This window comes from Panthera onca, chromosome B3, assembly GCF_046562875.1.
Source record: "Panthera onca isolate mPanOnc1 chromosome B3, mPanOnc1 haplotype 2, whole genome shotgun sequence".
Lineage (NCBI taxonomy): Eukaryota > Metazoa > Chordata > Mammalia > Carnivora > Felidae > Panthera > Panthera onca.
The window spans coordinates 52,638,947-52,783,125 of NC_138344.1; the positions used below are offsets into that span (position 1 = coordinate 52,638,947).

A 144,179-nucleotide genomic window follows, 5' to 3' on the forward strand; every position below is an offset into this window, starting at 1 on the left:
AACACCGGTAACTACATAGGCAAAGAATAGACTTCTTTCTTCGTTATTAAAATATATTTAAAAGATGACTGTCTACTTGAATCAAAAATACTAATACTTGCTGGTTGCATACCATATGTACAAGTAAAATGCATAAGAACAATAGCACAAAGGCCAGGAGAAGAGAATGGAAATATATTGTTCTAAGTTTCTTATGCTAAAAAAGTACAGGTACACTGATAAAAATACGATAAACTCTAAAGGAAAATAAAACAGTAAGTTGTTTGTAACAACTTATACTTATTATAACCAAAAGCCCAGAAAGAAAGTAAGGTGGAGTTATTAAAAAATTCAGTCAGTTCAAAAAACAGCGGAAAAAGAAAAACAACAGATGAGACAATATCAAGATTATAGATTTAAGTCAACCATAACAATAATTACATTAAATGTAAATGGTCTAGCCAAGGGTCAGCAAACCTTTTCTTAAAGGGCTAAATAGTAATTATTTTATGTTTGCAGCAGGTTTCTGTAGCAATTACATAACTCTGCTGTTGTAGCACAAACAAAAACAGTGTCAGTCAATACATAAATGAGTGTGGCTGCATTCTAATAAAATATTATTTACAAAAATAGGTAGCCTAGCAGACTGTAGTTCACTAATTCCTTGTTTAAATACCTCCATTAAAAGGCAGAATGATTGTTCCAAGGGAATATCTCATTGTGGTTTTGATTTGTATTTCTCTGATAATTAGTGATGTTGACCATCTTTTCATGTGTTGGCCATTTGTATGTCTTCTTTGGAAAAATGTCTATTCAGGTCTTTTGTCCATTTTTTAAATCATCATCATCATCATCATCATCATCAGGTGTTGAATATAATGGCTAGTATCAAAGAGACCAGAAACAACACGTGTTGGCAAGGATGTAGAGACAAGGGAACCCTCGTGTACTGTTGGTGGGAAGGTAAATTGGTGCAGCCACTGTGGAAAACAGTATGAAGGTTCCTAAAAAAATTAAAAACAGAAGTACCATATGATGCAGAAACACAACTTCTTGGTATCTACCTGAAGGAAACAAACACTAATTTGTAAAGATATACACATCCCTATGCTTACTGCGGTGTTATTTACAATAGCCAAGATATGGAAGCAACCTAAGTGTCCAATGATAGATGAATGGGTAAAGAAAGATGTGTATATACACAATGGACTATTACTCAGCCATAAGAAAGAATGAGTTCTTGCTATTTGAGACAACATAGATGGACCTAGAGGATATTATGATAAGTAAAATAAGCCAGACAAAGACAAATACAATATGATTTCACTTATATGTAGAATTGAAAAAACAAAATGCACACAAAAAAAGAAATACACAAAAAAAGCATAAATAGAATGTAAGTACAGAGAAGAAACTGGTGGTTGCCAGAGGGGAGGAGGTGAAGGGAGTGGGAGACACAAGCTTCTAGTTATGGAATGAGTAAGTCACAGGGATAAAAAATACAATATAGGGAATATAGTCAATGATATTGTAATAGCATTCTATGATGACAGATGGTAGTTATACTTTTGGTGAGTTTAATAGAGTTGTCGAACCACTATGTTGTACATCTGAAAATAATGTAACATTATGTGTCAACTAAACTTCAATAAAACAATAAAAAGAGGAACAGACTCATAAATACGGAAAATACATTAAGTCCTTTGGGTTTTTAATGGAGGCTTCATTACACAGCCATGATTGATTAAATCACTGGCCGCTGGCAACTGATTTAACCTCCAGCCCATCTCCTCTCCCTGGAGGTCAGGGTGGGACTCAAAGTCCCAACCTTCTAATGACATATTTGGGTGCCCTGGCAACCAGCCTCCATCCTTAGGTTGTTTAGGGGCTTTTCAAAAGTCACCTCATTAACAATAAAAGACATTTTTTATGGCTCTAATCACAGGAAATTCCAATAGTTTTAGGAGCTCTGTGTAAGAAAAGGGGACAAAGAACAAATATGTATGTCTAATTCTAAATCACAGTATCACACCAAGGGTCAGCAAACTGCACTGTAGGTCAAATAAAGCCTACCACCTGTTTTTGTACAATCTGTAAGCTAAGAATGGTTTTCTACATTTTTAAATAGTTGAGAGTCAAAAGAAAAACATTTTATGACACTTGAAAATTATGAAATTCAAATTTCAATGTCCAGAAAGTTTTTTTGAAATATAGCCATGCTTCCTCACTTATGTGTGGTCTAGGATTGTTTTTAGCTACAACAGCAGAGTTAAACAGTTAAGCAGAGACAGTGTGGCCTACAAAGCCTAAATTATTATCAGACCTTTTGCAGAAAAAAAATTGCCAACAAGCTTACTTAGTGTAACCCAGCCCTGAATTTCCTCTGTTTCCAAATGACCACAAATACTACACACAATGAAATTTGGAAGCAGCCAACCTAGATATCCCCATCCCATACGGCAGGTTCCGAATCTTTCCCTGTCTGGGTCCTCACCTTGGTACAGCGAACTTCTCTGACTGTGAGTTTCACCTTCTTGGGAGCTTGGCAACTCTGATCAAGTCCAAGGTCGGGTCCTCATTTTTTCCTGCTCTCTACTGCAAGAGATCAGAACCTCTTTGTATGCTGCGAAGGAGGCCCTACCTGGGCTTTCTCACGTAGCTTTCAGTTGGCAATTAATTGGTTTCAGCGTTTTTATCTTTTTCCAGAGGGCCAATCAAGCTTAGCAACAGCCTCCCTCCTGATTTTGTTTCCTTTTTAGTCCCTATTTTTCCCTAATTCTCAAACATCTGATACATAACATTAGCTAAGGTATTCCTTTCCACTGGTATACCATTCATCACCAAAGTCTTAACAAATGGACCATCGCATTGTCCCAAAGGCTAATTGTGCTCAATCTACTACCAGCAATGGAGTCCTCATTGTAAACAGGTGGTGAATGATCCAGCTCCAAAACCTGATCTCAGTGGCTTCTTTTTAGGACCACATCTGTTTAGGGTTGCAGGACTCCCAGTCAAATTAGAATTTCAGACAAACAAGTTTTAATTGTAAATATATTCTGTACCATACCTGGGACATACTTACACTAAAAATGTTGTGGTTGTTCTTTATCTCAATTTAAGTTTTAACTGGGCATCCTGGAGTTTATCTGGCAACTCTACAATGGGTTGGGTTTCCCAGGAAGCAAGCTCTGGGATGGAGTTCAGCCAGGAGGATGTCATTGAGAAGTGCCCTTGATTCAGCACCTGTGGAAGGGAGGATGGAAGGGCAGAGGGAAAAGTCCATTTTTTTCATTATTAGAGTCAGTTTTATTGTAAATTCGTTACATTGCTAAGAACCATTTTTGGGGATGTGAAGTGTTAACCGCCTAATCAAACAGGCCAGCAGACAGAAACTGTGGTGTGGTGTCCCTGATGCAGTCCCCTCAACCCTTGAATAAGGCTGCAAGAATCTGATTCTCCATAAGAATGAACTGTGAAAGTAACAATAATTTATCAAGAATTATATCATTTTCATAGCATTTGTCATTTGACACAGAAAAATCAAAGGAGGTAAGAAATACTATTATACCTTTTACAGATGAAACAGAGGCTGAGGGATTAAGATACCTGCCCAAATTCACACCAATTCAGTTTTTTAAAATCTTATTTTATTTTTAGATCAAAATGTTATGTTCTTTCCAATTGCTTTGCCATGTCAATAAATTAGCAGATCTTCACTGAGTTTACGTCTGTCTCTAGTTCTAGTTACTGGTTTCCACATTTTTCGGGTTTTCCTATAGAGAACACATAGTCCGTATCAACGACTTTTCAGTATTCAGGAGTCAGCAAATTCCAAGAGTTTCAACAGAGGAGCAACCAATGTAATTCTTCCACAATATTGCTTTGGGTTGTTATTTTTTCTTGTAAATGTTACATGTAAATCAACAGGAGGTAAAAATAAGAATACACTTGTTTCAACGTATGACTTATTTTATTGACTAACGTTAAACAAACGGCAACCAAAAGAGAGACATTCACCATGATTAATTTGTTGTTCAGAATTGTTCAGATCTGTGGTTACAGATTGGACATCCCATCTTTTAATAGTGCGCTTGCTACACCAGGTCTCAGCAGCAGCGGAGAAACTGAAAAGCCCTATCACACACCTCTTCATGTGGTTTGACATCAGTCACAGACAAAATGCACCTTGAAGTTGGAAAGTGACTCCTGGCTCTTCAAGGATCATAGCGTCTCATTGGCCCCTCACTTAGCAATCTTGAAGGGAATGGCTGCGAAGGGACCTAAGCCTGGAACTCCTCATTTTAATTTTTTGTTAACATTTATTTATTTTTAAGACAGAGAAAGACACAGAGCACGCGCAGGGGAAGGGCAGAGAGAGAGGGAGACACAGAATCCGAAGCAGGCTCCAGGCTCTCAGCTGTCAATACAGAGTCCAAGGCGGGGCTCAAACTCCTGAAAACGAGATCATGACTTGGGCTGAGGTCAGACGCTTAACTGACTGAGCCGCCCAGGTGCCCCTGAACTCCTCATTTTAAAGCTTTCACCCCAGAACTCTTTCTCTGTCATAACATCTGTGCTTAGTGATCCACTTGAGACCATGACCGCCTGCACGGCTTTGAAAGGACACATTATCACTTTGAGAGAAAATGCTTTGAAATAGTGTCTGGCCTACATTTGAGGTTGGGAGGACAGTTTTATTTACTTTCCAGGGGAAAGCTATCTATTTTAGATTAAAGAAGAATTAGGAAATTATCTGCTTTGATTCTGACATCAGAAGTGCAGATATTTGAAAAGTGCTTTAAAGCAACTTTGATTATAAGTGACAATGTAAACTTCTAAAATGATATCTTGACTTAAAAACATTAGGTTGTACATTCTACTTTAGCAGTGAGCCCAAGCCTTTTTTTTTTTTTTTTTTTTTTAAATAAAGTAGTATTTGCAGGCAAGGAGTAAAATCTGGATTCTTTGCCTTGTGTAAAGACAAACCTTCAACCGTATTATATTGTTACTTACACCTTGCTCAGACTCAGTTATCCCGATATTAGTCCTCCATGGGGAAAAAAAAAAAAAAATCCCAGTATGAACTTCCCTAGCAGTGAGTATATAATCCCATACCCACAATTAAGGGAGTCAGGATAGTTCAGATATCAAGACTGAGGTTTCTAAAAAATTTTTTCTGAAAGGAATATGTGCTAATTCAACAAGATTCTTTGGTTGCTACCATATATATAATTAGTATTGGATGTATATATTACTAATACCACTATTACTATGAAACTGTATTCATATCCAGGTCCCCTATGTCCAAAAACAGAAACACATATATTCAAATACTTTAAAAGACTAGTATTCTCTACATGCATTGATCTTAAGTATGAAGCTATTTTACTTTGTTACAAAACATGAATCTGAAGAGTATTTTTTTTAAAGCTATGTTGACAGGACACAGCCAATCTAACAGAGAAATGGAGAAAAGCTTTCAAATATCCATTATTTTGAGAATACAACAACAAAGAAGTCCCCAGTAGCTGCCTAAGTGTTTTCAGGGGGTGGGGAGATTTAAATACCCAAATATGCACAGCCCATAAGTTTCAAAATGCTTCCATTAAATAAGTGATCAGGCCACACTCGGGGCCCCCAAGAATGAAAAACCCTGAGTGTGTGGCTCTCCTCCAACACACACATGAATTCAGTGAAGGCAAACAGATAAAAAAATCTTTACATAAGATTTCTCTGGGTCCCCTTCCTTCCTGGCTGTGGGACCCCAGTAACTTTCCAGATTCCTCTCTCCTCTCAGCAGCCTTGCCCATACGCCAGGCTGCAGGATGTCTGAAGAACTGAATCGGCAGAAAATACATACTTAAGGGCATTCAGGTGCAAGTTAAACTGGATTTTTCTCCTAGCTTCCAATGGGATCAGATGACATCCTTTGAAACTACATTAGGGAAAGAGCGGTTTACTAACCGCTTTGGGGGAGGGCCACTTAATTTTATGCTGTTCTCACCCTTCCCCTCGACCAAACACTCAAACCGTATTATTACTCTTTCTTTGTCTGGAATAAAACAAAACATAACAAACAGCCTCTGGCGAATAAGCCCTGCCAACAATCAGCCTCACTTTATAGCCCAGAAGTTGGCAAACTTTTGGTGTAAAGGGCCAAAGGGTAAATGTTCTAGGCTTTGCAGGGCCCCTACTCAACTTTTTCACAACAACTCAATTCTGCCACTGTAGGGCAAAAGTAGTCACAAACTCTGATACACAAGCAAAGGCGAGTGACCCTGTTCCAATACAACTTCACAAAAACTTGCAATGGTCTAGCTTTGGCCTAAGGGCCATGGTTTGCCCGTCCCTGTTCTAGATAATAATCACAAATGGTGCCTCTTCCAAAAACTGCAAAGGGCTTCCCATGGTTCTAGCCAGATTAATGCCTACTCACATAATATTTAGTAGTTGACAGCAGATGCGTAGCAGTGAAAGCAGCAGCCAGGGTGACGTGAGGATTCAGTGTTTGTGATCTACAGCAGGATCAGAGACTGATAGGAACCTGGAAGTGCCTGTTTCTGTTTCATTAGCAAGCCTGAGTGTTGTAGCTGTGCCTGGCTTTTTTAACTTTGGAGCGGCAATCGCGAGCCCAGGATGATGCTCATTCCAGTGCTGTGGTGGCTGGTGCGGACGCAGAGAATGGTAATAAATTATGGGTAATGTGGTCCCTCCACAGCCTTAAAGGGTCCATGCAGCTTCCCAAGGCACTGAATACAAGTCACTACTAAGGAATTCATTGCTCAAGTGTTTGGGCTTATCAACTTGGAGGTAAATTTGCTCAGCATGTGGCTAAAAACCAAAAAACCAAACCAAATATGTAACAGCTGTGAAGGCAGCAACAGCCGAGAAGCACAGAAATCCCTACAGGTGGAGGGAGTCTTGCCAGTCATCTTTGGCAGCCCTTTCATATTACCAGTCAGGAAAACAAGGCTCACAGAGAGAAGGGTAACTTGCCCAGATAGTCTGTGGAGAAATCACCAAATCATAGCCATCTTGACCTCCAGTCTGTTGCTATTTTCCTCTAAGGAATCTGAATTTAAAGGGGGTTCCCTGGGGCGCCTGGGTGGCGCAGTCGGTTAAGCGTCCGACTTCAGCCAGGTCACGATCTCGCGGTCCGTGAGTTCGAGCCCCGCGTCAGGCTCTGGGCTGATGGCTCGGAGCCTGGAGCCTGCTTCCGATTCTGTGTCTCCCTCTCTCTCTGCCCCTCCCCCGTTCATGCTCTGTCTCTCTCTGTCCCAAAAATAAAAAAATAAAAAAAAAAACGTTGAAAAAATAAAGGGGGTTCCCTGACCATATAAACATTCAACTCATGTCATGAGATTATGACAGCTAAGGACCTGGTTACCCTAAAGACAAGTTTTATGTTGGAATATTAATGGTACCAGAGAACATCTGAAACTTGTCAAGGGGGAACAGAATGCATCTCATCACTGGTTTATTGTAGCTGACAAAAACCGCACAGGATAAAGCATTAAATGACCATCTTCCCATGAATATAAATGCTGGTCTCTCATATTGTAGGATAACATGGCAAGAACAGACTGGGAAGTTCTTAAATTAAAGTTTGCATTGATCTGTTTCCCTCCTAACAAATCAAAGGCAAATGTTATCCTCAGATCTTTGGTGTCCGTGACATAAAGGATCCCTTGGGCAATGAAGGCGTTACCGGCCTTGGTCTTGGGGTATGTGGTATTAATGTGTTGCACCACAGAGAATGTCCTCTCATCCAACTGGGCGACAAGAATGCTTGAGCCATCCACACTTGAAGCATAGATAATCCAAAGACCCTTTTCATCCACAGCTAAATTGAAGTAAGTCTTGGAATTTGCAAAGAGGTATTTTCGATCAAAATACAGGGCATTTTCAAGTTTCAGAGTTTGGGATGTTTCTTTGCCAAATTCAAATCTGAAATGTGGAAAAGGTAGATATGAGTCAGCATTTTTGTGGACAATGGTAGGTTTTTTGTTTTTTGCTTTTTGTTTTTGTTTTGCCTCCTCTATTAAACTGGGGTGGGGCTTGGGATTCTGCATTTCTAAATTCTAGGTCTACTGGTTTACCCACAATGCTCTGCATACCAAGGATGTAAAGGATGCCGACTACATCTAAAGTGTCCACCTTCGTGCCACGTGCTCCAGGAAAATTCCTTACCCTCATGACTCCTCAGTTGTTTGCCAACCTCCTGAAATGCCCTAAGATTCTTAGATCTGCAAGGGGCCTTAAAAAATGATCTAGTCCAGTCTTTTCAGTTTACACATGAGAAAGTGACTAGCCCAGGAATATGAGTAAGTAGCCAGAGTTAGAATTTAGGTTTTCTAACTGCAATTTTGGGGGTTCTTCCTCTACCCCATGCTGGAATTTTTACGACAAAAATGTCACAGTGGTCTAAATGAAGAAAGTTGTCAGCTGAGAAGAAACGTAGCCAAGTCAAGGCCACGCAGTTTTCTTGTCAGGAAAGTGACTAGATAAATTCAGCTACAGCATGGAATCCCATGCCCTCAGCTCCTGGAGGCTGTCTGACCAGGCAGACTCCAAATCCAGACCATATCTAAAAGTTGATTATGATTCAAAAGTTTACCTAACTCCCGGAATGAAAATTCACGAACGTTAGGCTAAATGAGAAGAAAAACACAAGAGGGTGCCATTGAGCAGGAGAAGAAATAGGGGAAGCATGAATCTGCAGATATGCGGTGGAGCCTAAACTAACAAACTTGGAGTCAATCAAGAGACCCTGAGTTAAGTGTGAGAGACACCAGAGAAAATAAGGCCTTGAGAACAGCCTGCCTGCCCACCTCTGCTTCTTCCTCTGAATGTCTGGAGCTCAGAACTGCCAATCAGTCCATCAATACCGTTGGTCTGGTACCTAGCAGCTGCATTTCTTGAGGAGGCCTGTCCCCTCACAGGAAAAACATGGTCTTATTCCAGCCTGCCTGCCCCCGGGCCCCGCCTGTGGCCTGGCATAGAGCAGACCGAAGCAGTGTGTCAGACACACATAGCTTCATTAGAAGACACTCTTGGAGAGGCCAATCCTCTTTCTGGGGCTCACTCATCCTGGAACTCCCTTACCACCCTCATCCCTATGTAAAAACAGTGCTGTGGCAGTAGGGAGCTGCAGAATTAAATGAGGAGAAATGTCATGGGAAGGAATGTGTCTGGGGAGTACTGGCTTCTGAACAGGAGGTGGGTTGGTTGTGTTTGCTGTTAACACAAGACTCTGCCCAATGAGGTAGCCAGGGAGATATGGAAATGATGGGGAGGCCTGGGAGAGAGGAATGAGAGGGGGAGGAGGAGATGCTTCCAGCCACAGCTGACATGTGTCCCACCCCCATCCTCACCCACACTCAATGCCAGCAAGGTTGTTGTGATTGGACCTCACCAAGTGGAGGAGGGCCGTGAGGGCAAGGGAAGAGGGACCCAGCCCTCTCTCAGGTCCTTATCTCTTGTTTTGGATGACTAGGACCATGGCTTTCATAATACTGGAATTATCTCAGATAAGGGTACAGCTGGAGGGCTGCAGACCACAGGAGGTGGTGTCTTGTCCGAGGCCATGGAGTGAGTAGGCTAAGTTGGAACCTGACTTGAGCTCCCTACTCTCTTCATTTCCCAAGATGCCCTGCCTCGGCCCAAAACCTGATTTCTTCTTGAGCCACAAAGACAAAATTTTAGCAATTCTTTTGGGGAGCCAGGAAGATATGGCTGCCACCCCGAGCACAGCTTACCCAGGTGACCACTTTCCTTCCCCTTGGTAAGCAGAGAGGAAGACAGGTGGCCTGGCAAGGGCTCCATCAAGATGACAGATCAATCTGAACACAAAGTTCCCTGGCTTTGCACTGTCATCCTTAGTCTTCAATGATCTCAGCTGGGACATGAAATTCTTCACACCCAAAGTTTTTCAGAAACTTTGAGTGTGTGTGAACCTTCCTGCCTAGGGAGAGCTAGGTTCTGGCTGCTTCTTTTCTCAAAGGATGACAAAGCTGCAGCCCTAATCACACCAGGTCTACTTCCCTCTGGCTCTGACCTTAGTCTTGGTGTCCCAAGCAGCAATGTTGCAGATCCCAGGTCAGGGCTGGGTCATGGGGCTCACTCACTGTTTCCTGTGGTTCATTCAGTCAGAAAACCCTGACTGACCTCTGTGTGCCAGGCTCTGGGGACAGGAAGATGATGGCACCATAGTCCCAGACCCTAAGTAGCTCTCAGATTACTAAAGCACCACACAGGTGCTGTCTGGGATGCGGAAAGACAGCTGTGACCCAGATGACTCACCTCACTATGGTGTTGGAGCCTCCTTTGTGGTAGTAGAGACAGTTGTTGTGAACGGCATGCCCGCAGCCATGGAAATAATATGGGAGATGCACGAGAGTGTAACTACCATTCAACAGGGAGGGTTGGTCTTTGAATTCCTTCACCCTGATGCCTGCAGGGGGAAAGCCAGGGAGAGGCAATCACAGCTTGGGAGTGAGTCAGGGGAGAGAGTTAGAAAGAGGGAACTTGAGAGTGAGGTGTCCTGCAAGGGTTCATGTCCAGGTTAGAGTCTCAGACTCCCAAACTCAAAGTCCAGTTCTCTTCTCTGGATTCCAGAACCATGCTTCAAAGGTAGGAGCCACAGAGTTTGGCTTTACTCCTCCTAGGAAAACTGTATCACTCCCTCCCAGCATACCCTAGATTGTTTATAAAATCTATCAGACCGATATAGGCCTGTACTGGGAACAGCAAACACTTGGCACTTGGGCAGTCACCTCCTGCCTCCTCCTGCCACTGCTAATTCACAGTGTTCCTCTTTCCTTCTGAGTCAGCGTCCTTCTTAGCTGGCAACCCACACAGTCACTACCCGCTGATCACTTGGCCCTGATGAAATGGAGCAGAGTGTCTCAGCTATCGCTCTGACCAGTGAATATGGTCAGACCTCTTCTGGAATGAGGTTACTGCTACCCTCACTGGCAATCCCTGACCACGTCCCTCTGGGGCAGTATAACTAGGGTCATGCTTAGATGCAGTGTGTCTGCAAGATGGCACTTCACCTTCTCCCCTGGGCTCTCTGTCCAACAGGTATCTGAGAAAGATGGCCAAAAGTACTCTCCTTAAAGAAAGATGGACAGTGCACAAGAATTTGTCTGATATTTCTTCCACATTATGGTTTGGGGCTTTTAAAGACTGGAGTCATAATGATATTTGCTTCCTTCTGGATAAGATAAGTTGGGAATACCCCGGTCATATCCTTGTGACCTGAACTGCAAGGCTTGTCACCAGTGTGCTCAACTGAGAAAAGTGTTCTGCCCACGCATTTGTGCTGTCTGAAATAAAGGGCAGTTCTGTGACACCAGTCAGCAGGGATTTCAGACACACAGAGATAGAAGAAGCCTGAAGGCGGGCAACAGATTAAAGGCACAACTACCACAATGATGTGGGTCATTGTCAAGTGAAGGTACCTGAGAAATGTTCAGTCACCCAGATCCGCTCATCACTCTTGTTAGCAGACTCTCTTATCCAAGTCCCAAATGTCTCTTTAACTTTCAGTACTTGTGTTGGATTTCCAATGGAAGCGATCATGGATTCTGTCAAAAGAAGAGAAAGGAAAGTCATTCACCTACCAATTATGAATTTAAGACATCCAATTTCTGAATTTCAAAACAAGATGCTTTGCCTCTGCACCTGCTTGTGGAGAATGGTGTTCCCCGCCTTTCTCATCAGCTTTTCCAACCAAGGTATCATCATTTGGTATGGCGCATGTCTCCCCTAAAACAACGACAATGGCAACGATCAGAGCCAGTGCAGGCAGCACAGTGAGACTCATGTAACTTTATTATTGGTGCTCTCCCCCACCTCATTCCAGACTCTAGTCCTATAAGCTTTCTTTATAATAGGTCTACCAAGTTTTTTGGTTGCTTGCTTTTAAGCAACAAGTCATATACTCCCAATTCCACACCCTCGCCCCTCACCTCCACCACTTGGTGAGTTCCTAATACGCTTTCTAGGAGCACAGTTGCTAAAGTAATACAATCTCAAGAGGCTGTCAGTAAAAGGGAAAAAGTGGTCTGTCCAAGCCCTCAGAATTCTGGGGGTGGGGGGTGGGGGGAGAAGAGACTTACTGATAATTTCCTGGCCCCTCTGGGCAGGTGGTAGGTATCACTATCATGGATTGCATTTTCCAGGAAGGATTTTCACTTTCAGGGAAGATGATGGGTCCTCATGAGAGGGTGGCCCCCTTTACCCTGTCTTTCTGGATGCCAGAGGGAGGCATCACAGAAGAAGGAGCCCAGAGATGTTTGAACTCCCCCCCACCACTTCCCACCTGTGTCTGCTTGAAGGTCTATGAGATGTAGGTCCTTGACAGGCGCCCAAGTTATAGTTGTTTTGAAGCTATACCTAAGTGAGAAGCCATCAGGCCTGGGTTGTAATTGTTACCTTTAACAGATGGGCTTAATTCAGACCTTGGTGAAGAGGTGTCTTGGGGCAGCAGAAGTAGGACAGAGAAGGAGGGGAGGAATATACCCATGTGAAGACAGGGAATGGGTCAGCTGGGGAGAAGGACCTGGTCTGGGGCAGGTTGAGGCAAATCAGGCTTTCCAGAGAAGTTCAGGTCCACTTGCCTAGACAAATTCTAAGAGGTTCAAGTCACCTGTAGTTGCTAGATAGAAAGGATTACCTCCATTGTCCCAAGACCAGCTCATGGAATAATCTGGAGAGATTTTTTTATTAGTAAAATAAAGGGCAGGACCCTCTGCAGTCTAAGCTTCTTTCTAGCAGGATGAACCTATATTTGCCCCGAGTCCTCCTGTCCCCTGATGAAAGCAGTTTTGGGGAATGTGTTATGATTCCCCACTCCCCATGCAATTCTGCTGCCTCTGAGTTTCATCTGGACTTTCTACTAAGGAACTTGGGTTTCGTACAGGAAAGGGACAGAGAGACCCTCCTGTTCTTCATCTAAAGAAAAGACTCTCATTAATTCATGTTGTACCAGCCTGCTTCTAAAGCTGTGGGGGCGGGAGGGAGCTTAAAGAAATGGAATTGGAGCAGGAGAGAAGGCCAAGTTCAGATGCAAGATGCCTGGCAACAGAGGACTCATTTCTAGGAGGCCGAGTGGAAGATTATGGCCTCTCCTTTAAAGCAGTTTTCACAACTCTGAGGCCCAGCCCCTGCTCAGTAGGCAGGCCAGGCAGAGGCAGGTGTTGCTCCAGCACCCATGCCCTGGCTGACATAGTCTTTGGCAAATTGGGACTCTGCAAAAGCTCAAGTCAGATTCCCCCTTCTTCCAGGCGAAGGTTCCTGTTCAGCTCATTCTCCAAGGGCAGCTGAACAAAGGGCTGAAACTAACAGAGGGGGTGGTGCTGAGCCCCGGGCTGAGGGGGGCAGCTTGGCCCTGAGGCTGTGATTTCTAACTAACTGCTGGGCAGAATCATAATCAGGCTGCACTGACTGGGGGGCGGGGTGGGGGTAACATCTTTGAAAGCACTGATTTGCCCACTTTGACAGCTGATGTGTGCCCCAAAAGCCTTCCTAAAAGACCAGGGCACTAAACAGAACTAAAGACCATGTAGGAAAGCAGCAGGGAAGCCCACAGCAAGTGTGAAAGAAACTCCAGTTGGTATCCTCCTCTCTGTTTGCCACTGACATGATGCCATCAAGTGGTGCCTTCTCGTGGCCTGACCAGGAGTCGGTCCCGGGTCACCACTCTGGGAAGAAGTTCTAGCATCACGTTAGAAGTATTTTCTATTTATATGGCCCTTGATTTCTAATTAGCTTTCAATCCTATGGCCACCTCTGTCACAGATTGGCCGACAGACAAGTCCTCTTGGCCTGCCAGAGATCAGGCGTCCCTTGCCCTGGGTTGGCTTAGTCTCAATGTGTGGATTTCCATCTCTGAAAGGAAGATGCTCTAAAAGAAGGACTTTAGAGGCAGGCAGACATGGGTTTGAATCCAAGCTCTGTCACTTACTAATTGAGTGACCTTGGGTAAGCTACAATAGCTCCTTAGCATTTCAGTTTTGTATCTATAATTTGGTGGCAATACCGATTCCTGTATCATTTTGTGAACCAAGTACTTAGCACTGTGCCCTGCACGTGGTTAGCACACAAAGCTTTGCGGTGGTGAGGACAGAACTGTAGTACTATGGGGAGTTAACCAATCTGAACCTCCCCCTCAACTCCCCAGCATCAGTCAAGCCCTTCACGTTCCCAGAGTAAATAGCTTAGCCTTTGAGACACTTTCAGGGGAAAGGGATGGTGAATTTGGCAAAGAAGAGGAATAGACTGGTGACAGATGAGGGGAGAGTGATGAGGGAAGGGTGTGGGAGGCCAATTCTAAACCTGCTACCAGTTCTCCCCTGAGGCAGACTGCCCAAGCCATTTGCATGTTGCAAGGGGGAATCTCTAGCTTTTGGCAGAATCTCCCTCTGTTTAAAAAATCTGGTTGCAAAGCCTGGGTAAAGCCTGAGAGTTTGGGATCATTAGCTCAAGGGGCGGGTTCTCTGGGGCAGGGGCTGGTAACCTGGGCACTGGCCATTGAACATGTTTGGCTGCCGTAGGCCTTTAGATCTTCTGCTTCCGGGGGGTCCTGGGGGACCTGGAGGGCCTGGGGGCCCAGGTGGGCCAGGCGGGCCAGGTGGGCCTTGGTCACCTTTGGCACCTGGAGAGAGAGAAAGGGGTGCAGGGAGAGAGATTGATTCAAGAGCCATAAACAGAGATGGGTTTCTCCCAGGGGAAAAGAGAATGAACAGCCCTGGGGAGGACTGATGAGCCCCCATTCCCAGGCATAACTGTATTCTAGCCCTGGCCATCCAAAGTCGAGAAAGTACCCATGGCAGATGTTGAGTTCCAACTATGTGCCAGGAACTGCACTAAGAAGTTTACACATCTCCTCCTCCATTGTTCTTCCCAACCATTCTGTGAGACAGTATTAGTAGCCCCTCAGTGACCTCAGTCTCGGGGAAGTTCAGTGCTTTGCCCACGGTCACAACTGGGAACAGGCCTGCAACTTAACCTCAGGTATGTCTCACACCAAAGCTCATGCTCATTTCACTGGCCACGTTGAAGGATCTCAACCCTGACTGCTTATTAGAGTCACCTAGAGTCAGTCTAACACAATTCTACTGCTTGGACCCCATCCAGAACAGTTAGATCAAAATGGTGAGGAGATTGGTCATCTGTATTTTTTAAAACCTCCTAATATGCTGCCAGGTATGAGAAGCACTGCTCTGTGTGGTAGGAGAAATCAGGAGATCTTGTCCAGCCTGTGACCTTGGTCAGGCAGCTTAACCCTCTGAGCCTGTTTCTTTACTTCCAGACTGAGTCTCATCCTCCCTGTCCTGCCCTGTGATAACCCACTGAGGTCACTGGCGTGAGTGGGCAAGCTAGGGCCACAGAGGCTAGAGGCAGGACCAAGCCCACTCAGAAAGGGGCAGATCTGTAGGCAGAGCAGACATGATCTGCCCTCATAGGCCTTGTCTGCTCTCTGACCAGGGAATACTCAGCTCTGCCTGATCTCTGGAATTGGGGTACACTCAGTGATGTTGCTTTTCTGAATGGTTTGTCATCACCCCTCATTTGTTCAGTAGTATAGGGGAGTGCGGTGTTCTGGATGTGTAGATTCCCATGTAAGTGAAGTATAACACGATCTCGTATTTTCAAAGTTTATTCACGAATCTATGATCCTGTCAAAATACTTCTTAAATTATATATATTTTGCATAGCAACTTCCCTGTGTATGAAACAAAGCATTCTAAACATAACTTGAGCTTTCCTTGATGCTTTGGTCCTAGCACAGTGCCTGGCAAAGAGTAAGTGCTCAACAGATTTTGAGTGGCTAGATGGGTGACTGATTCAGGGTCATTATTCTTGAACATCTATCATCTTAGCTTCTTGAGGACAGATGTCCTGTCTTACTCATTTTCATATTCATATTCTCAGCTACTACCAAAGTCTCTAATTCATAAATGGTGTTCTTTGATATTCAAAAAGGTTTATTGACTACATTAATAGGATAGTTATGTCTCTGAAGTGCTGTGCTTTTAAAATTCTTCTGCCCCTTCCTCCTCCATGCCCATCAGCTGTCACCTATCTTTCCACCATGTGATTGTCCTTCTGGTTTGTTGTGCCTCTACCCCCCCACCCCACCCCAGAGGCCATCCATCTGCTTTGAACCTGGGCTGGAAGCCAGAAAAAGAAGATCGGCAACCGTGTCTGCCCAATTCTACATCCAAAAGCTGAGGATTAAGGTCTGAAGATGACCCTACCTGGATTGTGAAGAAAATGCCTGAGTTTTCTGTCAGTTTGTCCTCTGAGGTATCTTAAATTGCTTGCTTACTTGTCTTATTCTACATTGTGCTAGGCTTAATAGATATTTGGAAAAAGGAAGCTCCTGTCATCCTAATTCAATCTAATCATGATGTTTAGACCTGAATTATCTAAACTGTTTATGCTGAGATCTCAGATTTGGTCTCGCCAACCTTGGGGTAACATGCACAGTTTTTTCCTTCTTGGAAGCACAGCACTCTAAAACATGCTGCAAAGCAGATGGGCACGCAAAGTAGAAAAGGAGAGAAAACCTGTGCTGCCTCTGTACTAAAAACCAGGCTGGTTTGTGGGCCTGATCACCCTGGGAGACAGCCCAAGTGCCAGCCACTTACCTGTGGGGAGCACATCATTGGACACATCCCCTTTGTCTCCTTTGTCCCCCTTTGGCCCTGGTGGGCCCTCATTTCCAGTCAAACCCAGCTCACCAGGGTCTCCCTTTTCCCCTGGAGTTCCTGTGGCTCCAGGTGGCCCTGAGGGGGGAAAAATAATTTATTAGCCTACAGCGCAAGAATCTCTGGTACACAACTTTGTGATATTGTACTTTGTACGTTTAAGATGAAGTGGCTTCAGTAGCCAAATGCAGAAGACTCTGTAACCATTTTAGGACAGCAGCATGATTATAGATTCATTGACAAATAGTATTTCCAGGTGGCTCTTCTGAATATTTTAAAGACATTTGCCTGAGCCAACAGGTTGAAGAGAGAGGAGTGGACCAGAAAGGGACAATCACAGCAAGGGCAGAAGGAAGGTAAGGCCTGATCAGAAGTTTTTCACGCAGGAAGAGCGGAGCACTCAGATGGGACTGTTCGGTGCTAGAAGGGTACGTGCATTGCTTGGTTTATTCCTCACCACATACTGGAGTGGTGAGCTAGTAACGTATCCTTACTGTCATTTCATAGAAGCTGGAACTCAGGCTTACAGTGGTTATCACTGATGCCACTAAGTGAGCAGGCAGAGATCTTCTGATTCCATCTCCGGTTCCTTTTCTGTGACATTTCAATGCAAAATGCTTTTAATCAAAATAGCAAAACAGATAGAGTTGCTCTAGCACAAGCATGAAGAGGGATGATGATAGTGTGAACACGATGCTGTGTGTGAAATGTCTGCCTCTGTTCCCAGGGAGTCCTGACTATGGGAATTGCAGACCTGTCACTCATAGCTCAAAATAGGTAAGAATCTATGCAATGGCCCATCTCAGCACGGACTATGGAGAGTACAGCATTCTGATCCCTGAGAGAAAGGAAGCAAACTCGGTGCATAATATGATTACTATGCACTGCTGGCAGGTAGTTTCCAGACAGCAGCACCATTATTTGCATTGATCCTCCCTCCAGATTTTAAAATCTGGACCCACTTCCTACCAGCCCCATAGGATCCCAACAGAACTGTCTCAAGAGAATCAGAGGATTAGGGATTGGAAGGCACCTCAGAGGTGACTCGGAGTAACCTCCCATCCTACCCTAAAAGCCCCTCTGCACTATCTGATAGGCCCTTCTCAAGTCCTGTCAGCAATGGGGAAGTTATTACATCACATCATATCACAGATCGTACTGGAATACTCTGCATTGCCATCAAAGGCAGTATCCCCCCAAAACCTACAGCTGCAGTTCTTGGCACCTTTTCTTTATGCTGGGAAGTGATAAATGTTCAATGTGGTTTTTGCTCTTCCAGCTACGGACCGCCCCAAGGAAGACAGCAGTGTGCTCAAGAACCTTAAAGTACTGATCACTGTTAGACAACACAGTGAGCAGAGAAACGTCTGCTGGACTTCAACCAACCATAAAAACCACACCTGCACAAAAGCCATGAAATTCAGCTGTGGCAGAGGGAGTAGGAGGCACCGGCTTGCCTGCCTCTGCCAGTGGTGATGTCGGGTGGGTGTCATGCACTGGGACGCCCAATTCCCAGTGAAGAGCTGGGAACACAGTGGAAGAGGATGTGAACAAGAGTAGGGGCAGCCCTTCCGTTGTGGGCACTTGCTCTGCTATGGATTCAGTCACACAGATGGCAAACCAAGCCCACTGGGGGGGTGGGGGGGAGGGCATGGCTCATCATGCATCTCTCACAACAGCTCTGAAAACCCATGGTTCTGGGTCATCCCTGCCCACAGTCATTAGGACATCTTGCTGGAAAGTGGTTCACTCACTTAAGAAGAGCCCTTAATCAGTGACCTCTGCACACAAAGATGTCCTTTTGTCAGTACTTTAAATAGGCAATTTGGCACATTATCTGAAGGACACAAAAGACTAGAACGTTGCCATAGAGTCTGGCCAGCACATTGCACCAAGCGTAACTGATAACCTTATAAAGGTTTCACATGACCCCGATTCAGCAATGCTCAGGGAAATGGTATTTTCTAGTTATTTCAGGTTTTTTTTTCAGGCATTTATTCTAGTCACAAAGAGCCTTACTGCATCAGCATCCAGTTTCCCCTTCTTTGCCTTTATTCCTTCCTTGTATGTCTTTTCTTTTCCTTCTCTAAAAGGCCACATATGAATCAGGAAAACGTTCATACTGGGGGCGCCTGGGTGGCTCAGTCGGTTGAGTGTCCGACTTCGGCTCAGGCCATGATCTCATGGTCTGTGGGTTCGAGCCCCGCGTTGGGCTCTGTGCTGAGGCTCAGAGCCGGTGCTCAGAGCCTGGAGCCTGCTTCAGATTCTGTGTCTCCCTCTCTCTCTGACCCTCCCCCGTTCATGCTCTATCTCTGTCTCAAAAATAAATAAACATTAAAAAAAAATTAAAAAAAAAAAAAAGAAAACGTTCATACCATAAGGCAGCTGTTGTAATGCTGCCCCCACAGGGGTGAGTACACAAAACCAAAGATCTTAAAGACCTCTGCTTAAGAATATATTTTGATTTGGGGCGCCTGGGTAGCTCAGTCGGTTGAGCGTCTGACTTCGGCTCAGGTCATGATCTCACGGTTGGTGAGTTCGGGCCCCACATCAGGCTCTGTGCTGACATCTTGGAGCCTGGAGCCTGTTCAGATTCTGTGTCTTTCTCTCTCTCTGCTCCTCCCCCCCACACACCCTGTCTCTCTCTCTGCCTCTCAAAAATAAAGAAAACTTATTTTAAAAAATTAAAAAAAGAATATATTTTGATTCTTAGCTGGGCGTGCATGATCATTTTTAAGTTTTCCTTCTGAAAGGGTGGGGGATGCTTTGTCTCTACACAGCATTTCTCTTACAACCAATGCCTCCGACAAAGTTTCCTCTCGTCCCGCCTTGGCCGTGCCCTGGCCATGCCACGTCAGAAGTACAGCACCACCTAACTGCATTCACCATCAGAGGCGCCGTGAGCGGCACTTTCCAGCCTGGCCAGCCTCAGCAGTGCACAGCAATGCTGTTCCACTGTGTAGCCTGGCCCCTGACATGGTGTGTCCCGTGATTTCTGGCGGGCTTGAGTCAGCACATTCTGCAGAGAAGAGAGGCCAGCTTCTTGCCTGACTCACATGCTGCAAGTGCCTCTCTGCTATTTTCCTTCTCCAGTGGTGCCCACGCAAAACAAACTGTCTTACCAGCTTTAGAGTTTGGGGTTGTGTGATGTCCCTGGGGTCAACGCCAGCATCTTCACGGCAGGGGGTGAGGGAGGACGGCTTATTTCTGGCAGAACCATCTGTCACTGACTGAGGCGGGGAGGCACAAGGGGGCCAGAGGGTGTCACAGGAAACCCAGTCCCAAGATTAAGAGGAGAGCATTTATTTCTGTTTTATGAGGATTCCATTTTTCGAGACGACAATGCAGTATTAACTCTTAATGAGAAAGTGAGAGACAGATGGAAAAAAAGAAAATGCTTGGTTTTGAGGCAAGAGAATGTCAGACTTCATCAAAGATGTTAGTTGCAAAATTGACAACATTTAAGACCCTTTAGGTCTCTCTCTCCAAACCTCAGTCAGTGCTTTCAAATGAATACTGGCATTTCAACTTAGATTTCCTTTTGGATTAAAATCAAGTTTTGGAAACAACAGCTAACACTAATATAGCACTTAGTATGTGTCAGGCCCTGTTCTAAGCACTACATATATATATCTCATTTAATCTTATAAATGACATTATGAGGTTGATACTGCTATTGTCCCCATTTTACAGATGAGGACACTGGCACAGAGTGATTAAGCAACTTGCCCAAGGACACACAGCTAGTAAGTAGAAGAGCCAGGGCCCAAACCTGGCCCATGCCATCAGCTCCATGCTATTCCATCGTTGTTCAGCCAAGGGCGGAATCTGAGGGTTATCTCTGCTACTTCAGTCTCCTGGAAACAGTGGTTCTAGATCCCTTTCCTCTGGTTTCATCAGGTTTTTCATCTTCTCAAGAGCCCACAGAGGCCCCCCGCTGCCTCCTGCAGACATGATCCTGCCTGGGTCCCCACTAGCATCCAGGGGCAGTCTCACTAATAGTCTCTCTGGGCTCAGTCTTCCTGTTCTCCCCACGCAACGCCCTCCCCAGCTCCGCTCTAATTACTTCTGAGATATTGATCACACTTCTCTCTCTTGTTCCTTACACTTAGCCCTACTACACAATCCATCTTCTACACAGGGCCCTATTTGTCCATTGTTTGCGCAGGAAAGTTCAGCTTTCTCTTCTGGCAGTATTACCTGCTGTGCAGTAGAAAGCAGTCTTCAAATCCGAACGAGCTTTTGAGTATCTGCCGTGTGTAAGATACATCCTCTCTTTCAACTGGATGGGAAGCTATTATGGAGGAAGCTATGCTCTATTCTTCTCATTCATGCACACACGTATGCATGCACGCCTGTATACTTCATTCATCAATTCTTTATTAAGCCTCACCTGGGCCTGGCAGAGAGCTGTGCCAAATAATAGAATACATAAGACATGGTCTCTCCTTCAGAGACAAGCACGAAAGAAGACTATTTAAAAACTGGAAACCAGGGGCGCCTGGGTGGCTCAGTCGGTTGAGCGGCCGACTTCGGCTCAGGTCATGATCTCGCGGTCTGTGAGTTCGAGCCCCGCGTCGGGCTCTGTGCTGATGGCTCAGAGCCTGGAGCCTGTTTCAGATTCTGTGTCTCCCTCTCTCTGGCCCTCCCCCGTTCATGCTCTGTCTCTCTCTGTCTCAAAAATAAATAAACGTTAAAAAAAATTTTTTTTTTAAATAAAAAAAATAAAAACTGGAAACCATGTAGGACTTGTGGGAACCCACCCTCCTCAGTGTACAGGTGAGACCAAGGCAAGGCCCTATGGTACAGTGACCTGTCCAAGGCCTCAGAGCCAGTCAGGGACAGAGGCAGATGCTCCTGGGACTCATTCCACTGCACTCCTCTGCCTGAAAGCAGGGCAGGAAATAAGAGGCACAAAGCCAACTCTGTCTCCCTGCCAGGTTATTACGCACTGGACTGCATGTTCTTGCACGTGTCCTGCAGACTTCTTTGAAGGACTGGCCACCTCCTGGCCCTCACAGTAAGACTCGGCATTAGGCTCAGGCCCAAGGGGGTGAGCAGCCCTGTGTCCTTCAGTAATTAACGGCACAGCTCCCACTCTGTGGTACCTCTGGTGACGCTGCTCTCACAACTCGGGGCCAGCCCCTCCATCCTGGAAGTTCAGTGTGGTCCTGTTTAAGAGGCAGGGTCCAGGAGTCAGAGAGACCTGGTTTCAGGTCCTGCCTCCTCCGCTTCTTACCTTTTTGACATTGGACAAGTTATGCCTATTCGTTTCAACAATGACATTATTGCCCCACTTCTCCGGGTGTCCCAGGCCCTGGAGGTTAGGACTAAGCAGACAGACATGGCTTGACCGTCATGGACCTCACTTCTCCCTAGGGAATCAGATCATCGGTGCATTGACAAGCAAATGCAAGGAATTTTGGGGGAGGGATATGTGTTTTGAAAGAACAGGGAACGTGACTATGTTTGTGAGGCAGGGGCTAGACACAGAGGTCAGGGATGAACTGGAAGAAGGATGACACATGAGCTGACACCTGAACCAGGACCAGATGCAGGAACGGCAGGGAAAGGGTATTCCAGTCAGTGGGCACAGCAGTGCAAAGGTCCTGGGGCATGGGTGGGTTTGGCCTGTTGTAGAAACAGAAAATAAGGCTTTTTCATCAGGAAAAATTATGGCCAACCAAAATATTCACCTCCTTAGGGTTGTTTTGAAGACCACATTAAGGTAAGTTGAAGAGAGTACTTGGTAGCATGCCTGACAGTAAATACTACCTATTTGCATGCTATTGTTCAGGGGACCACTGCTAGAGGGTGTGGTCCAGCCTGAGTTCTGTCTCTGTGGAACACAGGCTCTTTTTCCTGTTTTTAGAAATAGCACTTGTTCCCTCTTTCTGGAATGTGCACCCACTCCTCCTCTCTCCCACCCCTGCCTGGCAAACCACTATTGATCCTGGAATCACACTCTCAGCTGGAATCACGATCCTTCCTTCTCCATAGTCATGACCCTGGCCCAGTGGGTCACATCCTGTATGAGACCCTGTGGTGCCTTCCTGAGAGCTGACCGGGAGACCCAGACTACTGACCTGAAGGCTCTGGAAGGGCCTGATCCCTGCCTCCAGTCTTACCTCACTGCACACGTCCCTTCCCTCAGCCACACCTGTTGGGCTGTGTGTTGTAGGTATGCACTACCCTCTGTGTGCTTTCTTCCTTCAAGTCTGACCTCAGACTTTACTTCCCTGACCCTCCCTCCCTCTTTGTATTCTATCTCTTCACACTCTGTTCTTTCCTTCAGATGGGCATCTCACATTGTGACTGCAGATGTATTTGATTATTGACTGTTAATTTTTTGCCTTCCCACCAAAGATGGAAAGTTCCAGAATAGGGGCTGCATCTGTTGTGTTTCCCCTCTAGAACTGGGAACATGCTCAATAAATACTTGCTGACAGATGTCCCCACCCTCTCTTGCTATTCCTCTTGCTACTCAGTTCTGTCCTTGGCCTCCTTTGCTGGCTCCTCCCCTCCTGCTTGGTCTTCAGATGTTGTTGCTTCTCAGGGCTCAACCCAAGCCCTCCTCTCCTGTTAGCTCCCTCCAAAAGTGAGGGCACCTGTGCGTACATGCCCACTACTTCAGGTGACCCCCTTATGTATACCTCTAGCCCCAGGGTCTCCTCTGACTATAGACCTGCCTGCATCTCCAAGGCCCCCTGACATCTCTGCCTGGGCATTTCAAGGCATCTCAGCACCTCCCATGCTGAGTTATGCTTGAACCTGAGTTGATACGGGCTCCCCTCCTCAGGAAAGAGCAGTCATCAGGGACAGAGATCTCAGAGTCAGTTTGGTGGTCTCCCTCCCCCTTTCTCCTTATATCCACCCACCACCAGGTACTGCTGATTTCACCGCAGGATATCACTCACCTGCACTGGTTTCCCCACACTCCGAGCTGCCGTCCCCTCTACCTACACACTGAGTAACTTCTGAACTGTCTGTCTCTACTTCTGTCCTTGTTCCTCTCATGTGCTCTCCATGCAGCAGCCACGGTGTTGTTTTAGAAAAGCAGGCCTGGTCTTGTCACTCTCTCCTCCTTGCAACCCCTCAGTGGCTTCTTGATGCCCTCAGAACAAAGTGCAGGCCCCCTGGCTAGCTGGTCTCTCCTCCTTGCAAGAGCACTGAGTGCCGGGTAGGAATGCCAACCCATCCCAGGCTAAAGATCAGCTTCAGGGCTCCGGCAGGGTGACTGGGCCCTTGCACTGGAGTTCGGTGGTCCAGGTCAGAATCTGAGTTGGCCCACAGCTGAGCGGTACTTCCAACAACCTCTCCATAGAACCAGGCTCATCAAATAATCCTTGTGTTTGTACATCTAGGCTGGTGCTAGTCTCCCCTTCCCCTGACCCTGGGCGAGAACAACTGCCTGGGCCCTTAATGACTCAAGTTCTCTGCTCAACCTTAGTGTTCTCATTTTAACACTGCTGACCCCCAGAGACCTCTCTTGCTGTGAGACAGCTGCAGAGAGGATCTGCGTCTTTGTTTAGAGTCCACGGGATCTCTGGGAAACCAAGGATTTGCCCAATGTCCACTGATACACAGACTCTGGCACCTCTCAGTACTCCACTGGTGCCTCCTCCCTCCCCTCCCATAGCCTCCATCAGCATAGCTGCCAGGGCGATCCTCTCCCAGTGAATCGGGGAAGGTCTCTGCACTGCTGCAAATCCTCCCAGCGCAGTCTGAGTATGAACCACAGTCCTTGAGATGCCCAGGGTCAACCTGATTTGGCCGCTACCTCTCTGGCATCAACTCCACCTCATTCGCTTTGTATCCCTCTGTCTGGCCACCCTGGTCATCTTGCTGCTCCTCAGACCCTGTGGGCACACCAGACTCACACACTCTGCTGGAATCCTCTCCCCCCGACACCCCATGGCTCCCTCTCTCCCTTCCTCCAGGTGTTTGCTTAAAGGTCCCATCTAAGGAGGCCTTACCTGGCCTCTCCATCTACAGTACCCCCCTCCCTCCCCACCACATACACACACTTGTCGGTCAATTTCCTTGCCACTGTGTTTTCTCTGTACCACTTAGCACCATGTAAGATGACACTGTCTACTTATTTATCTTGTTTATTATCAATCTTCCCAGACTAGAATGTAAGTTTCATGAAGGTAGGGATCTTGTCAGCTTTTTCATTTCTGGATTTCCAGCACCTAGAATAGTACCTGCCATATAAATAGGTGTTATGTAAATGAATGAACTTGTTTTTTTTCATGGTTTCACTGGATTGTGGGCTGCATATCAAGCATGCCTCTTCAAAGCCAGGGATCTGTAAACCTTTTTGAAAATCACTCTTTTGCCACCTGCTCCGTACCCAATGGTGGTCTCCATGGGTGGTCTCCTCCCCCTCATAGTTGGCCCTCAGAATGCTCAGGGCTGAATCCTCAGGATTGGATTACATTTCTGGGGCCTTTCTGGGATCAACAAAATGTCTGCACACTGATAGCCATCGTTATTCAACACTGATGCTCATTTATAATTATGATTATTATCAACACGTAAGGATCAATTCTGTTCCGCAATTAAAGCTGTAATGGCTGGCCTTCTGCGGACTGAGCTGCCTTGGACCGTGTGGGCCATCAGCCATCACACAGCCCAGGGAGTATCTCTGGGCTGCCCCTGCCCCTGGCATCTGTCAGTTTGCATCAGAGCAGGCAGAAGAGCGGGAGTCAGTTCCCAGGGAGGCTGCTCTCCAGTTGGATATAAACCTTTGTTAGGGATGCACTAAAAAGAATGCTCTTGGCACCTCAGCTCATAGTTTCCAGGCGAGAATTAAACCAGCTCTGCATGCAAAGATGTAACAGTTTCCTCCCACTACATCCAGCTTGGATGGGCTTTGGCCCATCCAAAAAGCAATAATTGAGACAAGGAACAAGGAAAAATTAACTAGGAAAGTTGCCAAAATACCCATTTTTCCTCTTTTTCCAGTTGCTCCTTTTTCTCCTTTTGGGCCCTGGGGACCAGGCTGTCCATCTGATCCATTGTGTCCTGGTAACCCACCAACTCCCGGAGGTCCTGTGTCAAAACATGGGAAACAAGAACATTTTAAAAAGTCTTCACTGGGGTTAACGTGGTTTCCTTGAGCCAGTGAAACTGGACAGGTGACGCCTCTTCCAGATCTTCTCCTGCCTCTTCCCTTCATTTTCCACTTGTGCTGCCCCCACCTGATGCAGTGACAGATGGGGAATGGTAATGGTAGGTTCTCAAGTGGGAGGAGACAGGAGAGCTGGTAATTTGGGTAGAAAGAAGGAGGGGGACACATTCATAGTCAAGGCCGACTCCAGATTCTACCCCCCTTCCCACCTCAGTCCCTTCTGAGGGATCCTGGGGAACTAGTCCCCCCACATCCTCCCCATGATGTAGGAAAATCCATGGGTTCTTACCTGGTGGGCCAGGTGGTCCTACAACAGAAAAAGAAATTTAGATGATAAAGCATGGGTGGAAGAAAGTGCAGTCAGCACCACAACCCCAAAATCAAAGAGCACCTTCCTTCTCTTAACAAGTACTAATCATCTACTGGCCCTAAGCAACCACTCCAAGCCTTTTATTTAGAACCTGGTATAGGGGTGCCTAGGTGGCTCCATCGGTTAAGCATCCAACTTGGTTTTGGCTCTGGTCATGATCTCATGGTTTCGTGAGTTCGAGCCCTGCACTGGGCTCTGTGCTGATGGTACGGAACCTGTTTGGGATTTCTCTCTCTCCCTCTCTCTGCCCCTCCCCAACTCACCCTGTCTCTGTTTCTCTCAAAACAAATAAACTTAGAACCCAGCATATTTGCCCAAAAGATCCTTAAAAGCAATTCAGCATTTGCCGATAAAAACCACTTCTGCTTAAGTTTCAATGGACCAAGAATAATTTCTGAGTGGGCCTCACCACAGATTCATAAATCAGTCATCTCGCAAGCAACCAACTTAATTAAATGAGGTTTGGTAGCAACACAGAAGGGCACTAGTGCAGCCTGGCACAGGTAAGTGTCAGCAAATGGTCATGTTGTCATTGCAGGGCTGAGATCTGGCTGTTACAAGAAAGCAGTTCCAAGAGCTCTCACCCAGCCAGCTTGTCTCCTCCAGGCCCCCCAAGGGTGATTGAGAGCAGAAGCTGGTTCTCAGGTATCTTTCTGTTACAGGAAATAGCCTGAGAACAACTGAGTGCCCAGATCAGGTAACAAACACCTTGCTTAATGTGTAATTACCCTAGGACCTAAGGGGCTCAGATGAACTATTTACACATAATCTAACCAAACAAATAGGAGAGTCTTATTGTCAATTATTTTATTTAATCACTCAGACAAGCTGGTGAGCTTATGCCATGAGCAGTTGAGGTCCTTTTTTTCTCCAGAACACATACAGTGAATACCCTTATTGAAGTGGAAAGGTCTTTCTATAAATCAAAGTCCGTGACTTTGCAGAAGACCACCATTTACTAAGCACTTACTGTATGCGCTAAAATCAACCAAGAAGCAGAAATCTTGGTCCCTATGTCTGCTGTGTTTACAATCCAGCTGGGAAAGGCAGACACTTTGAAATCACAATGAAATATGAGTGAGGGAGTTTCAGAGAAGCAACCCCTCAAAGGAGTACTGAGCAGCCTGGACACGTGGTGATCTGAAGCCTCCAGAGACAGTGAGCCTTGAGCTGTGACACTGAAGAAACAATGGGCATGACATGGCCGTGGGGGTGAGGGCTGGGCATCCCATGTAGGGGGCCAGCAAGAGCAAAGGCACAGGGGTGGGAACTTGAATGATGCAGGGTGAGAGAAAGGAGGAAGATAGGCCAACCCGCCATGTGTAGAGATGAGGCTGAGTAAGTACTTGGTGGGGTGGATGTAGGGCAGCAGCATTTGAATGCCAAGCAGAAAAGTATAGGTGCTATCTGCAAGGCAATGGGGAGTTATGGTAGATCTTAAGTGGCAAATGATGCCATGAAATCAGTGTGTTTTTGAGCTCCTCTCTGTAGATGGAAGTTGAGTACAACTAGGGAACAAGATGAGAGAGAAAGAGAGGTGGGGTGGGGAGAAAATACCCAGAGGATCTTTGTAGTTAAAATTAGGGGCAAGGTTGTGGACAAACGCAGTTGGTAACTGTAGAGCTGTATAGAAAACTAAAAATTCAAGAGGTTTTTCAGAATAATGAGCAGGGCTCCATGTCTGATTGGGTAGGAAGCAAATGAGAAGGACTCTCAGATGACTGGAAGCCTAGGATATTGATGGAAAGAGGTTATTTGATAGACACGAGGGCTCTTGGAAGGGTAAGTGTTGAATGCATGCTTTCAATACATACTGTCCTACTTGGGGCAAAAATGATTTGCTGAAAATGGCACCATATTTTCTAGGGTCAGTGTAGCCTGTGGCTACATGACTTTACCACCAGCTGGCACATCATGTATACACACATAAGGGGGGGTCATGTGAACAGTTGACAGATGTCAGAAGAAACCAGTCATCATTCCTGACTATAGATGGAGCCAAATTCAGAGGTGCAGATTGGTAGAAAAAAGGTAAACAATCAATAATTGACTGTATATTGTAGGTTTCAAGAGTTCTCAGGACAGTCCAATAACCATTTCTATGTAGCAGTAGTAGTGGAGAGAGGTCCTGCCTAGAGCTGTATGTTTAGGACGCTTCTGTCATGACTAAGAGTGTCAGTGTGGTGAAATGTTTAGATTAGGGTTTCCTGATATTGACCTGAAGTTCCTTGACACCTATGGCTATAGTTCTTAGTCATTTGAGTCCATAGAATCACCTAAAATGCATGTTACAATGCAGATACCCAGACCCCAGCTGGAGATTCTATTTCAGTTTGGATTTAGAGTGAGGCCCAGGAGCACACAGTTTTACCAAGCACTACATGCAGGTGATTGGGAAGCAGATGGTCCGGGGTACTCCAGACCTGAGGGGAAACTTTTCTGGGAAAACAATCAGTCACTATCAATGAACCCTTAAAGGGGTCCCTGACCTCAGAAAGGTTGAGAGTTATTAGCATGGAGGCAAGATTAAAATGTCCAAGCCACATTTGGGGATGGAAAGAGAGGGGAAAACACACCACATCTGGAGGAAGGCAGGTGAGAGACGAGGTATCAGGAAAGAGAGTGAAACTGAAGATGTGGAGGGAATCCAGGAAGTCCTGAGCCCTGAAACTAATGGAGAAGAGAATTTCAGAAGAGAGAGGATGACAAATACTTCCAAAGAGCTCAGAAGCATAGCTATAGCGATGGTAAGCCTCTATCCCAGTCCCCTCTCAGGATGTCAACAGAGCTGCCCAAGGGCCCCTGGTACCTGGAGGAAGCTCTAAATATGTGTTATTATAATGATGTCAAACATCAAATATGTGCCAACTGGGCCTTTAGAAAACTATTTTGCAGGACGTTTTCTGACCTCTTGACTCTTCTCTTCTTGAATAACAGAACCCGTGGAAATACACGTGGACAGCCAAGTTCATGTCAGCACAGTATGCAGGGCTGGTCCCATGGGATAATGGAGCATGTCTGGGGACTTGGAGCCTTGGTTCATATGTGGTCCTGTCTCCCACCATCTTCCTGTTGCCCACTGCCTCTGGCCTCCCTAGGACAATATTTCTCTGTTGCCTGCTCCTGTTTTTCTGTTTCTATTCTTGCTTCTGATGTGTCTGCCCCGCTCCCCGCCCAGTCAGTGATGGCTGCCACCTTCCACACTGGTGGGGGCCCCAAGGGTGAGTGTGAAGGCTAGGGTTGGACATGTGCCCTGCATACCTTAGTCACAGAGTGGGGTCTCCTGTGCTTCTGAGGGCCTGTTCTTGTGCTGTGAGCATCCCACCCTGAAGAGTATAACACTAAATAGCAAATAAAAAGCCCCCCATAGCAGGTGGAGAGGGAAACCATAGAAAAAAGAAGGAAGCCCTTTTCCTGCTTTTTTGAACAAGGGGGCCTGCATTTTCACTTTGCACTAGGCCCTGCCAATGATACAGCTGGCTCTGACTGCCCCAACCGACATTCCTAGCCAGAATCGATTAGAAGTGGGTGGATGCTATAGCTGAGCCACTTAGAGTTTTTGCCTCCTGGACATCTGAGATTGACCAATGATGCCCCTAGTTATGTAAATGAGAGGTCTGTGGATGGCCAAGCAAGGTAAAACAATGTCTGTCTGCAGAGAGATAATCTGAGAAATGAGGTGGTGACTGATGTTGACATGACAGAACCACAAGATGGCAGCACTGGGATTCTGGAGTCACCAGAACCAACTTGGAGCACCCTGGACTTTGCGGCAGAAAAAAGCCTCTTTAGCTGTGTTATGCCACTGAGATTTTATGATTTAATTGTTACCAGAGCGTGGCTTAGCCTATCTTGATAAATACATCTCTCTATCTTTACAATAACTGGCAACCCCTTGCCTTTTTTCTTTTCTCAAATAAGCTCTGGTGGGTTTCTGGTACTAGCGAACAGAAGAATCTCAGACAGGAAATACAGATACAACAGTTATGAGGAATGAGTAATAAAGAAGCACTTCCTATCTTTAAGGGTGGACACTGGCCTGCTGTGGTTCACACTACAGGCCTCTGGAAGGCCTGCCCATGGGGCTCCTCTCACCATGGCCATTCCAAATCACAGGGAAAGGTTTTACTAGCTTCCCCCTTCACACTGAGATGGTTGCCAGACCCAAGGCACCTGCTTAGCACAGCAATGACCACAGGGGACGTAGCTACACATTTCCCAAAGTCTTGCCAATTGAGGAAAACAAAGAAGCCCTCAAATAAAAAATCCAGATAGGAATATTTCAGAAAATGAGGTCTGGTTCTGCTGCTTTAGAAAGAGCTAGTAAAAGAAACAGCTTCATAAGCCTGATACAGTCAGGCCTGGTGCCTGTGAGGTCTGTGGTCCTGATTCTTTCCCTCTCTTGTTCCCATCAGGGACTTCCCAGGGCTTGGGATTCATGCCAGCCACAGCTTCAGGGCCAGACAGGAGTTCTGGCCAGAGGGAGTGTGACTCCCCTTTTCCTTGGGAGCTAGGAATACTTGGCTATCCTTTAGCGATGGCCTGAGAGGGCCTAAGCTCTCACATGTGGAGCTGGGATCTACCAACTATAATAGACAATAAGCTAGTTGCTCAGTGAGGCCAGCTGAGTGAGAACCTGACCAGCTACACTAGCTGTTTCTGAGAACAGCCTGTCGATCAGTTTACCAAATGTTGCACTGGCCACAGCTTTGAGGCCTCAGTACCCTCCCTATGTGTACAGCCTCTGCAGCTGCCCCTGCCACCGATTATTGGGCCAGTCCCAGGATACTTAACTTGGAAAGGCATCTTTCTTCACGTGTTCCCACTAAACAGCAGCTTGGTCTATTCCCATTTATTTGGTGCATTTCAACTTTGAACTATGGCATGGCAACCTTAAAAAATTAGAGTAGGGATGGAAAATGGGTTTGATTTCAAGTGCTAATTCTAATCAATTAGTACAGCTCTCTGGAACACCAGGAAAGAATTACATGAGGCCATGCTCAGTGGCGACTGTGATCCATTATTAATGTCTGCCTGGGTGCAGGATTAGTAGTGACTAGTGCTATCACTGGGTTTGGAGTCACTTGGCTATAAGGAGAACAGGCACTGTGGATGTGAAGCACCTCAGCCCTAATAAGCAGTTCAGTAATGTGATAGTTCAGAGATTTTCCAGCAAGCCCATATGCAGAGTCCACTGGAAGTGAAGAATAACCCAAGAATCTGCCTTCTTCAGGACACCTGCTATTCCAGCAGATATGCTTCTGAGGTCCTAAGGAACTCTGGGCTTATGGTCAGGATGCACCAAGAAAAGCATGCTGTTTACTCAAAAAGCACAAAACTTGGCACTAGTAAAAACGCCTAGCTACTTTACCCAGTGAATTGCCCTCACTTTGCCTGAGAGGTTACAGATGGTACACATCTGTCCTTGTCCCCATAGCAACGGCAGCTGCATCCAGAAAAAGGAGCAGGGATGGGGTTTCACAGTCACAACTGGAATAGCCTCAAGTCATAGCTCCTGCTTTTTCAAAGATGAGTCCAGTGTAAAGCTAGACCTTGTTCTCAGGCCTCAGGCCCCAAGCCTGGAGTCTTCTCTGGGAGCCCCTCCTGCCAGCATCTTCTTGGGGCTCTGGACCAAGGCTCTCTGCCCTTCCCCCTGTAGTTGCCAATTCGGTTCTGGGTCCTGTCACCTTCCTGCCTCGAGTCCAGAAACCTTGGTCTCTCCCAAGGTACCACCTCACTCTGCAACTTGTACTTTTCACACCTAAGTTTTAATTGAAGAGCTTTCTATGTAAAGGGGGACCCAATTTCCAGCTGGCATGAAAGGAGAAGGTGCTGGCTTCTGAAAAGATTTTGAGGTACCGAAGAATAACCTCCTCCACCCATTTCCAGCACATATTTGATCCCCTCCCCCAGTCTTCTCTAAGTGGTCTCAACAGCTCCACCTGCATTCACTGAACAGCCTGGCTCTCCTTCTATCACGTCTATAATAAATATCAAAAAGGAAGAGGCTTTTCCTGTACCTCTCAACAGGGCTTTTGTGCCTGTAATTCCATCCATCTGAGCATTTTTCTAGCGCTCATTACTGTCACACGGGGGAACTCTGAAAAGGACTTCCAAAGATGGGAGAAAGGTGCTTAAGACACAAGAGTTTCAGAATGAAGGACCAAGCTGTTCTGAAGATATTTAATTTTCTGTGAGGGCTGAAATGTGACTTGAGTAATTCAATTAGCATTTCCCAAGAAGCCACAGGATTACAGCTTTTCTCTTTAACATCAAACTAAGCAAACAAGAGTCAGATTTGAACGCAGGGTAAGTGTCTTTCTTACCAGCCCACCAACCCTGATTTAATCATTTACAGAAATGATAGGTTTAGTCATTCAACAAACTCCCATTGCGCTCCTAATGCATGGTAGGTACCAAGCAGTTCTGGGGAGAATACTACAGTACTGGACAAGGTTTCTTAGAACTGGATGCACACTGCAGGGGTTCTTTTTTTTTTTTTAAAGTTTATTTATTTATTTAGAAAGAGAGAGAGTGCACAGGATAGCGGCAGGGGTGGGGGGAGGGGTAGGTGGGCTCAATCTCACAAACTGTGGGATCATGACCTGAGCTGAAATCAAGAGTCAGATGCTTAACCCACTTAGCCACCCAGGCACAAGGAAACTGCAGGGTTTCTTAACCTCCAGCAGTGCTGCCTGGTCAACAGGGACCTCCCCAGAGCCTGAGGCCATAGGCAAAGGCTCAACAAAAGCTTCACCTGGCTTCAAAGTCTTGTGGTTATGTTTCAAAGTTCATGACCATAAAATACTCTTAAATACAGAGAACAAACTGAGGGTTGCTGGAGGGGAGTGACAGGCATTAAAGGGGTGATGGGCATTAAGGAGGACGTCATATGTAAGAGATATGACATGGGTGTCATATGTAAGAGATAAATCACTGGGTTCTACTCCTGAAGCCAAGACTACACGGTATGTCAACTAACTTGAATTAAAAAAAAAAGAAAAAAGAAAAAATGTATATGGCTCACGAGAGCTCTGCATTTACTTCATATTAGATTTTTAATGCAAAAATAATCTCCCCATTTCCTCAGAATGGAGGAGAGGTAGTCAATGCTGTGTCTGAAATCAGGCTCTGTAGGCCCATTCTTGGGCCTGGACAGAGCCTCCCTCTGCCTGGGGTGCAACACATTGGGTGAATGTTCTGGGGTCTGTGTTCTTCCTTTTCCCAAGCTTCTAAACACAGAAGGCAGGCACCCCTCCCCTCAGGCAAGAGGCAGGACTCTGTTAGACTCAGGTGTACACGAACATATCCATAGCACTCTCCTCCTCCCCTGCCCAACCCATCAGCCACTCTGTGTCCCTTGGCTTGATGTGCCTCAGGGTTGATTTCCCTCCCTCCTGTTTCTTTGTCCTTGATTCATCAAGTGGAGGGGAGCTGTGCATGACATAACTTCCCATCTCACGTAGCACACAGTAGGCCCCACACACAGAGCACTCTTCATCAAAAGTGTTCTGATTTATCAGTAGTTTGCTTCTAGAACTTTCCATTTATGCCATACATATGATGTAAGGAAAGAATTACTTCTGCTAAGGTCTCTTTCCTTCCTTTCTTTTCTCTTTTAAAAATTAATGTGAATAAGGAAAACATCTATGGCCCCAGTTCAAGGTACCACACGTTTCTAATTACCCAAGACCCAGTTATTTTCCATGGCTATATTTCTATGGCAGTACTAAAAAATGTTCTTTTTCATAATTATATTACAATTGATTTTCAGTTCATTAAAAACATCTGGTAAAAGTAAACCAACATGTGTTTTTATCACCCGCAGTTTTCCCAGGTGTTCATTCTGCTCTGGCCCTTTGGCTACCACACATGTTTGTGGTGTGAGCCACTCCTGCTCAGTTCGAGGCTGGCCTACCTGTCAGGCAGATGCCCTTGGTGCTGTTACATAGATCCACCATTACTCGGATCTGCAAAGAGAGAGGATGATTAATAGCAGCACAGAAGACAGTGGACCCCAAACTTGCCCTTTATCCAGGCAAGAAGCAAGCAATGAGAAAGATTCACAAAGTAACCTCAGGAGGATATTCAAAAGTCTGAGGAAAAGTTAATGTAGAACTGAAAAGGAAACTCTTAAATGATCTCAAGATATGTGATGACAGAAGCTCATCTGTCAATATTGTCAACTGATCTCTTTGACTTCTATCCTCTGAGAAGACAAAGGATGGCGAAGGAATTGCTCAATCCAATTTTCAAGGTTGTGTTGAGCCAGCCCTCCAGCATCTGAAGGGCCCAATCTGTGTGTGGGTTGAGTAAAGAGGGCAGGCTTTGTGGTTGGGAGTGTGCACTTACTAGCTGGGTGAGCACAGACATGGTACTTAACCTCTGGACACTTGGGTTTTCTCTGGAAATGTAACTACTCTGAGCACTTGTCTTGAGTTCTGCCCCTGGCACATGGATGCTGCCCAGATGATAGTAATTTTCATGTCACATGGATACTGTCCACTCGTCACTGGATGGCCCATCTGTGATAGGTGGTCACTGCAGCGTGGTATTAGCCTGGTATCTGATTTCCCCACACCAGCTTTGCGGTCCCTTCCCCAATTGACTCTCCATGCTGTACCCAGTGAGTGTCACAAAAAAACAAATCTGACTGGATCAGCCCTGATTCACATACTGTTGTGATTCTTTGCTGCTCTAAAGATAGAACAAAGCTCCCCCTTCTCTGAATTCATCTCATACCACTCCCCTTTCCCTATCTGTCTCCCAGCTATACTTTGCCTCAGTTTGCTCATCTATAACATGGAGATAGAAATAGTGCTTATTTCTTAGGACTGTTGTGAAGAGTAAGTGAAATCATTATATGTGAAGTTCTTGGAGCAATGCCTAGCATGTAGGAAGCACACACAAACATGTTTTCCATTTGGTGGAGGCAGCATAGACTATAGATAGGAGCAAGGATTCTGAAGTAACCCTGCCTATATTTGAATCATGGCTTTGCCACTCACAAGCATTGTGATCTTGAGGAAGTTATTTAACCTCTCAGTGCTTCAGTGTTCTTATCTGTAAATGGAGCTAATAGCACCTACCTTATAGCATGGTTATATGGATTAAATAAGCAAATACATGCAACACATTTAGAACAGGGCCTGACACATGGTAATCACACTCTATATATGCTACTGTTTTAATGGTTCCTTAAATATGCCAAGAATGACATAGTTTATTAATTTACCATCCAATTGTTTTCAATTTACAGACTCAGTAATTTTTAGACCCAAATTAATGTGACATTTCAAAACCGTGGAGAGAAAACTTATTACTTAAGAAATGAATTTGAGACAGCTGGATAGACATCTGGGTTAGATATATGGGGGATAAACAAAAAGTTTAATCCTTACTTCACTCATTACACTAAATAAGTTCATTAAACGATATTGATAAAACATTTAGAAGTGAAAAACAAATTCATAAAGTACTGGAAGAAAACTTGGGGAAAAAATTTATAATGGCATTGGAGTAGGAAAGATTTTTCCAAGAAAGAAATGACCCCCATACTATATATATAGGAAGGATGTATAAATTTGACTGTCTAGTAATTTAAAATTTCTGCAAGAGGTAAAATACTACAAGTGATAACAAATGAGAAACATAGACCTTGAACAATAATTACGAAGGGCTAGTATATAAAGAGCTGTTACAAAGCAATACAGAACAAGAAACTAAAAGGAAAATGGGCAATGGACCCAAACAGGAAGTTCAGAGAAAAAAACCAACAGTGCGCATTTTCATTTATAGTTAAAGAAATAAATTCAAACGATGAAATGCTATTTTCCACCTCTTAAATTTGTTAATAAAAAGACTAGCAGAGCACATTATCATGGGAGTGTCAGGAAAGCAGAACTCCCTTTTTTCCCCCAAATTTGATTTAAATTCTAGTTGGTTAACATACATTGCAATATTGGCTTCAGGAATAGAATTCAGTGATTCATCACTTACATACAACACCTAATGCCCATCACAACAAGTGACCTCCTTACTACACATCACCCATCTAGCCCATCACTCACCCACCTCCCTCCATCAACCCTCAGTTTGTTCTCTATCACTGAGTCTCGGTTTGTTTCCATCTCTTCTCTTTTTGCCCTCCTTCCCATACGTTCATCTGTTTTGTTTCTTAAATTCCACATATAAGTGAAATCATATGGTATTTGTCTTCCTCTGACTGACTTATTTTGCTTAGCATAATACATTCTAGTTCTGTCCACATCATTGTAAGTGGAAATATTTCATTCTTTTTGATGGCTGAGTATATATACACATACACCACATCTTCTTTATCCATTCATCAGTCAATGGACATTGGGGCTCTTTCTATAGTTTGGCTATTGTTGATATGCATGAAAGCAGCACTCTCTTACTCTGTTGATCAAGTGTAAAGGCATGGTATCTCTTTGGAGGGCATTTTGACAGTAACTACTAAAATTTGAATGGGTCTACCTTCTGCACTTTGGGATTTATTCTTCAGATATATACACACAAGGAGATAGAAGTAGAAATATGGTTGCTGCAGAAATGTGAGCAAGAACAAAAACAACCCAAATATTTATCAGAGGGGTCTGGTTAAATAAAGTGTAGCATACCCACAAAATGAAATACTGTGAAAAAGAATGAATTTAAATCTGTAAGAATGATATTGAAACATCTCCAAGATAAATGAAAAAATTCAAAGTATAGAGCAGCATGTGTAACATACTTTAATTTATGTAAAAGATTTTTGTGCATGCAAATGTTTCCATATGCTTCTCTCTTGCTGCTTTCTTTTTTTTTTTTTTTTTTTGCTGTATTAAAATTTTTTTATTTTTATTTTTATTTTTTTTTATTTTATTTTTTATTTTTTTTTCTTTATTTTATTTTTATTTTTTAATATATGAAATTTACTGTCAAATTGGTTTCCATACAACACCCAGTGCTCATCCCAAAAGGTGCCCTCCTCAATACCCATCACCCCCCCTGCCCTCCCTCCCACCCCCCATCAACCCTCAGTTTGTTCTCAGTTTTTAACAGTCTCTTATGCTTTGGCTCTCTCCCACTCTAACCTCTTTTTTTTTTTTTTTTCCTTCCCCTCCCCCATGGGTTTCTGTTATGTTTCTCAGGATCCACATAAGAGTGAAACCATATGGTATCTGTCTTTCTCTGTATGGCTTATTTCACTTAGCATCACACTCTCCAGTTCCATCCATGTTGCTACAAAAGGCCATATTTCATTTTTTCTCATTGCCACGTAGTATTCCATTGTGTATATAAACCACAATTTCTTTATCCATTCATCAGTTGATGGACATTTAGGCTCTTTCCATAATTTGGCTATTGTTGAGAGTGCCGCTATAAACATTGGGGTACAGGTGCCCCTATGCATCAGTACTCCTGTATCCCTTGGATAAATTCCTAGCAGTGCTATTGCTGGGTCATAGGGTAGGTCTATTTTTAATTTTCTGAGGAACCTCCACACTGCTTTCCAGAGCGGCTGCACCAATTTGCATTCCCACCAACAGTGCAAGAGGGTTCCTGTTTCTCCACATCCTCTCCAGCATCTATAGTCTCCTGATTTCTTCATTTTGGCCACTCTGACTGGCGTGAGGTGGTATCTGAGTGTGGTTTTGATTTGTATTTCCCTGATAAGGAGCGACGTTGAACATCTTTTCATGTGCCTGTTGGCCATCCGGATGTCTTCTTTAGAGAAGTGTCTATTCATGTTTTCTGCCCATTTCTTCACTGGGTTATTTGTTTTTCGGGTGTGGAGTTTGATGAGCTCTTTATAGATTTTGGATACTAGCCCTTTGTCCGATATGTCATTTGCAAATATCTTTTCCCATTCCGTTGGTTGCCTTTTAGTTTTGTTGGTTGTTTCCTTTGCTGTGCAGAAGCTTTTTATCTTCATAAGGTCCCAGTAATTCACTTTTGCTTTTAATTCCCTTGCCTTTGGGGATGTGCCGAGTAAGAGATTGCTACGGCTGAGGTCAGAGAGGTCTTTTCCTGCTTTCTCCTCTAGGGTTTTGATGGTTTCCTGTCTCACATTCAGGTCCTTTATCCATTTTGAGTTTATTTTTGTGAATGGTGTGAGAAAGTGGTCTAGTTTCAACCTTCTGCATGTTGCTGTCCAGTTCTCCCAGCACCATTTGTTAAAGAGACTGTCTTTTTTCCATTGGATGTTCTTTCCTGCTTTGTCAAAGATGAGTTGGCCATACGTTTGTGGGTCTAGTTCTGGGGTTTCTATTCTATTCCATTGGTCTATGTGTCTGTTTTTATGCCAATACCATGCTGTCTTGATGATGACAGCTTTGTAGTAGAGGCTAAAGTCTGGGATTGTGATGCCTCCTGCTTTGGTCTTCTTCTTCAAAATTACTTTGGCTATTCGGGGCCTTTTGTGGTTCCATATGAATTTTAGGATTGCTTGTTCTAGTTTCGAGAAGAATGCTGGTGCAATTTTGATTGGGATTGCATTGAATGTGTAGATAGCTTTGGGTAGTATTGACATTTTGACAATATTTATTTTTCCAATCCATGAGCACGGAATGTCTTTCCATTTCTTTATATCTTCTTCAATTACCTGCATAAGCTTTCTATAGTTTTCAGCATACAGATCTTTTACATCTTTGGTTAGATTTATTCCTAGGTATTTTATGCTTCTTGGTGCAATTGTGAACGGGATCAGTTTCTTCATTTGTCTTTCTGTTGCTTCATTGTTAGTGTATAAGAATGCAACTGATTTCTGCACATTGATTTTGTATCCTGCAACTTTGCTGAATTCATGTATCAGGTCTAGCAGACTTTTGGTGGAGTCTATCGGATTTTCCATGTATAATATCATGTCATCTGCAAAAAGCGAAAGCTTGACTTCATCTTTGCCAATTTTGATGCCTTTGATTTCCTTTTGTTGTCTGATTGCTGATGCTAGAACTTCCAGCACTATATTAAACAGCAGCGGTGACAGTGGGCATCCCTGTCGTGTTCCTGATCTCAGGGAAAAAGCTCTCAGTTTTTCCCCGTTGAGGATGATGTTAGCTGTGGGCTTTTCATAAATGGCCTTTATGATCTTTAAGTATGTTCCTTCTATCCCGACTTTCTCAAGGGTTTTTATTAAGAAAGGGTGCTGGATTTTGTCAAAGGCCTTTTCTGCATCGATTGACAGGATCATATGGTTCTTCTCTTTTTTTTTGTTAATGTGATGTATCACGTTGATCGATTTGCGAATGTTGAACCAGCCCTGCATCCCAGGAATGAATCCCACTTGATCATGGTGAATAATTCTTTTTATATGCTGTTGAATTCGATTTGCTAGTATCTTATTAAGAATTTTTGCATCCATATTCATCAGGGATATTGGCCTGTAGTTCTCTTTTTTTACTGGGTCTCTGTCTGGTTTAGGAATCAAAGTAATACTGGCTTCATAGAATGAGTCTGGAAGTTTTCCTTCCCTTTCTATTTCTTGGAATAGCTTGAGAAGGATAGGTATTACCTCTGCTTTAAATGTCTGGTAGAACTCCCCTGGGAAGCCATCTGGTCCTGGACTCTTATTTGTTGGGAGATTTTTGATAACCGATTCAATTTCTTCGCTGGTTATGGGTCTGTTCAAGCTTTCTATTTCCTCCTGATTGAGTTTTGGAAGAGTGTGGGTGTTTAGAAATTTGTCCATTTCTTCCAGGTTGTCCAATTTGTTGGCATATAATTTTTCATAGTATTCCCTGATAATTGTTTGTATCTCTGAGGGATTGGTTGTAATCATTCCATTTTCATTCATGATTTTATCTATTTGGGTCATCTCCCTTTTCTTTTTGAGAAGCCTGGCTAGAGGTTTGTCAATATTGTTTATTTTTTCAAAAAACCAACTCTTGGTTTCGTTGATCTGCTCTACAGTTTTTTTAGATTCTATATTGTTTATTTCTGCTCTGATCTTTATTATTTCTCTCCTTCTGCTGGGTTTAGGCTGCCTTTGCTGTTCTGCTTCTATTTCCTTTAGGTGTGCTGTTAGATTTTGTATTTGGGATTTTTCTTGTTTCTTGAGATAGGCCTGGATTGCAATGTATTTTCCTCTCAGGACTGCCTTCGCTGCATCCCAAAGCGTTTGGATTGTTGTATTTTCATTTTCGTTTGTTTCCATATATTTTTTAATTTCTTCTCTAATTGCCTGGTTGACCCACTCATTCGTTAGTAGGGTGTTCTTTAACCTCCATGCTTTTGGAGGTTTTCCAGACTTTTTCCTGTGGTTGATTTCAAGCTTCATAGCATTGTGGTCTGAAAGTATGCATGGTATAATTTCAATTCTTGTAAACTTATGAAGGGCTGTTTTGTGACCCAGTATATGATCTATCTTGGAGAATGTTCCATGTGCACTCGAGAAGAAAGTATATTCTGTTGCTTTGGGATGCAGAGTTCTAAATATATCTGTCAAGTCCATCTGATCCAATGTGTCATTCAGGGCCCTTGTTTCTTTATTGACTGTGTGTCTAGATGATCTATCCATTTCTGTAAGTGGGGTGTTAAAGTCCCCTGCAATGACCACATTCTTATCAATAAGATTGCTTATGTTTATGAGTAATTGTTTTATATATCTGGGGGCTCGGGTATTTGGCGCATAGACATTTATAATAGTTAGCTCTTCCTGATGGATAGACCCTGTGATTATTATATAATGCCCTTCTTCATCTCTTGTTACAGCCTTTAATTTAAAGTCTAGTTTGTCTGATATAAGTATGGCTACTCCAGCTTTCTTTTGGCTTCCAGTAGCATGATAAATAGTTCTCCATCCCCTCACTCTCAATCTAAAGGTGTCCTCAGATCTAAAATGAGTCTCTTGTAGACAGCAAATAGATGGGTCTTGTTTTTTTATCCATTCTGATACCCTATGTCTTTTAGTTGGCGCATTTAATCCATTTACATTCAGTGTTATTATAGAAAGATATGGGTTTAGAGTCATTGTGATGTCTGTATGTTTTATGCTTGTAGTGATGTCTCTGGTACTTTGTCTCACAGGATCCCCCTTAGGATCTCTTGTAGGGCTGGTTTCGTGGTGACAAATTCCTTCAGTTTTTGTTTATTTGGGAAGACCTTTATCTCTCCTTCTATTCTAAATGACAGACTTGCTGGATAAAGGATTCTCGGCTGCATATTTTTTCTGTTTAGCACACTGTAGATATCGTGCCAAGCCTTTCTGGCCTGCCAAGTTTCAAAGGAGAGATCAGTCACGAGTCTTATAGGTCTCCCTTTATATGTGAGGACACGTTTATCCCTTGCTGCTTTCAGAATTTTCTCTTTATCCTTGTATTTTGCCAGTTTCACTATGATATGTCGTGCAGAAGATCGATTCAAGTTACGTCTGAAGGGAGTTCTCTGTGCCTCTTGGATTTCAATGCCTTTTTCCTTCCCCAGTTCAGGGAAGTTCTCAGCTATAATTTCTTCAAGTACCCCTTCGGCACCTTTCCCTCTCTCTTCCTCCTCTGGGATACCAATTATGCGTATATTATTTCTTTTTAGTGTATCACTTAGTTCTCTAATTTTCCCCTCATACTCCTGGATTTTTTTATCTCTCTTTCTTTCAGCTTCCTCTTTCTCCATAACTTTATCTTCTAGTTCACCTATTCTCTCCTCTGCCTCTTCAAGCCGAGCTGTCGTGGTTTCCATTTTGTTTTGCATTTCGTTTAAAGCGTTTTTCAGCTCCTCGTGACTGTTCCTTAGTCCCTCGATCTTTGTGGCAAGAGATTCTCTGCTGTCCTGTATACTGTTTTCAAGCCCAGCGATTAATTTTATGACTATTATTCTAAATTCACTTTCTGTTATATTATTTAAATCCTTTTTGATCAGTTCATTAGCTGTTGTTATTTCCTGGAGATTCTTCTGAGGGGAATTCTTCCGTTTGGTCATTTTGGAGAGTCCCTGGAGTGGTGAGGACCTGCAGGGCACTTCCCCTGTGCTGTGGTGTATAACTGGAGTTAGTGGGCGGGGCCGCAGTCCGACCCGATGTCTGCCCCCAGCCCACTGCTGGGGCCACAGTCAGACTGGTGTGTGCCTTCTCTTCCCCTCTCCTAGGGGCGGGATTCACTGTGGGGTGGCGTGTCCCGTCTGGGCTACTTGCACACTGCCAGGCTTGTGTTGCTGGGGATCTGGCGTATTAGCTGGGGTGGGTAGGCAAGGTGCACGGGGGCTGGAGGGGCAGGCTTAGCTCGCTTCTCCTTAGGTGATCCACTTCAGGAGGGGCCCTGTGGCAGCGGGAGGGAGTCAGATCCGCTGCCGGAGGTTTGGCTCCGCAGAAGCACCGAGTTGGGTGTTTGCGCAGAGCGAGCAAGTTCCCTGGCAGGAACTGGTTCCCTTTGGGATTTTGGCTGGGGGATGGGCGGGGGAGATGGCGCTGGCGCCTTTGTTCCCCGCCAAGCTGAGCTCTGCCGTCCGGGGGCTCAGCAGCTCTCCCTCCCTTTGTCCTCCAGCCTTCCCGCTTTCCGAGCAGAGCTGTTAACTTATGACCTCCCAGACGCTAAGTCGCGCTTGCTGTCGGAACACAGTCTGTCCGGCCCCTCCGCTTTTGCCAGCCAGACTCGGGGGCTCTGCTTGGCCGGCGAGCCGCCCCTCCGCCCCGGCTCCCTCCCGCCAGTCCGTGGAGCGCGCACCGCCTCGCCGCCCTTCCTACCCTCTTCCGTGGGCCTCTAGTCTGCGCTTGACTCCGGAGACTCCGTTCTGCTAATCCTCTGGCGGTTTTCTGGGTTCTTTAGGCAGGTGTAGGTGGAATATAAGTGATCGGCAGGACGCGCGGTGAGCCCCGCGTCCTCCTACGCCGCCATCTTCCGGAAACCCTCTCTTGCTGCTTTCGAGACTCTCTGTTTTTGGCTTTCTTGAATATTTATGGAAAGAAACCTAAAAAGCCTCAAGTGAGGATGAATGGAGGGCTAGGGCAGGAGGAAGCTGTACTAAGCATGATATGCCCTTTTGCTTCATTGGAAATTTTCACTGATTATGCTTTCAATTAAACTCTTGTTAAAAAGAATTATTTTTAAAGATTTTTAAGTTATCTTTACACGCAATGTGGGGCTTGAACCTACAACCCCAAGATCAAGAGTTGCATGCTCTACTGACTGAGCCAGCCAGATGTGTCTAGAAAAACATGTTTTGATTTGAGGGGAAAAACTGTTTTGACTTCTACCTAGGTTTATTCCATTTGCTAGGAGATCCAGACTAAAACTCACGCTGTATTTACTTCTTGTCAAGTATGTCAACAGGTATCTACTGACAGCTTTAGAAATTTATTGTGAAATGTACATATCACAAATACACCAATGTGTACAATTTCAAGATGAATAATAAAACAAACATATATATCTGACCCCCCAGGTAAAGAACTGGAGGTGCTTCTCCCCATAATGCTCCAGCCCCACCAACTCTCTGACACAAGGTATATTGTGCAATATGCCTCTCCCTCTTATACAAGTAAGAACATAGAAGCTTAGAGAGGTGACATCATTTACTCAAGGTTCCATCACTTGTAGTGGAAGAGCTGGACTCAACTCCAGCCTTCCTGTTTCCAGGTCTGCTGTGCTTTCTATTATGGCTCTGATGACTATCTCAACCCAACCAGACAGAAGAAATTTTGACTTACCATTTTAGTCATTTTCATAAATGAATGTAATCAGCTGCACTATGGACAAAATTTATTATCTTAAAAAATGTATAATTGCCCATTGAGAGAACAAAATGTTTCATTTGTTGCCTGGGGGATCACGGCTGAAGGAGTCATTTGAAACAACAGAAGCATCAATAGGGAAAATTAGCCTTTATCTTTCATATACTCACTGTCAGTCAAAGACAGTGAAGAAAGAGTTTTCATTTCCTGACCTTTTGGCTACATTTATATGCTAAATGTCAATTTAGATATTTACCAGTAAATTGTGTTAATCTTCACACAAGAATATTCTTTTAACAGACTTGGGCTATTTAAGATTGTATCACAGTGAAACATATGGTATGAAAAGGTATGGCCATAAGAAAGTCAAAAACATTTTTTCCTGATGATAATGATTAAGAATTTGGAACAAAATAAGAGAATTCAAAATTGGTTGCCACATAATCTAGATTGTCAAATTAAGGAATCACATTTGGCATAGAGAGCTTTTTAAATCTTAATTTAGGACTTGACAATGGCAAAGCTGGAAGAGGCCTTACAGCTCATTGTCCTGAGGGGTGTCAGGCACAATCCATCTATGAGGTGGCCCTGCTCCCTCCCCAAGTCCATCTTCTACCACTTTCCCCCTGTCACTCTGCTCCAGTCACATTGGCCATCATCACTCGCCTTGTCTGTGCCTCTAGGCTGTGCTCACATCTTCACTGAAACCTCAGCTCAAATGTTACCCCTTCAGGAACACTTTCTCTGACTCCCCAGCTGAAAATAGCCCCAGTGGCCACTCTCCATCACCTCACCTGGCTCTTTGTTTCTGTAATGCTCATTGTTATCTAATATTATCTTACTTACATCTGCATTTATTTATTACTTGCTCCTGAGTGGAAGCATTTTGAGAGAATTCGCTGTTTTGTTTCTATCCCCTATGCATAAAACAGTGTCTGTTCCCAGACCTAGAACTTCTCCTCTGGGGAGATAGAGTTCAAGAAGGAAAGTATGTCAGTGGTCTCCAAGGGAGAGCTTACCTTGACAGAAGGTGACAATAAATTGTTAACCTGGGTTTATGATGTGAGAATCTGATGGTGTTAGGAAGAGGGTGGGTGAGGTGCAGAAACAGATCCACAGCAGTGGTGGGAAGTTCCTCCCAACCCACAGATGCCATTTGGGGGACACACTGTATGGGAAAAAATGGCTGTCACCCTGAGTCACAAAGAATGGTACCTCTGAGAGCTCAGGCTTAGTGCACCCTTGGTCAACGGGTCACCGAGGTGGAATCATCTCCCCAGAAGAAACACCATGGCTCGTCAGGTCATCTCCCCAGTGAGAAGATCAATACAGTAATGGACAGGGACATATCACATTGTATGGGGACTTATTCTTAGCGGTGACAACATGTGGTACTGATGAGAGAAAAGACAGTCAAAATGGATCCTACTACTGGCCTAACTAGACGTTCCAGTTTTCTCTCTGGACACAGAACTGGTGTTGCTGGATTAAAAGATCTCATGGGATCTTGAACAATCTATAGGCAAAGAAGAGGCCCCAGGAGAAAAATAATGAATTTCCTGCTAACTTGGCATCAGACAGCAAATGCTGGCTTTAAATTCAACTGAAAAGAGATGGGACATAATTTGGCAGTATCCATTAGAAAGAAAATGCTGTGAATTGGGAATCTCACTTGTAGGAAGAGTATACAAGTGTTAAAAAAACAAAACTCTACCAAGTAAATTTGAAGATCTGATTGGCTTTATTAAACAATTCATGAATTGGGCAGCATCTCTTCAAGCAAGTAGAGGGAAGCTTTGCTAAACAAACAAACAAACAAACAAACAAACAAAGGATTTTAAAGGCAGAGGAAGGGCATTAGAAAAAAGAAGAAAGGAATTTATCAGCACAGAATGCATTGTGTAGGCAAGGTTGCCCTCCTAAGGGGAGCAGAAGGGGTCTATCAGTAAATGTCCTAGTACTGATCAGGGAATTCCATGTTGACTGGCTAAAGGTTACATTTTTGGGGTGGGGGGGTGGAGTTCTGGGGTGGGAGGTGAAACTGCTGTTAGGTTAGGTATTAACCTTGGTTTGCTGACTTGGCCTAAGTGATGCTATTTGGGGGCCTGCAGTTGTCTTTTTAACAAATCCCCCCCCTTTGCTTGGACTCTCAGCTCAACTGAGAGATGTGATCAAAAGTTAAGGCATTAGCATCACTCTCAGCTACTGCTCTGAAATTCTTGCAGTTTCTGTTGTTCCTTTCTATGGTCCCCATAGGTCATGATGTTTTGGCTTTATCTCTGTCACATTCACAGGTGATAGCTTAAGGCTTACATTCTTTAAGTTGGTCAAACTTTTGGCTCCTTTTTTGACAATCCAGTCTTAAGGAGATCATTTACTTGATGGCTAGTGGCTGTGAACATACATTTAGAGTTTTTGAAAGAATACCAGGGAGATTATTATGATTACTAGAAGCAGGATAATTCCTAATTTTTGGAGTGCATTTTGAAGCCATGGTCCCCAATACCCAAACCAATCAGAATCAAAAAAAAAAAAAAAAAAAAGACCCCACTGAAGGAGTACCCTAGTAAGCTAAGTTGTTTCAGAATGGGCTGAGGCCCCAAGAGGGACCTTGGGCCAAGTCCTTGGGTCCCTCATCATGAGGTTTCTTGGTTTTGCTCAAGAAAGAATTCAACAGCAAGCCATTTGGAAGAGGAGACAAAGATTTATTAAGTAGAGAAGTAAGAAAGGAACTACGTCACAAAGTAGCAGTCTCTCCTCCCAGAGGGGGAAGAGGATCCTCCTTTTCCTGTAATGAAGAACTTTGTAAGTTTTTAAAATTAACTAACCGTATAGGGAGGGGCTTACTCTTTAACTTTGGGCTTATCATTTACATGGAGAAGTTAGTTTTTCCATTGTCCTAGGGTTGTGAAATTACCTACAGGGAGCAATTTTAAGAATGTCTAGACTTTGTGGCTTTTACTGCTGGAGGGAGGAGGGTCTTGTGGTCTTCCATGAATCAGATCTCATGACTTTTTTTTAAGACTTGCTGTCTTTTAAGTTAACGTTCAGCCTAAAACCAAAATGGCTTTACTTTAGTCAACTTGTCGCCTGCATCTCCCTTTCCTCCTGCCTCAAATGTACAGCACATGGTATTGGCCATAGCACAGACACCTCCCTGCTCAGCTAAAAGAGAGCCAAGGGATATCCCATTATCAAAAACAACTTTGGCCAGAGAATCTAAGGATCTTTGCTGGGCAGTATTGCTTTAGCAGCAGATTCTGCAATAATTTCTAGAATTCAGAAGTTAGCCTTTACATTTATCCCTAACCAGGGGAGTAGGGCAGTCAGAAGATCTCCTAGCCTATTCTGAATTCCAGAGGTTGCCCCCCTTAACAACAGCCTTGGAAATGAAGATGAGGCCATTATCTTTCAGGCCAATACCAGAATAAAGGAAGGGAAAATAAGGAGAAAGGGTTTCATGTTTAGTTAAAGTAAGAAGTCTTGATCTGTCCTCTTGGGTAGAAGCAGTCTACCTGGATTTCAGATACTTCTCTTCCTTGTCAATTTGATTTAAAAGTCTCAAGATTCTGTACAAGTGAAGCCTTCGTGAGCTGTGTGGTGTGTGCCCATGATGTGTATTGCTTCTAGTTTTGTAGCAGTGTCAGTGGTCAGGAGCACTCGGTAAGATCCCCTTTCCAGTGGGGCTTGAGGGCTGTCTTTTTCTGATGATGTTTTCAGAACACCCAATCACCAAGCTCTAACTTGTGGCCACTTTAGATTCTCTGAACTGGATCTCAGAAGAATTTTTTTTTTTTAAGTTTATTTATTTATTTTGAGAGAGAGGAAAAGAGCACAAGTTGGGGAGGGGCAGAGAGAGAGGGAGAGAGAGAATCCTAAGCAGGCTCTACATGGAGAGCGTGGCTCAATCCTAGGAACTGGACAGTGAGATCAAGACCTAAGCCAAAACCAAGAGTCAGACATTTAACCAACTGAGCCACCCAGGCACCCCTGGGAAGGCTTCTTGAGTTTAGACAGTAGACTGACAGTAGCTGGTCATACTAGCATGGGATGACAGGGGAAATGATCAAATTTTAAGAAGTCTGTAAAGTTTTTGCTAAGGCTCATATGATTTTTCCAGTGAAGTGGGTGCCTCAATCACTGGAGATCACGGAAGGTATAACCCAAGTGGGAAATGTACTTTTTAACTGTTTCTTCGCTATAGTGAGGGCATCAGTCTTGCAACAGGGGAAAGCTTTAGCTCCTCTGGAAAACACACATATAGTCACAAGAACATATTATAACCCATAGTAAGTGGTAGTTGAATGAAGTCCAGCTGCAGATATTAAAAGGGTTCAGAGGGAGGTCTGAGGTCTCTGGGAATAAAAACAGTTTTTTTTCAGGATTATGGACCTGACAAGTCAGAGAGGGCTAGACTGTGCAATTTGATATAAGTCTCCTTATCAATGTCTATTCATAATTTGAGTCATCTTAAATGCACTTGGTGGGGGAAAGAATGAAAAAAAAAATTTTAATTTTTTTAAGTTGCTGAGAGGAACCAAGCCATCTGGGGTTTCCCATAGCCCCAACTGTTCATTTCATTTACAGCCATTGCTTACCCATCTTAGTTTCTCTGATTTAGGAGCAGACTGTTGCCATATTATAAGGACATCAAGGTGGCAAAAGTCTGGCAATGAGGGGCCATTTTTGCCGAAGCAGAAGAGACTTTATCCACATGCACTATGATCTTTATAGCCTGTTGCCAGTGCCTTTGCATGAAAGCCATCCTGATCATATATTAACATTTCTTTCTAAAGATCTCCTTCCCCACAAACTCTCTACAAGTTTATTTTTTACATTTAGATTTTGTCTTACAGTTTTTCTCTTTAAATAATCAGCCCTGCTTTAGGAAATTACTTTCCTTTCCCTCAACAAAAAAAATGTATTTTTTGTTACATAAAGGTGCCCCTTTATGGTGCAGTTTTTCAATAAAGCACCAAACGTGTTTACTAACAGACCCAAACTTATCTTTAGTTTCTCTGTAATAAAACAAAAGTAGATAAACCTATGTTCAGTATTTAATGTTTCATTGTTTTATCTTATTTGGAAATGATCTAGATATTCAATGAATTTAACTTAACTCATCACTTAGTTTCAGGTTACCAAAGCCTTCAGGATACCAAAAAGATTTGGGGAAACTATTTTTAAGTACACACACCATAAAATATAATTGTTGTAAAAAAATATGTATCTATGGGACACCTGGGTGGCTCAGTCGGTTAAGTATCCAACTTCAGCTCAGTTCATGATCTCATGGTTCATGGGTTTGAGCCCCATGTCAGGCTCTCCAGCTCAGAGCCTGGAGCCTGCTTCAGATTCTGTGTCTCCTTCTCTCTGTAACCCTCCCCCACTCATGCTCTGTCTCTCTTTCTCTCAAAAAGAAATAAACATTAAAATTTTTCTTTAATTTAAAAAATTAAAAAATATGTATCTACAAACTCTTATTTCACTTACATCTAAATTATTTGCTCCCAATAATTACATTTAGATTACCTACGAAAACTTTAGGAGACATCAAAGTCAGCCACTCTCCTACTAAGCTATTGTTTTTTTTGTTGACAGATCCTGCAAGAGATAATATGAACTTAACTTGTCCAGTGAAGTCAGATAGAGCAAAAGTTTTATATTTATATTTAATGTTGATAACTCTATAGACATGTTTGTTTTAATTAAATCAACCTTAAGCTAGCTTTTATAGAGAATATTTTCCCAGATCATGTGAACTTAAAAAACATTTGGGGGAGCCTGGGTGGCTCAGTCAGTTAATCATCCGACTCTTGATTTCTGCGCTCTCAGTGCAGAGCCTGCTTAGGATTCTCTCTCTTTCCCTCTCTCTTTGCCCTTCCACCAGTCATGCTCTCTCTCTCTCTCTCTCTCTCTCTCTCTCTCTCTCTCTCATAATAAATAAACATTAAAAAAATAAATAAAAACATTTTGGTTAGTTTCTATCTTTCTGAGATAACTAGAGCTCTTTTACAAATTAACTTTAGCAATTCCATCTAAAGATAGAAAAATATCCCATATTTACAACATATATATTGGATGCACATGCAGACAGATGTAAAGGCCTTATAGTTATAAGTATTTGTGGAGAAGATTTTTCAGATTCATATTTGTCCCTGGAATTAAATAGGCTGTGCTAGAGTTTGTGCATTTAACCATTTGTATTTTAACCATTTGTATTTTAAAAAGGCTTTGCTCGGGGCACCTGGGTGGCTCAGACAGTTAAGCATCTGACTTCAGCTCAGGTCATGATCTCATCATGGTTCATGAGTTTGAGCCTTGAATCAGGCTCGCTGCTGTCAGCACAGAGCCTGCTCTGGATCCTCTGTCTCCCTCTCTCTGCCCCTCCCCTGCTCATGTGGAGGTGGGGGAGAGAGAGTGCTCCCTCACTCTCTCTCTCAAAAATAAGAATAAACATGAAAAAAAATTTTGCTTCTTGAAAATTTCAAAGACCACTGGATTTTAAATCCCTTTTCTGGGATGAGATTAAGTATCCTTCAGTCTCAGGTAATTGTGGACTTTGTTTATATTTCAAAGACACGATAAAATGTACACATCAAGGAACAGAGAAAGAATATAAGTTCTCCCAGGAAGGGCTTGGGTTTCCTAAAGCCAATAATCTACAAGACAAACAAGAAAATTTTGGATTTGGTAAAGGAATAGGTGAATTTTTAATTGCCTCTAGAGCTAACTTTGGTTTTGTAAAAAATATATAACATTTGGATAATGGCTCTCAATTCCTCCGAGTTAAGCTATAACTTAAATGACATCATAGATTGATTCACCTATGCAACTACATTATTCTTAATTGGTTTCTTTCCTTTTGGGGACATAGTTCCAATTTTGAATATCTCTGGCAGTACTGCATAACTCTCCTGGGTATAAGACAAGGGGGTGCAAAGAGTATTGCCTTCCCCAAATCCAGAGCCTCTCTCAAACACAGCCCAAAGAAAGAACAGCAATCTGCTTGTCCCAGTCAGGAAGAAAGCAAAACCCATTTATGTAAAACAAGACAAGCCAGGAGGCAATAAATATCCTTGGGAAAGAAGGAATCAACAAACAATGGTTTTGGATTTGGAAAGGAAGGCACGGCATATTTTATTTTCCTCTCTTGAGGAGGGTACTACAGACAGAGATTCAGAAGAGCTGTTTCTGGTAAGAATTTTCACCTCTCACTGACTTATGCCAATGCTTCTCAGGTTCCCTCTGCAGGCTCTGGTATCTACCAGAGTATCCCCTTGGCTGTTGCTGGTTTTTTTTGTTTGTTTTTAGAAAGAGAGCACTCAAGTAGGGGAGAGGAGCAGAGAGAGAGAGAGGGAGGGAGGGAGGGAGGGAGGGAGAGGAAGAGAGAGAATCTTAAGCAGGCTCCATGCTCAGTGCGGAGCCTGATGCAGGGCTCGATGTCACAACACTGGGATCATGATCTGAGCCAAAATCAAGAGTCAGACGCTTAATGGACTAAGCCACCCAGGTGTCTGCCCTTGGCTGTTTAAAGGAATAATGAGCAGTTTGCAAGAAAACTCCTCAGTTTTGTCATCTTTGGAAGGGGTCGATTTGGGGGCCCTCCTTTGAAGGTAGATATGAGGGTGTCTCTAAGGCCATTAATTTGGCAGCCTTTTGTTTACATTTGCATATTTTTTTCACGGTGGAAAAACAATTCAGACACAGGATTAGTAGAATGAGTACTTAGAGGAAATGGGAGCAGTCAGAGTCTCCATCAATAACTAAGACTTCCACTTGATAATTAAAACTGGTATCCCATTCTGTTTAATTTGGGAGACCTCACTTTCAAGTGTACCTCTTAAATGATCTTATCTAATTGGAACATTCCCTACCATGGCCATTATATTTCTAGGCTGCAATTCCTCTGAGAGCTGGTAGCAGTTTCGTAGGACCCTATCAAGTGGAGTTAACCTACATTTCTGTCTGGCCATGTGTAGCCACAATTGGGGTACAACTCACATTTCTGTTTGGCCTTATTTTGGGGTCTGCCACCTGATGGTGACCAAGCCAAGTTCTTTAGGACATAAAATAAGCTTGCATACTTTTATGACTTCCAGGACCAAATTGTAAGATATAAAATAAGCAACTGTGCTAGAAGGTAGAATACTTAACTCTTTAGAATTTAAGGATCCCATTACTAAGTCTTTATTTACACAAAACAGAACAAAACAAACATGACCACCTGAATGCAGCAGCAGGAACCAAAAGATTTCTCCATCGATTGGCCAAGAGAAGACTGTGTATGCCACCAGCAACTCCCATTGTGGACTAAACCAGCAAACCCCAGTAAATGGGGACTGTGGACTGGACCAGAACTGGGAAGGGACTCCAAATTGGCACTGTGGACTGAACCAAGAGCTAAGGACTGGTGATCTGTTAGAGCCTCCTGTCAGTCTACCCTGACCGGATAACCCTAGACTGGAAAGCCAATTAGATCAGGAGCTCTAACGCAAAAAAAAGCAGAGCTCAAACCAGGAAGGACTCACCAGCGGCCCTCAGAAACGGCAAGAAAGACAGTGAACTCAAAGGGCTTGCAGGGTACCAGGACTGTGTTTCTGGTTGTCCCCAAAATGCCATCAGAAGTCAGCTTTATATCCTACTGCTGCCACCAAATCTGTTAAAAAACAAAATTCAACTGAGTAAATTTGAAGATCTAATTGGCTTTAGTAAATGATTCATGAATCAGGAGCATCCCACCTAGCAAGCAGAGGGGAGCTCTGTTGAGCTAAACAAAAGAAATAAATTCAGAGAGAGGGCATTTTAAAAAAGAAGAATTTATTAGCACGGAATGCAATGTGTAGGCAAGGTTTCCCTCCTAAGGGGAGCAGAAGGGGTCTATCAATAAATTTCCTAGTATTGGCCAAGAAATTCCATGTTGACTGGCTAAAGGTTACATTCCTTGGAGGGGGTGGTGGGTTGAAAGTGCTGTTAGGTTAAGTGTTCAGTCTCGGTTTGCTGACGTGGCCTAAGTGATGCCATTTTGGGGCCTGCAGTTTTCTTTTTAACAGAAGGGTATCCTGGACAAGAATGTTCATGGCAACATCGTGATGGCAAAAGCACTGGAACAACCTAAATGTTCATCAGTAAGGCAGTTGTTAAACAGATGAAAACAAATGAGGTAAAATGATATACACTCATCTGATAGAGGGCCTTAGCGTACTGCTAAGCAAGGTGCATTTGCAGCCACAACAGACAATACAACTTTCTGGTTAAAAAGGGATATTTAGGGGTGCCTGTATGGCTCAGCTGGTTAAGCATTCAACTTTGGCTCAGGTCAGGATCTCATGGTTTGTAAGAGTTCAAGCCCCACACCAGGCTTACTGCCATCAGCGTGGAGCCTGCTTCAGATCGTCTGTTCCCCTTCTCTCTCTGCTTCTTCCCTGCTCATGCTTTCTCTCTCTCTCAAAATAAATAAATAAACATTTTTTTTAAAAAGGATATCTTAGACATGTCTGGATAAGCACAAAAAAAAGTTGGGAGTGTCATGAGATTCTTTTTTCTCCTGGTGACTGAGATAAAGGCAATAAGAAAGATTTTCACTTCATAGTATATACAGTTTTAAAAGATATTTCTTTAAAAGATTGTCACTTTGTTAGGTTTTTAGTAATTTAGAGGGAGAGATGTGAGCATGCAAACATTATGTGAACTCAAAAGATGGATCTAATGGCCCAGCTTTCCCTGGAACCCAAATATCATGCCTTCACAATTACTCCCATCACTTGGAATAACTCAGACAGACCCCTGTTGCTTCTAGACAAATGACCATAGAATGAACTAGAACAGTTGTCTAGTCCAGTGATTTTCAGAGTGTTCATTAGTCATAAGATTTTTCTTTTTCCCACATAAATTGCCAAACCCCAAAATATAAAACAAACAAAAATGGAGCTACTCTGGGTGAACTAGGGTGATGTTGGCCTTATTTATCTGTAAAATGAGAGGTTTGGACTAGACATGATTTCAAACTCTGCTCCAACCAGAGGATGGGGGAGAGGAGGTAGGGAGGGACACCCAGAGACCTAGAGTCAGCGGGAAGAGAGGGAAGAGAAAGCTGAGGACCAGAGAGAACAAGTGGAGTATCTGGCCCAGTTTCACTCAGCTGGCTTCCAGAGCTGAGTGCTATTTTCTCCCACAACTACCTTTTCATACTGCTGAGACTTTGCAAAAGGAACTGTCTCAATTCCACTCAAAATGCAAAATTTTGCTTTTGTTTAGTTTTAATATGAATAGGGCATTAGATTTTCACTAGTTGAAGATACATCAATCTTAAGAAATCTTTTCTGTGCAAAAGTGAAAGGTTTAATGAAAAGTATGTCTTGTCAGCACAAGGATTGCTAAATGCAGCAAGTCCCCACTGTTCATCTGAACACAAAACTGTGTGGTGGTTGCCTGGCTACCCTCTTGACCTACCTTCCTCACACCTTCTACTCTCAGGACTGATTCATGAAAAAGAGAGCAAACCTGCCCATCCACACCAGTTTGTTCTGGTTTGAGCACTGCTTAAACAATGTGTGCTGCTGAGGCTTCTCTGTAGCTCCCCCAGTACAGGCTCTAGTTTGCTAGCTAAAACACTGTTTAAATTCCAAGTTACCTTTCAGATCTGACCTATTCTGTAACTTAAATTCCATTTTTCTTAGACAAATGAATACTCGTTATGACTCTGCAATTATGCAAATTGCTGTTATTATGCACATACAAATGATCCTTCAGAAACAGCTCCTGAGAGCTGATAATCAGCCTACCATTGACTGTAGAGATAGGGCTGTGAATGTAGTGGTCCAGCTGCTGGAGAGTTAGACCACAGGTGTTGGAGGAATCCCTCATGCAGGCCAAAGCTGGGGTAAGTCACCCTGGACTCAGCCCTGTGAAAGACGAGAATTCGCACTGGGGCCAAGACATGGTATGACAATCTTGCAATTCCCAGTGGGAAGATGGACTTTGCCTTTTATGGGGGTGAAATTCTTGAGTATGACCTTGTTCCTGCAGGCCCGCAGGAGGATCAGCCAAAGGTCCAGGCATTTGTCAGCTCAGATGATCACTCAGATGAGTGATCCTGTCAGTTTATCCTGACTGGAATCCTGAGGGTCCAACTAAACCCTGCCCAGGTCTTACCCCAAAGACCTCCGTTCCCACTGACTGTTCCCGGTTTGAGCCCAGCAGCATTACCATATGGCTGGTTGTTGGCACACTTTTTCATGTGTTGCTCTGGCTTCTCAACCAGATGGTTCTTATTGGTAGGGACTGTTTCATCCTTTTTCTGTATGTCCCGTTCACTCCTTAGTTCTCTTTCCCAGCATTAGAATGGCATTAGGCACAAAGTAAGTACTCAATAAACACTTCATAATTGGTTACTCAATTAGGAGGAGAATATACTCCTCAAACAATTATATTATTCCTTTCCAACCAGCAGTAACATTGTTTTATGAGAAATGAACATCTAGCATGTGGTTACCTATCTCTCTTTGTGACTGCTTGTTTAAGATAACTTTATTTTGGAAGACATGCCACTAATGCCTAGAAACAGGAGCATGGAGCTGCCAGGATTATCCTAGACATAATCCCTGAGACATCACTATCCCCTTCTTGTCCGTATCAACATCACTACAAAACCAGAAATAATAGATATTCCCCCTGGTATGCAGGGGAATAACCTAGACCTTTAATGCTGTCTTGAGTAGAGGCACCTGCATGAGCTCTGCACCCAGCTGGTTAGGGCTGGGTCAGCTAGGCCGAGATGGGGATGCTGACGTGAAAAGGAGTCTCAAGCATCAATGAAAATCCAATGCCATGGGGAACCATGCCATTCACCAACAACTCTTGCTTTACCAAGTGGATTAGGATGGGTATGGAGGCCAGTCTGCCCTCCAAGGAGCAGTGGTTGGACTACTTCTCCCTCAGGCATTTATTTTGCAGAGCTATAGAACTGCTGGAGACAATACAGCCTCCTGCCACTTTCCTTCTTACTCTGCCTTAGTCACTGCCCGGATTCTAACAAAATGCTAAACAAATAATTAAAGAGTGTTGGTTCAGAGTCCACCCACAAGCCTTGGCCAGCCCTCTGGCACGCAGTCACAGAAGCAGCTGGGGTTGGGCTCAGGATTCATTGACAGTCCCAGTTGGAAGAGGTGGTTCCAGCAAACATCCTCACCCAGTGTCTCCAGCAAAATTGCTTTCAGCTGGGATCAGGGCCTCAGGACATTTATTAACACTGAGAACATATGAAAATGTGCAGTGCAAGTCCCTGAAGGAGGAATTCCTCCCCCAAGTGTGCTTCAAGGCCTTCTTCAAGGCTCTGACCTCAGGTCAAACAGTGGTGGCAGATATCTGTTGTTTCTTGTTGACTGCACAGGACTTAGTACAAGTGCCCCAGACCCTTGACAAAATAGGACTCATGACAATACTTACCCTAGGAAGCATCTGGGAAGAGTAATAAAGTCATGATAAAAACAACTTTATATGTTTGTATTGGTGTTTTATAAAGATATCATTTCATGATTTGAACATAAACGAGCTGGTTCTGATTTCTGAAAAATCATTAATTCATACTATTTAATAAAAGTATTTGACTAAAGTCTAATTGCTATCTTTAAAATGGAAAACAGAGTAGGATTTATAGAAATAGCCAGACATAAATTGATAAGCTCCCTAACCCATTAAACAGAAGTTGCTATTGGTCATTACGACCCCCTTCTTAAGCCTTTCCCTTCTCCCACCAGGTGCCTCTCAGGCACCAACAAGCCCCAGGTTCTCAGTCTTGTCCTGTGGGCAGTTCAAGCAGCTGCATCTCAGGAATGGCCAGACATTTTGGTTTTCCTTATGTTGATAGGCTGGGTCAGAGTTTTTGGCAGTAAGGAGCCCTCCTCTCATGAATGGGCTTACCCAACTGCAGAACCAGAAACTTGGGCCACTCTCTCAGAAACACATTCTGCCAGTATCTCCTGTGCTCACATCTTTCTTCCATCAGGTGCAAACGCAGTCAATGTGACATTGAATCTATCTGAGACAATTCTCCCCACAACCCCAAAATTCAAAAGAAAGAAAGAAAAAGTAGCATTTTAAGTCAAGTTACTAATCTCAAATCCTTGCCCTTACTTTAAGAGGTTGTTTTGTAGTGAATTGCCTATTTTCAAATCCAGCAATCTATTAACTAATTCTGGCCAATTGTTTCTTAAAGGGGAAAGAAAGGTTCCTTTTATCTCTGTATAGTTAAAACACATGCAAATGTGTTGGAACAGCTTTCAAATGAAATTATATGTAACTATGAGTAAATAGAGGTGATGATTTGATCTTAAGATCTTAAGATAGGGAAGAACATTCTAAGCATAAAAGAAAAAGAAGAACCCATAAATGAAAGGCTTTACAGATTTTACTACCTGAAATGAAAAATGTTCAACTCCCAAAAGGTGTGGTGTAAAGAACACAGGCTTTAGAGTCAGATTCAACTCCATCTGACCTGAATTCCATTTTTTTCACTCACCAGCTTTGTGATCTTAAGCACGATGTTTAACCTCTGTAAACCTCACTGACCTGTCAGCCATGTGGAAGTTACCCAAGGCTGTGTGTTTTCTACTCCTTGATATAAAGAGTGCCTAATTGAGCTATAAGCCCCCCAAATAAGGTAAAATCACAATGTCTAGCATCCAATAGCAAATTACCAGACCTGCAAAGAAGCAGGAAAACACAACCCATAATGAGGAAAAAAATCAATCAAGTGAAACTCACGCAGAAATGATACAAATGAACGCATTAGTAGGCAAAGACAATGGAACATTTATTTTAACTGTATTCCAAATGTTCAAGAAACTAAAGCAAGATTGAACATGTTAAATAGAAACATAAAAAATATAAAAAAAACACCTAATTCAAACTTTTAGCAATGAAAATTACAATGTCTAGATGGAAAGTACACTGAATGGGACTAAAATCAGATTAGACATTGCTGAAGAAAGATTAGTGAATGTGAAGACACAGCAATAGCAACTAGCCAAAATGGAACACACAGAGAAAAAAGACATAAAAAGTGAAGAGATCATCAGTGAGCTGTGGGACAGCTCCAAGTAGCCCAACACATATGTAATTAGAGTCCCTGACTGGCAGGCCTAGAGAAGGGGTCAGAAAAATAGTTGAAGAAATAATAGCAGAAAACTTTCCAAGATTTCAACAAAACTATAAATCTGTATCTCCAACAAGCTCAACAAAACCCAAGCACAGGAACCATGAAGAAAATGACACTAGGGCATATCATAATAAAACTGCTTAAACATGTATTAAAGGGAAAATCTTAGGGGTAGCCGGGGGTGGGGGGAGACACAATCCATACAGGGGAACAAAGACAAGGATAACAACAGTCTTCTTCTTGGAAACAAAGCAAGTAAGAAGATGGTGGGATAACATCTTTAAATTCTGTATTCACAGTTTCTGTATTCAAAATACTTTTCAACAACAAAGGCAAAGACTTTCAGATATTTTTATGTCAACCCATATCATGCTTGAGCTAAAACAAAGCACCTGCTGTTCAAGTCCCTTCTTGCCTCCACCCAGTACTTGCCTTGTGAAGTCCTGTCCATCCTTCTAGCCTTGGCTCAAATGCTGCCTCTTTCTTGACACCTTTCTTGATCGCCCACTGGATTTTCATCTTATTTCTCTTAGAATCCTATTATCCTTTGCTTTGTGTCACAAGTTTTTGAGGATTTGTCTTTTTCTTCCCACTAGCCAATAAATTTGTTGGGGATTCCTTTCCTATTCTTCCTCATCATCCACAGTGTGCACCCACACTGCCCAGAACAGGCAGTTAGCATTTGTTATATTGACTTACATATTACTTAGTTGCTAAAAGATTTCTTTTGAATTTATTTCTAAAATATTTCTGAATGATTAGAAGTACCTATTTATTTATCAGCAAACACTTGATAAGCTGGGCTCTGTGCTTATAAAAGTAAGACAAAATCTTTGGGCACAAAAGGCTCACAATACAGTTAATTGGTTTAATCTAGTTATTTGTAAAAGAGGGTTTTTTTTTAATGTTTTTATTTATTTTTGAGAGACAGAGCATAAGTGGTGTAGGAGCAGAGTGAGAGGAGGACAGAGAATCTGAAAGAGGCTCCAGGCTCTGAGCTGTCAGCACAGAGCCCGATATGGGGCTTAAACTCATTAATTGTGAGATCATGACCTGAGCCGAAGTAGGACACTCAACCAACTGAGCCACCCAGGCGCCCCGAGTTGTTATTTTTTTTTTCCAACAGTCTGAGTTTAATAAGGAGTGGATAGATTCTTGCTTAGAGCCTGCCAGTGTCCAGGTAATAAATATGATCATACTCAGCACTTCTGCTATTTTCTGGGGACACTTCCAACTGGGACCCCTTCCCAGACTCTGGTATGCATCTCCCTCTTGGACCTCTTCACTTGAACATCTCAAGGAAATCTCAGTGTTAACATGCCCCATACTGAACTCCTGATATTCCTCTTAAACAGTTACAGTTCTGCCATCTCAGTTAAAGGCAATTCCATTGGCTTGGCCACTAACCTTGAAGTCATTTAATATCTATTTTCCTCCTCACACCTATATTCAGATTGTGAGCAAATGCCATCAACTCGACCATCAGATTTATCTAGGTACTGTCCACTTCTTATCATTTCTGCTGCCAGCACCCTGGTCTAAGCCACTATCTTATTTCATCTAGATTGTCACAATAGGTATCTAAAAGGCCTTCCTGCTTCCACTGCCAACCCTGCCCCATACAGAATCTAGTGTCATCGCAGGGATTCACTGAAAAGGCAGGTCAGATCATGTCATTCCTCTGCCTGAAAACCTCCAAAGACTCCCGATAAACGTCAGTGTCCTTACATCAGCTTGCAAAGCAATATGCGAACTGTTATCTGGCCCCCTCAATTATCTTTCTGACCTCCTTTCTGACCGGCTTCTCCCTCCCACTCACTCGCTCCAGTTTCCTTTTTTGTGGCCTTTGCACTTGCTGTTCCCTCTGCCTGAATGGCCCTTCCCCAGATATTTACATGGCTCATTTCCCCCTTCTTCAAATGTTTGCTCAAACATCACCTTCTCAGTGAGGCCTTCCCTACTCACATGACTGGTAATTGCATCTTCCTGTTCCCCCTCTTTAATCCCCACCCCTACTTTATCATTTTCCATAGCACTTATCACCTTCTAATACTGTATGTATTTTGTACTTTGGTTTTTGCCTGCCCTTCCCTTCCAGAACATAAAGTCCAAGAGGACAGGGATTTGTATGCTTCATTCTTACTGTCTCTCATGCACCCACAATAGTGCCTGGGACATAGTAGTTGCTCAGTAACCACATATTGAATGAATGAATCTCTGACAGGTGGAGCAGGCCTCTAAGTCTTACCAATACCATCTCCTATTTGGTGGCTAGCATGAATTCTGAGGAAAGAATTTAAAAAATGCTCTAGGACCCACCTTCAAAACTCAGCAGGACAAGAAACCAGATTCAGAAACTGACAGATACCTCACTTTAGATTTGCACTTGTTGAGTTGTGGATGAATTCTTCAGTAAAGAGGTATTCATCAACTACCTCACTAGAGGCACAGCGAAGAATGGTGAGATGTATTTAAGGAGACAAGGTGCCCAAAGGTGACAAATTGGAGACCAAAACTGTACACAGAGTTTTAGTTTGTGTGATACAGACAAATAAGTGCAGAAGGAGTTAGGAAAGAAAGAGATGAGTGTTTTGAAGTGAGCTGAGAATCACTTGTCTCCTCCTGGTCTCTAATGGAGTTTTCTGAAGCATGAATGTTGCTAGAATAATCTTTCACCAACTGTTAATAACAATATTTTGTGCTCACATTGTTCCCTTCAACAAGCATCTTCAGGTAATTTCTGATTTTTATCTAAGCATTCTTATCCTTACCTTATAGTCAGAAAAGTATACATAAACCATAGCAAGTAACTTGTCCAGTGTTGGGAAATGGACAAAGAATTAAACCATTATCTCAAAACTCTGCCCTGTGGCATTCTTTGTACATAGCAAAAACATTTGTGAAGATGTTTTGTCAACCTACTCTTTGCTCAGCCCCCTCCTCCCTCCTCCTTGTTTCAGGGAATAGCTGTAAGTGGTTACTCCAGAAAACATTTGGAGAAGGTCCTTAAGGGTGAGATGCTCACCCAAAAAATAATTATTGATGCATTTAGCATCAGAACACTTGCTGATTGGGACCACTGGTCTGAAAAACATGCTGTTCTGGAGCACCTGGGTGGCTCAGTCGAGTGAGCGTCTGACTTCAGCTCAGGTCATGATCTTGCATTTCACAAGTTTGAGCCCTGCATTGGGCTGTGCTGACAGCTCAGAGCCTGGAGCCTGCTTTGGATTCCATGTCCCCCTCTCTCTCTGCCTCCTCCAGCTCATACTCTCTCAATAATAAATAAAACATTACAAAAAATTTTTTTGAAAAACATGCTGTTCTTATGGGGTTCAAAAAGATTTGGTCAATGAAGGAATGAATGAGTTCACATTGGACATGAATAAAGATACTTGTAAATTATGCTTCATATAATGAAATTCCCTAAATACACACACACACACACACACACACACACACACACACACACACACACACACATATATATATATATATATATATATATATATATATATATATATATTTTCCTTTTGGATCCAGTAACCAGCAAAACAACTATCTGGGAAACAGCATTCTTTCTAGAGATCTGTGTGTTCCCCTAATCACCTGAGATTCCAAACTTTAGAGTCATCCTGGAATCTGCCCTTTCTCTGGCAAATTCTGTTGATTCAATCTGTATTGTTTTTATTACAAGGTGTCAAAATTCCCTGAAGCACAGAAAGGAAGTATTTGAGAAATACTGAAATATCAGTAATAATAAGCTAACAGGTTTATTAACTTGTATACACCATGCTAAAGAGTTTACATGAATTATTGAATTGAATGTGACACCTAAGATACACACTGCTATCATTGCCTTCTTAAGGATGAGAGAACTGAGGCACAGAGAGGTTGAGTGAGCTGTCAAAGGTCACACACCTCAAAGGGAGTCAGGAATAAACACAGTATGATTCTAGCACTCAATCTAAAGGTTTTGGGTCTGCCTATTACTTTTCAGACTTGTGAAGACCTCTCTCTCACAGAGAAGACAAGAGTTCTTAGAAGCAGGATGTTCTCCTTTCTCTAAATACTCTTTTCTTCCTCATTTTTCCTTCCCTTCCCCCCCCCCAACCTTTTCATCTCATATTCAGTCTCAAAACACATTCAGCATCCTCACTTCTAAATTAACCTGCTTCAGTGTTTCCTCAATCCTGCCAGTGATGACACCATCCTTCTCAGTATTGGATGGATCTAGACTAAATGGTTCCTTTCTCTTTATTATATCCAATTAGTTACCAGTTCAATTCATTCTTCTGTCTTGGTATTTGTAGGACATATATCTTCTTCTCCATTTCTGATGCCACCACCTTAGCCAGACATGAATCATTTCTTGCCTGGACTAAGGCAATAACTTCCTAATTTTCTTCTTGCCTCTGGTCTCTTTCCTGCCTTTCCTGCATTGCACTACCAGACCAGTGCTACAGAATGACTTTCTTCATGACTCCTTCCTGATAAAGGGTCTACAATGCTCCCAATTGCCCATCAGATTCAGACTCAACTTCTCAAAAGTGTAAATTCAAGGAATTCCACCCCATCCCCCCAGCCCAAACTCCCCAGTGCAGCAAGACCTCCTTGGTTCCTTGCTCTTCCAGCCTGGTACCATTTTCATTCCAGTCCCTTGAGCTTGGCTTAAGTTATTATCTGCCCTTGGAGTGATTTGACCTCCTTGCCTGCCCAAATCTTACCAGCCCTATATTGCTCACTTCACATTCTGTTTCCTCCATGATAACTTCCTTCATCACCTTAGTGAGAATTGATTTATCTTTTCTTGACTGCCCCAATGCTAATCACACAGCTAGCTCACTGTAAAGGATTTTTGTCTAAAGGGTTCCCTGTTCAGAGGGATTAATTCTAAGGTCCTCAAGTTTTGCCTAGAGGCATATTCCACCCTCAAGTAAAAATGATTCCAGACTCCAATACTCACACATTAGGTTACTGAAAAACCAGGGAATAATTTGGAGTGGCAGTTCATCATTTAACTTGGATATAGTTGTCCACAATTTTTTCCCAAGTACTTCACAGTTTTTATACATACAGCTCAGGCAGGGTCTCCAAAGTTTCCAGCACTTTGCTAAGTACAGGAAACTTTCTGAATGGCAGACGAAAGGGTTACTCTATTGCACTCAGAACAAACTCCACAAATTGCATCTTGAATGATATTTAGTTGGCCTTGTTGTTTTAACTCTACCCTTAAGTGAAGAAAATTGTGTCTTGAACTTCAGTTAAACTAGAAGTAAATTATATCTACTTAAAATATAGAGCTGTTAAAACCCAAAGAGCTACATAAAAGCAACTGATGGGCTGAAAAATGCTCCCTTTGTAGCAGAATCACAACCTAAAAGCTTCAGCTTATTTCACACAACATGACCTTTAGTCTGTAGATAAAATGCATGTAAATTAAGCTTGAATGTCAACTAGATTTGGCCAAGGATTTCTTTTTCAGGGGCAAGGGGGTAAGTTTGAGGAATGCAGAGAAAAAAAATTTTTTTTTCTCAGATAAGTATGTTTTATCAGATATAAAACCTGTTCTGATAGTTCCTACATAGTTAGTCATATCCTGGAGAACATGAGACCCCTAAGAAGTAAACTGTTCTTCTTTCTTAGAAGTTGTTTTGCTCTACCTTTTACTGTCATTTTCTCAATTTTCCAAATGAAAGCATCCAAAGCACTTTTTAGGACTGTGACCAACAGTAACCAGTAGAAGTTAAAATCAGCTAAGCCAATTAGAAAGGGGGTCAAGATGACTTCCTCTTCATGGTTGTCAAACCTTGTCATCAGTGGCCATGCAGAAGGGGTGAGGGCCCAGGAAATCCTGACCTGCTCAAGAAGCCCTGTCAGCGTATTAAGCTCACTCTGTTTTATTTTTACAAGATGATTTAGGTTGGTATGATGTCAATCTAGGTGTCAAGAGGCCAAATATTATCCCAAAGCAGCAGCTGACAGAAGTACCTACGGATAGACAACTTGGCATTCTGAAGGAATTGGTGATAAAGAATAAACCCAGAAATAAGATGCTGAGAGCATGGGGCAAGAAGGGCTAATGATAAAGTAATTATGAAAAATCTTCATAACAGTAACAATGAATAGCTATTGGGAACCTGGCTATACCAGGCGCTACACTTTATCTACATCATTTCCCTTAAATCTCCTAAGAACAAGATAAGGTGCATGCTATTATCTCAGTCTTACAGATGAGCAAACTGAAGTTTGGAGAAGTTAATGTGAGGAATAGGCCCACTGACCCGATCAAAGGAGGGACACAGAGACTCGGAGCACAGTGAAGTGAGGCTTTAATCAATGTTCTTGTAAGAGCAGGTGCCTGATGGACAGGCACACTTGGGGCAGTTACAGCAGACAATTTATCTCCTAGCATGCAAGTCCCTCCCATGGTTCCTCATTGGCTGAGTACTACAGAGGTTAGAGCCTTACCTAGAAGTCACCTATGCCCATGTAAGGCAAAAAGTAGTCTGATTGGAACAAATGTACATTCCTTCAGGTGACACTTTCATTCTCTCCTCCCTTTGTTCTTTGGCTCATGCTCATTGCAAAGTCCCTGCAAATAAGCCCATAAAAATAAGCCCACAAAACAGAGAGGGGAAGAAGAACCAGGAAGTAAGGTGTCTAAAGGTTTGGGACGCCACTGTTGCAGCATCGGCGGGGGGGGGGGGGGGTGATGGGGGGGAAACAGGGTTCATACATTTTTTCCAATAGGTTGTAAACCTACTGTTAACTAGACAGCACAGCTTTTATTTGGTATTTCCGAAAATGAATCATCTCCTTTACTTCTCACATTAAAAGACTTGCCCAAGGTGGCCCAGCTACAAGGCTATGGGCCCAGAATGTGAATCTGTCTGACTCCCGGGGCCACACTGCTCACCACTACAACATACTCAGGGAAGCATGAGGGAGAGAGAATTTGGCTGGGAACCTGAAAGTGAGGAAAGAATCCTAGGTTACTCAAGTTAGGGTGGGCACACAGTGGCCAAAGGTGTAAGGACTACCATGTGATGGTGAGCCTGGACTAGCCATAAAGAGATCCTGGGACGAGAGCAATGGCAAAGATAAATAATCTCTTAGCAATGGAAGACTCCTACTCTAAGAAGTTGTTCTGGAACTTACCCAGAAAGGTCCCTCTTCTCAAGGATCTCTCAGCCTGTGGTCTATTGGGCCACTAAATGATGGGCTGGTTTGGGGGCTCTGCTGTCTCTCCAGAGTGGAGTGGTACTGTTCCAGGGGGGCATGTGCCTTTGAGTTCCAAAGGAAAACAATTCATTTTATCTCTGGCATAGAGGCAATAAAGGTTGAAGGAAAGGCAGGAAACAGAGAGAGTGGGCAATATATTAGGCCCCAGAAGTTCCATCCTGTTCCGGCTATAGCCTGCTATAGCTTAGCAGGCTTGTAACTGCTGCCCTCACCTCTAACACTTTGGCTAGTAAGAGACTAAGAGCTTTTGAATAGCTCCAGGATCTGGGAGTGGTTCCAAATGGCTTAATGCCATTCACATGGTCAACACAACTGCCCTGTTCTCGGTGGGTCTAGATGCTCAGTCTTGGCCCACTTGGTTTTTACATATGTCCTTAGAGAATCGCGACAATTATGTATCTGCATTGAGTGTTTTATTTGCATGTGTGCAAAATGTGTTTTGACAAAGAAAGTGTCTGAAGGATGTAACTAAGGAGCTAGCTCTCACTTGTCTTCCTCAACATGCCATCATGAGTCAAGTTTACGGGTGTGTTTGCAGTATCAACTATGAGCATAGTTGTATTCCAACAAAACATTATTTATGATTAATGAAATTTGAATTTTACATAATGTTTGTGTCATGTAATATCATTATTCTTTTGATTTTTTCCCCTAACCATTTATACATGTAAAAATCTTACTTTGTGGGCTGTACAAAATCAAGTGACAAACTTGATTTGGTTACAGGGCATAGTTTGTTGATCCCTAGTCTAAATCCTCAGTTTGTTTTTGTTTTGAAGTTTATTTATTTATTTTCAGAGAGAGAGAGAGTACGAGTAGAGGAGGGGCAAAGAGGGAGAGAGAGAGAATCTGAAGCAGGGTCTGCACTGTCAGCACAGAGCTCCATGAGGGGACTTGTGAACTCATGAACTGTGAGATCATGACCTGAGCCCAAGTCAAGAGTTAGAAGCTTAACCGACTGAGCCACCCAGGCGCCCCTAAATCCTCAGCTTTTATATCACCTGGAAGTGATTCACTCCAAGAAGTAGGAAAGGGAGGTAAACCCTGGCACAGCCAAGTTAGGGCCTTCAAGGAAATATAGCATCCAATCAAACAGGAGCTCTGATTGTAGGTAATGTGATGTCTCCCTATAAACAAGATAATGTATAGACCCATAAAAGCGTACCTCATTACAGTCATCACAAAAAGCTCTGATTGTCATAATAATGCATTACATAGCTTAACACCGCTGGCATCTCCTCCTTGAGAACTATCCTCCAAACTGGAGCACATGCTTTTGAAAAGCCACAGTGACGGGAAATCTCCATCCACTGAAGGTGGAGTTGATTTTTAGAAAACAGCCAAAAAACAAAACAAAACCCAAACCAAACCAAACACACAAAGAAACCCATCTCCACTCAACCAACAATAACAGTGGCAGAGTTACCGCTATCCTTGCAGAACCAGGGTAGGAAATGAGTGGGGGAGGGGATGTGGTGGAGCGAAATAAAGCCATTTTTGTTTAAAACCACTCATGATTATAAGAAGAGACTGCTCAGAACTAAGCTCGGTAGTCCCAGCACGGCCCTTAACAATGTGAGTGTTGTTTGGCCAACGCACTCAGCCAGTTAAAAATATTTTTTTGGAATTTTTGTCAATATTTCAAAGCCAAGAGATTTCAAATAAAGAGTCAGATTTTTAAACTTCTCTTCAAAAAAAAAAATCAACAATCTTGCTCTTGTACAGCAACCATCATTGAGAGCCTCCCTTTAGACACAATGCATGAACTTCAGGCTGGCAAAATCTCTGCCACACCCTATTGTCCCCCAGTCCGGGGTCAGTGGCCATGTAGCCTTGTGGTTATGGCCTTTTTACTCACAATAGAGTAACACAATAATACGGTTCAAATGTCAAAATAATACACAAAGCTATACAGTGAAAGTCTCATTCCCATTTTATCCCCACTCTCCCTAAGTAAGTACCTTTGTTAGTATCTTCACTTATTTTTCTGCTTCTTCCTTATACAAGGTAATACAATATATATTTTTTTCTGCCTTGCTTTCTTCACTTAAAATATATCCCAAGGACTATTCCAATAATGGCACATAGAGAATTTCCTCATTCTCGTTTTACAGCTACCTATTCCAGTGGGTGCATAGGTTAGTTTATTTAACTAGTGCCGTACTGATGGGCACAGGTTGTTAATAAAAATATTTTGCTTTTACAAATATTCCACACTGCATATGTGCATATATCATTTCATAGAATATGAATATATCCTGAATATATAAAATATATATATTTTTATATATTCAGGATAAATTCCCACAAGTGATATTTCTCGGTCACAGGGTAAATGTATTTGTAATATTTTTAGGTATTGCCAAATTGCCTTCCATATGGGTCATACTAATTTGCAGTCCAAACAGCAATGCAAAAGCATGTCTATTTCTCTTTAGCTTCCCCAAGAGAATGTGTGGTCAGACGTTTGTAGTTTTGTCATTCTGACAGGTGAAAATTATGTTTCAGGACAGGTGTAATTTGCATTTTTAAGCTTAAACATCTTTTCTTACATGTTTACTTAGAAACATTTGTATTTCTTTTTCTGAGAACTGTGTTCCATTTTCCTATTGGATTCCTATGTTTGCTGATTTTCCTATTAAATTCTTGTGGTTTTTTTTTTTCCTTATTAACTTATAGGAGTGCTATATATATTCAGAAGATTAGCCTTATATCTATGGTATGAGCTGCAATTTTTTTTCCAGTTTGTCATTTATCTTTTACATTTGTTTACGGGGTACATCTGCTTGTTTTTGTTGTTGTGTGTGCTTTTTAAATGCAGTTATATTTGTTTACTATTTGCTTCTGGCTTTCTAGTTGTTTAAAAGAAAGATTTTCTCCATTCCAACATTAAAAATGAATTTACCCTTATTTTCCTCTAGTAGTTTTAGAGTTTCATTTTTTAAAAATGTAAATCTTCAACCATTTAGAGCTTCTTAGGGTGTTCATTGTGAGAAATAAAACCCTTTTCCTACCGGGGGCATGACCCTAGATTTTGGACAGGATGATGAAGCTACCAGAACACCAGTAAGTGTAAGACCTAGAGAATGGGATGAGAGAGCAGCCGATGGGGAAAGTGAGATGGGGGGCAGTGTGAAGTGGGGCGGGGACTAAACAGAGGCTGCATTTCCTGCATGAGTTCCTGGCAGATGGGTTCCCAATGCTGGTCTAGCTCAGTGGTACCCAGGCCCTTATGACTTTTCTCCAAAGTACCCAGTTGTTTTTAAGGATTTAATGCGTTTGGCTGTACCAAACTAACTGTTCTTAAGTAATGATTAGTTATGTTGCCCTTCCAACAACCAGTTTCTGGGCAGAATGTGCTAAGCAGGATTACCATGCTGAGCTGATATATACTCTCAGCCAAAAGCACAGAATTTGAAGTGCCAGTTAGCTTGAGGAGGCTCATCTTGGATAAATGAGCCTTTTTGAAATGCTGACATTAATCTGCCTACCACTTATTTTTTGTTCCTAGATCTCTAAGGACATGGAACCTCAGTGGAGTGGGGTGGCAGGGCGGAGGGGAACCTCTGATCTCATCCTCATTCAAAACCTCCTGGTGCTGTATAAAAGGGTGGGGGAAGGTATAGATTTCAACCATAACACTGTGCACAGTGACCTCCATGATGTATAAACAGTTCTCTTAGCAACTTAACTTTTTTTTTAATAGTTTTTAATGTTTATTTTTGAGAGAGAGAGACAGAGCACGAGCAGGTGAAGGGCAGAGAGAGAAGGAGACACAGATTCCTAAGCAGGCTCCAGGGCTTTGAGCTGTCAGTACAGAGCCTGACATGGGGCTTGAACTTATGAACCGTGAGATCATGACCTGAGCTGAAGTCAGACGCTTACCAACTGAGCCACCCAGGCGCCTTTCTTAGCAACTTTTCTACTAGAGGTGCTTGTGAAAGTGCTTTTTAAAACACCATTTCCTCATGTAAATAATTCTCTGCTCTGAGAAAGGCAGAGAGTAAAAATGAGAAAAATTTGCAAAGATGAATGATAAGAATATTGCTAGAATAAACTAAAGGGCTTTCGGCAATAAAATTGGTTCCTCTGCTTGAAGCAGAGACCTCAAAAGAGACCTGGTGGAAGTGAGATGCTTAATGCTGCTCACTGTCATCAGGAAGGTATGCCAATGTCCGGGCACCCCAGGCTGCACCTCTAACAATTAATTCAGAATCTGTGGTCATGGGATCCAGGCATCAGTCATGCTTAAAGCTCCCTATGTGATTTCAATGTGCAACCATCACTCTAGAACCATGCTATTCAAAGTGTGGTCCTCAAACCAGCAGCTTTGATATCAGCGGAAGCTTATGAGAAGTGCAGAATCTCAAGCCTGAAATTAGACCTTCTGAGTCAGAATCTGCATTTGAAAAAGATCATCAGGATATTCATGTGCATATTAAAGTAGAGAAGTGGTGTGGGCATCTGAGTGGCTCTTTAATTTCAGCTCAGGTCTTGATCTCAAGGTTTGGTAGTGAGATGGAGCCCTGGCCCCTGGGCTCAGTGCTGAGAGTACACAGCCTGCTTATGATTCTCTCTCTCCCTCTTTCTCTGCCCCTCTCCTGCTCACTTATTTGTGCATGTACAAGCATTTTCTCCCTCTCTCTCTCTCTCTCTCTCAAAATAAATAAGTAAACACTAAAAAAATAAATAAAGTAGAGAAGCAGTGATCTAAAGCAGCTTTCTCAAAGTGGCCCCTGGACCCCTGTATCAAACTCACAAGGGGGTGGGAAGGTGGGGGAATGGGAATCAGAGGACTTCTTAAGGAAGACAATTCTGGGGATGATCATTTTATAAGTATGAGGGTGGGACCCTGGAATCTGCATTTTCGTGTGCTTCCAGGTTGACCCCTAGACTACTGCTTGAGAACTACTCCCAACCAGAAAGTCAGCAATATGACAGTTGCTTCCTCCTGACCTGCATGGAAATTCCCTCAATGACTCTATAAGGTCAAAGCATACCCATTACATGTGGTGGACGAGTTGGTGATAATCTATGAATGCTTCTCAGCCTGACAAATGTGATGTTTCTGCCCTCTGACCTATAACAGAGAAGGTGGTAGTAGTTAAATCTGGCTTTCAGGCTAACACAGAAATGGATCTCTCCATCCCGTTGGGTTAGTGACTGAACAGGCTGCATTATACAGAAGCTTCTAGATTAAAAATATAAAATGTTGATGCTCAGATGCATCCTTCTTGAAGGGTTTCAAAAAACCCTCAAAATACATGGTAGGGAACCAAGGGAAAGAGTAAATTCCCCAAAGTGTGTCTATGTTTTCTTCATTTTAGAGAGGTCTTTTAAAAAATTTGCTTGGACGCAGATAGTTAAATGATGACATAGGTTTAAAAAAAAGAAGAAGAGGAAGAAGAAGCCAGGAATGGAAAAATTTGGTCTCTCTCAAAAGATGTATTGCAGTGTGTAATACTTCCATGTTGTAGTTGTAAAAGCATGTCTGCTCATATAAGATATTTAAAAGTTTCTATGATAACAGAAGCTTTAAGTGAGTTTATCTTCAAATACCTAGGATTCCGAAGTATGGCTCACTCTTGGGACGACAGAACTGAAATCTTTGTAATTATAAAATGAAACAAGACTCCTGTGGTTGTAAAGGATAATGAAATGGAATGGGGAACTGCAATGTGATCTGAATGTAATTGTTAGATAATTATTGAGTTGAAAACAGCAAAAGCAAAAAAACTTGAAACTGGAAAAAAAGATTTTTGAGGCTTTGCTTTAAGTCCCTTTTTTTTTTTTTTTTTTTTTTTTTTTTTAAGAGCAGAGTTTCTTAAATCTTTTTGGGGGAGTGCAAATCGAATGAAAAGCTAATGAAATTAATCTAATGCACTCTCCCTAGATGCACGGCCCCTTGAATGCACACTGGTAATTTCTGGAGTTCCATAGACCCGCTGGAGCCCACATTAGAACCTCAGCATTCACGGTGAATTTTAAGCAAATTTCTCTATATCAATCTTCCCATTTGGAATCGCTTTACCTAAGAGCAACTTTTTATGCATCAAGGTCCCAGGTGATTGATAAAATTAGAGTGGACTGTGTTCGCTTCAACCGATCTCTTGAGGATGGTCCCAGGCCAGGTGAAAAGCCAGACCACTAGATGAAGCCAGGGAAAGAATCCTTTTATTGAAGAAGCCTGCGCCCTCAGAAAAGTCTTCCCTGTGCTGTGAAAAGTTTTGTTCGAAGTAACGAAGGAAAGTAGGCTCTTAAAAACACTGCCTGCGCCCCTCATTTATCTGCTGACTCAAAGAAGGATGAGGAAACTGACCTCAGAGGGCTAAGGTCCTGGCCCAGGTGACATTCCCAGCCGTGCTCAAGCCCAGGGCCCTCTCTCGGCTCCTCGCCATCCATCCAGGGGAGCACAGAACCTCTGGGCCTCTCTCCCCGCGCTGCCCGCCGCCCACCCCGGCGGAGGCGCCACTGGGAGCCAAGCCCCCGCCTACCGGCACCATGGAGTAGGTCATCATCATCAGCATGTCGTGGCTCTCTGCGCGGATGTGCGGCGCGGGCTCCCCGCCGTGGCTGCGCTTATTGCGCGCGGCGCTTGCGGGGTCCGGGGGAGGAGCCGGCGCCTTGCGCCGCGCGCGACTCAACTCGGCCAAGAAGGAGCGCAGGGCGCTGTCCTCGCGCTGCTCCGGGCCCTGCTGAGCCTCCAGCGCCCGTACCGCCGCGCTCAGCCCGCGCCACTGGCACAGCGCGAACACAGTGCCAGCGGCATTGAGCGCCGAGAGCAGCGCCACCGCCGCCAGAACGCCCCGCAGGCCCCAGCCGGCGTCCCCGCGACCTCGCTCCGCGCCCCTGGCCATGCTCTGCGCGCCTCGGGCCGGGCAGGAATCGCCGCGGCCCGCCGGGCGGCCTTTATACGCCTCGGGCAAGCCGTGGGCTGGTGGCAGCGCCGCCGCCGCCGTGAGTCACGCTGCCCTTTGCTCAGGCTGGCGGGGCGGGTTGGGGACAGTAGTGGTGGCGCCTGAGCAGCCCGGAGGGACAGGCGGGTGAGAGAGGGAGAGGAGCTAGTGGAGACTGCAGGCTGGCAGAAAAAGGGTGGGCAGGACTCATGCTCCTGGTGCCTGGCCAAGAAAACCAGCAAACCCAGGTCTCCCTCCTTTTCTCACTGCCCTGCCCGTGGGCACTGCTGTGGCCCAGGCGGGCAGAGCGAGGGTCAGACTGAGGAGGAGGACAGGAATTCTTAAGGCTGGAGAAGTCACTGAATTCCACCCCCTCCCCCCCCCCCCCCCCCCCCCCCACTGACCTCTCTGGAGAAAAGGATCAGCATGCCCAGAAGCCAAGGCATGTGCCCATTGTCCCTAGGTTTGCTGCTGGGCAGCAAACCCAGGCTACCCATCATGTGGCCACTGAAGACCCCAGGAGATCTTTCCAAGGAAAGGGATGGATAGAAACAGGGAGACAGTTGGTACTGGAGGATTAAAAAAGCCACCCATCAGAACCAGAAAAGCCCTGCCTGCCTGAGATGAAGGAGCCTTCTGTGAAGGGAGACTTCTTGGATATGACAGGCCAAGAACTGCTGTGAGACCCATACCCAGGAGGCAGCAGGGTGATGAGAAAAAAACTCAAGAATGGACATCAGGAGACCTGGTTCTAACTCCATTCTGCTACTGCTCAGCTGAGGGGCTTTGAGCATGCCCCAAGACCACTCTGGAATTGATTTTGAGGGGCTTTCTGGCTGAAGAGTTGGGCTCTGGCCAGAGCCTTTCTGGACCTTACTCAGCCTGCCTTGCTTGAAGGGGCAGTTGCCTCATGCCTCCTAGTTACCCCTTCACAGGACCCTCCCTTTCCTATCAGCTCAGTTGCCCAATGTACCTCAAGGTACAAGTGATAGAGGATGTATCACTATCCTCCAAATAGAATCACTTCTCAGTCTCCTCAGAGGACCTCTTCACTCCCTTTCTCAGCTTTCCCCAGAATGGCTCTGCTTCCCTGGACAAATTTGCCTCCTGGAGGCCTTGGTGGTGTTGGAAGACCCCAATCAAAAGCCAGGATTGCTGTTTCCACAGCCCATTATTTCAGGGGAGGAGGTGGCCCCCTACCATTGAGCCAGCTAGAGCGCTCAAGGTTCTGTGTCAAGCTCTGGATTGAACTGGGACATTGACCAACTTGCATATTCTAAGGAGGGCATCCAGGATGAGGAGGAATTAGGAAAGCATGAAGTTCCAAGTGGTTCATGAAAGACCTCAACTATGGGGGCATGATATCCAGGAGGGGATGGAGGTGATACAGACTAATTTGTCCAGTTTCTCCCAACTCTAGCATACTGTATTTGAAGAATGTCACGTATCCTTATCTCATCCAGGCTTAGGATGCCAACTGTCAGGCTTAAGACCAATGGAGAGAAGCCACAGAGAGACAGAGCTCAGAGTCGGGCCTAGTAAGATCTTCATTTAAATAAATGGTCCATTTCCAGGCATCTCATTTCTTCTTTCCTTTTTTCTTTTCCCCTCCCCTTCCCTTCCCTTCCCTTCCCTTCCCTTCCCTTCCCTTCCCTTCCCTCCCCTCCCCTCCCCTCCCCTCCCCTCCCCTCCCCTCCCCTTCCCTTCCCTTCCCTTCCCAAGTGTGTGCAGGCAGGGAAAGGCACAAAGGGAGAGAGAGAGAAAAAAAAAAAATCTTAAGCAGTCTCTATACTTAGCACAGAGCCAGATATGGGGCTTGATCCCACAACCCTGGGATCATGACCTGAGCTGAAATCAAGAGTCAGACACTCAACCAACTGAGCCACCAGGCACCCCAGTAAGATCTTCATTTAATTCACTAAAAATTTAATGAGCACCTACTGTGTGTCAGGCATAGTGATGGGTATTAGAGGTATAGAAATGAACAAGGCAAGCAGCTTGCAGTGAGTCCCATGGAGCCTCCTGAGCTTCTCTTTATCCTAACATTCATTATAGTTAGTTACTATTGCCTGACAATCTGTTGTCAATGCCCATCATCAATAACAGTATACAGCTCCTGAGATTAGGGGCCACATATTGTTTGAGCTTATCTCCCCCAACACCTAGCACAGTCCTTGGCTTGAAATGGCCATTCATTAATTACCTGTTGAATGAGTGAAGGAGCAAATGAATAAAAGGCTGTAGAGTGATCACATGTCTGTGTAAAACGATGTATGCCTAGTGGTGGTAGAGCTTAAGCACAAAACTCTGCTTGTGCCACTGAATTAGACCTACCTTCCTTGGAATGCTGTCTGTCCAGTGGTAGGGAGAGTGACTGTAGTTTGATACACATGCCCCCAAACCCTCTGGTTCAGAGACCATAGTCAGTAGAAGGAATGTAGTTCTGGTTCCATTTGGGACCAGCCAGGCTTTATCAGGCAACCTCAGGCCAAGATGCTACCCTTCTTGGGATGTAGGACTCAAAAAGTTTGTGACATGGACTTTAGGCCGGCTGGCTGGAGTATCTGAGATAATGCACTCAGAGAGAGCAAAGAGTGATAGAGAGCAAAGGAAAGGAAAGAGGAGATTCCTCTTCCACCCAACTGTTCTTCCAGTCTTCTCCAGGTCTTTCTGTGTAGGAATATAATATTTTATAAGAAAGAAGAAGGGTGCATCAAGTCGTTACAGCATACAAGGCAGGTGTCCTCATTCACCACTCCTCCCAAGATGACTGTATCCAAGCAGCTGGCTTCACTCTGTACTCCTTCCCCTTTCTTCTCTGTCATCTCTCTACATCCTCATTCCATGACAGCTCCATGAATTGACCTTCCTCCTTCTCTCTCTTATCTCAGTGAGCATTGTGCCTGGTTAAGGCCTAGTCCAGAACCATGTTCCTCATCAAGCCTTGACTTCCATGCCAGCCTCAATTCTCCCTCTCCCTGAACTCTACAAGCCCCAGGAACTCAGAGGCTATGAGCATGGGCTTTGGAATCAGATAGAACTAAGTTTGAAACTCTTTAAAAATTTTTTCTTAATGTTTGTTTATTTTTGAGAGAGAGAGAGAGAGCATGAGCAGGGGAGGGGCAGAGAGAGAGGGACACACAGAATCCAAAGCAGGCTCCAGACTCTGAGCCATCAGCACAGAGCCTGATGAGGGGCTCAAACTCTTGGACCATGAGATCATGACCTGAGCCAAAGTCAGACGCTCAACTGACTGAGCCACCCAAGTGCCCCTTGAAACTGCTTTTTAAATTTACAGCCTTGGGTATGTTACTCAGCTTTTCAAAGGAGAGTGTAATCATATCTATCTCATAGCTAGCTCAGTGGTCATTAGTGCTATTGGCTGTGGGCTGTCTGAACTTTGCTAACACTTATGCTGTACCTTGTGTTGTTGACCAACATCATAGTTCTTCCAAATCTTACTTCTTTTGTTGGGTTATAATATCCTTAAGAAAGGGACACCTTTTCACTATGACACAATAGGGCTTATGCCAAGTAGGAATATGTGATAAATAATTTGATTAGCTAATTACAGTTTTTCTGATGCTTTTTGAGGAATAAAACTTTTCAATTCATGATAAACTTGGCTTCTTTTCTGAACACAGTAGCCTTGAGATTATTTAGGGCCTTTCCATCTCTAGCTTCCTAAGCCTCCTATGGCTCCTTGAGGGGCAGATACATCTATGTAGACTGTCCTACCTAGTGTTTCTCAGGATGGGCTGGTAGTTTTAGTAATAAGTAATTCTAAAAAAAAGAGTTAGCTATTAATCTGGCTTATTTTGTTGACATAGGGGTTCAAGATATAGTGAGGACACAGGGAGATATCTGACTTTCCTTTTCTGGAGACCAAAGAGGCCAAGAACATTGTGTGCTATCTTTACAATGAGAAGTACCTTTTCCATTAGAAGGCAGATGCTTTCATTTTCAAAAGTTAAATAGAATGGTCCTTTAAAAATGATTCCAGCTAGTAAACTTTAGGGCCCTGGAGAAAAATATCCAATTCAAGAATATACTCCAACTTTAATTCCACAGCATTTCCTCCTGTAAAGTGAATAATTTTCACTTACTCTAAGGCCTGGAAGTTGGGTATTTTGATCCTCTGTGATGAGGTTGGCAGGTATGCTGTGACTCCTGATGGTGCTGTGCTGCCTCCCCACCCCCATCCTGCCCTCTGGCCAGGGGTTAGGGAGAAAATCTCCATGATAGTTGCTACCAAACACATCTTCCACCCAACCATGTCTGGTTTTTAACTCTCCATTTCTACATTTTAACTGCACGAAACTTCAAGCCTCCCAACGAAAAACAAACAAACAAACAAAAAAACTCCAGAAATTTCTTTGTTCATTCACTCATTCATTTATTCATTTATTCAACAAATTGGGTGCTTCCTATCTGCCAGGAATTGTGCTAGGAGATAAGAATAGGATGGAGAGCAAAACCAGACATCAGTCCTGCCTTCCTGAAGCCTGTGGTCTAAGTGGGGAGATGGAATTAGCCAAGTAATTGCATGAGGATATAATTCTAAATGAGATAAAGAGATAGATGTCCTAAAGAAAGGAGTGTGATTCTGTGAGATCATATCACTGAGGAACCTATCCTAGATGTAGGGTGTGGGGTCACCTAGTTAACTAGGTGTTGGTGTGGGTGGGAGAGTCATAGGCAGAGGGGATAGCATGTGTGAGATCCTATGACAGGAGGCAACATGGTTTATTTGAGGAACCACAAGAAGGCCAATGTGGCTGTAGCATAAAGAACATAAGGGGCAAGGAGGAAAAGGGAATGAGATAAGGCTGGAGACTAAGTTAGGGGCCAGACTCTGGGTGGGACCATGTAGGACTGAGGTTTTTATTGTAAGAACAATGGGAAGTTAGTTAGGGGTTTTAAGTGTGTGCAGGGGTGGAGGGTTGGGATGACAGATGACATATTTTCATTTTCAAGGATTACCTTTTATTGCCAGGATTTGCAGTGGCTTCTGTCACTACAGAAACTATCTCTGACCTCTACCAGGCTAAATCTCAACCTTCAAACCCATCTTTCCAAATGAAATAAGAAGACAATGAGTTCTAGAAAATGCTATTTTTCTCTTTCATTGCACATTTAAAGATAGTTGAAACATAGAACCATGACTAACATTTAGGTGATTTGGCTAATCTTGATACTAGGTGGGGTTATTTTATGATACCCAGCAGATATTTGCATTTTTTGAGAAGTCAGCCTTTGGTACTTCAAGGTGAGATCATCAAATCAGGTCATCTCTAGCACTGGGAATAAGAATACAAGATATTGCTTCCCTTATGAAATCCTGTTCTAAGTTAGGCAAATAACAACAGATTTCCACCTATCATAAGTACAGTATCTGAGTCACCCAATCATTGTTAGACATGGATCTGTCTGAGGTTGTACAGCAGGGCTCTTTCAAATTGTCCCTCTACCCTTCCTGTATTTTCCTTATTTTCTTGGTTTTCAATATACATGCCCCTCCCCACCCCACCCATTCTGCCTTACTGGTACATCATAGCCGATTATTATAGGTTGGGTTCTCTGGAACAGATGCTGAGATGGAATCCGCTGTGCAAGATGTTTATTAGGGATCAGCATCTGTGAAGGAAAGAGAGGAAGTAGGATTGGGTAGAGGATGAAGTCCAACTCAATGCAGTCTTGCAAAGCCTCAGCCAACTGCATGGGGAGCTCTGAATCCAGTGTTGCCCAACACAGTGTCACTTGTCAGGCCAGAATAGGCTTAGATTTCACCCCAATCTCACCCAGTCACAGGGCAGATGTTGGCTGCCCCAGGAAGGGTGTGACCTTGGGCCAGGTGATTTTCAAAGCTGAGGCATACCCTGACCTCACTCCCTGCAGCTGGACAGCAAGTCCTTTCTTGAAAGGAGAAGTGGGGCGCATCTCCATGTCTACCACATCAGCCACCTGATGTGTATGGTGTAAGAATCCTGATTAGTGTCAAAGACAGGTCTGCAAGTCTAATAGTAGTGAACTTTAAATTGTAATCATATCAGACAGTGGAGAGAAGCCTTCTTTTTCACCCAGAGTTATGGCCTTTCAGTAAATAAAAAAGCAATTGTTTTCAGAGACAGAATGAACTTATAAAGAAAAGCTCTACCAGTAGCTTCGAAATGGCTAAATCCATGGAAATAATACTGCAAAGCCCCACTTAAGAAACTTGAACCACTGTTTTTGAAAGGACAAAATAAAGCTTTACACAGTGTAGGGCACTTCAGTTTTCAAAGTACTTTCTCATGTCATTTGAGCCCTATAATAAGCTTGTGAAGTGAGCAGGGGAGATCTTATAACCATTTCACAGATGAGAAAGTGAGGCTCACAAAGTTTAAGTGACTTGCTCAAGATCACACTGTTGAAACCACACCAGCATTCATCCACACTCTCTTCATTGAAAGTGGGAACCTTCTTGACCCAAATCTAGGGCCAGTCAGGAATGCTCAAGATGATGGACAGGAAGTGGAAAAACAGGGCAGGGAAAGGATTCAAACTGATGAAATGGAAAAGGGCTTAGAGCGGCTTGGCTCCAAGACTTAAAAACAAAGGCGGGGCAAGCACTGATTGCTAGAATATGTAAACTACGCAAGAGAGAGAAAGCCAGTCCCCAGCCTAGCATTTTATGGAGGGTTCAGGGAGAGCAATGATGTCAGAACAATTTCCTGGAGACCAGGTAGGGGAACTGTCATCCCTACATCTCAGAGATGAATATGGAACCTGAACAAAAGGTGAATTTGGGGATTGAGAGACCAAAGCTTTTCCTCCTTGAGGTCAGAAGCCAGAATGACAAGCAAGATTAGATGTGCCTCACCTCTCCAAAGTCTAAGTGAAAGAGACTAAAAGGGATTCCTGCAATGCCAAGTCTGGAGAGATGGCACTCCATCTGCAGAACCAGGGACTGGAGGACTGTCCCCAGCCAGGGGGAACGCAGGTCAGACTACAGACTCTGAACTGAGATGACTTCTTTTTTAAGAGATGTGCATAACTGTGAGATATTAGGCTATATCTCTCCTACTCTTTACTTCCTCTCTCCCTCCCCTCTCCTCCCCTCCCTTCCCCTCTCCTTCACCCACCCCTCCCTCCCTTCCTTCCTTCTTTCCTTCCCTTCTTCCTTCTTTCGTTTTAAAGTCTGACCAAGTTATTAGGAATGAATTATTCTCACATGTCATTTTACCCTGTTTCTTTTTTAAAAAATTTATGTTATTGTGGTAAGAACACTTACACAAGATCTCCTCTCTTAGCAAATTTTTAGTTGTATGATACAGTATTGTTGCATATAGGTACAATGTTGTATGGCAGATCTCTAAAACTTATCTTGCTTAAATAAAACATTATGTCCTTTCATTAGTGACTTCCCATTTCCTCCTTACCCCACTCCCCAACAACTATTAATTCCAGTCTTTGATTCTATGAATTTGAATGTTTTAGATACCTCATATTAGTAAAATCATGTGGTATTTGTCTTTCTATGATGGGCTTTCTTAGCATAATGTCTTCAAGGCTCATCCATGTTGTCTCATATTGCAGAATTTCTTTTTTAAGGATAAGTAATATTTCAGGTATGTATATGCCACATTTTCTTTTCCCATCTGTCAATGGATATTTAAGTTGTTTCCACATCTTGGCTATTGTGAATAGTGCTGCGATGAACGCTGGAATGCAGATATCTCTTCAAGATCCTGATTTCAATTCTTTTGCATAAATACCCAGAGTGGGATTGCTGGGTCATGTGATAGTTCTATTTTTAATTTTTTGAGGAAACTCCATACTGTTTTCCATAGCAGCTGCACCATCTGACAGTTCCACCGACAGTGTCCAATTTCTCTATGACACTTGTTGTATTTTGTTTTGTTTTGGTAATAGCCATTCTGATAGGTGTGAGGGTAATATCTCGTTGTTTTGGTTTGCCTTTCCCTGATGATTAGTGATGTTGAGCATTTTTTTATATGCCTATTGGCCATTTGTGTGGCTTCTTTGGGGGAAATATCTACTCAAGTACTTAGCCCATTTTTAATTGGGTTATTAGGATTTTTGTTTTTGCAACTGAGTTATATGGGTTCTTTATATATTTTGGAGGCCAACCCTTTATCAGATATATGGTTTGAAAATATTTTTTCCCATTTCATATGTTGCCTTTTCAGTCTGTTGATTGTTTTTTTGTTTGTTTGTTTGTTTGTTTGTTTTTGCTGTGAGGAAGCTTTTTAGTTTGATGTAGTCCCACTTGTCTATTTTTGCTTTTGCTGCCTGCTTTTGTGTCAGATCATGAAATTATTACCAAGACCACTGTCATGAAGCTTTTTCACTATTTCTTCTAGGAGTTCTACAGTTTCAGGTCTTAAATTTAAGTCTTTAATCCATTTTGAGTTGATTTTTGTGTATGGTGTAAGATAAGAATCCAGTTTCATTCCTCTGTATATTTACATCGAGTTTTCTCAACACTGTTTGTTGAAGAGATTATTCTTTTCCCATTTCATATTCTTGTCACACTTGTTAATTACATATGTATGGATTTATTTCTGTGTTCTCTATTTTGTTCCATTTGTCTATACGTCTTTCCTTATGCCAGTACTATGCTGTTTTGATTATTGTACCTTTATATACACTATGTTGAAATCAGAAAGTGTGATAACTCCAGCTTTATTCTTCTTTCTCAAGGTTGATTTGGCTGTTCATAGTCTTTTGTTGTTCTGTATGAATTTTAGAATTGTTTTTTCTATTTCTGTAAAAAATGTCATTGGGATTTTAATAGAGATTGCTTTGAATCTGTAGAGAACTTTGGATAGTATGGACATTTTCAAGAATATTAAGTCTTCAAATCCATGACCTTGAAATGTGTTTCTATGTTGTATTTTATTTCTTTCATTAGTGTTTTGTAGTTTTCAGTAAAGAAGTCTTTTACCTCCTTAGTTAGATTTATTCCCAAGTGTTTTATTCTTTTTGGCGCTATTGTAAATGGGATTGTTTTACTAGTTTCTTTTTCAGAAAGTTTGTTGTTAGTGTATAGAAATACAACTAATTTTTTGTATGTTTATTTTGCTTATTTTTTATTTAATTTATTTTTTTAGTGTACATCCAAGTTAGTTAGCATATAGTGCAACAATGATTTCAGGAGTAGATTCCTTAAAGTCCCTTACCCATTTAGCTCATCCCCCCTCCCACAACCCCTCCAGTAACCCTCTGTTTGTTCTCCATATTTAAGAGTCTTTTATGTTTTGTCCCCCTCCCTGTTTCTATATTATTTTTGCTTCCCTTTCCTTATGTTCATCTGTTTTTTATCTTAAAGTCCTCATATGAATGAAGTCATATGATATTTGTCTTTCTCTGACTAATTTCTCTTAGCCTAATACCCTCTAGTTCCATCCACATAGTTGTAAATGGCAAGATTTCATTCTTTTTGATTGCTGAGTAATACTCCATTGTGTGTGTGTATATATGTATGTATATATTATATATATCATATATACCTCTATTAAAATCCCAGTGACATTTTATATATATATATATATATATATATATATATATATATATATATATACACACACACACACACACACACACACACACACACCACATCTTCTTATCCATTCATTCATCAGTGGACATTTGGGCTCTTTCCATACTCTGGCTATTGTTGATAGTGCTGCTATAAACATTGGGGTGCATGTGCCCCTTCAAAACAGCATACCTCTATCCCTTGGATAAATACCTAGTAGTGCAATTGCTGGGTTGTAGGGTAGTTCTATTTTTAATTTTTTAAGGAACCTCCATACTGTTTTCCAGGGTGGCTGCAACAGTCTGCATTCCCACCAGCAGTGCAAAAGAGATCCTCTTTCTCTGCATCCTCGCCAACATCTGTTGTTGACTGAGTTGTGAATGTTAGCCATTCTGACAGGTGTGAGGTGGTATCTCATTGTGGTTTTGATTTGTATTTCCCTGATGATGAGTGATGTGGAGCGTTTTTTCATGTGTCGGTTGGCCATCTGGTTGTCTTCTTTGGAGAAGTGTCTATTCATGTCTTTTGCCCATTTCTTCACTGGATGATTTGTTTTTTGGGTGTTGAGTTTGATAAGTTCTTTACAGATTTTGGATACTAACCCTTTATCTGATATGTCGTTTGCAAATACCTTCTCCCATTCCATCGGTTGCCTTTTAGTTTTGTTGATTGTTTTCTTCACTGTGCAGAAGATTTTATTTTGATGAGGTCCCCAATAGTTCATGTTTGCTTTTGTTTCCCTTGCCTCTGGAGACGTGTTGAGTAAGAAGTTGCTGTGGTAAAAGTAAAAAAGTTTTTGTCTGCTTTCTCCTCGAGGATTTTGATAGCTTCCTGTCTTACATTTAGGTCTTTCATCCATTTTGAGTTTATTTTTGTGTATGGTGGAAGAAAGTGGTCCAGGTTCATTTTTCTGCATGTTTCTGTCCAGTTTTCCCAGCACCACATGCTGAAGAGACTGTCTTTATTCCGCTGGATATTCTTTCCTGCTTTGTCAAAGATTAGTTGGCCATATAGTTTTGGGTCCATTTCTGGGTTCTCTATTCTGTGTGTGTGTTTTTGTGCCAGTACCATACTGTCTTGATGATTACAGCTTTGTAATACATCTTGAAGTCCGGGATTGTGATGCCTCCTGCTTTGGTTTTCTCTTTCAAGATTGCTTTGGCTATTCAGGTTTTTTTCTGGTTCCATATTTTAGGAATTTTGTTTGTTCTAGCTCTGTGAAGAATGCTGGTATTATTTTGGTAGGTATTGCATTGAATATGTAGATTGCTTTGGGTAGTATTGACATTTTAACAATATTTGTTCTTCCTATCCAGGAGCATGGAATATTTTTCCATTTTTTTGTGTCTTCTTCAATTTCTTTCATAAGCTTTCTATAGTTTTCAGTGTATAGATGTTTCACCTCTTTGGTTAGATTTATTCCTAGGTATTTTATGATTTTTGGTGCAATTGCAAATGGGATTGATTCCTTGATTTCTCTTTCTATTGCTTCATTGTTGGTGTATTGGAATGCAATCGATTTCTGTGCATTGATTTTATATCCTGCAACTTTGCTGAATTCATGAATCAGTTCTAGCAGTTTTTTGGTGGTGTATGTTGATTTTGTATCTGGCAATTTTACTGAATTAGTTTATTAGTTCTAATGGTTTTTCATGGAGTCTTTAGTGTTTTCTACATATAAGATCATGTTGTCTGCAAATAGGGACTTCCTCTTTTCTGATTTAGATGACATTTATTTTTCTTGCCCATTTGCTCTAGCTAGTACTTTCAGTAACATGTTGAACAGAAGTGGTGAAAGTGGGCATCCTTGCCTTGCTCCTGATGATAGAGGAAAAGCTTTTAGTTCTTCACCATTGAGTCTGATATTAGCTGTGGGTTTTCATATATGCCCTTTATTATATTGAGGTAATTTCCTTCTATTCCTAGTTTGGTGAGAGTTTTTATCATGGAATGATGTTGAATTCTGTCAAAAACATTTTTTCATCTGGAGACAATCATGTGATTTTTATCCTTTATTCTGTTAACATGAGGTATCTCATTAATTGAATTTTATATGTTGAAACATCCTTGTATCCCAGGGATAAATTCCACTTGGCTTTGGTGTATGATCCTTTTAATGTGCTGCTGGATTCAATTTGTAAGTATTTTACTGAACATTTTTGCATCTTTATTCATCAGGGATATTGCCCTACAATTTTATTTTTTCATATATGGTGTCTTTGTTTTTGGTATCAGGGTTATGCTGCCCATAAAATGAGTGTGAAAGTGTTCCTTTCTTTTCAATCTTTTCTAAAAGTTTGAGGATTGGCATTAATTCTTTAAATGTTTTGTAGAATTCACCAGTGAAGCCATCTGGTCCTGGGCTTTTGTTTATTAGGAGGTTTTTAATTACTGATTCAACCTGAATGCTAATTATAGGTCTGTTTAGATTTTCTATATCTTTATGATTCAGTCTTGGTAGGTTGTATGTTTCTAGGAATTTATCCATTTCTTCTAGGTTATTCAATTTGTTGTTGCATGATTGTTCATAGTAGCCTGTTATGATCCTCTTTTATTTCTGTGGCATCAGAGGTAATGTCTCCTCTTTCATTACTGATTTTATTTATTTTAGCCTTCTTTTTTCCTTAGTCTATCTAAGGATTATTCAATTTCGTTTATCTTTGGTTCTTGAAAGAACCATTTCTTGGTTTCATTTTGTTGTTGTTATTGTTGTTGTTTTTGTTTTGATGTGGGGGGGCAGAGGGATAAGGAGAGACAGAACCCCAAGCAGGCTCCATGCCAAGCACAGAGCCCAACATGGGACTGAACCCACAACTGTGAGATCATGATGTGAGTCCAAATCAAGAGTTGGAGTGTAACCAACTGAGCCAGCCAGGCACCCCAGTTTTTGTTTTTGTTTTTAATTTAATATAATTTAATTTTTTAACCTATTTAATTTGAGAGAGACAGAGACAGTGTGAGTGAGGGAGGGATACAGCGAGAGAGAGAGGGAGAAGGAGAGAGAGAGAGAGAGAACAAGAGAGAGAGAGAATCCCAAGCAGGCTCTGCATTGTCAGCACAGAGCCTGATCCAGGGCTCAGACCCATGAAACCGTGAGACCACGACATGAGCCAAAACCAAAAATCAGATGCTTAACTGAATGAGCCACCCAGGAGAACCTGTTTTGTTTTTGTTTTTTAAATTAATTTCTTATTCTCTGTTTCATTGATTTTTGCGCCAATCTTTGTTATTTCCTTGCTAATTTTTGGCTGAGTTTGTTCTTTTTCTAGCTCCTTGAGGTGTAACGTTAGGTTGTTTATTTGAGATCTTTATTCTCTCTATCCCTTCTTCTTTTTACTCTCAACAAATTTCCCTTTTAGTACTGCTTTTGCTATATATCATAAATCTTGGTGAGTCATAGGTTTTTTGTTGTTGTTGTTGTTGGTTTGACCTGATGTATTTTCTAATTTCCTTTTGATTTCTTCTTTGAACCAATTTTTGTTCAAGAATATGTTGCTTAGGGGTGTCTGAGTGGTGTTCAACTTTGAAGCACTTTGGAGCATCCAACTTAGCTCAGATCATGATTTCCTGGTTCACGGGTTTGGGCTCCACATCAGGTTCTCTTCTGACAGCTCAGATCCTGGAGGCTGCTTCAGATCCTGTGTCTCCCTCTCTCTGCCCCTCCCCTGCTCACACTCTGCTCTCTCTCTCAAAAATAATAAATAAACATTAACAAAAGAGTATGTTATTTAATTTCCACATATCTGTGAATTTCACAGATTCCTTTTGGTATTGATTTCTAGATTCATTTCATAAAAGATACTTGGTATGATTTCAGTCTTCTTAAACTTGTTAAGCCTGGTTTTGTAACCTAACATGTGATCTATCCTGGAGAAAATTCCATGTGTACTTGAGAAGAATGTATGTTCTCCTGCTGTTGGTTAGATATGCCTCTTAGGTTCATTTGGTCCACAGTGTTGTTCAAATCCTGTATTTCCTTATTGGTCTTCTGTCTGAATGTTCTATTCATTATTAAAAGTGAAGTATTGAAGTCTCCTGCTATTATTGTGTTGCTATTTATTTCTCCCTACAGTTCTGTCAATGTTTGCCTTATATACTGAAGTGTTCTAATATTGGGTGCAATTATATATTTATAATTGTCATATCTTCCTAGTAAATTGACCCTTTTATCCTCATATAATGCTCTTCTTTGTTTCTTCTAATAGTTTTTGACTCAAAGTTTATTTTGTGTGGTATATCTATAGCCACCTCTGTTCTCTCTTGGTTACCATATGTATGGACTCTCTTTTCCCATCTCTTCACTTTCAGCCTATGTATGTACTTAAATTTAAATTGAGTTTCTTATAGATAGCATATTGTTGGGTCTTTTTTTCTTATCTATCCAGCCACTTTATGTCTTTTGATTGGGGAGTTTAATCCATTCACATTTAAATTACTTGTAGGCAAGGATTTAATATTGCCATTTTGTTTTCTGTTAGTCTTGTAATTCTTTTTGTGTCTTTCCCTCTCTTGCTGTCTTATTTTGTATTTTGTTGATTTTTTTGGTATTGATATTTAAAAAAAATTTTTTTAACGTTTATTTACTTTTGAGAGAGAGACAGAGAGACAGAGGTGTGAGCAGGGGAGGGGCAGAGAGAAGGAGACACAATCTGAAGCAGGCTCCAGGCAATGAGCTGTCAGCACAGAGTCTGACATCGGGCTCAAACTCATACACTGCAAGATCATGACCTGAGCTGAAGTTGGATGCCTAACAGACTGAGCCACCCAGGCACCCCATAGTATTGATAATTTTAAAATTCTTTTCTTTTTCTTTTGTGTAATTTCTATAGGTATTTTTGGTGTTGGTGGTTACTTTGGGCTTACGTAAAATATCTCATAATTATAACAATCTATTTTAAGCTCATAAAAACAGTCTATTTTAAGTTGTTCAATCACATATAAAAACTTTACGCTATAACTTCTCTCTTCACATTCTTTTTTTAATTTTAATTTTTATTTTATTATTTTTTTTTACTTTATAAAACTCAATTTTTATTTGAACACCCATGTTTCCCACAGAAGTAGTAGGAAACTTAAACTCAGTCCTATTCATAATTTTCTATCTCCTTGTGGGGCTCTGAGAGTGCCCTGGAATTCAGGAGTTGGACCTCTCCAATCTTCAAGCATCTTTTCACATTCTTTGTTGTTGTCACAATTATATCTATTCATACTGTTTCTTTTTTAATGAATTGTTAGTTATAGTTAATACTTTTGTCTTTTTTATACTAGGATTAAAACTAATTTACCTACTATCATTACAGTAACACAGTATTCTGTATTTGCATATATATTTACCTTTACTAACACATTTTATACTTTCTTATGCTATTGTGCTGATGTCTGGTGCCTTTTCATTTCAACTTGAAGAACTTCCTTTAGTATTTCTTGTAAGGAGGTCTCATGGTGATGAACTCCCTTTACCTTTTGTCTGAAAGTCTTTATCTCAGCTTCATTTTGCAGGATAGTTTTGTTGGGTACAGTATTCTTGGTTGGTATTTTTTTTTCCCTTGAGTACTTAAAATTTATCATACCACTTCTTTCTAACCTGCAAGGTTTCTGCTAAGAAATCACTGATAGTCTTATGACTATCTTATGAATATGATAGTCTTGGAATTTTGACAATTTGACTATAATGTGTCTCAGTGTGATTTTTTTTTTTTTTTTGCTTCTTTTTTGATCTTTTTTGGGCTTCTTGGACTTGGATATCCATTTCCTTACCCAGACCTCAGGAGAAATGTTCAGCTGTTATTTCTTTGAATAAGCTTCTTGGTCCTTTGTCTCTTTTCTCCTTCTGGAATTCCCCCAATGTGTATGTCAGCTTGTTTGGTGATGTCTCATAAGTCCCTTAAGCTTTCTACACTCTTTAATTCTTCCCCCCACCCCGCTTTTTCTCTTCTGACTGAATTATTTCCTATGATTTATCTTAAGATTCACTGACCCTTTCTTCTATTTGATCTAGTCTGTTTTTGAATCAGCTCTAGTGAATTTTTAAGTTTAGCTATTGTGTTCTTCAGCTCCATAATTTCTATTTGTCCTTTTTTATATTTTCTATTTCTTTATTGAAATTATCACTTTATTCATATTCTCATGGCCTCAGTGTGCATTTTTATGACAAGTTATTTTGAATTCTCTGTCAGGCATAGCATATAACTCTATTTCATTAGGATTGTTTTGTGAAGATTTATTGTGTTCCTTTGTGACATCTTTGCCTGATCCTTCATTTTCCTTGATGCTGGGTTGGTCTGCAGTAGACAAAATAGCCACCTCTCCCAGACTGGCTGTGTACAGGAGAAGACCCACACCAATCAGCCTTGCCAGAGATTCTAGGGACCTCCCAATCTTTTGTGCTAATCTAACCCACTTTCTATGTTCTTTGCAGCTCCTAGATGTCTAGAGTATGCTGGGTCCTATCAGTGCACTGGAACAAGTGAGATTGAAGCCATCAAAGCCAAACTTGGGACCATCTGTCCAATTTTTCCTTCCTCAGGGAGAATCTTGGAACTGTCTATCTATCTATTTATCTATCAATCTATCTATCTATCTCTGCTTGTTCTGTGCTGAACCAGGAAGGTATACTATGGTGACTGTCAACCCAAATCTCTGTAGCTGTTCTCACTAGCCCCCAGGCAGTCAGATTATGTCAGGTCATATCAGAACTCCAAGACAGGCAAGTTAGAACCAGTCCTTTGGGAAGCTCCCAGAAAAGTTGTGGTGTTGGAAGCCTGAACCAGCTCTTTCCCTTGCCAGGGAGAAGCAGGCAGCTATGGTTTAGCTTGCTTTCTCTGTGCTGAGCAGAGGGGGAGATGCCATGGGATTTCCCAGTCCAAGTCATTGTCTCTGTTCCCCTCTGAGTGGCTAGACTGTGTTGGGCTCATAAGAGCCCCAAGACTGGCAAGACAGAAGCCAATTCTCTGGGGAGCCCTTTTTGGAAAAGTTGGACCATTGGATGAATGAACTAACTCTTTCCCTCCCTGTGAAAACCTAGGACCTAGGGAGTCTCTTGCTGATCATATGGTACTGTGCTGGGGGTAGGAATTCTGGCAAAAATTATGTCCTGAATTTCCCTCCTGGCTACAGTGACCCTGGCTTCATGTTTGCCTGGGGTGCAAAACCTTTCAATTAGTTTCTGAACTTCTCACAAAAGGAACTTGTCTGTGAATTGCTGCTGAACAAATGTGTTTGTGGATAAAGAAGGTCTTCCCACTCTGCCATCTTGCTCATGTCACTCTGGGATATGTTCTTGAATGGAATGTGTGTTGCTTTCTTAAAGCTGTGCATGTAAGCACATAGTCTTCAAACTTCCCCTTCTTCTGTGATCAGAAGAAGACCCCAATATCTGGGCACCAGTAGGTATCCTGGCAAAGAGACCCAGCTGGATGTCTTTGAGGGAGAGGGATTGTACAGGTTCCCTGTGCTCTACCTCCATTCCCAAGACTGGGCAATATAAGAAAACTGGGAAATGAGAGTCTTCCTCCTGGGGCCATGGCTGGGGCAAAACTACCCACCACTTGTGGGTCTGCCCCTCTTAAAGCACCCCAGTGATTGGCATTGATCCCAGAGAGCAGAAAACATTACTATGATACCTAAGGAGCCCAGCAATACTCTTAGAAAAGAGGCTTGCATACAACCAAGCCAATAGAGAACAATAACTTTAAAAAATAATAATAACATTAGGATGTAAAGATTTCAGTAGAACACCAAAAAAAAAAAAAAAAAAAAAAACCCACAAAACTTTCTGAAGCCAAAAGACAAGATCTGCAAATTAAGTAGATAGAAAAGAGAGAGATAATACTTAAGTAGTAGAAAATAAATTCCCCAAGCTAAAAAAAGACCCAAGTCTGCTGATTGGAAGATTTTGGCAAGTTCTGGGCAAGACAAATGAGTCATAGCTTGGTAAATGCCTGAAGTCTAAGGATAAAAAGAAAATCTTACAATTTTCCAGAAAGAAAGTACAAGTTACTTACAGAGGAAGAAGGATCATGGGGGCATCAACTTTCTCTTTTGTAACACTTGAAGCAGAGAAGATTGAGGTGAATCATGTGAAGATTACTAAGGAAAAAAATAGTTCATACCAAAAATCCTGTAGCAAGACATTGTTCCCCTGTCAGAGTTAAAGAAATACATTTGAAGATATGCAAAGATTCAAAGGATGTGTCACCCACATCTTCCATCAGTAAAAAAGATTTTAATAAAAGATCTAACCAAATAATAAATGAATCAGTTTAAAGGCTTCAAGATGGAGGGAGGATAAAAAGGAAACAAACTGTGATGAGCAAGAATCCTTACAATATATAACTAGTTACGCTCATATGGATAATAATAGAGTATTTGGGGATGTGTAATAGAAGCACTCAAAATAGAAAAGACATATTTGAAGGGAAATGCTAATAATAGCCTGGAACTAAAAGTACTAAAGAAGAAAGAGGGGAAGGAAAACTTTACCACAGGTCTCATTTTGGTGTGAGAGTGGGAAGTGAAAGCATTCTAAAGGATTCATCCTTCAGAGGAAAAAGAACAGCATTTTGGGGGGGAAACAGTTGGACTCTTATCTTCATATAACGGAAGATATCCATTTTGTCACCCTATGTAGAGATCCCAGATTAACAAGGAAAATAAAAGAATTGAATAGCAACTCTAACTAATTAATACAAAGGGAGTGGGGGGTGAAATAAGTAATAAACAAAATAGAAGAAACAAGTCACTGAGGACTTGTTTGCTAAATACAGTGCATACTTTTCAGTGTGAAGGTTAATCTTACTTGACCTCTCTGCAACCTTTGGTGGTCTTCACCACTCCCTCCTTCTTGCCATTCCTTCCCATCCTGGCTTCCTTGACATTATTTTCTCCTATGTTCTCTCCTATTATTTTGACCATTCCTTCTTAGGCTCCTTCAACTGTTCTTTAATCTCTATTCACCTTGATTGCTAGTGTTCTCCAGGGTTTTGCCCTACTTCCTCTGTACAGACTCTCCCTTGGTGATTTAACCTACTTCCAAAGCTTCTGACCATCACCTAACATAGATGACTTCCAAAATTTCTCGGCAGACAGGGCCTCTCTTCTGAGTGCTAGACCCACAGGGCCAACTACCAGTGGTGTGGTTCCATTTGGAGACCCACAGGGACCTCAAACTTGGCACATCCAAACTTTCCCCAAGTCTCCTGTTCTTGTATTCCTTAAAAACAAAACAAAACAAAACAAAAACCTTTATGAAGTCAGTGGAAGAAAGTACCATATCACTTAATTTTTTTTAATGTATATTTACTTTGAGAGAAATAGAAGCAGAGAGAGAAGAAGAGAGAGAATCCCAAGCAGACTCTGCTGTCAGCATAGAGCCCAATGCAGGACTCGAACCCACAAACCATGAGATCATGACCTGAGCCAAAGTCAGATGCTTAACCATCTGAGTCACCTAGACACCCCATATCAATTTACTTTTTATTGCTTTATTAGTTATAGCAAGATGTTTTCATGTTTTGTCGATCAGTTGTGTGTGTATGTGTGTGTGCGCGCAAATCTTTGCTTGATATTCTTTATACCCCTTCCTTCCTCTCTGACTTGTGCCTTAACTTGGGTCCTGATAAACACCTCAATCAAATTACTGCAACACTTTCCTGAGTGTTCCTCCTGCTCCTGGTCTGCTAGTTTATGCAACCAGACTAAATTCTTCAGTCTGAGTGATATATTTATTAGACAACTCTGACTGTGCCACTCTCCTGCTTAAAATATTTCAATGGCTTCCTGTTGCCTTTGGAATGAAAACCAGGCATGCTAGCATGGCCCACACAGCGCCTCCATGATCCAACTCCTGCCTTCTCTTTCTAGCCTAGTTCTTGCCACTCCACACTTCTACCTTATATCCTTTCTTCTAGCTTCTGGGAGGCGCCTCTCCTCTGTTTCATGCTATTACAGTACTCATCTCTGCCTTTTGTGCCCTTTCCCCCTTCTCCCTCTGGTTAACTTTCATTCATTCTTCAAAACCTACCTCTGGTGTTCCCTCTGGTGAGCCTTCCTCACTCCTGACCCCACCTCTCTGGAAGGGTTAGCTGCCCCAACTAGGAGCCCCCACTGCAATTGTGTTTACACATCCTGGTGGTACAGCCCATTGTTTTATAATTGCCTTTTCATCTGTCTGTCTTCTTGCCAGTCTGTGAGCTCCTTGAGTATAGGTCTACATCTTCCTCATCATTATAGTCTCAGAACTTAAAGCAAACCTAACATACAGTAAACATTCAATACATTTTTGAATGATTGAAGTTGTGATAAAATGAAGCACTCTTGCTATACTTTCTTTCTGAGACTCCTTTCCTGACCATAGAATTCATTCATTTATTTAGAAGGGGGAGTAATCAAAGTAATCGAAATACCTCCATCCCCTCTGCTCAGTGAGAGAGGGTGCCTCCTTGAGAAACTTTCTCCACCCCGGGTAGTGTTTGAAGAAGGTTCCCTATATCTACTTACTTTGTAAAATTTCCATCTTTGGGCCCTGGCCTTGTTGACCTTCCTGTTACACTTCTTTGGGAGCACTGTTAATACCATGTCTTCCCCTAAAAGCCCTCCCTCCCTGTTTCATAAAAGGACCCAAGCCTGAATGTCCAAGCAGACACTGGACAGTCAGCTCTAAAGGGTGCCTTGTTGGAGTTCTCTCCCCTTTCTGTTTGCCATTGCTTGATTCATGCTGAGTTTCAGGTGGGGTCCTATGAGCTGCAGCTGGGGCCTCCTGATATAGTGCTTTAGACTGTTTTATGGTGGACCCTCCTGGAGTGGGGGACCAGAGGGCAGAAGGCAGTACAAGGCAAGGACATTGCTCAGACTTGAACAGGAATTTATTAGTCAGAACTCTTCAGAGAAACAGAAGTATCCCATACTATTGGCTGTATACATACATACATATGTATGTATATATATATATATATATATATATATATATATATATATATGATGCATATATAGACAGGTTTTATATGCACTTATATATGTAAATTATATATTATATATATAAATATTGTATATATTATAAAGAATTATATATACTACATAATATATATGCTATTTATATTATACATATGTGTGTGTGTGTGTATATATATATATATATATATATATATATATATATATAGTTTATATATATACTATAAGGAATTGGGTTAAGGTGATTATGGAGGCTGACAAGATGTGCAGCATGAGTTGGCAAGGTGGAGACTCAGGAGATCTGATGATGTGGTTCCAGTGAAGTAGCTAGTAGTCTTGAGACTCAGAAAGAGCCAGTGTTTCAGTCTGCGTCCTAAGGCAGGAAAAAGTTGATGTCCCAGTCTAAGGCAATCAGGCAGGAGGAATTCTCTCTTACTCTAGGGAGAGTTAGCCTTTTTGTTCTACTCAGGCCTTCAGCTAATTGGATGAGAACCACCCACATTGGAAGGGGCAATTTGCCTTACTCAGTCTATGAATTTAAATGCTAATCCCATCCCAAAACACACTCACAGAAATACTCAGAATGTTTGACCAAATATCTGGGCACCCCATGGCACACAAGCTGGCACATAAAATTAACCATTTCAGAAGGCAATAGAGTGAGAAAGTGGTCCCTACCTCGAGCTGTTGGAAGAAACATATAACCTACACACACCCAAACACATGCGTGCACACACGCGCATGCACACACACACACCTGCCCTGTAACTAGGCTTCCCAAAAAGGGTAGTTTGACTTCCTAATAGGTAATTTTGGGAATTTATGGAGGCATTTGTCACTATCACAATTTGTCACAATGATGGGAGTGGGAGTGCCACTGGATGGGGGTGTCAGATGTTCTGCCATGGTCGGGATACTCTATACCACAAGGTACTGTCAACATGACATTCAAATGTCCCACTAGATATTTATGTCCATGAAAACCCTGTTCGTAATTATCTGGGTCTAGCATGCAACTCCATCTTACATATAAACATGAAGGATTTTTTTTTCAGTTTTAACATAAACTGAATTTCTCTAGGAATGCAAAATTGAATGAAGGTGGTACATTTTGTTCAGGACTTTACTGAGAATTGTTCCTAGCAATGCCAATCACAGTATTTGAGTCTACACATAGGTGCAGACATCTAACTACTCATTAGGTCTTCCACTGTAGCTGTGTACACAATTTTCCAGGTATTTAAATACTTAATATTTTACTATAAAATTGCTTTTCTTGCTCTTTGATTATAACACAGTGAGTACTTATTTATAATTTTTTTTGAAATTATGGATTTTGAAGGGGAAATTCTGTATGTAGGCAGATTACATTATTTATGGTTTTCATTTGAGCATAACAAAGGGAGAATTATAAATTATTTGTTATAAAAAGAGGCATTTGGGTCTAATGTGGCTGAGAGCCACTATTCTAAGTGAACCATTGCCTCCGAAGAAATGCTCATCTATCTGTCATGCCCAAGCCTGGCTCCAACAGGTCTCATGCTGTGAGGAGGCTAGGTAGGTCCCCAATAATTTATCTTCCATTTTGGGAAACTTCAGAAATTCACAAGTCCCAGGGCACTTGGCTGTCTCAGTCAGTGGAGCATGTGACTCTTGATGTCAGGGTTGTGAGTTCGAACCCCACCTTGGGTGTAGAGATTAGTTTAAAAAATCTTTAAAAAAATTAACAAGTCTCTAAGTAACTGGCTAATATGCCTACTCATCAGTGTCACTGAGATATTTCTTTGTTCAATCACAGGCTGGCAAGATCAAGAGGGATTTGTGTCTATTTCCTTCTAAGGACTTACAGATTCTGCCTCCTCCATGAAAGCTGCCTGGATCAAGTGTACCTTGAGAAAGCTCTCTCTCCCCTTCTCTGCTCTGCCTACACTTGCTCCACCTTAAATTCTTTTTAATGAAATCATTCCTTATCTCTTCAAATGGATTATAAATTCCTTGAGAAGAGAAATTGATGTCCCACCTCCCAAGGCGCTCATTAAGAATGTTGAATGAATGGGGGCACCTGGATGGCTCGGTTGAGTGTCCAACTTTGGCTCAGGTCATGATCTCATGGTCCATGAATTTGAGCCCCGCATAGGGCTCTGTGCTGACAGCTCAGAGCCTAGCTCAGAGCCTGGAGCCTGCTTCAGATTCTGTGTCTCCCTCTCTCTCTGCCCCTCCCACACTCATGCTCTGTCTCTGTCAAAAATAAACATTAAAAAAATTTTTAAAAATGTTGAATGAACAAATAAGTAAATGATGAATGAATAAATGAATGTGTAATTTGGGGGAGTATAAGAGATGGTGTTACCAATTTAATACCAATATCTTTGGAAATCAAATAGGGGGGACTATTTTGTGCTTTATACCCAGCCAGCTCACTAGCTGAACTCCTAGTGATGCCTTGGGCTTTAATCAGGAATTTAATTAGCCCTGGCACTTGATTCTGGAAGAAATGGAGAACAACAATGAGCACAAGTAGGAGAGAACTAGATTGTTACCAGCCTGACATATGGTGCCATGTATCATCCACTGGCTTTCATTTAGGTCTGGACTAAGTCCTAGGTAACTCTACTTCTAAATGTTAGAAGTGCTTATTTTCTTTCTAGGTTCCAGATGATTAAGACCTTTTTATTGGCTGTCTGAAACCAAAAGCATGAGGTCCTTTGGATGATTAGGGGTATATACAAAATAGTTGCCGATATAGCAGGTATAGGTAACACAGTTCAAAACACTGGGCTTGATTCCTGACATTTTCCACCAATTAGCTGTATGGCAATGCACAAGCCAGTTGATATTTCCAGGTAGAAAAGTCTCTGAATCAACACAATGCAGTAAACAACTATTTAAATTAATAACACTGTGATGTACCATGAAGCTAAAGAACCTCAAAATTTAAGGCCCTTCATTGCACTGGCCTCTTTCCAAGGCCCTGTGCCTCCTTTTATCAGATGGTATTATTACCCTAAACCTGGGTCTCCTGTTAAGGTTCCTTCCAGGTTCAAAATTCTGTTTCTGGCGAATGGCCTTGAAGAGGGGCATTTTCTACTATACGACTTACCCAGTTTTATAACTTACTGTTTTTGAATTTTCAAGGCCAATGCTGTGTCTAGGTACATTGCTCCTAGATACTTAGTACAATTTTGGACCATTCTGAAAAAGAAAAAAACTCTAAGTGAAAGTCTAGATCTGTGAGATTTACCAGTACAATGTTTAAACTTGAGCCACATTCTATGTTTTCTTGTAGCTGAGAATTCTACCAGAAAAATTCTTTTACTGTAAGGTCCATGTCATGTTCCAATTAGTTTTGCTCAGGTTCCATTTCTTGTTGTTCCAGAGTCCCAACATTTGACTTAAATATTGCAGAGGCACTTCCTTCGTTTTCCTAGAGGAGTTTTGGCCTCTTGGAAGCCATGGCTGGGAGGTGCTGGGGAAACCATGAATTGAGCTGACAGTGTTCAGTAAAACAGGTCTTACTGTGTAGCAACCTGATTTAGGCACCTACAGTAATGGAACTGGGAAATTTGGGGGGGTTCTTAGGAAGTCTCTTCATTATTTGCCAGGTAAGTATGAGGCACAAGCCCCAAGGTTTAGTGTCATACTGCTAGCCCAAGAGGAGAGAACAGAGAAGGCTGATGGTGGAGGAGATGAATATCTTCAGGCTGAAAGTCCTTACAATGAAACCTTTCTTCACAGTCTTCTGAGTCTTCACAACTTCTTGCCCTCCCAACAATAGGCACCACGGGGTATCTGTCCTCAACTGCTTTCCACAGCCACTATAAGGGCCTTGTCCTAGAACAACCTGGTTTGGGCACTCACCCCAATCAAACTGAGAGTTTATCTGGGCTCAGGAATTCTCTTAATTACTTCATTTTTCTTGTTACTGGCATTTTATTACTTTTTTTGTGGAAAGGGGATCAAGAACTCTTTTCTGTTTATTCTTCTTGATTTTCATAAAAAAATGGTTATAGCTCTACTTCTGACTTCAATTTGTGTCAAACACAAGCTGCAGCATTCTGTTATTGTTTTGTCTCTAACCCTATTTTCCCAATATGTAACCACTTTCTCTTCAGAATTATGACCCACTAGGATCCCTACTGTTGACAGTAACAACTCCAGATCAGTGTACCACTTAAATGGATTTCCTGTTAACATTTACTCTGCCTGTCTGAAATTTGCATTACTATTTATGCTTTTTTTCATTTAATTTACATCTATTTGTTAGTTGAATTTAGATTGGTGTTTGGTTTTGAACCAGCTTTGAATTTGTCTTTTTATTTTTATTTTTTTGGCTCATAATTATCTTTTAGTTTATATTATTTTCCTGTTTCTCAACCATCCATGAACTGGATTAGAACTGTGCTCTAGGGGTGCCTGAGTGGCTCAGTCTGCTGAGTGACCAACTCTTGATTTTGGCTTGGGTCATTATCTCATAATTGTGGGATCAAGCCCCACATCGGGCTCTGAGGTGAGTGTGGAGTCAGCTGGAGAGAGAGCTTGGGCTCTCTCTCTCTCAAATAAAAAACAAAAAGAACTGTGTTCTAACCCAGCTCTGATCAGTGTGTGACCTTGTCTTCCAGCATGTATTACTTGATTTGATCGTACTAGGTCTTAATAAACATGGTTTTTACTCACTTATTTCTATGTTAGCATTTTTGGACCAATTCCCAAACTTACTTGGGAATACATTGTTATCATATGAGCCTAATGGTAATTAGGAATAGCCAGAATAATTCCCAACAAGTTATGACTTTATAAATATTAATCTTTGGAAATGAGAAACGTCTACATTTAAATAAAGGAGAGTATCCACTCTGTTAGGGGCTGGTGGACTGTCCTCTCACTGAGAGGAGTATGTAAGGATAGCCCCATTTCATGTGCTGCCTGATTTTAAAATAGCACCAAGCCTATCATTGTGCTGCCTAGTCTTCAAGGGGTCTGAGAGATGCTGTGAATAGTGTCAGGAGGGACACGTTGTTGTGCAGATTTAAAAAAAAAAAAAGCACGGTCTTTAGGTCTCCTGATTTTGTCCACAACTTAGATCCTCCTCTTTCCCACCCTGCATGCCAGTCTTCTGTTGTCCTGTTGCAGAGCGTGTCAAAAACCCTGCGGTTTCAGAGATTTGGAGTGTTTTCTTTTGGGGTGGGGGGAAATCCACACAGAAAAACATTTGAAATCCCTGCGATGATTAAGAGGTGGAGAGGAGATGCAGCATGGGGAAGGCTGGAAGGGAACATGCCAGCATCTTTCTCTCCCTCACTCTTCTCCCAGGGTTTCTGAGTAGTGGAACTAAGAAGGAGATGACTTAGAGGGGTGTTCCAGACACACCTGGGAGTGGCAGGTGGAGGCATGGGAGGGCTATGCTGTGCTGTACAGTTTGCAAGCACTTTAATGTTATTTCATGAGGATAGGTCAGTGGCTCCAGAGCCATTTTATAGTCATAGAAATCGGATTTCAGGGTGGTTAAATAAATTTCCCAAGAGCACACATTTGTAAAAGAAAGGGTAGAGCCACACCAAAATCCAAAAATCTGGTGTTGGAAAGCTCCCATGCTACAAAATATCCTCTCTTGGTTCATCTTTGACACCTCAACTTCTACTTCTTTAGGAACTTGATGGATTTTTTTCTCCTATAGGACATCTGCATTTTAATTCCTTACGAAGCATTATGTCTCAGTGTGAATTAGCCAGTTGGCTCCTTCCCACCCAAAAGCAGCTTCCCAAAGAAGGACTTTTTTAGCAAGCAGGGAAGGAGAGGGCTGGAGAGAGCCAGGCATGGTATGCACTTATAGGCCACCCAAGAGCCCAGACTCTTGTGGTGGTGATGGCACAGTGGTAGGGGTGTGGAGAGAGCTCCAGAGAAGGTGGCCTAGGAGACCACTGGAAGAGAAAGCAGAAAAAGGGCAGAAGGTCAACTTCATTCTTTATACTGGGCCAGCTAAGGCCTGTCCAGAACCCTTGTGGTTCCAGCAGTCATTTGGTATAAAAGAAAATACTGAATTCCTTTGAGCCATTATTGAGGCTTGAAAGTTTGGAACCTCTGTGTTAGTAGCACTCTGGGAACAGTTCAGCCAGAAGTGGGATATGTTCCCTGCAGACCTATAATTCTAGGAACTGCATTGTTTCCTAATTGGATCACTAGTTCTGAACTCATGGTACTATAAAAGGGGCCCTTTTTAGCAGAAGAAAAACTCAGAGGTCCTACAATCAGCAACTGACACCCACAGGAGTAGGGACTTGCCCAAGGCCACACAGTACGTTCACTTCATCCAAAGTTGTTGCAATCAAGTGCACTTGAAAAACCCTAATGGGAGAGGTTGGGGAGGGAAGGCGGAAAACATTTTATCAAGCATTAGATCATGACAAGTTCTTCTCAGAAGATTCTCTATACTTCCAGAAGTTTAAAAATGTGATGACTGAAGGGGGCCTAGTGTATATTTTTAAGCATTTTGGTAGTATTACTGACATTTGAGGATTTCCACTTGGCTTTTACTGTTTGGATGGTTAACAGCAGCAGCAACAAACTCTTATATAAAACTTATTTCTAAATGCCAAAGCAGTTTCTCTAAATACAGTACACATAAAGAGAGAGGCATTTGCATAAATGCCTATTAATTTCCCTTTGTGCTACCAGATCAGGTAAGGGCCACACAGTTAAGAGAAAGCCCCTGCTTTTTCCCTGCTCATTCAGCAGCAGATCAGGGAAGAGCACTGGGCCTGGCAATCAGGTCTCCTTCCTCTGAAGAGGTCAGAGCCCTCAAAACTCACTCATGAGTCCCCCACAGTGAGGCAGGAAGGTGCTCACAGGGCTCCACTCAGTCTACTTCATGTGCAGGAAGCAGACCCTTCACGTGTGCATCCCAGCTCTGGCCCGTGGTGGCCAGAACAGAGCTACCTATTGGTCCACATTCCCATCTCTCACACAAAAGGAGGAGTTTGTTCCCTGACAGTTGCTGCTCTCAGGAATTTTATTCATCAGGGTTTTTTCTAAATAGCACTTCTCTCCATTTAGTTCATAGTGTGTTGATGGGGTTCTCTCCCTTTGGCTCCTCCATGAGGGCCTAGGCCTCCCCCTTTCCAGGATAGAGTCCAGCCTGTCTGCATACTCCTTCATGGGCCTTGAGTCCCTGTTGTTGTCCATGTGCTCTGCCTACATCTGCTTAGTTCAGTAGACGTTCATTGAGAATTGACTCTGGAATGCGTCTGCAGCACATGGCAATGGAAACATCTGCTCTCTTGACCTTGTGGAGCCTAGAGGCCAGGGAGGGAGACAGTTTTGGGGACAGGAAGGGATAGAGCTGAAAGGAACCTCAAGAGTGGGGTTGAGGAAAGAGGGGAGATGATATAGATTCCATGTCTCCCCAAACTGAGGTATTTTTAGGGTTTGTTGGGGCCACAGAGAGCTTCAAGAATTTCTAGTGTTCCCAAGTGGAGCATCTAGGAATCTCCCTCTTTCCTTATTACTCACCTGACACCTGAACACATACTGTTTTATGTTCAACTGTTGCTTACTGTGTCTCTGAGTTTCTGCCTTGGCCAGATGACACGCCTTCTCAGGACAGTGCCAGTTGAATCCCATATGCTTTCTCTGGGGCTGAGGTGGAAGCAGGTGCTCCACAGGTACTTGGCTAACACACTTGTGTTGGGGAAAGTCAAGCAGCTGGGGCTGGGAGTAGGGTTCATGGACAGTAAAGGCCTCAGGGTCTTGGCTGCCTTCCCTTGGTCTCTCCCTTTTGTGTGGCTCTGGAGGACTAATTTGCTGCCAGGTTTAAGGACAACACCTAAATGTGCTCTTTGTATGACATAGCCATGAGCAGGGATGGTGCCATGGAGTATGCTTTCTCCCAAAGAGGAAAGAGCATCAGACAGGGAGACCCAGGTGTGGACCTCAGGTCCACCATGCTTACTTACTTGACTCTCTACATCTGCAGAAGGGGAAAATGACATCTCCCAGTGTTGTGAAGATTAAAAGTCAATGTATGTGATAAATTGGCTAATGTATGAGTGTTGCTTCATGACCTGTGAGGGATTTCCCATCCATGATCTCATTTGAACCTCATGATAGAGCAAGTATTACTATAATTTGTATTTTACAGATGGAAAGCCTGAGGTTCAGAGTATGTAAATGACCTAGTAGAGATCACACAACTATTAAGAGGTAGAGCTGGGCCTGGAGCCCAGCTGGACTTTGGTCACCATCTGTTACTATGTTAAAGGACAGCTGGCATATGTACTATGTTATACAGGGTTTCAAGGTCCTTTCATGTCCACCAACTGCTTATGCTTCCTGGGGGGCCATATAATGTGTTGCCATATATGAAACATCTAGGGCATAATTTTAATGAGAATGTTGCAGTCAAGGAAGCAGTGAGCCTTTGGTAATCATGTGGATCCAACCAGTTAACTGGCCATCACTTTTGGGTGACAATAAAAGATCATAAAGATTGTATAAGAACCAATGATAAGAATGTCTACAAGGTGTAATGACAAGCTCTGGTGATAGTTTGCCCACACTACAATGCATGAGCGTGTTTGTAAGAATTGTGCCTCTGAATCTGACAAAATCTGCTTATATCTTCAGAAAACTTTGTTATGAACAAATTGAAATTACTCTTCCATATCTGATTTTAGATACTTTAAGTGGTGCATTTGAGAATAGGAACATTGATTATAGTATTTATAAGGAAATGGAAGAATGTTTTACTAATAACTATTAAAATCTGCTAGACTTAGGCTAAGCCTAATAAATCTAGTTAAAATAAGGGAAACACATTCTATCTTTGGCCTGATTAGGAAGAGGGTGTGGGATGAGAGTCTTAGGCTGAGCTTGGCAAGGAAGAGTGTTTTGCCAACAGGAAGGGAGGTTATACAAGAATGGGGTGGACCGGTGATGACCCAGGGCAAAACCTGGCAAAGTACTTAGCCTCCTGTAGTTGGGCAGAGAATACAGAGGGGACAAGGATCCATCTGTCGCGTTCAGCTCTGCAGGCCACATCTTAGGGTGTTTCCTGTGAAAGTTCCAGAAAAAAACCAGTGTGGTCAGCTTAGGGGAATATGTGGTTTATGCTGGAACACTGGACATACCACATTACTGGAAAGATGCACACTGGATGACCGGCAAAATAAAACTCAACTTTCCAAATGTTGGCAATGATAGGAGATTCAGTTCTAATGACCAGTTGTCTATTGAATAGATGCCAGTACAAATCATAACAAATTCATTCTAACCATGACAGCCACAGGAAGGACACAAAGAATTCAGTGTCCCTTATTCCATGAAACAACTCACTGGAATCTGTGAATTCTAGAACCCAGAATGGGAGGACTCTGGGATCCTTGTCACATGACCAACCAAGACAGAGAATCCTGGGAGGCCTGAGGCCACAAAGATCTTGGCATCTGTGGGTCCACCTCCCCAGGAAGTCCCTCACCCATGTGAGGGTCACATATAGGGCATGGGTGATAAGATTCCTGGATAGGACATTGACTCCCGATTGTAGGTGGGATGCGCAGAGCTGGGATCTGGCCCTGGTCAACCTATCAAACTCGGTAAGTCCTTGCTGTTTTGAGTAATAATAGGAGACTGTTGCATGCTTTGGCAGGGATTGAGAAGAAATTAGAATGTGGGGCTAAGAACACAGTTTTGGAGTTGAACAAATGTGGCTTTGTACTTCAACAGTGCCATCAACTGAGTGACTCTGGGTAGTAGTTTCATTTCTTAGAGCTTCAGTTTCTTCATCTTTGTTGTAAAATAGGAGTGGTATTATAATTTTCTTGGTAGACTACTGAAGACAGTAACTTAGATAAATATATATAGAATATCCAGCACTGTGCCTGACACATGGGTACTTACCACATAGCACAACAGCACCCTGGCCACTGTAGCCTCCTCATGGGGTTGGCTAAGCAGGGATCCAAGGAAGAATCCTCTGACTTCAAGGTGGGTCTGGATCCTGGGGCACCTGTGTGGCTCAGTCGGTTAAGCATCCATCTGTTGACATGAACTCAGGTCATGATCTCATGGTTTGTGAGTTCAAGCCCCATATTGAGCTCTGCACTGACAGTGTGGAGCCTGCTTGGGATTCTCTATCTCTGCCTCTCTCTCTCTCAAAATAAATAAATAAACTTAAAAAAAAAAGGTAGGTCTAGATCCTAAACCTCTAGCAACCCCTGAAGTTTTCTCCTAATGGTGTGGGGGTGTGAGAAGGGCAGTCTAGTTGCCTGGCTGTGTCAAAGTGTAAAACCTCTGTTCCTACCATTTTTGCCTTAGACTTGCTCAAAGACACACAGAACTATGGTATGGCACTAGGCCAAGTGTCAGAATTGCGATAGACTCTGAGGCTTACTGGCTGGGTGACCTTGAACAAGTCCTGTAATCTGCCAAGGCTTGGGTTTCTTCATCCACAAATGGAAACAAGCTTATCTTCTCTGCTTTCCCATCAGAGGGTCAAGTGCAATGTCGTCAGCCTGGCATTCAAGATCCTTCCATCATATTCTCTGGCCTCATCTCATATAAATCCTCTTCATGTTGACACAGCCCTGCCAAGTCAAACCTTTTTTAGGATCTCCTTCACACCAGAATGAGCCTTCCTGCCCAACTCTTTGTGTATCTAAATCCTATCTACCTCTACATCCCCTGCAACATCTAGCACAGGGTTTTGCATAAAATGGATGATTATTTTATCAGTTAGGGTTAGGTGACAGGTTAGGGTTACATGTGACAGGAAAATGAAAATAACAGTAGCTTAAAGAAGACAAATTATTTATCTCTTATGGCAAAGAGGTCCAGCAGAAAATACCAAGGGCTGGGATGGTGGTTCCAGGTGTCAGGGACCCAACTCCTTCTGTCTTGTTGTTCCACCATTCTTAGCATATCACCTCATGGTCCACTATGGCTATCAAATTCCAGACATCTTATTCTCATTCAGCCAACAGAAAGGAGAGGAAAAAGGCAAAGTGCATATTCTCCCCCTTTGGAGAAGCTTTACATAGATGCTACACATGACATTTCTGCTCATATCTTATCAGCTAGAACTTAGTCACATGATCATCTTAGCTGCAAGGGAAGCTGGGGAATATAGTTTTAAACTGGGCATATTGCCATGTCTGGTTTTTTTTTTAGGTTTATTTATCTATTTTGAGAGAGAGTGCAAGCAGGGGAGGGGGCAGAGAGAGGGTGAGAGAATCCCAAGCAGGCTCCATGCCATCAGAGCAGAGTCCAAAGTGGGGCTCAAACCCACGAATCATGAGATCATGACTTGAGCCAAAATCAAGAGTCAGATGCTTAACAACTGAGCCACCCATGTGTCCCTGGGCATATTTCCATTTCTAATAAAATTGGTAGGGAAGTGGGGGGGGGGTGGATATTTATATACCCATATTGTTGCCTCTGCCACAGTTATTAAAAAAATTAAAAATATGAAAACTCACTACCAAGTTTAAAGCCCCTTATAACGTATAAGATTATGATCACAAAAACACTTACCTCATTTGTAATGATATGGGTATCCTGATATTTAGATTGGAAACAGCCAAATTCTTCTTCACCTCTGGTGGGAATGTGGTGACATGTTTATTAATAGAAGGATAACTCAGAGCTGTGAATGAAGATAAATTATGAGTCCTTCTCTTTACTGCATTTTACCAATGAGGAAACCGAACTCCAGAGGCTAGGTGATTTGCCTATGGGCATGGAGTTGATGAAGGAGCCAGGACTAGAATTTGAGTTTCTAGATTCCATCAAGGCTTTTCATAGCTCCTCCCTGATGAGTGGCCCATTCAGCTTCTGAAGGCCTTGAATTCTGTGGATCTCCCTGCTCATCCAGAACCCCTGGGAGCAGATCTCGGTCACTGTGTTGTCAGCTGCATTCCTGCTAGCATGCAGTTAAAAAAGCCTTCAGTCTGGAAAAAGGGAAATACCAAGAAATAGAACATTCTATTTAAACAATGAGGGCTTTTTTCTAAAAGCAAATGATTACGTCTTTCTCTTTGCACCTAGAATACACAGGGCCCTGAATCAGGCACTGAAGGGAGATATAAAAAAGCATATAAAATGGTTATTGCCCTTGGTGTATAGATTCATTCTCCTTTCCATTCATTTATTAAAAAATGATTTGAGCATCTAGGAGAGGTACACACTGGGCCCCACACTGGGTATGCCAAAATAAACTGTGCAGATACAGTTTTTGTTCTGAAATTGCTTATAGCCTATTGGGAGACAGAGACCAGTAAACAGGCAACTATAAAATAGAATTAAAAATAAGAATGGGCAGAGGGTTGGCTCAGTCAGTGGAACATACCACTTGATGTTGGGGTTGTAAGTTTGAGCCCCACATTGGGTGTAAAGATTACTTAATAAAATCTTTAAAATAAAAAGTATGGTGATGGGGAGGAGACAAGGTACTCTGAGTAGGTCACCTAGACTTGAGTGTGTATTTGAGGGCTCAGGGGTCAAGGCTTAGTGGATGAGATAATACTGACTGGAGACCTGAAGACTGAATATGTGTAGGCAAAGCAAGTGCTGTGTGAGAGGCATGGTAGGTGGGCAGGAAGAGGATTCCAGATAGAATGTCCAGGAGAGAGTGGGTGTGTCCAGGAGTGTGAGGTGCTGAGAAGGATTTATCATGACCAGAACATGGCAGGCCTCAGTGATAATGGTGGAAGGCATTGGTAGGGGGAGCAGAATAAGAAATGTGACTGAAAAGGTGAGCAGGGACCAGTCAATGAAGGCCTTTGAAAGGTCTGTTGGAAAGTTCATATTTTATTTTGAGGCCAGCGGGATAAAGGGTTTGAGGCAGGTTTGTATTTTTTGTATTTGCAACAGTCCTCTGGCTTCAGGGTAGAGAATGAATTGGAAGGGTTGGTCCAGATGCAGGAGACTTAGGAGGCTGTTGCAGTAATGGTGGCCTGAACCAGAGAATGACCCTGAAGGGTGAAGAGAAGTTGATGGATTTAAGATAGTTTTGAGAGGTACAACCAACAGGTTTTGGTGACTAGCTGGAAGAAAGAAATGAGAAAGATGGGGGAAACAAACATTCATGAAGGAAAAATCAAAGTAACAAAGACAGATGCTAACAAAGCCATAGAATAAGAGCTATCCAAAAGGAAAATGGGGATATGACTGTGTGTTTTGAGGAAGGGATAATTGTTGTGGGCTAGAAAGATTTTGGAGGGCTTTCTGGAAGAGTTGAGATTGGCATTGGCCTTGTATATGGGTAGGATTTTGGTGAGTGGAGAGGACATTCCAGGCTGAACTATGATGTAAGTAAGATTATTGAGACAGAACAGTGTGTGATTTTTAGCAGATGGTTTGGTCATGGTTTTATTTGTTGTTGTTTTTTGTTTGTTTGTTTTTTTGGTTAGGGGGAGAGATACAGAGACCTGGTTCTCTAGGGGGATGCAACTAAAACTTGAAGGGAAGGACTGAAGAGATGAATCCCATTGCTCTCCCAGAGTGGTTTAGAGCTCTTTGTGTATCCCCAAAGCCATTTGTGTTGGAACCTCAAGAGGTCTGTGGACCACTAGATGGTCCATCATGACCAAACCCCCACAGATCCCAGTTTCCACCATAAGAAAAAAAAGTCTTCCTTTCCCCAAAGGGATTACTGTTATGTTTGTGAGTCTTCTGCAGTGACCTAGGTCCTCATGTTGAGAGCTACCATGGTAGGGTATTGTTTTCCTATCTCTAGGCCTCTCCAGAGCCCAGCCTGGCAGCTTGCATTGTAAGGCCTGTGAAACCACCAGGGAGACTGCTTTAACCCAAGGCTGTGGAAAATACAGCTGTGTAACTGGGTGTGTGGAGTAGCCCCTCTGGTCCTGGGGTGTGAACACTTGCCAGGCACCATGCCCTGCCCGAGCACCCTGCACCACACCTCTGGTTACTGACCCTAGCCTACATGCTAATGGCATCTTGGTCCCACCTTCTCTGGACCAAAACCCACTGGTGTCTTCTGCTTTGGCCCAGCCTCCAGGCTCTGACATTGGCTCTGGTCTAAGGACTGCTACAAATATTCCCAGGGAACCCTTTCTAGGGGCACTGGCCCCAGGTAAGGTGAATACTGATAACTTCTAATTGGCCAGTACTACCACTTAAGGACCCACAGTGTCCTAGTGCTGCACTGGCCTCTAGTACATCATCTCTCGCAGTCACAACCCTCTTGCAAAGCACATAGTATCCCAATTTTACCAAAGAAGAAATTGAAGGATATTAAGACTGTCCAAGCCCACCCAGTCTACCTGTCCTCTGTCCTAAATATCCTGTATGTGAGTTGGGGAACTCCAGGAGATAACTGTGGCAGATATTACATTTTATCCTCACAAGGACCTTATCAAGAGAAGTACTATTCCCCTTTTATAAATGAGATGCAGAGAGGTTAAGTACTTATCCCAGGGTCACATAGCTAGGAATTGGTAGAAGCAGGATCCAAGCCTAAGTCTGCAATCAAACCCTCCTCTCTCTACCTCTCCAGGTACCTAAAACAGGTGAGGGTTCAACCTCTTTTCCTGAATCAAGGTTTCAATGTCCACGTAGGAAAGCACAGTGATTCAGAAAAGTAATTTCAGTAAGGTCATGTACCTTAGTCCCAACACACTCTTCTGTGATCCTTTTATAGATGGGAAAACAGAAGCCCAGAGATGTGCAAGGGCTTCACACCATGCTATCACTATATTTTCTCAGTCCCTTCTGCCCATTCCATGGAACATGGACACAGCTCCAGGGATTTGAGCCCATTGCCCCAGCTTGGGTGGTACCTACCCCCCACCTCATCCTCCCCACCACCCAGTCTCCTGTTCAAAGGCCCAGACGACTCAGCTTTGATTCAGGTTGAATGAGTCATTAAGGGTAAAACAAAGAAAAGAATGCCTATTTCCTTGCTAGATGAAATAAACCCACCCACCTTTTGACATCTTTTTGTTCTGAAATGATGATGGTATGCAATGACTCAGAATTAGCATACTCAAAGAGACTTTTCTTGAAAATGAAGGGACAATGTGTGAATAAATGAGCTGAAATTGGCTCATGAAGGGAGGGAAGGATGACCTCCGGGCACATCAATGCAGAGTGGAGGCTGAATGAATGTGCAATAATGGGAGGGAATGTGCAATTCTTCAGGGGGTAGGAGAGCAGAGAAGAAGCCCATGTGAGGGCCAAGCAGCAAGCCCTTCAAGTCCCCTTAATGGTAAAATCTGAAGAAGCAACCACCAATTCCCAAGCCTACTTGACTCAACGCCAAGCACATTCACAAGCAGCTAGAAGAAGGGGAAGAAAGACATTTTCAAAAGAGCTGGTGTCTAATACCAAAGAGCCTTTCCATGCCAAGCAGCCTGGCTAGTGGCAATGAGGGACTGGGAGAGGGACAATGTGTATTGAAGCCAACTCTTAACACCGTGTTCCTCTCCAAAAGAATGAACTGAGAGGATCTAATGTACTACAGCCTGCCCTTAAAATGTGGAGTAACTGGCCTCTTGCCCAGTAGTTGCAGGTCATAGCTTGGCAATGCCCAGATCCTCTGGTTCTTGGTGGTGGGAAAAGAGGACAGAATTGGAAGCCAGAAGAGTTGGCACTTTTTCAAGCTTAGTACTAGATGGAATGGGGTAAAACTCTCAACCTCTCTCAGACTGTTTCCTCTGAGGAAACAGGAGGTGACTGCTACAACCTGCTTCAGGAGTTGGTGGTTGGGAGGAGGAAATGTGATAATGCAGGAAAGAGAACTGCTCTGTCAACTGTAAGATGCTATTCAAGTGGTTGTTATTATTGTGTTTACAGACATAGATTTAACATATTCTGACAGACCTGACATCAAACTAGGAATCTGAGGCCATGGGTGCATTCCATTCCATTCCTTAGCCTCTGAAAAAACATGAGATTAGAAATGCATTTATTGGGAGTGAAAGTTTTCAGCAGAGCTTCCTTTCCTTTGCAATGAATTCCAGGCCTCCCATGATGCTCGAAGAACTCTGCAGGAAGTTGCTGGGGAAGGCCAAACTCCATTCTGGTTGCTATAAAACTTCATTTTGGGTTCTGTTCTGGGAGCTTCTCCATTTCAGTTACCTGCACCATTACAAAGGGTGGAAAGACTCTTGACAGGAAAGTGGCTTCTTGTTTCATAGCATTAGCTTTTCATAAATAATGTTATCAGTTTGAACAGAAAAAGTCCACAGAAGAACTGATTATGGGGTAATTATTTTAGAACAGGAAGGAAATTAGAAACTCGTAGTAAAACCCTGAGATTTTCTAGATGAGGAACTGCAGCCCATGCAGGATAATTGGTTTTCCCTGGGTCTCACACTTGAATCAGTGAGCTGGGATTAATCCCTAGGAGTCCAGCTCCTATTCATGTGACCCTTCCCTGACACCAAGGTGGAAAATTCAGATGTCTTCAGGGTCTAAGAAGGAGGGTATTGGTGGGTAATGCCATAGGGAATGGTGGATGTTCAGTTCAGTTTTCTTTAAGTTTACCCTGTTTGGGGGTTGCTGAGCTGTCTGAATCTGTAAACATATCTTTCACCAAATTTGGGAAATCTTTAGCCATTATTTTTTTCAACTATTTTCTTCTATATCAATCTTTCTCTGTTCCCTTAAGAACTACAATGACATGAATGTTAGACTGTTTGATATTATTCCACAGATCCCAGAGGCTCTATTCACTATTTTTCAAACATTTTTCCCTGTGTTCTTCAGATTAGATAACTCCTATGGATCTCTCTTCCAGTCTACTGGCTCTTCCCTCTGTCATTTGCATCCTGCTATTGAGCCCATCCAGGGAATTTTTTAATTTCAGATATTGTATATCTCAGTTATAAAATTTCCATTTCAAAAAAGTTTTTATTTCTCTACTGATAACTAGTTTTTATTCATTTCAAGAGTTAAGGTAAACACCTTAACATCATAAAGAATGATTGTAACAAATTGCTTCAAAATCTTTTTTTTCTTGTAATTTCAACATTGTCTTTCATCTTTTCCCTTGAGAATTGCTCACCTTTTCCTAGTTCTTATCACATTGAGTAATTTTGGATTATATCTTAAGATATTTTATATGGGATGTTATATAACTCTGGGTCCCGTTAAAATCAGAGCAAGTTGATTTTTTGTTTTGGTTCATCATTCAAGCAAACCAGTTAAGTGAAGACTGCAAGTTCTGTCTCACCTTCTATATGCAGAGGTTCTGCTGTCAGCTCAGGTTCCAAAGCCTCTGCTGTGTGTCTGGGTATGTTCCACACACGTGTGGCTCAGAGGGAAAGTCCAGGACTTACGTCGGTTCATACATGGAATCCCTTCCTTCCACTCTTTCCTCTTCCGGATTTCCCTCACATCCATCAGCTTAACAGGGTCACCTATCATCTTTCTGGCTAGAAAGATAGAGCTCTTTCTCAGAGTTATAGCCACTAATGACATCACAAAGTTTTATTCTACTAGGCCTTTCCTCTGGATAAAGTGGCAAGAGAAAAGAGAAAAAAAACAAGGACTCCTCTCATACTCTTCATATAACAGAGGCCCTCTTCTACATTCTTCTGTCCTGAGATAACAAGATTTTCCTCTCGGGGATTTTAGGTGCCCAAGCTGCTGCCATGGTGATGACAGTTTGGTTTGGAAGCTGCATCTGGCCTTGAGACTGAACTGAGAGAGAAAATATATGAGGACAAGAACAAGAAGAATCTTTCCCACATACTCTGGCTTGCAAGGGCCCATTTTCCAGGTCATTAGTCCAGAAAGATTGGCTGTTTCATATAGTTGTTGTGGTCTATGACCACTGTGCAGTTTCATGAGTCACCTCACCCTCAGATCAAAGCCAGGAGAAAAATTCTACGAAACTCACTGTCACCATATTGTTCATGTAATGAGTTATTTCTTTCACCAATCCACCTACTTTTACTTATTTTTCAGAGTCCTCAATTAATTGCTCTGTGTGTGTGTGTGTGTGTGTGTGTATTTTGTTCACAGTGCTTAGTTGTAATCAGTTTTCCTCCTCCATTTGGTCAGACCTGAAAGTCTAGCAACACACCTGGAATCCATCTCTTTTGGTTGGTACTCCCCCCCACCCCCACCCCAGGGCTTACTGGCAGAGGGCCACTGATGGAAACTGTTAAATTTAAGAATCTTATATTCCCTGGTCTGAAGGTGTCAGGTCCCAGGAGTCAGTGGCTCCAAGTTTTCCACCTTGTTTGGGTTGATACTTGATATTGATGTTCACTCAACAAAGGTGTATGGAATGTCCCTATGTGCTATCTTTTGGGGCTACAAAAATGGTCTTCAACCTTAATGAGCTTGCAATTCAGTGAAATAATAGGAATTTGGATTAGAAATTTAGGATCCAAGCTCAAAATCTTTCTCAAGGTCTTTTGTATGCCCTCAGAACCACAACGCATCATTAGAGAGCATTTTACAGCCTGATTCTGGGGCTTTCCCTTTCTAGAAAACATCTTTGATAGTCTTTTTCTTTTGAGAGGAAACGGCAAATCACTTTTACAGAACAGTATATAAAGTGCTACTTTTAGTTTTGTGAACTCTACAAAAATGGCAAAATGACTCTGTATTATGGTCTTCTTGTCTACTAAACATAGTCTTGAGAATATAGTCTGGTTTGGGGCTCCAGAACTCAAAAGGGAAATGAAGACATTGGAGAGTATCCAGAGCAGCACTTGAAGTAGAAAAAGGATGAAATCTGATATTAAAAAAAAAAAAAAAAAGAGTGGGAGAAGCTGACGCCATTTGCCAAGGAGTTAATTCTTCATGAGGAAGATTACTTCCCCAGCCCATCTCTACTGTCTCTTCTCTTTGAAAGCACTTACCTTCTCTTTCTACATGAAAGTAATGCCAGTGGGTTGAATCTGTGAGGGGAGATAAATATCAGGAGAAAGAATAGGGGTCAGCCATTTAGCTAGCACAAGTAAATGTTATGCATCAGCAAGAGTGTTCTGTGCATCAGTTATCTTACCATCCTCATGACAGTCCAGCAAGCCTTTGTGATTAGTTTTGTGATTCCTATATGGCAGACAGGGAGACAGACTCAAAGGGTGATGTGATTTTTCTAAGGGTCCTAAAAAGGGAAACATAGACTAGAACCTAGGTATCTTGAGTTCAGGTTCTGTTTTCTTCACTCCATCAGCCTCTAAGACTTTGGGGTCTGAATGGTTTCCCTTCTCACACTACTAGAGCCACAGTGGTTTTCTATGTAACATGTGGGTCATTCTGAGGAGTTTGGGGAAGAGATACTACTACCAGTGGTGGGATCTGGAGGCTCCCAAGAGAGAAAGAAGTTCACTGGGAAGCCAGGCCCCAGGTCCTCCAGACCTGTATGTCTTTGGAGCATAATTCAAGCAAGTGCTTATCGTCCTCTCTCAAAAATAAAAAATTCAGAAATTGACCATGAGACAAAGGAAAGAAAGGTGAGGTAAGAGTGAGATCATTTTCCATGACCTCTTCTGACCAGGAAGGTGACTTGGGGATGGAGGAGGGACTGCTTTGTGGGGATTAGTAGCAGCAGAGTGGTGGAGTCATCCCTAATTCCCACTGGGCCTCAGTGCTGGCCTTGGCTGAGGAGAGCTGAGAATGTTGAGCTTGTAGGGCTCTCTCCTTCCTAAGGGGTCAGTGAAGAGCAGCTTCTCTTTGATTTCTGGTAAGGTTGGTGGAACCTGCTTGTTGCATTCCAGAACACACAGGGCTTCTCCTTGTCAGTCTCCTTATGGCTCCTGTCTATCACCATCTCATCCCCTCTTTCTAATTTAATAGCAAGGAGAAAGGAAATGAACATTGATAGAGCCCTAAGTGTTCAGCATCATGCTAAACTTTACATTCATTAGTTTCTAGCAGAGGATTTGGTACACTGTAGGTGCTCAATAGATGTTGGTGCCCCCATCTCTTCCATCTCACTAGTCTCCAAATATGAGGCAGTGAGTGCCTGCTCAGTTTTATGACCATTGAAGAATGGAGGCAAAAACAATGTCAAAATGGCAGGGGTGAAAATGAGACTAGCATTTGGGATAATCACGCTTGCTTCTCGGGGTTCTCCTCTTTTAAGGATAACTGTTTCTGTGAGGAAAGTGAGGTGACCCAGAAACTGGCAGCCTAGCAGAGGACTGAACAAAAAGATATGTAGAAGCCTAGGAAACTTAGGGCTTGAGCAGCACCCCTTGGCACCTGAAGAGCATCTTTAAAAGTTGGCTCCCACCTGTCCCAAAGCAAGCAGACTTTTACACCATTATAATACTCTGTTCCAGGTGTGACCCATTTTTAATCTCTGAAGTTCTCAACCAGTCATGAGCTAATTCTCTAAAAATGTCACTGTAAGTCCACATACAATTATATTTCTCTGCAAAGAGAAAGGAAGGTTGCCTGAGACCACTGGTCCCCACTAAACAAGCAGGGTCTTGGCCAAAATCTTTGAAAGTTTGTGACATCAATAAATTCCCTATTAAAGGATAATTCACATCCTTTAGATTTTTCTGTATATTATATTCTGAATGCCATCTTCTCCTCTCCTTTCCCCCTGCCCTGGCTGGGTCCTTATCACTTTTGCCATAAACTCCCAGTGGGCTCCCTGCCTCCAATCCAAACACAACTGACCATACATCTTCGTGAAACATTTGCTTTTGTTGGATCCAAAAAGACTTCAGTGGCTTTCTATTGCATATAGGACAAGCCTAGATTCAGTAATATTTTCCAAACATCTCCCCTACTTCCTCTGACATGAATCCTACCTTCAACCCAACTGAATTACTTATTGCTACACAAATATGCCTAGACTCTTCCAACTTTCCCAACTTTTTCCTGCCCTATGCCAGCACATTCCTCCACCCTCCCACCCCCGCTTCTCAGTCCTCACCACCAATGGGAGATCACTCCTCCTTTAAAGATGGGCTGGTCACCTGAACACAAGACAGCTCCTCTGCAATTATACCTTTGATTATCTGGACTCCTTGTGCCACATATAATCATCCTGTATTGTTAATTGCCTTTATATGTCTATAATTTGCTTCCACCTGTGGATATGACAGCACTGTGCGATATTCTTCTCACAGAAGAGGCATTTGATATTCTATTACACACTTTACAAGAGCTATAAAGATAATTTTGTCATTAAAATGTTTTATTATTTTCAGTGAACATTTAGGGCCATTGAGATGGTAGAAGAAAAGGAGATGGAAGGATTTCTTTTCTAAAGCTATTTGTCCTTCCTATGTACATTATATAACCTCTGATTATTTCCAGTGTTAAAGAAATAGTCCCTCTGGACCTTTTATAATGATTCAAACACTGAAATGATTCACCAGTTCACAAGGAACTGGTGTGACCCATTTTTAAAAAAAGAATAAAATGAGAGAAAAACCAAATATTGGCTCATTTGAGGGGAAAAATAAACTGTCTGCCCTTCTATTTTTTAAAATATTTTTAAAGAACTGAAAATGCACCACAAAATGCAAGAGTTTGCTTTTGTACTTTTGGAATCAAGTAGCGACATGAAAGTAAACAACTAAATTTCAGGGAAGAAATTTGCCAAGTCTCATGGGACAAAAATTAAGTATTTACCTTTGCATGAAACACATTTTTGATGTCTCATCGGGGTATAAACATCATCTCTGGATTCTCTACTTTCCACCCGTCTCTTGTCGGGCAGGGGAAGTCACAGAGCTGCAGCTGACATCACTCACCTGGGCATTCCTCTTGAGAAGGAAAGACTCAGGAGTTTAGTTTCGACCACGGGGATCCTTAGGAAGCAGGTAGGGCTTTTTTTTTTTTTTTGCCTGACTTTATACTTTAGCATCTCTCACTGACTGACGACCTGACCAGAATGTTTGCTCCCCAGATTCTCATAGGGCTCTAGAGCTTACCTCCTCCTCTGTCTTCAACAATTACTCCCTCTTTACCCACTGAACTAGTTTTCTCTTGCTACATAACAAATTACCACAAACTTGGTGGCTTAAAACAACATAAATTTATTATCCCATGTCGGTCTGGCATAGGTATGGGATAGCTGCTCAAGGTCTCACCAGGATGGAATCAAGGTGTTGGCCAGGGCTGGAATCTTACTTGAGGCTTAGAATTCTCTTCCAAGCTCACTGCTTGTTTAATTCACTTGCAGCTCCTAGAGGCCACATGTTGTTCCCTGCCATGTGGTTCTCTCTACAGCATGGCAGATTGCTTCTTCAAGGCCAATAGGAAAGCCTCTCTTCTGCTTGGAATCACTCTGACTTCTGGGAAGGCCTGCACCCTTTTAAAGACTTCACCTGCTTATTTCAGGCCCAGGATAATCTCCCTTTTTAATTAACTCAAAGTCAACTGATTAGGGACCTTGATTATACCTACAAAACCCCTTTTACTATATAAAGTAACATAGTCACAGGTGTGAAATTAGATCTTCACAAATCCTTTTCACTCTCATGGGGAAAGAATTCTACAGGGGGTGGAGATTATCTTAGAATTCCACCCATTACATCTACCCCCTCAGGTTCTTGGTCCATGGGGTTCAGTCTTTCACTTAACAGTTTGCCAGAATAAGTCCCAGATAAATCACTTTGTCATTCCTGAGCCCTTCTCTTGATGTGGACTCCTGGCTCTCCTCTCTGGGTCTCTATCCCCAGATCCTCTGTCAATGCCCCCTCCCCAGCGTACCTGATGAATTAGTGCAAGTGTCTCCTCCTTTGTAACTCCCCCCCCCCCCGCCTTATTTATTCTCTGTCCTCCTGTGCCAAGCAAAATTAGCTCTCTGGGCTCCCTAACACCCTGTATGAGCCTTTGTGTCAGCAGTCATCTGTTTTACTATCACCTTAGCACAGCTGCCTCTCCTCTAGGCTCATGTCTCTTTAGGGAAAGGATCTGTCATGTCCATTTCTGTCATCTCAGAGCAAAGATGCAGTAAAAGGCACATGCTAGGGGTTCAATAAAAGTTGGATGAATGAATGGAAAGCCCAACAGCAGTCCAGCAGAAAGTATGTGGGGACAAAGGGAATGTTGTCAACTGGCTCAGAGCATGGAGGTGTGAAGAGAGCAGTGGAGGGCAGTGAGTAGTACCTGGTGCTTCATGCATGAAGCTCATAGATAGTGTCCAGCTTTGGTTTTGAGACATCTTAACCATATGACTATGTTCTCCATTTATCCCTGCTAGCTAAGTTTTTCTTAGACATATGACATAGGACATGCCCTTATAGTTCTTTTCTCAGGAATTTTCCAAAACCACATTTTCCTGTAATGCACTGAAGAGTTGATACTCATGAGTGATGTCCTACATTGAAAGGAAGAGAAGCAGTCACTTGGGAATAGTAAACTGTTTTCAATTACAATCCTAAAGCTCACCTTACAGAGTTTATACTCATGTATCTTTTTAAAAAATAAATTTTAAAAACCTGAATATTATGCCGAGAATCTTCTCCTAAAAGAGACTCAGAGGCATTGCCATGTCACTGAGAATGTCATGGCTTCTGAGGATTCTCTTACAAGACTTTCTACGAGTGAGAACTCCAATCACCTTCAATGTACTTTTCTTTCTTCAAAAAAGACAAATTTAACTATGGAAGTAGTACTTGGAAAATATAAATAAAATAAGGATTCCCCATAAACTCGCCACCCCCTGAAAGCCACGAAAGCCACTGTTAACATGATTTGGTTTGGAAAAATGTAGGGAGAGAGTTTTACTCCTGGAAAGGACTACTGTCTCTCTTCTACACTTCGCTGCAAACATCAGCCTAAGAGATGCTGGGTGGAGAAGAAGCACAAGTCATGTAAAGGTGACTTTATTTGGCAAAATTTACTTCCTGGCTAGCACCTAAAGGGAGATGAACAGAGAGAAAGGGATGGTTTCCACAACACCCCCAAGACAAGGAATGCACTATGCAAATCCAGCACCAGGGAGAGCGCCAAGTGGGAACTTCAACTCAACATTTATAGAGCCATCAATGTCTCCCAACCCAGAAAAACAGCAAAAATGTTAATTTTTTTTAAATCACTAAGTAAATACAATGTCAATACTTAAACAAAGTTGCCCTTATAGCACACTTAAGGTTTCTAATGACTTCTTCCTGCCCCATCTCATATTTTTTCTCCCTGGCCTTATATTCTGGACTTTTCTGCTGCAATTGATGAGCTCAGAAGCACCAAAAACACTACCACCACTATCATCATCACCTCTCTCACCGCATCTTTTTCATTTGAACACCCCCTGCATCCTGCACCCTGCCCTTTCATTTGCACTTGCTGCTTTGCAGGATCCATGCACTCCCTGTGACCCTGGGCCCTATGTATTCACAGCCTGGGATCTTCAGGCTCCTAAGGGACATTTCCCGTTATTGACTTACCAACAAGTCGAAGTTGAATTCATCATCATGTCTCTCTTCAAATTGGCCTCTCTCTCCCCCTCTCACTGCTTCCTGCCATCTAACCAAATTCACTTGTTGGTTTCTTTTTAAAAAATTTTTAATGTTTATTTTTGAGAAAGAGAGAGGAGGAGGAGGAGAGAGAGAGAGAGAGAGGGCACCAGCATAAGCGGGGGAGGGGCAGAGAGAGGGGGGAGGACAGAGGATCTAAAGTGGGCTCTGTGCTGACAGCAACAAGCCCGATGTGGGGCTTGAACCTACAAACTGTGAGATCATGACCTGAGCAGAAGTCAGAGGCTTAACCAGCTGAGCCACCCAGGTGCCCCCACTTGTCAGTCTCTTAGGGAGGGCCCTCTCTTCAGTCATTGCCCATTCCCTATGCACTCAAGACCGCTGGTTTTCACCTCCTTATCTTTGCTCAGACTGTTTCCATCACCAAGAGGCAGAGGTTTCAAAATCTGCATTGACACTTCAGAAACTCCAACTATACTTGGTACCTCCAAGCACTCCATGTGTTTAGGGTGGGCTATGTGTCTACGTCATTTATGTTCTTATTAGTAATGACATTAATGATTACTACTTATGTAAGGGCTATTCTATGCCAGGACACACATCTTTTTTTAAAAAGGCATAGGTAGAAAGAGAACAAAAGTAGCTCAGAATACTAAGGGGCTATGATTGGAGGGGTGTCAAGAAATAGCCCCCCCAATCCCCCAAATTCCTTCCTTGCCCAGTCTGTCATGCCTAAATCCTCTAATAGGAGTACAATAATAGGAGTACATGTCATTGAGGAGTTAAAATCTTCACCCTTACCTCCTTCAGCACTCTCCCAACCCCTTCCCATCCCACCCTTCTGTTCAGTGCAAAGACTTATGGGAGCAGCAACATTCTAAGCTGTTAACAGCTAAAGCCTTCATAGAGGATTCTGTCCCACAGTGACAGTTGGCTGAAGACAGTGAAAGAGAGAGGTCCTTCAGGAATGGGTTGGGAGTGAGAATGGAAGGGGAAAGGAAAGAACCAGCTTTATAAGAGGTATATCCCAGATTTAGGCTCCACCCAGCCTACTGACAGAGTATGTTTTACTGTGTTTAGAGCCTTGCCCTTCCTGAGCCATTCCTGCATGCCTTCAAGAGAGTCCACTGACTCAGCCCTGCAGGGGACCCAGAGATGAATCAGACATGGATCCTGCACTTGAGGAGCTTACTGTCTAGTGGTAGAAAGTGAAAAGTACCATAGCAAAGACAATTCAAGGGGGCATGGGGCTTCAAAAGAGAGAAAGATACAGGCTGTACATCAAGGAAGGCCTGCCAAGGGAGGTCGCATTTGAGCTGGACTTAGGAAGGTGACGGGGAATTTTCCACAGGCAGAGATTGGAGGTGGTGCTACTTATGGTGATGGACACCTTCAGTCCAACACTGTGATGTGCAGGGGCAGGGGTAGCTGGAGAAAGTTGAGAAAAAGCCAAAGGATACTCTAGGTGTGTTTTCTAGTAAGAGGACACCAAGGATGACACTTTGCCTGCTTTAACATTTTGCCCAATGTTGCCCAGATGAAAACAGGTCATAATTTATAAGGCATGATGGCTAAAAGTTGAGAACATAAGGTTGGAATGACAAGTGCTCTCTGAGGGTGGTGGTGAGGAGGACCCTCAACCCCATTATTCTATGAGTCTGTGTTTGGAGGGGGAGCGAATGATACACCTCTGGGCCTAGGTAAGTTCTCTCCATGAATGCCCTCAAGTGAGCAGTGAGGCTTCACAGTAGAACGGGAGATGGGACACCAAAGAGTGAATATACTGAGGCCTGTTCACTTGAATTTGCAAGAGTATCAGGTTGGTATTTAGTTCATGTCTGCCAGCAGAAACAGTATAGGCACATGTTTTGAAGACTCTGTAGGCAGAAATCAAAGAAGAGGACTGCAGCTGACATGGGTGGGGAGAAGTTGGTAATAAACTGCTTGATGAGAACAACAAAATGGCCAAGAAGGGGCAACTGAATGATAATTTAAAGACAAAAGGGGAAACTTATTTAAGAAGTCCACACTTTACGTATTTAATCCAGTTCTTTTTCCCTTTGTTGCCATTTTAGAATTGTAGCTCTACCATTTTGTAGAGGTTACAGAGGGAATCTTGCGAAAGCGTTTCCTTGACAGAGAAACCAATACCCAAATATTACACCTTTTAAAATGTTTGTACAACTTCCAAGAACAATTTTTAATCTTTGGTGGCATCACCCCCTTGGGACTTTTGTTTTTAAGCCCAAACATAGCTAGTACTTAACCAGGATTCTATTCATTCCCAGTGAGCTGAATTTAGTCAGCAGTGACCCCAGCCCTGGAGAGACAAAGCAACCCAGTAATACTGTATGGATGAAAAGCTGGCAGATAAATCAGGTCTAGTCAATCAAAGGATGAAGAGTACAAGACTCAGGCCTGAGAGTGTAGTAGCTTGCCTTGGATGGCAGCATTAAAAAAAAAAAAAAAAAAAAAAAAAAAAGGAAGGTAGGCATGGTGGGTTAGCCAGAGTAGGGTCAGCATGCAGACCTGTGGTCCCTGATTCTAAGAATCTTCTGGAGGAAGGAGGGGACATTCATTCTCTGCTTGACCTTTTATACACCTAGCTGGGCAGGGGAGCCTTGGCCTTGGAGGTATAGCCCCCTGCATCCAGAATGAGGTGAATTCTGCCTCTGGTCAACCAGGATTATTATAAAGCCTAAATTGACCTAATTTGGAAAGCAAGCTTTGTGCCCTCTAAGTTTTATGCTCAGTGTCTGCTATTGTTGGGCAAGAACTTCCATAAAATAGTGCAAATCATCTCAGTATCATCAGAGAGGGGGAGGCAAATAACAAGGGGCAACATGGACAAGTCAATAACTTGGGCTCAGGACTGGCAATATGGTCAGTGTGATAACTTGTCTTTGGGGATTGTCCCACATCATTTCTTTCAGCCTCCAAACTCTTCCTAACCTCTGCCTCCTATGAGTTGCCTTAAAAGTCTAGCTTTTCTATGCTGTTCCCAGCTCAAGCAAAATGCCCCTGTAACCCTTACTCTGGTAGGTCCCTTGAGATCTGATTTCTCTCTAAGAGCTTCTCCACTCCCTGGTTTGATTGCATTATCTCACCTGGGAAGGTAGTTTCCTTTTTTAGCTTTCTGTTCATTTCTCTTCACCTCTTTCTCCTTCCTGCTGTTTCTCTGATCGCACTTTGCTGGCCTTCTATCATATTGGTGTCAATTTGTCACCTACTATTGTTTTCTGTTTTTGGGGGTGATGATTTTCTGAAGGGTAATGTTCTTGTTGTTACACTTTTAAACAAAAAACAATAGTTTCATCAAAAGGGATCCTCAATCATTTGATACAGTAAAAAGGCACCAAAGATGGATGCAATTTGGGGAAAACGTTCTTCCTTGTAGGAGGGAAAAGCAGTAGGAGCTGGTTCCCAGTGTAGGGATAGACAAGGAGCTGATGGTGGTACTGCTTAGACTCTGCAGGAGGCACAGGAGGTCTAGAGCTCCAAAACATGGCAGCCATGGTGGAGCAGGTGCTTTAGGGTTTTATTTTTAAAAGTCTCTGCCCTATTGGCAGAGTGAAACTGACCCCTTAATGTTGTCACATGTGACTCAAACCTCTTTCTAGTGCACTTGATCATTTTCTCCAGAGATGATTTCCTATGAAAAGAGCTGAAAAGTGCCTAAGTGATTTCTAGAGAGTCTTAGCTCTCAAAGACAAGCTAATAGGCTGTAGACCTTCTTGTTGTGGTTTGGTGTACAAGCATAGAACACTCAGTAATTTATGTAGAAAAATGTTGGAAGACTCCAAAGAAGCCTAGACAAAGAGGGAATCAGGTGAATCGAGATCATGGAGTTGCTTTTTAAGGACCCTTTAGGGGTTACTTTCCTCTCAAAATGCTCTATGAATTTCTATGAAGAAATGGGTATGAAGAGTTTTACTCAAACTGGGCTCAAGACTCCTGTGGCTCAGGATTCTCAGGCTGACAAACTGGAATAGTGTCTGTGGTGACATGGTCTGTCTCGCGTCATCGGAAGCTCTTCCACCCTCCCTGCTGCTCAGTTTGGCTCTGCATTCTACTGCCTTCACACAGAAGCAGCTGCATAAATGAAGGCCCTCCCATCTCCATTTCTGTCCAGTGAAATTCTACCTCTCCTCTGGCCCAGCTTAAATGTCACCTCCTCTGTAGAACCTTCCATGAGTGTCCTGTTGGAAGTCAACATTTCCTTCTCTGGGCTCAACAACCATTTGGTTGGGAACTCCCCTAGACTCTTAAAACCTGGACAGCATATTAGTGGAGGTCTTTTCTTCCCCCACTAGGCCGTAAACTACAAATGAAGATATTGAGCCCCAATGTGATGCTAAGGCCAGAAAGGTGGCTTTATTTTTTCAGCCATTAAATTCCTAAAAAGGGGCTTCTCATTGCTCTCTCTCTGTGGGGAAGTGCCTAAAAGGGCTCCTCATGGCCTTGTCTTTGCAAGAGCATAGTCAAGTCTACAGAAGTATTTGAGCAGCTGTGGCAAGGCAATCCTGACCACATGGCCCATCTTTTTCATTCTCCAGCTGATTTGATCAAAGGCCACTTTGGGAACAGCTCTGTCCTAAGAGCCACTAAGAGCTGTGGGGGCAGGAGTAGGGAGGAAAGACAAATGTCAGAATTCTTGATGATCCTTTGTAGCAACTGGCCAACTGGGGGATGAGAATGGGTGACAGAGCCTTTCACCTTTAGGGTCAACAGCATGCCAGGCTACAGGGCCAGGAGGCCAGAACATCTGTCAGCTGGGCAGCAGCTCCTATGAATGAATTGCCTTTGTCTTGTTGGGGGCAGGGATGAATGTGTGTTTATTTGCTCAACAGAAAGCCATGTAAACCAGGGATCAAAAGGAAGCCCTGGTGATGGTAAGAAGCCCAGTTACCATCAGACAGAAAATTCCACCAGCAATAGAAAGGAGTACTTGGGGGGCTCAGGAGGAAGAGTCCTCTGTTTTGGTAGAAGTCCCCTTGCCTCTTTATGAAGCGTTCAGAGGCAGAGGATTGAAGGAGTCAGAAAGTACCCTTGCTGGCTCCAAGAAATCCACACAGATGGAGCTGGCCAGTGGGGGCCTGGCCCAGCCAGCTTCTTTCCCAGCTTCCCACAAGCCATGTGAGCAAGTTTACATTTGCAGTCAGCTCAGGACTTGTTTTCTAATTTGAAGAAAAATAGTAATCCATTATCCTAGGGGTGATTCTTTGCCCCCAACCCAGTTCCTTTTTCTCACTTTACCTAGTCCTGTTGGCTTTTCCTCAGCAACAACTAAAGTGGGACAATGATCATTAGCATTTGAGCAATTTTTTAGACAACAAACTAGCAATGCTAAGAGTTACTGAGAAAGCAAGGGTTCAGGGTTTCAGAAGCAAAGGATGCACAATATAGGCATGGAAGGAAATGTTCTGGACCACTGTTTAATAAAAGAATCCCTTAAATTCCATCATAATAAAGGCAAATCTGGAAGAGTCCTTAGAAGCCATCTATTCCATTTTTCCCCCCTCTCTATGCAACTGTTTTCTTTCTATGATAATAAAGTAAAGTGAACAGTAGTTAGGGATGAGATACTTAGTGCCAGGAGCTGAGCCAGGGTGAGAAGCCAAGTCTTCCTGATTCCCACATGATCTTTCTACAAAGATAGAATGTTTCTGGATTCTTTTATGTTAAATAATACACATCAACTTTTAAAAACACAAGCTCATGACACATCTCTAACTAAATATCTTACCATAGCATGCACTATGAAGTAGTTATACCATTACTATTAATCATCACCCAAGGGCATAAATGGTAGTAAGATGTCAATATAACAATTGAAACAATTTCTTATACTTAATTTTTCATGGCATGGGCTCCGTAAAAGTTTGAATTATTCTATTGGCTCTAAAAATGATAAATAAGTCAAAAATATAGAATAACTTAAATGGCATTTGGGCATTAAATATCAGCTTATAGTCAGTGAACAGATAACCTTATACCATCACCTGGGGCTTCACCCAAATCAGTAGAGGGCCATTTAATTTTATGCTACCCCAAAGAGTAGCTGCATCCCAGCTGGTGGGTCCTCCCTGGCTCTTACTGCAATTCTCCTTTCCAGTCTTTCTTTGCTCTCTGATGTCAATTCTGTGACTAGGGGCAGAGATCTGGGTTTAGAAGATCCTTTCTCTGCCTCTAACTCATTCTTCAAATTTCTTCTCTGTGAAACTTTCCTAGGTCCTCCATCCATTCCTCAGAATGGCCCAAATCCTGCACCCTCACCCCCATTGTCATGCTCCTACGGCACCCTGTCCATAATGTCCCTTACAGCCCCAGCATAAGGTGACTCTACTAGGTCTCCACCAGCCCTAGAGGTGTTCTTGTTTATAATTCCTGACCTTTAAGCCTCAAAGGCAACTGTGAAAATGTAAATGCTAGTTGGTAGAACTGGGATTCCCACAAGGTCTGTTTCACTAAAAAGAAGATAACACTCCTGGGGTTGGCACTAAACAGGGAGGAGAGCGAGGGAGCTGGCAGAGAAGGAATCTGCAGGAAAGCCTTGTTGAAATTGTGGAGGTTGAGGTAGACTATGAGAGCCTGGGCCTTGGAGCTGACCCCTGGGTCATTGGAAAAGAAGCCCCTCTAGGAGGGAACTGAGGAGGGGCTGCAGCAGCAGTTCTGAGTGATACAATCAAGAAGGCATTAAACACTGAAGCAACAGCCATTATTATAGAGAAGAAAATGGCTTTCTATTCCCATGTACCACCCTCTAGGCCTAGCTGCTATTTGGCTTGCAACTTGCCTGCTGGGAAAGAGGAGGTTGCCATTGATCCTGAGCCAGGGGCAAGTTAGAGATGGGAGAGGGACACCTGGGGGTTTGGAGACTGGGCCTCTTGTCTTGGCTCTACTGCTAGTTGTTTTTGTGGCTTTGGGCAAATCTGCTCCCTCTGATAGGGCCTCAGAATAATCCAGATTAGATGACAAAAATAATTCTAAAACTCCTTCCAGGCCTAAAGGTCTGAGATCTCAAGCGCTACATGAGCTTGATTTCCACCACAAACCTGTTCATTGGTGTCTCTGTTTAAGGTGGGCTTCCAAGGAAATAATTCACAATTCATCTGACACCCTGGCTTGAGGGTGTGAGTCCTAACCAGGGAGACCAACCAGAAATGTCTTTTCTTGGGTGCTCAAAATAATTTGTTTTCTAAAACTGTATTTTGGAGATATATAAACATTAGTTTCAGAAAAATTATTCCCAATAATTTATTTCACAAACAGGAACATGAAAAATAAATGGCAGTGGTGACAGAGGGAGGACTCATGAGGAACAGCATTATTTTCTTTTGCTAAGTAAAGACATGGAGGGAAAAACCAAACTCTGATCTACTGTCGTTGTTTCATGTTCAGCATAGACCATTTTAATACCAAAAAAAAGTGAAGAGGATATAATCTCAGCATAAAGGGCAGTCCTTTACATTGAATGCAGCTTTAAAAAAAAAAAGGAACCTCATTTCAGTGAGAAGTTTCCTATGGAAAGACACTGGTCCATGGACTGGCCCTGAGGATCATCAGTCTAGAGGTGATAGTGCCATGTGATGAAGGTCAGTGGATCCACATTACTGCTTGTTCTTTTAAGTGTCTAGCCCACACTATAAAGAATTGACTGTGAAGGTCTCCATTCCTGTTACCCTGTGTGTGTGCCATCTTGATTTAGGAGAGGGGTACTCATGAAAGCATGTCAAATCTACAGCCATTCTTTTCTATTTCAAATCCTCCAATCTCAGAGGAAGAATGTATTTTACTTCTCCTCAGACTCGTTCTCTCAAGGCCCTTTCTACCACAACCCCTCCCCAGATGTTTGCTGCTAAAATGAACTCCCAACACCTGCCCCCTCCCCCAGCCGCAGTCTGACAAAGATGCCACCCCACCCCCCACCCCCAACCTGTTATCCCCTATTGCTCTGGAAATGTGTAGTCTTTGCCCTGCTGCCTCCCACCCTCCCAAGCCCTTCTTACCTCTCTTCTACCTGGCTTCTATTCTCACCTCTCAGGAGACAATGGAAAAATCGAGAAGCAACTTCCTGAAACCTAGGGGCCTTTCCTTTGTTGTCCTCAAACTCAATCTGTCTGCAATCTTTAAAATGCTCCCACACACCTTGAAACATCCTTCTGCTTGCCTTGGTCAGCCTGGCCATATTTTCCTGAGCCACTTCTCTCTTTTCTCACTCTTCTCTGCACTCCCCAAACTCCCCTAATGCCAGAGCTTTGTGACCTGTGATAGGGCCATCTTTCTTTCCCCAAACAGACCTGACCTGTTGGCCCCTCAGTCTTCTCAGGAAATGTGAAGAAGTTGACTGCCTCAGTCAAGTCCAGTGGGATGGAGGAAGGAAGCATCCATGAGTTTGGATTTTTTTCCATTTTTATTCCAGTCTCTCACTTAACTCTAGCGGTCTATACCCAACATCAATGCCTTCCTGAGAGCCTCCTAGGTGTGAAGTACTCTGGTGTGCTTTTGAGGACAAGGATGTTAACATTAATACTCTATGGTCTTTGCCTTTATAGGGTTCCCCAGCTCATGGGGTGATAGTGGGGGATTGGTGTTTTGGTTTACCTGGAGGCAAGGCAATTTGGTAGAAACTCCACGAGAGAGGGGCAGTAGGTTAGGGGAGTATAAATGCAAAGGAAGATCTCTGGTGGGAACTGAGAGGAAAACTGGCCAGGGTAAAGCTAGTCTGGACTCCTGCTTAATGCTTTGGTCAACGTTTCACTTGTCCTTCTGAATCACCCTGGCATTATCAACAAAGAATAATACATGATCCTTCTGGGAGTAAAAAGCATTTAGTAACGCTTCACAAAAAAATCTTTTGTAAATATTGTGTCCTACCTCAAAATTATTATTTTTTTTAAGAAAAGAACATTGTTAATTCACTGCAAGCCCACTCAGCCACTGAAGAATTTAGAATATTTGGCTAGAGAGCTCTGTAATAAACAAGTGGTTCAATTATTCTAGTTTCATTATACAATGTATCAGACATTCTTTGGCATCAAGGAATTAAAGCACATTTTCTCTGGCAAATGGCAATAATTTTTGAAGACCTATCCTACACAAGTGGTTCTTGACTAAATGTAGTTCCATTAAAAAATAAGGGTTTTCACATGATTTAACCTCTTATAGTCTAGTCTCATTGGGCTCATTCAAGGGTGGGGGCAGGAGCTCAGACTTGCTAATTTTCTGTTTAAAATAATTTGGGCAAATTCTGCAGTGGACACCATTTGGCACCAGGCATTGAACCCCTAAGGCTTGTTCCCCACAACTCAGCAGATCATCAGGGCCCCTTTCCCTGTGTTACCAGTGTTCCTCCCTCAGGTAGACCTTTCGTGGAGCACCGAACCCCAGCTCTCCTGGCAAGCCCCTCAATGCTGGGCAGAGAAGCAGAGCGCCTGGTCCTTGGGGACTGGGCCTGTGGCCACTAAAGGGCCCCTATCAGAGAAAAGGGCTTCTCCTGAGGAGACAGCTGCTCTCCACCCATGTTGAAGGACCCCAGTCCCCCTCCCAATGTAAATGTATAGGCCCAAGCTCCTTTGTGCAATTTAGAAAAAGGTGTCCCATCTGGATGGATATAACACTTGGCAAGGAAGCAGGGGCTGGATTTCACTCACACTTGACTCCTGTGCGTGTGTCCCCAAGTAAAGGGAGGTCTCCCCGTGGCTTTTGACATCATTCTCCTTGGACAGCCTCCCTCCAAAGGCAGAAGAAATGGGAAGAGGCCAAGGAATAGGCTACATTTGTGAAAGTCAGATATGATTTGCCAGTCTATGAAAATGCTCAAAGCTTTCAATGGTATTTTTGGGTCTACAAGACTCCTTGCCAGCCTGAGCCATTCCCACTGCTGCTTGGAGGGCTAGGCGAGATGATCTCCCAGATTCTAGCATCATACTAGACAGTATCTACCTTTATAGGCCAGTGATGGTGGCAGAATTACTACCAGTGAGGAGCTAGGGTTGAAAGGTGGGGTTACAAAACTGCTGAACGAAAGTGTGGTCTGTCCAGGGGTGATACATAATCTGGTTGGGGATGATTTCTCTCTTTAAGCATTGCACGGGTTAAGAATGGGGTGATTAAGTCTGTGCAGTTCAGTTGACTGTCCAAAGAGGCCCTCCAGGCCTCCCACCTTTTCCAGTCCTCTCTTACTGCCAAATTTTTTGAAAGAAGAGTCCATACTTGCTATCTCAGTGGCTCCCCTGCCCACCATCTGACTGGATCTGATTGATGGAGAGCACCACTGTGATCCTTGCTGAAGCTGCTGGCCTTTTCTTGGTTATTTTTGTTGTTGTTGTTTGTTTTATGTTTCACTCATTTGTCAGTGTCAAGTGTTCCAAGCTAATGGTTTCTCTTTCCTGTTTTTACACTGTCCTCCTTTGGACTCCAGTTAAATGGCTCTCTCCCGGTTTTCATTCTACTCTGGCGGCATCTATTCTGCTTCTTCATCAGTTCCTCAGCCGAGGGTATCCCTCAGGGCTCCAGCCTAAGCTTTTGACCCTGATCTCTACCCTCTATGTGGGAGATTTGATGTGTCCTGGAGTTTCCAATGTAATGGCCATTCAACTAACTGACCCCCAGATTCGTATCTTCTGGTCCTGATCTATTTCCAGATCTCCATGCCCACATTTCAAACTGCAGGCTGCACTGCTGCCCGTCCCGCCAGCCCCTTGACATGTTCAAAGCCATTTTCTACCTTCTATTTTGCTTCTCCTTTTGGCTTCTCTAGAGAAACATTCTGTAGTGCAAAGGGCAAGGACTTTGGGTCACGCCCCTAGATTAGAATCCTGGTTCTACACTTTTCTGTGTAGTCTTTGAAGCAAGATCCTTTTTTCTCTTGTTCCATGGATGCTACCAATGGTCATTCTGTAATAAGTACTTGTTAAATGTTGGTCCTTTTGCCCATTTCTTGTTATCATGAACTTGTCCCTCTAAAGTGGGCTTGCCTCATTCCCAGGTGATTCCTGGTAACCTGCACAGGAACCTCAAGTCAGGTAGAAACTGAGGAGTTAGAGGAATGTGGCTTAGCCAGGGGACCAGCCAGGGAAGACGGCATTCAGGAGCTGGTTTTACAATTGTTCAGTTAATGTAATTACTTTCTTTTTCCCTATACCTTCCCAAATCCATGTCAATTCTTCCAAACCATCTCTCACATTGGTCCCCTCCTTTCTACCTTGAGGGGAAATTATCTGGGTCCATGGCCAGTCTCTCTGCCTTTAGGTTCTTCCCATTCCAATCCACCTTTCCCATTGCCACTGCCTGAAACACAGCTCTGATCGTATGAATTCCTTGTTAAAAACTTTCAGTGTCCTCACCCGATTCCATATATTAACTTTCAAGGTTTTTATAATCTGCCTCTCAACCTAGTTTTCTGCCAAATTTAGGCTGGCCCAATCACAAGGCATGCTGGGACCAAACTTACAGATACTCTAGGGGCAAGGGAAGGGAAGGGAAGGGTAACTAGTGTTCCACCCACTGGTGTTCAATCTAAAGGTTGGGCACAATGCTGTGGGGCCCTGGTGATGTTCAAAGTGAAGTGGCTGTTTCACCTGCACCTAGGTGCTGTGCTCTAGCCCTCAGGGCAAGAAGCATGGCAAGTCTTAGGCAGAGGATCCAAGCCTCTGCCCAGGCTAAGCAGTTTTAGAAGTCAAGGCACTACTAGAGGACCAGTTAGAAATCCAGACAGTCTCAGGAAATGGAGGCAAAATTCTAATGCCTAGATGCAGAGCAATGTGACAGGGAAGTGGGGAGGAAAAAAAAAAAAAAACAATGCTATGATCCTGGGCTTAAGGCATCAATATTAACTCTGTACTCTGAAGGCAGAACCTCAGCTGTTTATCTTCTGCTTCTTGGCTTTAGGTAAGAATCTTGCAAATATTGCTTGCTTAATTGGTTTTAACACACCTCACTAGCTCACCTCATTCTGTAGAAGGTGCCAGGTCCTTTGAAAGTTCTCTACAGCATCTGGCCATTGGAATTCTCACAGCCAAGACAGAAGACAGATGGGTAGTGTTTTGGTCATAAATCTCCATCTTAGCACTGAGCAAGATGTTTACCTACTGGATGAAAACTTTTTTCAAACTCTCCTGGAGATTTAGGAATAAGGAACTCCTATCATTGTCCTTTGGCTGACAGGCATTATTTTTCCACTTTGAAGAACTGAAGCTTTCTCCAGTTCAGAAACATGAAATGAATAGTCTACCATGTGTTGGGAATGTAATGGCCTACAACCATCTCAGTCCCTTGACCAGGCCTAGCAAGTATCCCATGAATCCCATTCTGGACTTAATTCGTTTTATTATTAACAGCTAACATTTACTGAGTGCTTACTATGTGCCAGGCACAGTGCAAAGGTAAACATATTGCCTCCTTCCCAGGTGGCTCCTGGGAAACTGAGTAGGAATGTGAAGAAAAGAGAAACTCTGAAGAGTTAGGGGAGAGCAGGCCCAGGCAGGCTGGGACCAGCCAAGGAAGACAGCTTTCAAAAGATGGTTTTGTGACTCAACTTCAATTTCACACCTGCTGTCTGCCTGCCACTCACCCACTAGTGGGCCTGAAGTTCACTGGTGGGGAAGGGGCATGGTGGAGGGATGTGGCAGTTGTTCATGCTTGACACTCACCAGCTTCTTCTGGGTCTGACAGTATGAGTGTGTGTAGGACATTGGAGCACTGGAAGAGAGCCTCCCCTAACTCCTTCAGTCCCCTGAGGTTCAATGCAAATATTCCTACAATGGGAGAAGGTCTCATTCTTTGATTCACTGGTAAAAGGCTTAAAATACAAATAGCTCTAGAGAAGGTAACAGGGTTGCCTCCCACTTGTAAGAAGAGATGAATGCCTCAGAAAAGTTTTCTGGCAATGGCTGGGGAAAGAATGACCCAAAATCTCCTGAGGCGAGTGGGGAGAAAAGAGGGCAGCTGAGAGTTTTGAGAGCAAATGTGCCCTCAGAGCATTGAAGAAGGTCCCAAAGTACCCACCCAGCTAGAGACAGGACAGTGGTTTATATCTTCTTCTTGGAAGATGGAAGAAGCCAAGATCTTGGCTTGGAAGAAGCAAAGAAAGATGACAAGCAGAGCCAAGTTCACATCCTTGTTGATGAGAGAATGACTCTTGGAAAATGAAGCTTGGATAGGAGTCAGGTACAGGGGCACCTGGGAGAGCTGCTCCATGCCCTTAACCATCCCCAAGAACTGCACAAGCAATGGTGTGGTCACCTACTCATCCAAGGGCCCTCTTTTCCCAAATTCATGATTTGAGAAGGAATTCTTTTAAAATGTTTTTGGAAATGTGTATGAAGTCTAACAAGGCACTTGAAATACAGACACATGTATATTTAATAAAGCAAAAAACAAATTACCTTCTTTGAATAAAACACCAGGAAAGTGGGACTGTCCCAGATAATTTCAGCATGTCTGGTTGTGAAAAATCTGTATCCCATATCCCCTCCTTCCATGAAAAATGTAACCAAAAACTCTAGTTCTATATTCTATAGCAGTAAACTCATTTCAGAACAACCCCTCCAGCTTAGCACACCTTCCATTTCTCTTGGCAGTACAAGAAGGAAGCTGGAATACAAGTGTGTGTGTGTGTGTGTGTGTGTGTGTGTGTGTGTGTGTGTGTTGGGGGGGGTGGCTGTCATGCACCATATTTCAGATCCTTTTGTTGTATTAAAAGCTGGCAAAACAGTCTGAAAGATAGCAAGACCTTCTCATCAACAGTGGGCAGATCATGCAATAACTAGAGGGACAGATGGGAGGGCAAAGGGCACAGCAACCTCCTATCATGATTTAAACAAATGGTCAGTACCAGAGGTTCACAAAATGGAGGTTGGGTATGTCCCATCAGAGTTGCAAAGCAGAGACCAGGCCTAGAGCAGAGAGGAATAGTCCTGAGTTTAACAGGGAGCGAGCTGTTGGGCCAGGGGTTCATATCAGGGCCTCTGGGGCTTCTGTTTCCAGGGAGTAGAATAGAAGGTGAGGGCAGGGGGTGGAGAATAAAAGCAGAGGAGCAGGCTAAGGGGATAAATGAGCTGTAGGAGCATGTGGGAGAGTGAGGAGGTAGAGCTATAGTGCTCACTAGACAGGCTGATCCAGAGCAAGGAAACAAGGTCCAACATTCCTGGGTACCTAGTGGTAAAGCCTCAGGTGCAAGAGTCCCAAGTTTCAGCAGGGGAATCATAAGGGGTGTGGGATGGTGGAATCTGTGACTTGAATAGCAGCTGTGGAACACTAGGAGTCAGCTCCAGGGCACCAAGGCCCAGATTAGACTCCTGGGGGTGGGCAGTGAGTTGGAACCACACTGGACAGTGGGCAGAGTTGTGGCCGCATGAATAAGAATTCTTGTCTCAAGACATGATTTGTCTGGGAATGGGGCATGACTGACAGCTCAGATAACTCAGTTGTCAGGATCTGAGAAAGACCAGGGAAGGTAGGGGCTGATGACATGAGGCAAAGGGTAAACAGTTTCATTCTTTCAAAAATCACTGCCCAAATACTAAATGCTATAGGCATTTGGCAGCCCAGAGATAGGAAGATGAGTAAGACATGATCCTTACTCTTGAGTGGTTCGTAAATTTTTAGGGGAGATAGGCTGGGGAAAGATAGACTCCAGTGCCTTAAGATGTTATGTCCAATTCATGGTCCTTTTAAATTATTGTACAAAAGCAGCTATTACATTTCACTCCAATAATACTTGTTAGCTTAAGTATATCAAATCTACTCTTCAACAGACTATTTCACTGAGGCATTGAACTTGTCAACATTCCACCTTCAATTCACAGCCCACCTCCCAAGATACATATAAGTTGGAACTTCCTGTTAGTTGTCATTAAACTCATCTGGTGACCTGGACCTGCTTTGTGTTGGACATCAAGAAGGTGGTGCTTCTGTTTCCTTTAATAGCTTTAGCCCTGAATCACTGAAGAGCATCAGGAGTCTATTTAGTATTTCTTTGGGAGTTTTAACTGAATGACTGGGGAAAGGGGCCATTTGAGAGTAGGAAGAAGACCTGGCCAGGGCAGACTCAGGGAAAAGGTGCTTGGGCCAAGGAGAGGAGAAGAGGCCTGGGGGATCTGTGGAGGAACAGAGCTACAGCTGCCTGACAACCTGACAGGAGCCTCACAACATCCTTAAGGAACCGGCACACTGGAAGAAGCCCCAAGTTCAAGTGGGCTTGGTTTTTCCTGGTTGCTTCAAAACAGACCTGTCCAAATTTGCCAGAGAAACATGCCACATCAGGGTTCACCTTGCTTTAGTAGTGCCTCTTGGAAACAGTCATGCTAACCCATTGCATGCCACCTTCTCTCTTGGCCAAAGAGTCTTAATTGTTTTTTCTTTTTTTTTTCTTTTTAATTTTATTTATTTATTTATTTATTTATTTATTTATTTATTTATTTTTCAATATATGAAGTTTATTGTCAAATTGGTTTCCATACAACACCCAGTGCTCATCCCAAAAGATGCCCTCCTCAATACCCATCACCCACCCTCCCCTCCCTCCCACCCCCATCAACCCTCAGTTTGGTTGTTTTTTTTTTAAAGAACATATTTTCCATTACTTTGGGATTAGTCTAGGGAAGGACAGGATGAGTAAGGAAAGAAAGACTGATAACTTTTCTAGCTCATCCAAAAATTCTGTTTTGTTTGGAGTGGGTGTCACTTGGATGTGTTATGAGTGGGAGGAATACATGGTGGAAAGCCCCACTCTTGTCCATGGCACCCAAAGATGGAAATGATAGTAGGGTGAATTGAAAGCTTTTCCTGCTGGAATCATCCTCAGTTGGAGCGGCACCTCCTGTCATCTCTAGAGGACTCCTAAAGGTGTATTCTGAATCTGCCACAGCTTACCTCTCTCAAGATATCATGGGCATGAAGTGTCCACTTCTTGCTTGTACACCAGCCATTGTATCTCCTGTGCATTATCCCTGCCTTTTATTTCCTTCTGGGTGACTTTCATCAACCTTCTACTGATTGCCTGCTCCATGCTTACAAATCAGCAAATCCCCTGCAGAACGAAAACAGTTGGGAAACCCTGAATGGGGAGGAGGTGATGATGTCTGGAGCATACACAATATGAAAATATTTGCTCTGCTTGGGAGGATTCCCTTAGGCTATCAAAAGACTTGGAGGGTATAGACAGAAAAACACACTCTTCTTGAGGCAGATTCCCTTAAGCTATCAAAGGACTGAAGCCTTTACACAGTGGGCTTTGGACACGCCTAGTATTCAGAGCACACAGCCTCAAAATGTGATGTGATGAGTGAAATAAGAATCACTTTGTACTCTGCTGGTTGAAAACTGTGGTTCAGACAGGGGAAAAAAATGCAACAAAACAAGTTCCTGAAGATAGAGCAGTTAGTTTTTTGCTTCTTGGCCTGTACCTTAGCCCACCTCATTTAAAGACGTGTGTCTGTCCTAGGCTTGAGCAATCGGGTACAGAGGAGTGGGGTGGGGGGAGGGTGCTTACCTGCAGATCAGAGGTGGCTGATGTACAGAGGAGGTGACGTACAGGTAGAAAGAGGAAGGACACAGGGATAGATGAACTCACAGGGGGTCAGAAGAGACAGGAGGATGGAGAGTAGTTTGATTTATGAGAATTTTGCTCAGTTTAATTGTACTTTGCTGAAACAACATTGTTGGCTTATAATTGTGTTGCAATTGTGTTGCAATTAGAGATTCTCTCCAATTTTTTTCCTCTGGAGAATTAGAATATTTCAGTTAGTAGGCTTCTGTGAAATTTTTTCAGTGTGAACATCAGCGTATACACCTTGTATACATCACTTCATTAAGTTCAAGAAGACCCTTAGCTTCTATTTGCTTCCACGTTTCCCTCACCACATCATATTCTTCTCTTGTTTCCCATCCCTCTCCCCAGTCTTTTCTTACTCAGTAAACTACTTAACAGATGTGTATAATTAATACCTGTAAGCTGCCAAAGGCAGTGACTAGAAGTAAATTACCAGCTGTGAAGAGGGTCATCTGGGGCCAGACAATGTATGAGAACATCATGGTTCTTTGCCCAAGAAAGGCAGTAAAATTGGAATGTGTGGTGGTGCTTGTTGGGCTGTAATCTTTTGTTAATTATCACACAAATTGTAGTCCAAGAGCTCCCTGCCTTGAATGAATGTCTGGTAACAAAATAAGTTGGACACATGTGCTTGCTCTGGAGTGAGTGGTGGTTGGTGAACTCTTCATTGTGGTCCTTAACATATCAGAGCAAGGTATCTCAAAGGCTTCCTAGAAGAAGGTTGTTGTAACTCCTGGAATGGCAAGCTGGCTTCCAGAGTGTTGGTATGACCACAGCATTGGGAATTTGGTGTGGATGGAAGCCATATTTTCTGTGGCAGGGGTGGAGAGGGAGAGGGCAGGGAGAAGAAGGGGTGTTCCAGCACAAGAGATGGGATAGAGTTATTACAGGTAAATTTTCCTGGATAGTTGGATAAAGCCTATTGCTGGTGACAGGTGTAAGAAGAACAAGTCTTTCCTAAGCACCCAAGTGATACACTATGTCTGGCCTTGCTCTTTAGGAAATTGTTGGAGAACTGGTGGGTGTGCATGTGGATGGGCATATACCCCACAAAATCAGGATGCAATCTGGGTGAGGAGCAAGATGTTTACAGGAATTTTTGTTGAGTAGAGCTGTAACAATGTGCCAAAAGGGGAAGATGAAATGTGATGCCTTAAGGCCTCCCATCAATGCAAGGGAGAGGCGAGGCTATAAGGGGGGGGTGCAGGGGGCATGATCAGGGAAGGCAACTATAACCATGTGTGTCTTGAAGTCTGTTCACCATTGGCTCAGGCCTCTGTGTCTCAAGGTCTTAGCATGCCAGAAGTCCCTGTGGACTACGATGAAGGTTTTTGAATCCAGAGAGGCAATCAGAACAAGGGCAAGTTCGGTTGCCATACCTCTGGCCAGCATGAGCAGCTGTCCTCTGATACAGCAGACCCTCTGCCCCTTTATCTCATGCCTCCCAAAGGTGCTCTAGAGTTCAGATTGAGGCAGTTGTGCTTTGCTGCCCTTGCTCCCCAAACCCAACTTTCTAATAGTAACTACTGGGCTGGGTGGCTGGAGGTGACTTTTCCAGGGCAGGCCTTCCTCTGGTGCCCTGGATTCAAAGAGTAGCTTTCTGCCTAGCACATGGCATCTGGCAAGGTAAAATTGCTTGGAAAAAGCAAAAGTTTTAGTGATGGTCAAGCTTGTACTAGGTTGCATGCAGAGGTCCTTGAGAGGACTCCAAACACTTGAAGCAGCCTCCATCCTTATCTAGCAGGTCATGTTCCGCTACAGGCCTCTTCTGGGAATTTCCTGGAGAAATATGAAGAGAGTTGCAGGCCACTACCCTGGAACTTCCCAGGATAGGAGTGGGTCCTTCATACCTTGTAGCTAGAGAGGGTCCTGTGTAAGCCTTTCTAGAAATGGTGTCTTGGATTCCCATACAGGAGAGGCAAGTCCTGGAGAAATTACTGACAGTTGGGCGGCAGGCAGTCAATGGATCCAGATCTTCAAGTGCTCAGTCAGGAGTGGAATTGGGACACTGGATTCCCCAACAAAAGGCACCAGCAGTGGCAGCCACTTTTGCAGAGAATGCCTTGGGGCTTGAGGTCTCTCAGTGTAACATCTCCTGATCTGGAGGCAGGAGCCCACTGTTAAGAGTTCCCGGCTGCTCCCCCATTCCTGAGATTGGGAGATGGAACTTGCATGGGCTGGGCAGCTTTCCAGTAGTGGTGGGGTCAAGGTGTGGGGGCTCTGTGGTTTATTGGACTTGTGAATAAGTGGCCTGCCACACTGTGGGACACAAAATGACTCCAGACTGCATTCCTTGGTGCAAACAGTCACATGCATGCAAAAAAAAGTTCCTTTCAAAGATTCAAGTGGGGACATTTGTAGGCAAAGCCTTTATGGATCGAAGCCTATTTCCTTTAGTCACATAGTGTTGACAACTGGGTGGATCCTTCATAGACAATTGCATTTCCTCACCTCCACCCAGGTAGGTGAAAGCCTGGAGCCTGCCAAGGTCTGGTATCCAGAATGGTGCCTCCTGATAGGCAAAGAAGATGTGGGGCCTCATGTCTCAGAGGTAGCAGCTAAGAATCCAAAGCAAATGGCCACAAGGCACAGGGGAGAGCCAAATCAGAGCCAAAGGAGTAGAAATACCAGAATTGATGGGTAAGAAGAAGGGTGGGCCTTTATTTATAACTGAGGTGCAAAATACAAATGTCTATAGAATATGCTCCTTTGGAGGGAACCAGGCATATGGGATACAGGGCCAAGTAATAGTTGAACCCCCTTGGGCCCATCCCTTCTGCTTGTTTTCTCCTTTGACTTAGAATTTAAGAAAAACATTTGATTCTAAATGAATGTGTTCTAAATGCAAAAGCCCTGTACAAAGTACTTGGAATAGGGGAAAGAAAAGCATAAGGTGGCTTCTGCCTCTGGGAACATAGAGTGGGGTTCACAGCTTCTTTCCCCCTTAGCCTCCTCTTCCTCTTTCTTATTCCTTCAACTGGTATTTCCTAAGTACTGAATATATGTTTGGACATTTTTATTTCTCTTGCCTTTTTCTACCTGTAATTCTTCTATCTTGGATCCCTTCCCTTTCTACTTCCTCTCTCTCTCTCTCTCTCTCTCTCTCTCTCTCTCTCTCTCTCTCTCAAAAAGGGGGGGGAATAAAGAGAAATTTGGGGATCAGAAGGAAGAAAAAGACTTTAAGGGAAAATGTATGCTTAGTTGGTACACCTGGGTTTATTCTGTGATGCTCGCATGCTCTGTGTCCATGTCACTCACAGAGTAGGTTGGGGAGAGTCAGAGTTTCATTTCCTCCTGTAATGAACTCCTACTGAGCATTAACCTCATTCCATTTGCACAGGTTGTATTTTTTTTTAACTTCTATATATTCCTAAATAAATTCAAGCTGGTTGTGGGTCTTATATCTACTCTGTAAATGAGAGAGTGTAAACAATGATGCCAATCTGACAGTGACCAGAACTAAAGAGTGAGAAAGCCAGACCTCTCGCCATCCCACCTGGTGTGTCCACCCCAGCCTACAGCTCTCTCTCCAACATACAGTATATCACAGTCAAGCCAAAGGCATCAAGTCTTCTAGGATGACAAGCATTTTGGAGGTTAGTAAGGGGGAAAAATCTCTAGGATCCTACGTATCCTTTTTACCTCTTATCTTATTTTAACTACCAAGTCTTTGATCTCTTATTTGCTTGCTTGCTTCTCACCTAAGATGAGACCAAAGAGACCTGTGAAGAATGGAAGGGGGAGAGGGAGGAGTGGAGGAGGGATTGTGTTATGAAGTCATACAGTAAAGGGTTGTGTCCAGCTTTATCTTGCTCCCAAACATCTCTTGCCCTACTTATTAAGAAATTTGGAATGCCACCATTCCTTTAGAATAGAATTTAAAGGAATTTAAGAGCCTTACATTTAAAAAACCTAGTCCTAAAATGTTAATGTCCTTGGGAGGGGTAATTCTTAGGTGGCAGTTTGAAGGGACAGGGGCTTCGTGGGCAGAGTCACCACGAAGGGGATAAGAAAGAACCCCAAAGCCAAACATTATGTACTTCACCAGTTGTAAGTAGTCCTGTCTCCTGGTTAGTGCTGGAGAGGATAAAAGGCAGTTCTGTATCCGAGCTCCTGCCCCACCAGCACATAACACACCTGAACCTGAAGCACTGACAGTTGTTCAAACCTGAATACATCTGGCTGAAGCCTAAGATCGCTTCAGATTTCCAACTTACAGTTTCCTGATTTTCCTTTGGAAAAGACTAAAGTGGTTCCACAGTGTCTAAATGTGTTTGTATTCCAAACTGCACTCAAGTTTGCCTGGGACAAGTATGTGTGTGTATGTGAATCTATATTCCCAGGATGTGTCTACGACCCCCACAGGGAGTCAAAGTTTCCAAGAGCCTCATGACGATGCAACTCCTTCACAGGGAATCCGTGGCATTACTCCCTGTCCATGAGAGCGTTTACACACAGATCTTTTCTCCTCCTCATGGTCAGTTTTCTATTTGTGATTAGTAATTGCCTTCTCTTAGTACGTTATAATCTATTACAAAAGCCAAACCTTCAGAGGGCCAGCTGAAATGACAAAATTTGGTTATAATTTATGTTGGCCCCTGACATATATATTTTTTTTAATGATTTGGTCTCTAAGCAACTGATCTCTTAGCAACAAGAAGCACCTTTATAAAAGATAGCACACAAAGAGTGATTGCCAGAAAAGCCACCCGGTTCTTAAACAGCCGCGCATCATTAGCAAAACTCACCATCTTCAAGAGTCCAAAAACTAGGAAGTGACCAGCAGACCCAGGTAACCTTGATATTTGCACATTTTCCTGAAAAAGAAAAAAAACTCATGCAACTATTGAAGAGAACAAAATTCTTTGAAATGTGTGCATTTTCTGAGGTCTTATTAGTTGGTTTTGGCTAACTTTTAATAGAATGTATTCTATTCAATAACTGCTTCTTGATTTTGTTATACAACTTGGACAGAAATTTTGTGATCAGAAAACAGTTCACTCAAAATATTTCATTGACATGAGGATGGAAGGGGGAAACAATCTATCTTTCTCAGAGTTTATTTCTGTAGGTTTTCATCTGAAGGTAAGAAAATCCACGCTGTGGCAAAATAGGAGCGTGCAGAATATCACCCTGAGTGGTGTGCACTCCTAGGGGAATACATATATTTCCCCTCCTAGGGTATTTTTAAACTGCTAAAATATTTAAAGAATAGCAAAATGATTTTACCTCCAAACTTTAGCTTTCTAATCCAGTCAATTCCAGTAGCAAGTGATGGTCTTTTGTTGCAAATATTCAAGGACTGTTTTTTCTTTTCTCTCTTTCATAGCACAAAAGCAAGCATTTTTCTATTTGTTTTCATTGCCGTTAAGAAAAGTTTCATTCTAAAACAAAAAAATAGGAGAAATTCCAGCTATCTGCACCTCGTTTGCTTTTTTAGGTACCTAGGAGTTAAAGGTTTAAATGTCTTTTTAGAAAATTGGAGTTGGAGATGAGGAACAATTGTTTTTCATCTGCATCCCCCTTCGATTGAGACTGTGTAATTTAATTATAAACCCACTTGGGGGTACTTGTGGGGCATAAAAAGGGGACATTTTGTGAAGAGTGAAATAAAAATCTCCCTGATTGAGCCTGGAAACATTACACAGAAATATCACAGATCGAAGCAAACGGACCTTAGAAAATTGCAGTTTCAAGCAACACAAGTCGGGATGGTGATACTTTGTTTTTTATAAGAATTGCATGTGTCATTTATCTTTAAATTGGGAGGCTAGCTGAAATAACAGATCTTTAGAACCCAAGGGGACAGGATATGCTGTCATCTTCTGAGAATCAGAAAATGGGATACTTTGTCTCAATACAGAGCTTGGCAATGGGTCAGAGCATCCAGAATCAGGACAATCCCAGAAAATTTGGTCCCAGAAAATTTGGGACTTGTTAATGTTCTGCTAAGAAAAGGCTCCTTATCAGCACAATATGATTACACTTGATTTAAAAGGCTGCTTATGACTTGTATTTCTATTACTGCTAACAACTTCAGGCAGAAAGAATTCCTTCTTGTGATTGTTTTGCTCATAAGTTTAGCAACTTAGGTATTTTAAGTTGAATTGCAGAAACTCTTTTTAAAGCAATGTAATATGAAAGTACAGAGAAACATATAGCTTTGCCATTTAAAACTCTAAAGATTTTATGTACTTATACTGCAGTGTGATGGCTATTGTAGAAACATGTTTGTGGCTTTAAGGAACTTGGGTAAATAACTATAAGACATAGCTTTTGTTGGCTGTGTCTAGATACACTTCCAGTTTTAGGTATTCTCCTGAATATAGAGAGGAATTAAAATAAGCAAAGATAGGGTAACATATTGCAAATGACAGCTAAGTTTTTGTAGCGGTTCTTTTAAAAATTTTCAAACCCAGTCACTCTGTCCTTTGAGGTTTGTGTCATCTATGCTTTATCTGTGCATAAGGAAACAAAGAGAGCCAACGACACTGTAGAGCTTGTCATTTTGGCTGTCTTAATGAGCCATCTGACTAAGATGGACAAACAATGGCAAGATTTGAAATATACAATGAAATACTCTGACTAGACTGGCCATGATAAACTAAGCCAACTCCTCCTGCTGTGTTACTTCTGAGACACACACACATATACATGGATGGTCTCAATATAAATCATAAACCAGGAAATGAAAACAAATGAAATGAAAACACTCCATTAGTGAAGGCTTCCTGGGAAAAAGGGCAGTTTTAATTTCATGAATGGGAATTTCCATCATAATCCTTGTTTGGCATCTAAAAATCCTAGACAAAACTTGATGACTCTTTTCCTTCAAACTTTGGCTGCAATTGGGCTTGTGGGGGTGCCGGTGTGTTGAGGGGAGGGAGGTAACAGCTGGCAGACATACTCCGAAGCACTCCTGCTGCAGGGGGGTGGGGGGGGGGGTAGTGGTCCATGCTGTGAATAAATCCATTTACTTTAGACCCCTTAATACCTGAATTGAAATGATTAGTCAGGAACTTGATCAATTACTACTTTTAACAGAAAAATGTTAGCCCTCCTAAATGAATCCTACTTGGGATAATTTGGGCTTTCTCTAGTGAGAGGGAAGCAAGGGAAAAAAACCTCTGGAGCAGTCACTGTGGGCTAGGCACTTTGCAATGTGCAGTTCTGTTTAATCCTCACAACGGCTGTGCAAAGGCATCAGCATCTCCATTTTACACAGGTGTAAACCGGGTTCAGCAGTTGGCCAATATGTTACCTAAACAGTTACTGGCCAAGCTGGGCTTTAATCCCAGGGCCAGTCTGATCCCCCAGCCAATGCGCTTTCTTTGTGCCATAATGGCACCAGCAATTATTTTAAGCTGATGTTTAAAGAATCTCTGGAGTCTTAGTAAAGCGAGACCTCTGAGTAGTTGGGCTGGCAATGGAGATTCAGGCGTCTTTTCACCAAAGAGATTCCTTAACCCCTGGTGCTGTCAGCTGGGGCGACTCGGATCCTGCATTTTCAATGTCTGCCACAGGCTGTGAACTGGAGACCGCACTCAGCTGGGCTGTGGTGGTGGTGGCCACAGGTCCTGTCGCCATTCCTTGCCATGACGCACATCCCAAATGAAGTGGGGCATAGGACTCTTTGATGCATACTTTCTGTGAGAGCAAAGCCTGAGAGGGGGCTCTCTGGGGGGCATCCCCACACCACAACAGTTAGGGACTACACAGGTAGAGAGGAAGCCAAACCAAGATCCTAAACGGGTCCAGTGACATGCCACCAAGTTAAGGTGACTGGGAAGCGAGGCCAGGTGTGGCTGGGGGGGGGGGGGGGGTGAGGGGGAAATGATGCTACAGAAAGCAGAGCTTTGCCCCAAGGAAGTTGTCTCAAAGTTGCAGGACTGAAGTGCCCTGTCCCCCCTGGTTCTAAAGCCTCTGGCTTTTGTTGTTGCCCCTCTTCAAGTTTCCCTGACAAAGGGATGGGTCTTAGAGAGAGTTAATTTTAAAAACTTCCCTAGGGGCGCCTGGGTGGCGCAGTCGGTTAAGCGTCCGACTTCAGCCAGGTCACGATCTCGCGGTCCGTGAGTTCGAGCCCCGCGTCAGGCTCTGGGCTGATGGCTCGGAGCCTGGAGCCTGTTTCCGATTCTGTGTCTCCCTCTCTCTCTGCCCCTCCCCCCTTCATGCTCTGTCTCTCTCTGTCCCAAAAATAAATTAAAAAAAAAAAAACGTTTAAAAAAAAAAAAAAAAAAAAAAAAAAAAAAAAAAACAACTTCCCTAAATGAGTTTTTCGGTGGGAGAAGATTTGTAAAAAGAGTGAGGGCCAGTTCCGCCATGATTAGCCCTGAAGCAAAGCTCCCTACACATTTCTGTTTGATCCTTACATGAATCAGCTCAGACACCTGAACAATCTTGCCCAAAGCTAGCCAGTTTGTGCAGATGGGACTCGAACTCGGGTCTTTTGATTAGAAACCCTGTGGCTCTTTCCTACAACTGGAAAATATGATGGTATATATAGGCACATATAGATTCTAAGATGTTAATATGTATCCAAAAAGTTTGGAGTTGAAGGTGACATGACTTGCCTTGAACTTTGCATGATCATCAAATGAATACCAGGGGAAGCTCTTCACCTGCTACACTTGAGTCCATCCCTGAAGAAGGGACTAATACTCTAATAGGTATAAGAGGCAACCTCCCATTTCTTTTTCCAATCCCTCTCTGTTGGGGTATACCTATGGATAATCCCTCCAACTGTAAGTCAGAGGGTTGGTGCACAGCTTAGGAAGTCTAAAAACAATGCATAGTAATAGGTTGTATTTTTATAAAAAAAAATGATACTCTTTGTGCAAAAGTATCCCAAATAATCCACATGCCTCTACTTCCCTGGATTCTTATCCCCAATAAGACATGCATACCCTCTTTGAGTTCCTGCCTTATGTGTGCTGCTATGACATTTATGGTTGGCACATGGATGCCACATACCTACTATGGCCAGCATAGGCAAAATCCCCCTTTATATACAGGGCACAGAAAGTCTCCTCTCATCTGGTATTCTTGGATAGAAGAAGGGGGCCACTTAACTCATTTCCTTTTTTTAAAAAAAACATCATTTTTAATTTGGGGGCTGACTTAAAAAATTGCTTAATTTAGATTTATAATTTTGGAGATGCAGGAACCAAGTTGAATGATTTGCCCAAGATCTATGTAGCTAGTCATGATGAAGGACTGAGCTCAGTTCTCTTGACTCCCAGTCCAACATTCTTTCCTCTGTATCACAAGAAACATTAGTCCTAAGAGGAGGAGGAAAGTACAAACTATCACCCCTGTTTTACAGATAGAAAAACTGAGGGCATAATTCAGGTAAGGGACAAGTGACACTCAAAAAGAATGAAAATTATTAAATCCGTGAAACTGATTTAACAGATCTTCAGGATTACTAATTTTCATTCCCTCTGCTAGATACAAATACACAAAGTTCAGTGTTACAGTGAACACAGTGGAGTGTTCAAAGGCCATTCAGCCTATTGATGATAAAATTTCTCCTCAATGTGAAATGTAAGGAAGGAGAAGGGAAAATAGTCTCTACCTTTATGAAGTCTAGTGTCCAAACAGATTATGCGTTTAGGAATCCCTTAAAAAGATAAACTAGCATGTATCTGTTATATCAGAACTGTTACAGCCAAGCCCCACATTAAAAATTAACAACAGTTCTATGGATTTTTCTCCTGTTGGATCAAGATTTTGTTTTCTTACAGATTATTACAACTCCCATACTTGCATTTGATACTGGATCCAAGGCCTCTTTTGAGGCTATAGCAAAAATACCCTGACATGCACAAGCAATTGTGAGAGTTTTATAATTTTGATACTAATTCTAAAAACTTTTAATGGGAATGTGTGAACTCACATGGATTAAGCTCTCTGTGCCAAGTTCTGTGCTAGGAATCTTACATAGGTTTTCTTAATTCATGTTCATAACTTACAATGTCAGTATTCTTAGCACAGTTTTCTAGATAAGGAAGCTGAACCTCTTTTGTACTGAAGGAACTTGCTGAAAGGGGCGACATCATAGAGTGGTATTTATTTATTCAACATATATTTACTGTACTTAAATGATGTGCCTGGTACTGGACTAGATGCTGGTGATATAAAGGTAAATAAGACATGGTCCTTGTCTTGAAGAAGCTCATAGCTTCATGACATTCATTTCCAGTTAGTTAATGTGGGAACTTCTGCTCCTCAGAGCTAGTTTAATAGCAAATGAGATATTTACAAAGTATATTATAAAAGATTTACTGTAGAACACACATCTTGAAGGTTGTAAAGGGTTAGAGAAGAAATCCTAGGATTGGAAAATATAGGCCTAGGGTTTACAACGAGGGGGAAAATTGAAGACTGACTGGCAATTTGTTAACATTCATGGCATTAGAATGAAATGGATAAAAATAGGCAGGAGAGAATAATCAGGTCACATAAGAGGACCAGCAAAGCTTGGGTTTCTTTGTTCTCTTGACTGAAGGGGTTCCACACTGAGGAATAATATGAACAATGAAAGTGGTGATACAGGACACTGGTAGATAACCTGAAACATGTGCCAAAAGTGTTTGGATTTAGTGAAC

The 144,179-nt window shown here is 42.9% G+C and overlaps 1 protein-coding gene and 1 long non-coding RNA gene across 6 annotated transcripts; both read right to left on the minus strand.

Annotated features, from left to right (window-relative positions):
• Positions 1-3,067: 3,067 nt before the first annotated feature.
• Positions 3,068-72,444, minus strand: GLDN (gliomedin). 2 transcript variants are annotated; one of them, XM_081795873.1, is made up of 11 exons: positions 71,769-72,444; positions 34,125-34,176; positions 26,126-26,143; positions 25,650-25,757; positions 16,641-16,778; positions 14,504-14,641; positions 11,668-11,751; positions 11,445-11,570; positions 10,282-10,432; positions 7,322-7,926; positions 3,068-7,080 (listed from the first exon to the last, which is right to left on the minus strand). In XM_081795873.1, exons 1-10 carry the CDS (start codon positions 72,129-72,131, stop codon positions 7,449-7,451), a joined length of 1,656 nt encoding a protein of 551 aa, XP_081651999.1. In that variant the 5' UTR covers positions 72,132-72,444; the 3' UTR covers positions 3,068-7,080; positions 7,322-7,448. The 2 variants fall into 2 exon arrangements, with proteins under 2 accessions (XP_081651999.1, XP_060474513.1); XM_060618530.3 differs by having other exon boundaries at positions 3,068-7,071; positions 7,313-7,926.
• Positions 72,445-99,633: 27,189 nt separating this feature from the next.
• LOC132669117 (uncharacterized) lies at positions 99,634-117,686 on the minus strand. 4 transcript variants are annotated; one of them, XR_009606009.2, is made up of 7 exons: positions 116,988-117,686; positions 111,635-111,736; positions 111,489-111,527; positions 104,185-104,600; positions 103,046-103,238; positions 102,553-102,690; positions 99,634-101,707 (listed from the first exon to the last, which is right to left on the minus strand). It is a non-coding gene; the product is annotated as an uncharacterized LOC132669117 (long non-coding RNA). The 4 variants fall into 4 exon arrangements; XR_009606007.2 differs by lacking the exon at positions 103,046-103,238 and having other exon boundaries at positions 99,634-99,950; positions 101,619-101,707; positions 116,988-117,680; XR_009606006.2 differs by lacking the exon at positions 103,046-103,238 and having other exon boundaries at positions 116,988-117,681.
• Positions 117,687-144,179: the final 26,493 nt, after the last annotated feature.

Excerpts from the sequence above, each read along its gene's own strand:
- GLDN (XM_081795873.1), bottom strand. The coding sequence starts at position 72,131 with ATGGCCAGGGGCGCGGAGCGAGGTCGCGGGGACGCCGGCTGGGGCCTG. Across the intron at positions 14,642-16,640 it reads CAATGATGTGCTCCCCACAG|GTGCCAAAGGTGACCAAGGC; the intron begins GTAAGTGGCTGG and ends CTCTCTCTCCAG. Across the intron at positions 11,571-11,667 it reads ACACCATTCTCCACAAGCAG|AATCCATGATCGCTTCCATT; the intron begins GTGCAGAGGCAA and ends TTCTTTTGACAG.